The sequence below is a fragment of the Geotrypetes seraphini genome, chromosome 6 (genome assembly GCF_902459505.1).
Source record: "Geotrypetes seraphini chromosome 6, aGeoSer1.1, whole genome shotgun sequence".
NCBI classification, from domain to species: Eukaryota; Metazoa; Chordata; class Amphibia; order Gymnophiona; family Dermophiidae; genus Geotrypetes; species Geotrypetes seraphini.
In genome coordinates this window covers 197,572,144-197,716,322 of record NC_047089.1, presented here as the reverse complement: position 1 = coordinate 197,716,322, position 144,179 = coordinate 197,572,144, and the positions used below count along the sequence as shown (strand labels likewise).

The 144,179-nt window shown below is 42.6% G+C and overlaps 1 protein-coding gene across 1 annotated transcript; it reads left to right on the top strand.

The window, feature by feature from the left end:
- Nucleotides 1-23,608: 23,608 nt before the first annotated feature.
- SFRP1 (secreted frizzled related protein 1) lies at nt 23,609-130,619 on the top strand. Its single transcript, XM_033948583.1, has 3 exons — nt 23,609-24,500; nt 44,251-44,328; nt 128,989-130,619. Exons 1-3 carry the CDS (start codon nt 23,954-23,956, stop codon nt 129,309-129,311), a joined length of 948 nt encoding a protein of 315 aa, XP_033804474.1. The 5' UTR covers nt 23,609-23,953; the 3' UTR covers nt 129,312-130,619.
- The last annotated feature ends 13,560 nt before the right edge of the window (nt 130,620-144,179 follow it).

The following is a 144,179-nucleotide window of genomic DNA, read 5'->3' as shown; positions in this document are numbered from 1 at the left end:
ATTTCCGATGGTCTTAGGCAGTGTTCTTCAACCACCGGTCCATGGACTGGTGCCGGTCCGCAGGGCCAGCACATCCATCAGGCCCAAGACAGTGTTCTTCAGCCGCCGGTCCACGGTGCGATCAACACGGTGTCTTTGAGCTGGTTCCCTGAGTTGCAACGTCAGAGGGAAGGCTTCCAGATAAGGCACGGAATATGCATGAGAAGCCGCTGCCCACAGCTTTGTACAATGCAGCACTCAGGGAGCCGGCCCGAAGATGCTGCATTGATCGCACAGTGGACCGGCCCAAAGATAACACCGGGGGGGCAGGCCAGAAGGCAAGGCACATGGAGGGAGAGAGACAACAACAGTAGGAGAAATGCTTTTATTTTTTTAATTTAGTGATTGATTTGTCTGTTCAGGAAGAAATGCATTTGTTTCTTTTCCTCTAGGGTTATACTACTTGCAGAGTCTTGCATCTTAGGGTTTGTTTGTAAATATTAGTACTTTTAGTTTTAGGTCCTGCATTTGCATGAGGTTATCTGTTTTCTGGTAGGAATGAATGTTAAAAAGCATACAGTGTCCTTTGTGTATTTTAATTTTATGGTTAACCATTATGTGTTGTTAATACAATTATATTGTGTACTAGCTGATGCCCCGGCGTTGCACGGGTATTTAATTATAGCAATAACACTGTAAATGGATTGAAATAAAGATACTTTATAGTGGTGAATTAAATTATTTTTTTACAGCTTTATAAAAAGTACAATATTCAAATTATAATGTGAAATATTTGACAAAATGAATACAATACAACTAACACAAAACTTGATTATAAACAACATTTTTAGTTTCACCTCCAGGAGCAAGAACATATAAATTCTTGGGTGAACCCACCCTTGAGCAAGCAACATAGAGTTGACCATGGGAAAAACAGGGGATCTTAAATCCACTCCACAGTATGTAATAGTCTGTCCCTGTGATTTGTTGATTGTGATAGAGAATGCAAGTATCACTGGAATTTGCAATCTCTTAAACTGAAAAGGAAGATCTGTTGGAATAAGTGGCATCCAAAAGTTTCAGTATTGATTTAAACAACTCAATATGTGGAAACTCAGGTTGAAAAGAAACTCCATGCAGTTTGTTCCCGGTTCAGAATGGAACCTGTGTTCCTAGTTCAGGATATGTGAGTACTCATGTAATGTAATAACAATATGAACTGGGGTGCATGAAGGAAACAGTTACAAACACAGTTAGAAAATTACAAACTCTATATGTATGGTGTCCGTGGTAGAATAGAAACGATGTCCCTAGTGGTTATAATGTCATAGAAAGTGTTTTATAGTTGGAATTACTGTGAGAATGGCAGCTGTTTACATTTTTTCCATTGACATGAATGGGTGAAATCTGATTTTCTGTTTGTAGCTCCGCCCATGTGTGCAGGTGGGCCGCGAGACCCCCAGAACATATCACCCCAGGTAGTGAGGGATCTGCATACCAAGTTTTGTTCAAATCGGTCAAGCCGGTTTTGAATTACAGTGAGAATGGCAGGTTTTTACATTTTTTCCATTGACATGAATGGGTGAAATAAGATTTTCGGTTTGTAGCTCCGCCCACGTGTGCAGGTGGGGTGCAAGACCCCCAGAACATATCACTCCAGGTAGTGAGGGATCTGCATACCAAGTTACGTTCAAATCGGTCAAGTTGTTTTTGAATTACTGTGAGAATGGCAGCTTGTTACATTTTTTCCATTGACATGAATGGGTGAAATCCGATTTTATGTTTGTAGCTCCGCCCACGTGTGCAGGTGGGCCGCGAGACCCCCAGAACATATCACCCCTGGTAGTGAGGGATCTGCATACCAAGTTTCGTTCAAATCGGTCAAGCCGTTTTTGAATTACTGTGAGAATGGCAGCTTTTTACATTTTTTCCATTGACATGAATGGGTGAAATGTGAATTTCTGTTTATAGCTCCGCCCACGTGTGCAGGTGGGCCGCGAGACCCCCAGAACATATCACCCCAGGTAGTGAGGGATCTGCATACCAAGTTTCGTTCAAATCGGTCAAGCCGTTTTTGAATTACTGTGAGAATGGCAGCTTTTTACATTTTTTCCATTGACATGAATGGGTGAAATGTGAATTTCTGTTTGTAGCTCCGCCCACGTGTGCAGGTGGGCCGCGAGACCCCCAGAACATATCACCCCAGGTAGTGAGGGATCTGCATACCAAGTTTCGTTCAAATCGGTCAAGCCGTTTTTGAATTACTGTGAGAATGGCAGCTTTTTACATTTTTTCCATTGACATGAATGGGTGAAATCTGATTTTCTGTTTGTAGCTCCGCCCATGTGTGCAGGTGGGCCGCGAGACCCCCAGAACATATCATCCCAGGTAGTGAGGGATCAGCATACCAAGTTTCGTTCAAATCGGTCAAGCCGTTTTTGCGTGATCGCGGCACATACACACACACATACATACATACACACATACATACCTCCGATTTTATATATATAGATATATTTTTATTTTTATTTTATTTAATTTAATTCTTATATACCGCTAATAACCGTGAGGTTTCTAAGCGGTTTACAAAAATGATGCATTAAAAAGATACAATAGCTAAAAATAAATAAGATAGACAAATGAATGGAAAAAATGGTGTTACAATTAGTACTATTATAGGGGCGGGGTCTGGGGCGGAGATTGAATGGAGATTGGCACGGCTTAGCCCAGTGTTCTTCAACTGCCAGTCCACGGATTGTTGCTGATCCACAAAATAATTATTTTATTTCTGCGGTCCATAAGTGTCAAGGATAGGGATATGGAAGCATGATGGGAGGGAGGATGGACAACATGGGAGGAAGGATGGACAACACGATGGGGTTCCTTATTTCCAACCACTCTCCCTTTATGTGTGTATCTATGTACATGTTTATAGCTACAAGTGTATTCTTGTTTTATATGTATATTTATGTGTGTGTTTGTATCTATATGTCTGTATATGTATTGTAATGTGTATCTGCTTGTATTTGTGTTTGTATGTATCAGTGTGTTGGGTATTTGTGTGTCTGTGATCGGAGAAGAAAAAAGTGGGGAAGAGCTGTTTGAACAGATCAATTCTCTGTTTTACTGTATTCAAATATCTATACTATACCTCTTGGAACTCTCCTGCCTATAGAAATGGGGACTTTATTTCTCTGAAACCCTCAATTCAGTCTAGCCCATTTTTTAATTCGAATAAGAACATAAGCTGTGCCTCTGCTGGGTCAGACCTGAGGTCCATCATGACCAGCACACGTGGAGGCCCATCAGTAGCCCTCTATCTATACCCTTCTATCCCCTTTTCCTTGGTTTTTTTCCCCGTGCCACATTTGGTCCCATTTCATATTAGAATGGTTTCTACTCTTCCCTCCCTAATGTTCTTTCCATTGATGGTTCTCCTCTGTACTTTAAAGCATTGAATTGTAGTTCTGTTCCTTTTTACCTTGTGTATTGGTAGATCTGTAAGTCTATTTGTCTAAACCACTATTTTAAATTTTAAATGGTATGTCTAACTATATGCTTATATTTTTTATTAAAACTTGAATGTTATTTTGTCCCCAGATAGATGAACATTTCAAGAAAGCTGGAAAGAATAAAAGAGCAAACTTTTTCCAAGGGGCAGTAAGATTCTTCATGTCATTTTCAAATGAAAGCACATTCCTAGTGCACACTTAGGGCTCCTTTTACAAAGGTGCGTTAGGGCCTTCACGCGCGGAATAGCGCGCGCTAAAATGCTGTGCATGCTAGCTGCTACTGCCTCCTCTTGAGCAGGCGGTAGTGTGCGCTAATCCGGTGTGTACGCTAAAAACGCTAGCGCACCTTTGTAAAAGGAGCCCTTAAATTCCTATATTTATAATCCACATTTTACAAATATATGCATGAATAATATGGACTACAGCACTCATTTTTAACAGTCAGTTAAGTCATCACGGTATGTGTAATTTCAAACATTTACCTCCCCCATATTACAAAACTGTAGCGTGGTTTTTAGCGCTGGCCTCGGCGGTACCATCTCTGATGCTCATAGGAATTCTATGAGCGTCAGAGCTGTTACCACTGCAACCGGTCCTAAAAATCGCACTACAGTTTTGTAAAAGGGGGGGGGGGGGGAGTTATTACATACATAAAGGAGTAACAAAAATTGCTGTATACCACTTGGAGATTCTTTTTGACGTGCAACTTATAAATAAAAAAATAAATAAATGCATTGAAACTGTAAACATCTGGTAATGTTGTCACTTGCCAATTTGTCATTTTCTGTTAGCTCAAGGACTTGACCACAAACATCTAGGATGACTGACCAAATTGTATCACAGTTATCAGGTCCATGTGCACACGAGCCTCTTGTGCAACTGAAACCTTCTCACTGTGATGTATTTCATTAAAGCAGGAAATGCCAATTACCTTCTAATTTGTGCCTGAAACTTGAGAGAAGCATAACATGTGGAAGGGAGAAAACACACAAGCATTTGTCCTGTGTCCCTTCCATTACTTTCTGATAGAATGGTGAATTATGTGACTTTTGCATGTGTAATTAGCCCATGAAACAGATGTGTGGGTTTTGTTTACACTCATGTGTCCTTTTCATACACTAATTTATCCTGTATGGTTCCTTTTCACTGCAGAGCAGAAAACTTACTCACTGTATAAAGGGTTTTATTTCCTTTATTCCTGTGTTAGTTATTCCAACCTTTTTAAAGCACATTTGTCATTATTTAGCTATTTAGGTTTTCATTAAAAGAAAACTGAAGACTTTTCTATTTGTTCTATAAGTTTCTTGGACATCTTGATCACAATAGCAGACTGAACTGTTACTTTGGACTTGGAAAAGGTGATATATGAGAATTTTTTGGTGGGTTCAGTTTCTCATAGGCTTGTCATGAAAACACCTACTTTGTGGTAGACTGATATTACACGTTACCATCTTAGGACAGTAGAACACCTTTTTGGTTGGAGAGAGCCACAGAAACCAATCCATGACCCTGGCCCCCAAGCTATTTACAGATGCTGTTTGAATAAAATACTGGTGGGGGTATGGTTTTAATGGCTCACCCTATTTTGCTGCCTATGCAACTTTTTCTTTGAGACCTGACAGCTTTTCTCTGCTCCTCTGGGCTTCCATTTCCATGGGAGCCTGCCCCACCTAGGGCTATGTCACCATGAGGCTTCCTTCTTAATCACTCTATTTTCTTTCCTACCTTTCTTTCCTCTTCTCTTTTCTCAACCCAGTCTTTGAAGCACACTTCAGCCACTAGCGGTCACATTTTCATATCCATATTGCATAAGTGCCTTTGTGTACCAGAAACCCTCTTGCTAAAGTGTGGCAGTCTGGTTTTCAGATTAGTCACAACTGCATAAAATAAACATTTGCCTACATTGGGTTTCCCGTTTAGAAAAATCTCTTGGACATATTGATTGTGGCTATCCTGAAGACTACACTATTCATGTTGCCAGGAGTTAGTTGGGACCCATTCACCCATCATAGTTCATGGTCTACGCCTCCCCTACAGCCTGAACTCCAACAGTCCAAATAGAAAACAACCCAAATGGAGAACAGGTCAAGCCTAATTAAAGGAAAAAAATCCCTAAAGTGATAAGAGTTAGAATACTGGGAGCTAGTCCACAAGTATTACACAATTGACCATAATATTTTTAAGTGAATGTGTACCCTCAGTGTGTTAATGAAAGCTATGAGAGCAACAGGCCAAAATCCTTGCTCAAAGGCTTATGCGTTAAGAGAACCTCCCAAGGCATTATTGCAGACCTTGGTTATATGTATCCTACAACACAAAGAAAAACATGCAACTCCACGTGTAAAAATGTAAGCCAAAAAGGAGTGGAGAAGGGACACAGTCAACCAATTTCAGGGACAATCAAACTATTGAAACTATATAAATAATTAATGCATATATAACATCTACATAAAATAATGCAAGCATAACAAAAGAGTCTTTCAATCTATATATATAAAATCGGAGGTATGTATGTGTGTATGTATGTGTGTGTGTATGTGCCGCGATCACGCAAAAACGGCTTGCCCGATTTGAACGAAACTTGGTATGCAGATCCCTCACTACCTGGGGTGATATGTTCTGGGGGTCTCGCGGCCCACCTGCACACGTGGGCGGAGCTACAAACAGAAAATCAGATTTCACCCATTCATGTCAATGGAAAAAAATGTAAAAAGCTGCCAACGCAAAAACGGCTTGCCCGATTTGAACGAAACTTGGTATACAGATCCCTCACTACCTGGGGTGATATGTTCTGGGGGTCTCGCGGCCCACCTGCACATGTGGGCGGAGCTACAAACAGAAAATCAGATTTCACCCATTCATGTCAATGGAAAAAATGTAAAAAGCTGCCAACGCAAAAACGGCTTGCCCGATTTGAACGAAACTTGGTATGCAGATCCCTCACTACCTAGGGTGATATGTTCTGGGGGTCTCGCGGCCCACCTGCACACGTGGGCAGAGCTACAAACAGAAAATCAGATTTCACCCATTCATGTCAATGGAAAAAATGTAAAAAGCTGCCAACGCAAAAACGGCTTGCCCGATTTGAACGAAACTTGGTATGCAGATCCCTCACTACCTGGGGTGATATGTTCTGGGGGTCTCGTGGCCCACCTGCACACATGGGCGGAGATACAAACAGAAATTCAGATTTCACCCATTCATGTCAATGGAAAAAATGTAAAAAGCTGCCAAAGCAAAAACGGCTTGCCCGATTTAAACAAAACTTTCAACACATCTTCCTTTTCAGTTTAAGAGATTGCAAATTCCAGTGAGACTTGCATTCTCTATCACAATCAACAAATCACAGGGACAGACTATTACATACTGTGGAGTGGATTTAAGATCCCCCTGTTTTTCCCACGGACAACTCTATGTTGCTTGCTCAAGGGTGGGTTCACCCAAGAATTTATATTTTCTTGCTCCTGGAGGTGAAACTAAAAATGTTGTTTATAATCAAGTTTTGTGTTAGTTGTATTGTATTCATTTTGTCAAATATTTCAAATTATAATTTGAATATTTTACTTTTTATAAAGCTGTAAAAAAATAATTTCATTCACCACTATAAAGTATCTTTGTTTGAATCCATTTACAGTGTTATTGCTATAATTAAATACCCGTGCAACGCCGGGGCATCAGCTAGTCCTTTATAAACCCAGAGTTGTCCCTTGAAGGCAAGGTTATACTTACCAGACAGAAACTGATCTATTCTGGACATGTGATAAGGGCGAAATCACTAGAAAAGGAGGTGTGACTCGAAATGATCAGTGGTAAAAGGAAGCAGGGGAGACTAAAGGCCCGTTGGCTAGATACCATCAAGAATGACACGAGAACGAACATCAAGGAATTGAAAGAAGCCGTGGAAAACAGGGAAGCATGGCGAGGACTGGTCTACAGAGTATCCAAGGGTCGACCACGACTGAATGGATAGTAACGGTAGTAACATGTGATAAGTGTCAGCCTGTTATAATGCAGAAAATCACATTCAAATCAGTACTTTGCATTTAGCACAGATGAACTTACTGCCTCCTACTCAAACAGCATTTAGCACATCTGCACCAACTATGAACAAATTTACCAGATGATAAAGAATTTTTTTGAGCATGGGACTCCTCGGGGAACACACCTGACAGTTAATTTATACATCTAATATGCAGTAAGTGGAGGAGTAGCCTAATGGTTACAGCTGCTGCCTCAGTACCTTGAGGTTGTGGGATCAATCCCAGTGTTGCTTCTTGTAACCCTGGGCAAGTCACTTAACCCTCCATTGCCCCAGGTACCATGGCTAGATTGTAGCCCTCTGGGACATATAAAAAGTACCTAATTTCATTATGAACAGCTCAGATGACTGTGCCGATGGGTGATATATAAAATATGAAAATAAACTTGGTAAGTGCAAAACTTTACTAAACTATAAAAGGGCTCCTATATCTCACATACCAGTTGTGTGTATTTGTACATATACAGTATGGGGCTCATAATCGAAAGAGAAAAACGTCCAAAAAGCCTAAGTCAGCACTTGGACGATCATAAATTAAAGACGTCCAAGTGCCGATAATCAAACCGGGTTTTGGACGTATTTCTAAACAACCTAGGCCTTCATAGTGCCGCTGAATAGCTAAACGGGGTGTTTCAGGAGGAGTGTCGAGGGCGGAATTTGGGCAGGACGTGGGTAGGCTTAGACTTAGTCGTACAGCATGTATAACCGAAAGTTTTACAACAGAGCCTAGACAGAACTTGGACGTTGTGACTTAGACTATTTAAAACATGGTCTAAGTCACAAAAACCCACCTAAAGTCACCAGTTAAGCACTACAAACACATAATACAGACCCCCACACACTACCCCAATGATCACCGACACCCCCCCAACCCCATAAAAATCATAATCACACCTTTAAAATTCAGCCTCCAGACCATCATCACCTGGCAGCCTGGCATAGGAAAGCCTAGTCGTCCGGCACAGAGGCAGCTTAAGCCCCTGTAATCACTGCATTGATATTGAAATATGTGCACTCCCCTAAACACCCCCAAAACCCTTTTCTACTGGCATATAAGTGGCTCCTGCAGCCATAAGGGCTATTAGGGTGGTAGATAAGTGGGTCTAGGGGATTCTGGAAGTGGTTTGGGGGGCTCACCATGACCTATAAGGGAGCTGTAGTGAGGAGAAGACATGGCACCCTTTTTGTGAAGTTCACAGCAGTGCCCTGTAAGGTACCCCACTATTTAGGTGCCATGTCTGGGTTTTCAGTCCATCACTTTGCAGACCCCTCCCACGTCCAACAGGGTTTGTTCTAGGCGTTTTTGACTTGGACGAAAAGTTGGATGAAAATGTGGTATAAAGATAGACGATTTAGCGGCTTGGACGATCAAATCTACAGGACGTATAGTTAGACGATTTTTGAAATGAAAAAAAATTTGGATGTATTTTTTGAAAATGTGTCCTAGGCTGTTTTTTACTTTGGACGACTTGCGGCTTAGACGAAAACAGACTTAGACGTTCCTTTCGATTATGCCCTTCCACATGTATACATGGATGTGCACACACAATAAAGTTACATTAAAGTTGCCAACTGGATCCACATTTACCTGTCAAGGTTGAAACAGTTAGGTTTATGTAGTCTTGCTGTTCTTAGGGAATGCAACAAGTCCCTGCACAGGACTACATCAACCCTGTCAGGTGATTCTGAATTCAGTTTGGAACCCTAAGTTACAAAGACAGAAATAATGCAAGAGATAGGCATTGCAAGAGGGGGTATTATACCATAGCATCAGGATGTTATTAAACAGAGCTGGACTTCAGCAGCACGTGCCAGTGGGGTCTAAGGTTCCCCCCTCTTCCAAACTAAGCTAAACTGCTCCCTATAACACTTGCTACTTTTAAGAACATAAGAAGTTGCCTTCACTGAGGCCTAATTGCCTGAACAGTGCCCCTGTCTGCATCTTTGTTTTCATCAAAGCTGGTGTTAATTTTTGCTGACTTCTCCAAAAGTATAAATTCTGCTTTTGAAAGAAAAGATATGGCCCAGCGCCAGCTTTACAGCCCAAGAGGAAGGCAGTTCTAGTGGGCCAAGAAAACAAGTCTACAGAGCCCAACCCACTTATTTTTCGCATTTGTAAGTTGGACTAAAAATGGTTTAAAGAAGAAAGATTGTAAAATGGTCATAGCGGAAATGAAGCCCATAGTAATAAATACAGCAAAGAAAATGTAATAAAAGAAATGGTCAACTTGGCAAAATATTTGAAGCAAAATTATATTGTAGGACTGCTGGGTCTAACGAAGGTCTAGATTTTTTTAAATGGGAAAACCACAAACAAATGGATTTTATGTCACTACGAGATGTTGTACAGAGAACATATTGCACTATTAAAATGCAACTAAATAAAACAAATGTTGCTGTACCTCTTTTTAGGTAAGTCTGTGAGTTTCTGGCTTTCATTTTCTGAGCACGGAATGTCCTCATGAACTCTGATATCAGAAATATATGTTATTTGATTTAGATAATTGAGCTAGCAGTCCAAATTAAATGCTATTTTAATTATTTTTTGTGGCAGATTAGCTTTATTTTTCTGAACACTATTATTTACATGGAACTGTCTGAGTGGCCCGAGCCTCCTAATTCAAGGGACTGGTTGGTCTGTTGGGCTCCTGTATTTACTTATTTTGCTGCGGTGGAGCAAGATGGTGGATTCCTAGTGTTGAACTCTGTGATGCTGATACTTTGAGGTTTTTCCATGGTAATTATGGGCAAAAGAAAGGGCAGAGTACATTTGGATATGGGCACTGCTTCTGCATCACCTTGAAGTGGCCCAATTGATACCATTGTGATGCATGGATTTAATCCATGTGTTGCTCTAGATGGCCAGTAGCATTGGGAATTTCAAAGATTGAAGGAGGTCCGGTATCTCCTTAGGCTGTTGAAACCACTTTCACCTCCAAAGAAAGGAGACAAATGCCCGACGTTGTGAATGAAAGACAAGTTTACTCTGAAAAGCGGACTGGTGATGTGGCTCAGTGATGCTGTGGTCCTACTGGTGGAAGTTCTAGGGGCTGAAGGAGTTGCAGTAGCTGTGGGCACTGTTTTGACATCATCTCATGTTGCTGGCTTTGTATTTGGGCCTGTTCCTCCTAAACTTCCTGTTTCCTTTACAACTGAGTCAGCGTTTCAGTTAAAAAGATCAGAAGTATTAATATCGAAGTTGGTTTGCTTGGCAATAGGCAGTTTGGGTAAAGTTATTTCTTGCCAATTTAAGATTCTTAAGGCACAAACCAGATTTATCGACTGTTGTGGCTTTTCGGGCAGAATAAATAAGCTAGCGCGCTTCAAGACTGGCAACTGTGAGCATAAAAAATGGAAAAAACTAGACCAATTAGAAATTACTTTGATGAAAGCTAATCTTGGGATTCACAGAAAAATGGAAACAGTGGAAAATATAACTAGAAGCATAAATCTTTGATTTATTAACTCTCCGAGAGTGACTCATATTCCCCCTAAAGCGATGGTGAACAAAATACAGGACAGAAAATTGAAAATTGCCTCAGATTCTTTGCCACTTGTGATTTGGGTCTATTACGTTCCCAGTAATAAGAGCGAACCTTAGAGCAGGGAAATGGCTATTTACCCTGATTTTATTTGATAGTTTAGATGTATTGGGTCATTCTGCATTACTGATAGTGGATAATTCTTTTGTTACCATGATAATTACATTTGTCCAAGGGCTCATTGTACGAAGGTGCGCTAGCGGTTTTATCGCACGCACCGGATTAGCGCGCGCTATAGCGTGCGCTAGCTGAAAATCTACCACCTGCTCAAATGCAGGCAGTAGCGGCTAGCGCACATGGCAATTTAGCATGCGCTATTCCGCGCGTTAAGGCCCTAACGCACCTTTGTAAAAGGAGCCCCAAGTGTCTGATCATGATTTTGTTTTGAAATTGCACTTTAAACGTAGGCATTTTCTATTTTGTAATAACAAATTGATGGGTTTTCCTGATGTAGTCAAGAAAGGAAGCAGTTCCTTATTAATGGTTAGAGTTCAACAAATTTCTCTTGTGAAATATATAAATATGAAACAAGTTTAGTTTAGTTTTTTTCAGTCCATCACAATTGCCTATTTCTTACTGATAAATGCCCAGTTTTTTCTTTGGGAGACCTAGGACTCCTTTTACTAAGCTGCGATAGTGGTTTTAGTGCACGCTGAATTGCCATGTGTGCTAGACCTTAACGCCAGCATTGAGCTGGCGGTAGTTCTAGCCGCATAGCGTGGGTTTAGCGCGTGCTAAAATCCTGCGTGCGCTAAAACGCTATCGCAGCTTAGTAAAAGGAGCCCCTAGTTAGCATCAAAAATCCAGTATCTTAATAGTCTTCTGCACTAGGCACATTCATTTTTTTCTTAGTTCCCCCCCCCTTTAATGAAGCTGTGTTAGGGGTTTTTATTGCAGGCCATGACGATAAAACGCTCTCATAAGAATTCTATGAGTGTTGAAGCTTTTACCGGCACAGCCAACAATAAAAACCACTAACATGACTTCATAAAAAGGAGGGGGGGGGGGGTATTTTCTTTAGTATTTGCTCCTTTTTTATTTCCCTGCCCCTGTTTTGTTTTGGTTATGAGAAATGACTCAATGAAAACGTAAAATGAGAAATAAAAATGTACAATTTCCAAGTCTCCGAAAGAAAAGAATATAGACTACACACGAGTAAGCAAGATAAACAGAAACCTAGATTTCTTTACTGGCACAGAATAACTCTAGTGGGCTGATGCTCAAAACCAAACGCAGGTGCCAGAAAATACTGCGGGAATAGCACAAAAAAATACTTCCCAATTCTCAAAACTAAGAGGATGCAAATATGATGCTGTTAGCATTAAGCATTGTGGAAGTTAAGGGGGAGGACTGTGCCTGACACATGCTGGCATACCAGGAAACAAAACAATGGCACCATTCTTTTACGCCTTAAAATATAAGGTTTAAATTTTTTTGTTCACTTGAAAGGCTTATATTTAGGGGCTCCTTTTACTAAACAGCAGTAGAGGTTTCTACCTCAGGCTGACAAGGTAGGAATGCTCCGATACTCATGGGAATTCTGCCGTATAGTAAAACCAAGTGTAAGTGCCTAAAACCAGTGCCAATGTGTGTCTCTCACTGCCAGCACCTAGGGACTTGCTTAGGCTTCCTTCTGCTTCCAAATAAAATAAAACCTGGCAGATTGAAAGAAACAATTGTGGGGAATCCTCTCTTTGAATAGCCTAATGCCTGCTCTGAGCTGGCATTATTTTTTCAGTGGTAAGGTGGCCTTATTTTGTACACTATTCTCTAAGCAGTGGCGTAGGAAGGGGTGGGTGAGGGGGCGATCCACTCCGGGCCCCATGTTAGTGGGAGCGCCAGCACCCCTCCTCTCCGCCTCTTCCCATTCCTCTCCTCCATGCATCAACCCCCTTCACTTCCCCCACACCTCGAGTTGAAGTTGTTTGCGGCAGAACTCCATCGGCTCTCCCGCTGATGTCACTTCTGGGTGCCGTGCATAGGAAATGCTGCCAGAGGGAGAACCAACAGGGTCACGAAGAGCACGTTGACCGCCATGAGCAAAAACTTCAACTAGAGGTATGGGGAAGGAAAGGGGGGGGGGGCACATACGACAGGCGGGATTGAGGATGGAGTGAGGGGGCAGAGATGAGGGTAGGGAGGGGTGCTACCGCCACAGGCGCCTCTCACCCTCACTACTCCACTGTCTCTAAGCATTAGGACATGATCTCATTTGGCTACATTTGCATGCTATTTGTGCTAATCTGTGGCGCATATGTTGTCTTCCAAGCTAGAACCCTCTGAGCATTCTGTGCTCACTAATGCAGGCACTAGTCTGCCACTGAGGGCCAGATTCTGCAAACTGCTCCACCATTGGTGGCCGCCAACAAACATGACACCAATCGCATGTCAATCACATGATGGCACTATTTGCAGAATCGTTACTTGTGTGAGAAGTAGGTGCCAGAAATATAGGCCAGGGTTTTCAAGGCCTATATTTCTGGCACCTACCTTTTATGTGAATTGCATCTACAGAGGCACCTACCGGCATTTCCAGGGTAGGTAGCAGCCAGGGCCATCTGGAGTGGAGGGTGGGGGTGGAAAGGATGAAGGAAATTGCTCTGGACCCTCTGCTTTGGGGTAGGGACACAGGCTACTGTAGACAGCAGGCCCCTGTCTTTCATTACTGTCTGCCAATACTTCAATTTTAGGGAAGGGAGCTTCCTCTGACTGATTTAGGCCACACCCTACAACTCCTCCTAGAGTTAGCCTTGACAATATCAACTGTATCTTGGCAGTGGCATAAGCCTAAGTCCTTCACTGAATAGACAAGGGATGGTTCTTGAATAGCAACATTTGCAACAATATCCATGCTAGTTACACATCTATAGCAACAAAACAGACATACCAAGCAGAAACTGCTTTATAATTGGAAGGGCCGTACAAACTAATCTCTGGTCCTCCTCCCACACTCTCTAGTTTCTAAGGCCATATTGGGCAAAATATTGGTTGGTCCATGGACCTTGTGGCATACTTTATTCCACTGGCTAGGACACAAAAGAACTTGTTGAATGTCTAACAAATTTTTAAAGGCAGAAGTTAAGCATTTATGCAGAGTTAAAGATTGGCTCTCATTGCAGATATCCAAAACAATGGGTGAATTCAGGATAAGTGACCTTGCAGCTCACTTCCAATGTCTAAACTTTACTACACAAATATTTCAGATGCCTTAATCATTTAGGCATTCAAAACCAATGCTGATATGGTGTTTGATTAATTATAATGACTGAAACAAGCCCTTTTATTGTGTACCCAGCCACACATAAAACCTGGATTTCAGAGCAAAACTGCTGATTTCTGAAAGCTGACAACCCACTGACCCCCAATTAGCCATATTGGCAGCCAGCAAAAAAAAGAAAACAACTGAATGCTACCTTTAGCTATCCCCTGGTATCAGAAAGAAACAATTAAGTTCCATGATGTTGACAGAACACAGGATTGAATTGCCCTATTTCTTTTGCTTTCATAATCTCTTCTGTTGTGTTCCATCCAGGTGGAAACAGGAAGTTGCATTGGAAGAGGCTGGAAGTGGCAGAGGGAAAGTTCTGGGGCCAACTACAGGCAGTATATCAGAATCACTGTCATGCCAGAGATCCATGTAAATAAAAATACATTTGAACTCTGGTGAGAAGTCGTTCTGACCAGCGTTCCATACCGTCGATAAGAACAGTATGGTGAAGAGAAAGGGAAAGCCGTGTTTGTTCCCGGCTGACCCGGTGCCCTCCCCGGTATTACTACAATGAACGCTGGAAAGTTTTCTCTTACCAGCACATGTTGAGGAAAATATTTGGGGTGAGGGTGGGCAGCAGACAGGGGATTTCACCCTCAGTGCCATGGAAGCTTCACTAAGCTCCGAGGACCGTGAGACGCCACTCCAACCCGGAAGTGAAGCAGTGAATCTGATGGGAAGTCCCGAGGATACCAGCTTGGTTGCAAACAGTAGCTTCGAAGCCGGGCCTTTGTTTCCTGCTTTACCACAAGAGGTGGAACAACCAGCCGGGGGGAATCTATGCAGGGGCTACAGGAGGACTGTTAGAGGAGGTGTTCTCGAGCCCGAAACCTGTGGCAACCGACACTAAAGAAGCTGGATTGAAGAGCTCCACCAGGTTGAAGAAAAAACCAGAGAGAATAACACTAGAGGAGGTTTGAGAAGCTGTTACTGTACTAGAGGAAATATTGACTGAGCGTTTAGATAAAGTATTCCAACTTCCAGAGGTGGTTCAGTCTCATATTAAACAAATAGGGGACTTTACAACAAAGGTGGGCTCCCAAGTAAAAGAATTTGAAAAAACTATAGAAGGGGTTAAAACAGTTCAAACAACTGGGGTTAAAGACAATTTGAACATTCACCAGAGAATGGAAAGACTGGAAAATTATGAAAGGTGATTGAATTTAAGATTTTTGAATTTTCCTCAATCTACTTCAACCAATTGAGATGTTAAAAAATTTTTTGAGAGTCTTACAAATTCCTGCTGAATCTATGCCCCCGATAACAAAAGCTTATTATATTTCTATGGGTAGACCACTGTAAAAAACAATCTCAGATCAGAACCAGGAGACCAGTCTTGATGTTACGGGTCATAGAAACATAGAAATAGACGGCAGATAAGGGCCATGGCCCATCCAGTCTGCCCACCCCAATAACCCTCCCCTACCTATCTGACATGTCTATCCCATTTGGCCTTAAAATAAGGCACGCTGCTGGCCTCAATGACCTAAAGTGGAATACTATTCCAGCAATCAACCACCCTTTCAGTGAAAAAGAATTTCCTGGTGTCACCGTGCAGTTTCCTGCCCCTGATTTTCCACGGATGCCCCCTTGTTGCCATGGGAACCTTGAAAAAGAAGATATCCTCTTCCACCTCGATGCGGCCCGTGAGATACTTGAACGTCTTGATCATGTCTCCCCTCTCTCTGCGTTCCTCGAGTGAGTATAGCTGCAACTTCTCCAGCCGCTTCTCGTATGGGAGATCCTTGAGTCCCGAGACCATCCAGATGGCCATTCTCTTGACCGAATCTAGTCTCAGCACATCCTTACTGTAATGCGGCCTCCAGAATTGCACACAGTACTCAAGATGTGGTCTCAACATGGATCTATACATTGGCATAATGACTTCAGGTTTACGGCTGACGAAACCCCTGCGTATGCAACCTATGATCTGCCTTGCTTTGTAGGAAGCTTGCTCCACTTGATTGGCAGTCTTCATGTCCTCACTGACGATCACCCCCCAAGTCTCGTTCTGCTACAGTTCTTGCTAGGATTTTGCCATTAAGGGTGTAAGTCTTGCATGGATTTTGGCTGCCCAGGTGCATGACTTTGCATTTTTTGGCACTGAAGCTGAGTTGCCAGGATCTAGACCAGCGCTCCAGTAGAAGTAGGTTGTGCATCATGTTGTCGGGCATCGAATTTTCGTCTGTTGTGCTTTTGCCTACAACATTGCTTAATTTGGCATCATCGGTGAATAATGTTATTTTACCTCGGAGCCCTTCTGCCAAGTCTCTTATATAGATGTTGAACAGGATCGGGCCCAAGACGGGTGTCTTGGAGAACTCAGAAACAGTTTTGAACAAAGCTACCCTTATTGCTACGTTTGCTTTAGAATATGATAGGAACTGGATACTCCGAATGTATTTCAGATTTAAAGATGTCAAACAGAGGAGAAAGGCCTTTTTGGCCCTTAAACCTCTGGTATTGAATCTCAAAGGGACTTTTTTCTTGCAGTTTCCATGCAAATGCATTGGCAAAGTAGATGAGAAATCATTTGCATTCTTTGACCCTGAGCATTAAAAAAATTTTTTGGAATCAAGAAAACCTCTGGTACCAGTGGCAAACTCTACTCCCTCTAATGTGAATCAGGTAGAAATTGATGAAGTTTAACATGTAATTCTGCTGCTTATAAATTTCCTTTGATGTTTTATTTTTGATCCCTTTTGGTTTCAATCTCTTGCCTCAGGTAGTACATTCAACAGACTTTATAATTTCCGAGGCTGAGAAGCTATTTTTTTTTTTTTTTTGCCCCACTCATTGCAAGAAAGCATCACATTGCTGAGGCTTGGAGGCAATTGTTTTTTTTTTTTTTCCTTTTCCCTCATAATAAAACATTGTATTGGTGGACCTGGGGTTTGTACTGGCTCCAGCCTGGGATCCATGGAACTACAGGGCAGGTGCTCTGACTGCTGAGCCATGACAGGGGTCTGTGTAGAGATAGTACATTCAACAGACTTTATCATTTCCGAGGCTCAGAGGTGATTGTTTTTTTTTTTCCTTTCCCTCATAATAAAACATTGCATAGGTGGACCTGGGTTTTGAACCAGTTCCAACCTGGGACCCTGGGGACTATAAGGGAGGCACTCTGACTGCTGAGCCATGACAGGGTCGAGGTAGAAGTAGTACATTCAACAGACTTTATCATTTGCCGAGGCTCGGAGGTGATTGTTTTTTGTTTTGTTTTTTTATTTTCCCTCATAATAAAACATTACATTGGTAGACCTAGGGTTTGAACTGGCTCAAGCCTAGGACCCTCAGGACAATAGGGTGGGCACTCTGACTGCTGAGCCACAACAGGGGACCCTGTACAGGTAGTACATTCAACAGACTTTATCTTTTCCGAGGCTTGGAGGCGATTGTTTTTTTTTTCTTTCTCTCTTAATAAAACATTGCATTGGAGAAAGAAAGAAAGAATGGGGGCAGGGTGAAACAAAAAAAAAGAAAGAAAAAAATGGGGCATGGAGAGAGAGAAAGACAGACATAGAGAAAGAAAAGGGGCATGGAGAGAGAAAGAAAGAAGGGGGCAGGGTGAAACAAAGAAATGGGGTATGGAGAGAGAGAGAAAGATAGACATATAGAAAGAAAGGAGGCATGGAGAGAGAAAGAAAGAAGGGGACGGGGTGAAAGAAAGAAAGAAAGAAAGAAAAGGTGTACAGAGAGAGAGAGAAAGACAGACATAGAGAAAGAAAGGGGCATGGAGAGAGAAAGAAAGAAGGAGGCAGGGTGAAACAAAGAAAGAAATGGGGCACGGAGAAAGAGAAAGACAGACATACAAAAAGAAAGGAGGCATGGAGAGAGAAAGAAAGAAGGGGGCAGGGTGAAAGATAAGAAAAGTAGGGGGAGGGAATGAGGTCTGGAGGAGAGGAAGCAAACAGGAGGCTGAAAGAAGGGAAGAAATATTGGATGCACAGTCAGAAGAATAAAGTGCAACCAGAGACTGATGAAATTACCAAACAAAGGTAGGAAAAATGATTTTATTTTCAATTTAGTGATCAAAATTTGTCCGTTTTGAGAATTTATATATGCTGTCTATATTTTGCACTATGGCCCCCTTTTACTAAACCACAATAGCGGTTTTTAACGCAGGGAGCCTATGAGCGTCGAGAGCAGTGTGGGGCATTCAGCGCAGCTCCCTGCGCTAAAAACCACTATCGCGGTTTACTAAAAAGGGAGGGGATATATTTGTCTATTTTTGTATAGTTGTTACTGAGGTGACATTGCATAAAGTCATCTGCCTTGACCTCTTTGAAAACCCACAGAATATAAATGATAATTAACATTTTCTCTGCGTACAGTGTGCTTTGTATTTTTAAAATTTTATTGTTGGTAGATCATTTTGACTTGGCCACAAAGGTAAGGGGGAGGGAGGGAGGGGAGCTCCTGAAAGACATCTAGTAATCCTTGCAGGCTTGACTGTGCAGGGAATTATTTTTGTAAAATCATGTTTTGTTATGTGACTGGCATTATTTAGACTTTAATTTCTATGAATGAATAGAATGAAAATGATATAAAATTACTTGCTTGTTTTTATGTGCGTGCGTTGAAGGAAAGTGGAGAGAGAGTGGGCTGAGGACGCTGAAGGGAAATGGGGAAGAGAGAGTGGGGAGAAGACGCTGATTTATAAATTGACAATTGTACAGAATATTGTTTCTTTTTATACTTTAATATAATAAGTTCAATATAAAACAATTCAAGGCTTGTGTGGATGGAATCAGGTGGTTTGTGGGGATGAGGGCCGAGCTTATGGGGATTAGTCCAATAAAATGGTATTTTCTTTTTTCTCATTATTTGTTTTATTTTTATTTGTTAATTTGTAAAGTGGTGATTGTTATGTATCAGTTTTTTCAAATTCACATCTACTGTCTTTATATTTTGCACAGTATTAGAGGACATATGTTACTGTTTTTGTGGTGCTGTGGTGTCGAATTGTATGCAGAGTCTGGTTTCTTGGCGGTTCAGTTTAACTTTTGTCTACATATTTCTATTTTTAGTTTGTGAGTTTTCCATATTGGGCGAAGGTGTATCTCTGTTCTGTGTGTATGAAAAGAACATAGTTTTCAGTTGGCATTGACTACAGGATCAATTGACTGTGCGGGATCTGGCTTGTTTAGTTTTACAATGTATGTGTTGGTGTTCTAGTGCTCACTGCAGTGTTTAAGATGCTGCCTTATCCTAGGTACACTCTTGTTGTATGATATGTGGATTGTTACTAAAAATCATATTTTCATATAGATGGGGGGGGGTGTCAAAAAATGATGGGCCCTAGGTGTCACATATGCTAGGTTCGCCACTGCTTGTGATGTCCTTTCAATCATTGGGTTTCTGCCAGCTACTTGTGAGCTGTCAGGGACATTATCGGTAACATGATTGGGGCCTCAATGGCCCATTAGCAGCTTGCCCTTCACTTTTGTCCCTTCACCACCTACACAGGCTCCTTAAAAAGGGCAAGCAGCTGCCGCAGAAAGCTCACTATCTCCTGCAGGGTCTGCATGGTTTCCCTCCTCCCCTCCTGCAGTTCACTCCGCATGTTCCCCACTATATTTAGGAGCTCACCATATGCCTCAGGGGGGAAGGAACTATTGGGGCCTCTTGCTGCACATCAGGGCGTTAGGGCTGGGCAGCTGCCTCCATGGCCACATCCTCATCCCCTTCAATTGGGGGCATGTCCGAATAAAGATCAGGGACTTCCCATGATCCCTTCTCCACCATCACATGCTCGTCGCCGAAGTCCACCGCCACTGCCACCTTTGCCGCCTCCTCCACTTCTGTCACCTCCGCCACATCAGCTGGCAGACTTTCCTCAGATGCTGACTCCACTACCACCTCGTATGGAGCCTCTGCCACTGCCTCCTCTGCTGCCTCCTGGCCCAGCTCTTCAGCAGCATGCTGCGCGTGGCCTGTGTGCAGTAAGAATATGAAGTTAGGATGACCACATTGTGCATTGGTTGCATACTAGTATCAAACAATACACAATAAAAAAACAACCCCCCCACCCAACCCATTGAGACCAAAAAAGTGGGGGAAGGGACACTGGTCAGACCACTGTGTAAACAAATACGTAAAAGAATTTCAGTGAACATTTGCACATATACATCTAAACAAAAGGTGGCAGGCATATGCACGTGACAGGCATGTGCACATTTTCACTGAAGTTCTTTTACGTATTTGTTCACACAGTGGTCTGACCAGTGTTCCTTGGGGGGGGGGGGGGTGTCTCAATGGGTTGCATAAGAACATAAGAATTGCCGCTGCTTGGTCAGACCAGTGGTCCATTGTGCCCAGCAATCCACTCACGCAGCAGCCCCCAGGTCAAAGAACAGTGCTCTAAATGAGTCCAGCCTCACCTGCGTATGTTCCAGTTTAGCAGGAATTTGTCCAACTTTGTCTTGAATCCCAGCTGGCAAGGAGTAGCACATTCACCTTTGAGAGGTGGCAGCAACGACATGATATAGGATAGAACCTTTGACAGGTGCAGCTATGAACCACGGATTATGGTTTGAATCTGATAGTCACATACAGGTTTCTGGGTTTCTGGTATGTCTTACAAGGCAGCTGCCCAACCTATGCAATTGGCTGTGGTGTGTGTGTTTGGGGGGGGGATGGGGGGTGGAGGGTTGAAGAGGTATGAGGGCCAGGGACATGCATATTCCAATTCCTACTTTTCCTTTATATCTGTGATATATATATTTATTTAACACACAATAGCCAAGAGGCTCCTTGCAAGAAGGGGGGGGGGGGGGAGGGAATAGGTGACAGGTTTTGAGCCTAGGGAACACTGGCTACCTGTGTGGCCTTACATAGTGATGGGTACTGGGTGAGCCTCACCTATGCAGGATGTCACGGATTCTTGACCAGTCCCTCATGGTGACGCTACGGAGTGGTCTTTGGCCATTGTGCCCAAACACCCTAGCCTCATATCGGAAACAGAGCTCCACTACGGACTCTGTCTCCCCTAGGGAGTAATTTGGCTCCCTTCTTTCCACCATCACAGCCACTCACTTATACAGGCTCTCACACACACACTCTCTCACAGACTCACTCTGGTGGTCACACACTCTTCCTATCACACCCTTCCTCACTGCACAATCTTTCACTCTCACAATCACTTACACTGTCTCTCCTGTCTGTCACCCTTATAGTCTCTCTCACTTTCTCTCACACTGCCACTCACAGAATCACTCTCCAATCACTCAATTCGATAAGAATATCAACTGTTTTTACACCTAAGCAGCAATAGGACCAGCCGCCACTACCGGGTACCCTTTGCCACGATCCAGCCAGACATATAAGATCTTCCCCCAGCATTCCATTGGATAGATCAATCTACCTGCTTTTAAATATCAGCAGCAGTGGGAGAACAACTGCTTTTACACCTAAGCAGCATTGGGTCCAACTCCTCTCTTCTACCTTCCAAAGTATTTAGATCAATGCTGTCTTGTTAAAATGTTTATTTTATTTTTATTTTTCTTCTAACTCTACTTTTCACTTCTCTATTACCCTCCAGGTACTTTAGTTAGATTGTGAGCCTTCGGGACAGTAAGGGAATTTTTCAAGTACCTTTCTTATTTCTAATCTTAATGTATATTTTCTGTAAACCGCTTAGAACCTAACGGATGTAGCGGTATATAAGAAATAAATTACATTACATTACATTACTTTCTCTCACACTGCCACTCACAGAATCACTCTCCAATCACTCAATCCCACTCAGAAATCGATTTAACTAAAGCTCTCTACCAACTAATTCCTACAACCCTCCTAACTCCTCACACGATGACTACTACCCCACAAGGGTCGCACTTCCATGTGCAGGCTTATATATGGGCATGAAGGACGTTGTTGAGGACCGTGTGACATCAGTAGGGCTTGTGCCAGGACAACTAATGGCTAACCAACCATATACGACTAGCGGGTCGTATAAGCGCTGATGGGAAAAATACTTTGGACGTTCTGCGAGGACGGACCTAAAGTTAGTCGCCTTTGTATACCGTTTGTAGACATTTCTATGTAGGACGTCTTGTGTCCATATAATCGAATGATTTAGATATAATTCAATTATCGTTATGTTATGCAGGATGTCTTGTGCTGACGGCGTACATATGTTTTATATGACCAATTGATTTTGCCCCTTTAAGTGTATAGCCCTTAATGGAGACTGCCCCAACTTTGTTGGCTGGGCTGAGAACTTTTCAGCAGCCTCTCATAGTGCACCTAAATGTATCTCAGCTTGAAAAACGTATGAGCTAAACCCAAATGAATTTACAAGTGGCAGCATGACGCCTTCAGGGATTTGTAGAGGACCAGCATACTAGTGCCTCAATTTGCATGTGTTCCTAGAGTGAGAACAGCTAAGAAATAGGATTTTTTTTAATGTAAATGCTAGTAACTCTTCACAACAAGAACAGAGAATAATGATTTTCTTTGTTTTAATTTGCCAAATAAATGGTCTTAAATGTTTTTTCCGAGCATTGCTGCCTAAATGCCGTGTTTGACGCATGGAGTAAGTTGAGGGTTCTCTATCTTATTGCTATGCTTTCACAAGCTGCACAACAATTTATAAACCTTTTAAAAGGCTGTACCTGCCAGCTAGATGTTTAGGAGAATGGGCTGTCTACCAAGTTGGACCGGACAAATTCAGTTTCTAGCAGGAGACTCTGAGCCTATCCTGGAGACAGACTTTCATCTGCTATGAAATCTGTAGTCCTGCTGCTGACATTGAACATTAGGTACCAGAATATTGAAGAACTCCCCCCTCCCCCCCGCAAATAAAGGCAGACAGGAATAACCCCCCCCCCTCCTTATCAGAATCTGCTCAAGATCTTCCTCCAAAGACTGTGCCATTGGTCAGCTCTGTTTAAAAGAACCCAGCATTTTCAAAGCAGAACAAAATTAACATTAAATCACCAAATGCAAAGAGCCAGCAAGTTAGTCTCAACATAGAATGACTTTTGGTTAAATCACTGAGAACCAATAGTATGTTCTGGTGGTTTTTTTTTTTTTTTTTTAGAAATATCTTTTTTGCAGCTACCCATCCAGTTACTTTGCTGCTACACTTACTTTGAAAGGGGAGGTGGGATTGACCTGTACTGAGCTGCAGCAGTGGGAGCCCACATCAAGGAAACAATTGGCTAATCAAGTCTGTGACTGGTAATTGTAACCGAGAGCGGGCGTGAGGCAGCTCCTCGCTGATTGGTCCGCAGGCTCTTCCTTAGCTTTGGGTTGCTGGAATGAACTGCAGTCCAGGCATTTTAAAACCATGCTGCCCTCTGCCTAGGTACAGCCCAAGTATCACCGAAGCCTGCTCCTCGGCAGAGAAACGATCATTGGGAACGAGACGTTTACTTGGGTAAATGAAAAAGATGTGCACGTATATTTAATTCTACTTGACTGCAGACTTAAGAAAAGGGGGGGGGTAAGGGGAATTTGGAACGGGAGCTGGGGGGACAAAAGGACTTTTGTTTTTGGTGCCTTCTGAGTCTTGGGAAGCTTGCAGAACTTGATCACAAGAAAGGAGGTTTCCTGGAATTTGGATTTCGTGTTCTTTAACAGAAAGTGGGGAGGGGGGGCAGCCAGGATGGAACGAGAGCAAAGTTGGGCAGGGCACAGCTGGATTGTCTTGGTTCTTCTCATTGCCGGGACGCTGGGACTCTTGGCTCATGCCAAGGCGAGCGAATATGACTATGTGAGTTTTCAATCTGACATCAGCTCTTATCAAAGCGGGAGATTTTACACCAAGCCAGCTCAGTGTGTGGACATCCCGGTGGACTTGCGGCTCTGCCACAATGTTGGCTATGAGAAGATGGTTCTGCCCAACTTGCTGGACCATGAGACCATGGCCGAGGTGAAGCAGCAGGCAAGCAGCTGGGTACCTTTGTTGAACAAGAACTGCCATGCAGGCACACAGGTTTTCCTCTGCTCCCTCTTTGCACCTGTGTGCCTGGACCGGGCCATCTACCCCTGCCGCTGGTTCTGCGAGGCAGTGCGGGACGCCTGCGAGCCTGTCATGCAGTTCTTTGGCTTCCACTGGCCCGAAATGCTGAAGTGCGACCAGTTCCCTCAGGAGGATGATGTATGTATAGCCATGAGCGCTCCAAATGCCACGGAAACATCTAGAACTCAAGGTAAGGTTCTGCCAAACCTGGCAACTTCTTGTCCTAATTTCACCTTCTGTTCAGGGTAATAGTCTCCGTGTATAGCCCTTAATGGAGACTGCCCCAACTTTGTTGGTTGGGCTGAGAACTTTTCAGCAGCCTCTCATAGTGCACATAAATGTATCTCAGCTTGAACTGCTACTGAAAAACATATGAGCTAAACCCAAATGAATTTACAAGTGGCAGCATGACGCCTTCAGGGATTTGTAGAGGACCAGCATACTAGTGCCCCAATTTGCATGTGTTCCTAGAGTGAGAACAGCTAAGAAATAGGATTTTTAAAAATGTAAATGCTAGTAACTCTTCACAAGAACAAGACCAGAGAATAATGATTTTCTTTGTTTTCATTTGCCAAATAAATGGTCTTAAATGTTTTTCCGAGCATTACTCTGTGGTGTACGTTGCAAGGACTGACCTGGTTTTCTTGGAAAGGGAAAGGGGATGGGGTTTGCTATACCGCCTTTCTGCGGTTACAATCAAAGCCGTTTTAATTTTACATGCAGGTACTTATTTAGTACCTGGAGCACCGCCGGGTTAACTGAGTTTTCCAGAGTCACAATGAACCGCAGTGGAAATTGAACCCGATACCAAGTTCCCTGGATTTGTGTACTATATACACTACATTAAACTATAATGTGTGCCATAGAAAATCTTCCATCATTATCATTGAGGCTTTCAATATTTTTTTCAGCTGCTGGGCCAGCATATTCTTAGGACACCTTGAATTTCCCTCTGTTGATGACAAGAGCCTTCATATTTCCAAATATATTTATACAAATCCCTTTCAGAGAGTCTGTCCCTCAGGATTTTCAGTTTTGGTTTCAGTCTATGGTGAAAAGCTAAATTTTTGTTTTTTTAAAAAAAAAACTAATTTCTGTTTGTTATTAGGTGTATTGTTTTATGTCTTTATATTACATATGTTTTTTGTTTGCAGCCTAGATTGGTCAATATATGAATTTTTAAATAAATACTGCCTTACTTTTCTGGTCCTCTGGGAGCAGACATGAAGCAGTTAACATTTTTATTGCTTCCAAAAGTATAACTGGCATCACTGCTCACAAGTTTCAGACTTGTGCTAATTTAACCCTTTATTGTGTCTGTTAACTTGCTGTTGGTATTTATACTTCTAATTCTCCCTTCCCTCTCCCTTTTTTTTTTTTTTAATACTTCTCCCCTAAACCCTATCCTGTACATATGAACCTGAAGCACAATCGCTGACAAACAGATGCACTGCCCGTCTCAGAAAGTTTGGTTGGGAAAAGTCTGAGGGGAAAATCAAAGTTGGTTAATTTGCTTAACAATAGACTTAGCACTATAGTGAACAATGCACAAATTTTAGATGTTAAGAGCAGCAAAAGAGAAGAGGAAGAGCTGTGAAACTGTCTCTGCTGGTGATCAAAAAGAGTTTGTTGCCTTTTCTTTTCCTCAAATGAAACACTTTTTTCTCTTAAAATCATACTCCCTTCTATAGCGGCTGGTCTTTGTAACAAATGAGCTAGAAGCCAAAATACTGTGGGGCTCATAATCAAAACATAAACACGTCTATAAACCCATCCAGGTCGTCCTAGCGCTGATATAATCAAACTGACTTTCTGCATGAATCCAGGGACATTTTAGGCCTCTGAATGCCGCTGTGCACCCAGAGGTAAAAGGGGCATGTCTGGGGGAGTGGTTAGGGTGGTATTTGGGCAGAATGTGGGCCGACCTAGACTTACCCCCTCTTTTACTAAGGTGCGCTAACCGATTAGCATGCGCTAATCAATTTAGTTCGTGCTAAACGCTAACGCATTCATAGACTAACATGCATATGTTAGCATTTAGCACGTGCTAATTGGTTAGCGCATCTTAGTAAGAGAGGGCCTTAGTCATCCTGCAGGGATAATCGAATGTTTCCTGGACGAAACTTATACGTTGTGAGTTAGATGATGTAAAACTAGGTATAAGTGACAAAAAGGTATCCAAAGTGACCAGATAACCACTGCAGAGACAATGTAAAGACCCCTTTATCTGAATAAAAGCATACATACTTGTCTCCAGAACATTAGCACTGGCTATAGGAAAGCCTAGTAGAGCTGCATATGTGTCTTAAATAGCCTGGGGGTTGGGCTAGTGAACCATACGGCCTCTTTTACAAAGCTGCGCTAGTGGCTGTGCTGCGCTAACGGCCCCGAAGCCCATATAGATTTAAAGGGCTTCGGGGCTGTTGCCGCGCGGCTTTGTAAAAGAGGCCAATAGAGAGGAGGACCCAGGCCTATAAGCCACTCTAACCACTACATTCATGGTGGAAAATGTGAGCCCACCCAAAAAACCAAAACCCTATTGTACTGCTGTATAGGTGTCACCTGCAGCCATAAGGGATATTGGAGTTGTAGACAGGTGGGTATAATGTGATTTGGGGGCTCACCATATCCTATAAGGGAGTTCTGGTGAGATATTTATGTGGCACCCTTTTTGTGAAGTTCACAGTAGTGCCCTGTAAGGTGCCCCACTACTCTGTTGCCATGTCTGGGTGGCCAGTACATTATAATGCTGGCCCCTCCCAAATGGTCTTGTTCTGGGCATTTGGGACTTATACAAATTTTTTGTCAAAAATATGGTATAAAGATAGACATACTGGCAGTCTGGAGAATCAATGGTCTGAACATCCAGACAGACGATTTAAAATATATATATATTCTAGACATATTTTTTGAGAATGGACATTTTACCACTCCAACTTTGGGCTTCTGGCGTCTTCCAAATCGGATTTAGACATTTCTTTTGATTATGCCCCTTCACGGTTCCGCAGGACCACTTATAATAGAATAGCACTGCAATAAAACAAATGTCAAAAATTAATTTAGGACTCACTCAGCCTATTATAACCGGGTGTCTCTTATCAAGGGGACCACAGCAAGGAAAGAAGTGCTCCCCTGGTCAAGACAGGAAAAAGAAAAATGGTTTTGAAGGCCCCTTGCATTACTTTTCCTAGTGGATCAAGAATATACACATATTTTTAAAATTCTTTCCTTTAAACTAGTCACAAAACTGTTGTATTGCTCTACTAAAAAGGTCTCACCTACAATTTATTTATTGACCTTATTTCTACATATTCAAGTAGACTTAACACAACCATGACATGTTTGTAAAACAAATGTTTCTACTTTCTAAAATACTAGTTTGTCCCCTTTCTTCAACAGTTCATCCTTTCCCAGGTCTCCTGGCTATTCTGGCTGGTGTCGGAGTGTCATGAGCTTGGCGCTGGTGCATTTCACTGATTGCTTTGTAAGTAAAGAGAGGCATCAAGTTTAGCACCGATGGCTGGGGTGGGGGAGCAACCAGGGCGTTCAGAGTTACTCATCTTTGATATAAAGCATTTAATAAAATGACAGGAGAGAAAGTTTGGCAGGCACCTTCCTTTCTTGAACAAAGATGCTATGGCACAGGCACCCTCAGGACTTTTCTGGTTCTACTTAAAAAGCAAGCATTTAGACTTTGGAGTTTTTAAAAATTGGGTGCTAAGAAAAAATAACAACATCTCTCTTGCCACGGTTTATTACCCCTACAGGGCACAACCCCCCTTATCATGTAGAAGTTTTGCTATTCCAATTAGCAGAGCTATCTTGCAATAGAAAAAAAAAAATCTACTCTATTTATTAAATTTTCTATACCTTTCTCCAAAGGGAGCTCAGAAGTTTTCATGAATTTATTCAGCTACTCAAGCATTTTCCCTGTCTGTCCCAGTGGGCTTACAATCTATCTAATGCACCTGGGGCAATGCGGGGATTAAGTGACTTGCCCAGGGTCACAAGGAGCAGTGTGGGTTTGAACCCACATCCTCAGGGTGCTGAGGCTATAGCTTTAACCACTGCGCTACACTCTACCCATGCAGTTTATATTCTGGTACTCCCGGTGGGCTTACGATCTGACTAATAATGTACCTGGTGTAATAGAATGTTAAGTGATTCGTCCAGAGTCACAAGGAGCAGCGCTGGGCTTGAACCTGCAACCTCTAGTACTGAAGTAGCTAAAGCATTACTGGTATTAGTTAAGGGTGCACTCTATGTTCTGGTTCCAAGGCACCTATTAAACCAGGCACCTATTAAAGTCCCTCCTCGAGGGCTGCAGTCCAGTCGGGTTTTCAGGATTTCCCCAATGAATATGCATGAGATCTATTTGCATGCACTGCTTTCAATGCATATTCATTGGGGAAATCCTGAAAACCCGACTGGATTGCGGCCCTCGAGGACCGACATTGGACACCCCTGAATTAGATGGAAATAAACTGAGGTGGAAGGCACATAGGCAGAAATGCCACATTGCCCAGGTCCAGGAGGGATACTTTTTGGCCAGTCCTGGCTTTCAACTTACATCCCACAGCAGTGTGGGATTTATAGTCTCTGATTCTACCCATTGAAATCAATGCTTCAGATCCCAAAATGCAATATGATAGGGTTGTCAGAAAGCCAGACTTGGCTTAAAATCGTTCTCTTGGAAATGGGTAACTTGGCAGCATTGCATGAGGCATATAACTATAACATGTTAGGAAAAGCACAAGCCACATTAGCTGCTAAGGGATTTTCCAGTCTGAAAATTTTATCTGTGAAGGGCCAGTCCATGCTTGCAATGAAGGCCTATATTTGGGCTCTAAGCTCTTCCATTTTTATACCTTTTAAAAAATAATATTTCATGACTCAGAACAGTAGTTTTGCAGTGCTGCTCAAACACTGATGTGATTTATTTTAGATGCCACATTACCTAGTTCCAGGCTGGAGCCTTTTCAGCCAGGCCTGGTTTTAAATGTACATTCACAAATCAGTGTGAGATTTGTAGTGCCTGATCCTGTTAATTGAAATCAGTGCTAGAAGTCCAATAATGCACCAGGATAGGGTAGTAAGAAATCCAGGACTGTCCTATAATGTCCATCCTGAAACTGGGTAACTTGGTATCTCTGTTATTTCCATTTTAGACTCTCTGCTTAAAAAAAAAATGTAATGAGACCTTCTTTCGGGGAGAGGGTTTTGACACATTTAGCCATTCCTGGTTTTTTTGAACTTCCATCCGAGTGCATTATGAGATTTGTAGGACAGTAATTTCTCAGGGAAATATCACCTCAAACTACCAAATGCATCATTGTTTGAGAACTATCTCAAAGCATTTATGATGCTACCTTAGGATGTACATAGGCCTCTTAATATCGGCTTCTGTTTTCACTTCCACTAGACTGCTAAGAAAGTCTATACAGTATGTGAGAGAGACATCAGACTAGAATATTCAGCATATATCTGCAGCAATGACATTTTTTTTTAGTGCAGAACATGGCTAAATCCATTGTTTTAAGTCTTCTGTTCTCTAATTCAGTAATTTTCTGATTACATATAAAAGAAATACATCTCAATATTGGCAGGGTAGCAGCATTTTAGAAAGGAACCCAAGAAAAACATCCAAACTGAGACATGTGGTCCAGGAAGCACATTTCAGAAACAGAGATGTGTACAGCTAAGAGTGGTGCAAAATCACCTTGTACACATCTCCATCCCCCGCCCCCCCCCCAAAAAAAAAAGGATGTACAACAGTTAAACAATCAGACAACTATAAATACAAGTCCTTACACATCCATAAGGGCCACTGTAGCCATCATACAAAAAAAATCACAAAAGTGTTAAAAAAAAGCCATTTGGAACTGAAGGCAGCTCCCACAAGTACATGTTGAAGAATAAATTGCATGCACTGTGTAAGCTGTATAGGACTTCCTGCTCCTGAAGAAGATAGGAAACAGAGTTCTGTCGGGCAGTGAATGTTTCCTTTGGACTCAGATAAGTGAAATTTGAACTTGGATTCTTAGGCCCTCTTTTACTAATGTGCTTTCACTAGCACGTGCTAAATGCTAACATGTGCATGTTAATCTATGGATGCGTTAGCGTTTAGCGCGTACTAATTCGATTAACGTGTGCTAATTCGATTAGCGCGCTAATCGGTTAGTGCACCTTAGTAAAAGGGGGGGGGGTTTACTGTTTTGGAAGAAGCTTGTGAGCAATGAAAAGAAAAATTGGAATGAGTATAGAAAAAAAGAAGGGGGAATATGAAAACAAGTGTGTTTATTATTTATTTTTTCACTTTACTTTTTACATTAATTAGCATTATTTTGCACACGGAGGTCTTCCTCTTTCACTTTATTAACACATATTCTGTGGAAATATTTGTGCAATATTTCCCTTCTCTCTAGATCAGGGGTGTCCAATGTCGGTCCTCGAGGGCCGCAATCCAGTCGGGTTTTCAGGATTTCCCCAATGAATATGCATGAGATCTATGTGCATGCACTGCTTTCAATGCATATTCATTGGGGAAATCCTGAAAACCCGACTGGATTGCGGCCCTCGAGGACCGACATTGGACACCCCTGCTCTAGATTTACCCCCTCTTTTACTAAGGTGCGCTAACCGTTAATGCGTCCATAGAATATAATGAACACGTTAGCGTTTAGCGTGCGCTAAATCAGTATGCACGCACTAATAGGTTAGCGTACCTTAGTAAAAGAGGAGGGTGGTGAGTGTTTGAGCTTACTGGCTTTTTCACTTTTCTTTCCACATGCATTATATATTTTTTTACCAAATATTTTGTGGTATTCTGTGAATTTGGGTTTGGTATATTTAGGGCAGGGGTGTCCAACCTTTTGGCTTCCCTGGGCCGCATTGACCGAAATAAATGGTTCTGGGGCCGCACAAAAATGCAAACGCTGCAGCAAGACAGATGGGGGAGCCGGCAAGACGGTAAACACCCAGGGGCAGCAGAGGAAAGCACTGCATCGCCCTCAACTGGGGCTGCACAAAATACTTCACGGGGCCGCATGCGGCCCTCGGGCCACAGGTTGGACACCCCTAAGAACATAAGAAGTTGCCTCCACTGGGTCAGACCAGAGGTCCATCGCGCCCAGCGGTCCGCTCCCGCGGCGGCCCATCAGGTCTATGACCTGTGAAGTGGTTCCTGACCATTTCTATAACCTACCTCTACTTCTATCTGTACCCCTCAATCCCCTTCTCCTTTAGGAACCTATCTAAACCTTCCTTGAATTCCTGTAATGTGCTCTGGCCTATCACAACCTCCGGAAGTGCGTTCCATGTGTCAACCACCCTCTGGGTAAAAAAGAACTTCCTAGCATGTGTTCTAAACCTGTCCCCTCTCAGTTTCTCCGAGTGACCCCCTTGTACTTGTGGTTCCCCACAGTCTGAAGAATCTGTTCCTGTCTACCTTCTCTATGCCCCTCAGGATTTTGAAGGTTTCTATCATGTCTCCTCTAAGTCTCCGCTTTTCTAGGGAGAACAGCCCCAGCATTTTCAACCTGTTAGCGTATGAGAAGTTTTCTATACCTTTTATCAGATTAGTCGCTCTTCTCTGGACCCCCTCAAGTACTGCTATGTCCTTCTTGAGGTACGGCGACCAGTACTGGACACAGTACTCCAGATTTGGACGCACCATTGCACGATACAGCGGCATGATGACTTCCTTCGTCCTGGTTGTGATACCCTTTTTAATGATACCCAGCATTCTGTTTGCTTTCTTTGAGGCTGTTGCACACTGTGCTGATGCTTTCAGTGTTGTGTCCACCATCACCCCCAGGTCCTTTTCAAGGTTGCTCACCCCTAGCAATGATCCCCCCATTTTGTAGCTAAACATCGGGTTCTTTTTCCCTACATGCATAACCTTGCATTTAGGGTTTTGTTTTTGACCAGAGATGCCTAATGACATCCACCACTATATGGCTTCTGGAATATCAGCATGAGCTGCATGAAGCCATGATGTTCAGGTTCCACACCCCCTATATTTAGTTTTATTTATTAGGATTTATTTACCACTTTTAGAGGAGTGAGATTTTTTTTTTCAGTGAGGAGCGGGACCTCCTAATGATTCTGGGCATCCTGCACTGCTGGAACCTTTTTTCAGCATGAACAGAGGCTCCCTTCTCATGCAGGCATCAGTTAGGTGTGAAGGCAAATCAGGAAGAAACTACCAAGGCATAATGACTTCTCTATCTCCATTTGGCTTGCACTTACAGGAGTCACTAAGCACATGAATGGCACCTGGGACCCTTATAATGTAAATTTCCCATAGTCCTTGTTCATATCATTACAGTGCAAAGACACAATGGCACGGATTCTCTGTTTAAATGACGTTTTTAACTGAGTTTCAAGGCACCTAATGGCTCCTAAAAATTTGGCACTGGAATCGCACCTCCGTAGGTGCTTTAAGCTGCCTAACACTGTGGGCGTGGCTAACACCAGAAGTGGTGTTAGCTAGCCTAAAGCACCTACAGATTCACATCAAAGGTAGGCACTGGAAATGTGGGCCTGGAAAACCCTGGTCTACATGTCCAATGCCTACTTTTGCCAGAGGCGCGGCTCTATACCTGGTGCCATTGCGTGGATTGACACCCAAGATCGGCGGCTGCTGACAAAGGCACCGGCTACAGAATCCAGGCCAATATACCATGCAACCCTACTAGGATAAAACACTGCATCAGAGGAATATATAGGAATTTGTATATCAAAATACATGTGGGACCCAGGTTTTCATATTGCCAGAGAGAACAAGAAGAGGAAGAAGAGAAGGAGGAGGCAGTGGGAAGACTGAAGGGCAGAATATGAAAGAGGACGATACACCTCAGGCACTAGGACCTAGCTCAGAAAGTGTCACCTATGGACCCCCCAGCTCTTGAGCCCATCCAAAGACAAGCATGTTGTGGTAGAGGCTTATTTCCCTCCCTATGCTTATTATGATGCAGCGGTGAACTATGATAGCGTTTTAGGAGGCATTATTTGCTGGAGGCACATGAGAGATTGATGGAACAAAACTGCTTTTTGACGGAGCAGCACAAATGGAAGCTATGTTTTCTGCAGGAACAGTGAACCAAGGACACAATATTAAAAATGCCCTGCACAGCATTTATTATTTAATTTTCTATACCATTCTCCCAGGAGAGTTCAAAACGGTTTACATAAATTTATTCAGGTACTCAAGCATTTTTCCCTGTCTGTCCTGGTGGGATCACTATCTATCTAATGTACCTGGAGCAATGGGTGGGGTGGGGGTGGGGGTGGGGATTAGGTGACTTGCTCAGGATCACAAGGAGCAGCAGGGGTTTAAACCCACAATCCCAGGGTGCTGAGGCTGTAGCTTTAACCACTGTGCCAGGTATTGTCAGGACCACATCATAAGAAGCAGGTCCCGACAGTTTCTGTCTCACAATAACTGACGTCTGATATCAGCATGCTATCGACTAGAAATGCCACTACATTCACCATCAGCACCCCCAATATGGTGGGTTCACCAAGCAAGAGGCAGTGTCCATCAGGTCTGGCTCATAGCTTTTCCAGGACATCCTAAGTGGAACTTACATGCCGGGACTTAAACCAAAGTAAAACAGGTCTAAGTGTCCCAAAAGGTGACCAAACTGACAAGAAAACCACTGGAGGGTTTAAGGCATGACCCCCCTTACTCCTCCAGTAGTCACAACCTCCTCCCACCATCCAATTAGGATATCCTCCGACATCTCCCACATCCCCCATCTCCCTACATCCCCTGACATCTCTCCACATCCACCCAACATTTCCCTACATCATCCAACATCTCCCCACATCAACTGACATCTCCCCACATCCCCCAACAACCCCCGTATCTTCTCAATTATGTGCCAATCAGGGCATTAGACCCCTCCCACTGCATCCCAAGATGCAATGGGAGGGGGAAGGCCTGTCATCTAAGCACGTGGCCCTATAGGCAGAAGGGAGTGGGCTTTCCTCCTGTTGATTTGTCATCCGAAAGTACAGGGGTTGTCAGGGGTTATGAAGAGATGTCAGGGGATGGGGGAGATGTCAGGGGGAAGGGTGTAGGGGATCGGTGGGTGTGAGGGAGGGAGAGACAAATTTTTTTTCTCCCTGCTGATTCAACTGATCCTGACAGGGAAATCCACCATCATCTGTGTCAGCAGGATTGCACCGAAACCAGCTGAGCTGATGGGTATTTTCCTGTCACGATCAGACAAGGTAGTTTGGTTTATGCATTTTTCATGTGGCCATTTTTATTTTTGAAAATGACCAAAAAAAATAGACATACTAAGGACTAAAACATCTACATAGGTTATTTTCAAAAATAAAAGAAAGGCATCTGGCTGTTTTGAAAATGGACATTTTCTCTACTGGATTTCTGAATGTTTTTTTCAAAATGTCCAAATTAGACTTAGCTGTCCTATCGAAAATGCCCTTCCACGTCTATTGCAAACAATGGTTGCAGTTCCTAGGGAATGGCCATTCATTTTCTGTTCATTTTTTTAAGCCCTTAAATACACAGATGTGATCAAAAGTTTGCATTAACAAGGAATGTAATTTTAATAAGAGATGCTTGAAAGGGATGGACAGTGCCAAGAGATTTACAGTAAAATTGGCTGAGTCACTGTGTGCCTTTACTTTTAACAGAACACAGCACGTGTTTACAATTACAAGCAAATAGGGCCATTACATGATTGTGTGCTTGGTTTATTAAACAAAGTGATAATTTGAAAATAATTTGTGCTTCTTCCTTTTCAAAAGTAAAACCATGAAATACAAGATTTTGGAGAATAGTTTAGGTGCTTCTGTATGGCTTTAGCATTTGTACGCGTGTCTAAACTTCTACTTACTGCTGGAGGGGAAATGGATTTCAAAGTTCAAGCTGTGTTGTCTCAGATTTCATTCATCACTTAACAGCATATTACCTAATTATTTTACTTTAGAGAAAGCCAAAGATGAACTGAACAGTTGGTTTTTTTTTACTATGTGATTAGTTTTCTACCATACATTCATGGATGCATTTCTACCATACATTAGATGCATTTTGAAAGTCAGCCACTAAAGATGATCTAATCTAATCTAATCTAAATCTTGGGTTTATATACCGCATCATCTCCGCAGATGGAGCTCGACACGGTTTACATGGTTAGGGAAGGAACGGAACTCCAGTGGAATTATATAAGTATGAGAGAAGAGAGGTTGGTGTGAGAGTGCCAGGAGCGGGACGGGGTTACGTTCTGGAGAAGAGCCAGGTCTTCAGATGCTTACGGAATGGTAGAAGGGGGCTCAAATTGCGGAGAGGGGAAGGGAGACTGTTCCAGAGCTGAGTGATTCTGAAAGGGAGGGAAGAGCCAAGTTTACCAACAAGGGAGATGCCTTTTAAGGAGGGGTAGGATAGTTTTAATTTTTGAGTGGATCTAGTGGAGGTTGGATTTGAGGAATTCCAGGATAGAGGGATAAAAGGAGGAAGGATACCGTGGAGGATCTTGAAGGTTAGGCAGGCACATTTAAAGTAGACCCTGGAAATAACGGTCAACACGAATCCTAAATTTTCAGTTCACCACTGACTTCAACACACAAACCCCCTAACACCTCCCTGTATCTGGACCAGCTAACACAGTGACCATCTTTAGCTAGACAGCAGGGGTAGGGAACTCCGGTCCTCAAGAGCCGTATTCCAGTCGGGTTTTCAGGATTTCCCCAATGAATATGCATTGAAAGCAGTGCATGCAAATAGATCTCATGCATATTCATTGGGGAAATCCTGAAAACCCGACTGGAATACAGCTCTCGAGGACCGGAGTTCCCTACCCCTGAGCTAGAGCTTTGGATAGTGGCTTTCTTAGCTATTCATCTGTGACCCTAAACTTGTTGAGGAAAGCAAAGGTTGAGACGTTCTACTAGGATCCATAACCCATACTCACCAAAGGAACAGGATGCAAAGTAAGAGGAATCAAATTAGGCTGCTTGTCATGAATTGCTACAGGGCCCTTTAGACAAATACATGTGGGTCAATTCTATAAACTGATACTTCATTTTAAATGTCATAAAGGGGCGTGCTTTGTACCAATTCTATAACAGCTCAAAGGCACCCCTAAATTGTTATAGTATATTAGCGCAATGCCACTTTTGTATGCCAAAAATTTAGGTGTGCTATTTTAAGATTATTGTAATAATATTTATCCTACCCCTCTCCCAGGGCTTGCTTTAAGTTTATGTCAGGGTATGGATACCTCTACTTGTTATAGAATTTTTTCGAGTTAGACACCTAACTTTCAATTAAGTTCAATTAAAGCTGATTGTGAGGTGTTGAGTGCCAATATAGGCACCAATTAAGCCTATTGCTCAATTAAATTAAGGGCTGAAATTGGCGCTAACTTTAGGTGGACTTTATAGAATCAGGGCCTAAGTGCCAAAACATGTTGGGTATATGGACCGTTATGAGGGGTGTTCAATAATTTATCTATCTCAGTAGGAAAGAAAAGTTTTCAAAAATTTTTGTTTTATTTTTTAATATAGTTCCCTGATAGCTCCATCCACTTCATCCACTTTTCCTGCAATGACTTTACACCTTTGAAAATAATTCTTCTGTTTGACCTTCAAACCAGGACATCACAGCTTCCTTGATGTCTTCATCACTTGAAAACCACTGTCCATGGAGAGATTTCTTCAAAACTCAGAACAGGAAATAATCTGAGGGGACCAGGTCAGGACTGTAGGGTGGATGGTTCAGTTGCTGAAACCCACATTCTCAGATGGTTGCCTGTGATTGTTGTGATGGGTGTACTTACACATTGTCATGAAGAAGCAGCACATCTACTGTGAGTTCTCCTCGTCTTTTCTCCTTGATTGAGTCCCACAAAGCGATCATTGTGTTGGCATAACTCTCCACGGTTATGGTTGTCTTGCATGGCATGAACTTCAGAAGTAAAAGTCCTTCATCATCCCAGAAGACAGTTGCCATGATTTTGCCTGCATATTTTTCTGTCTTGAACTTTTGTGGGGTGGGGGATGACTTGTGCTTCCACTTCATTGACTCCATTTTGGATTCAGGATCTTTGTGATAGACCCAGGTTTCATCTCCAATCACCAATCGATGACAAAAATTCACTTGTTCTTCACGTAGCATCTCCAAGTTCTCCTGACAGCACTGGAGCTTTCTGGCCTTCTGACATAGTGTCAGCATTCTTGGAAACCATCGTGCAGTAACCTTGGGCATGCCTAACTTTTCATGAATTGTTTTCCAAACTGTACCTGCTGAGATGCTCATTTTTTCAGCTATTCGGGAAACCTGAATTTGTCTGTCTAACAAAATTAAATCTGACTTTCTTACACATTTCTGTAGAAGTTGCTTCCACGGGCTGTCCAATGTGAGGGACACCTTCAATGGACTCTCTACCCCACTTAAATTGCTTGCTCCAAAATTTTACTGCAATCACACATTTATGGATCTCCTTTGGCTTTTTCCCTTCTTTTGTGAGAAATTTTATCACTGAACAGTGCTCCAAATCTAGCAATTTCTTGCTTGATTTGCCTGAAGACTCTCCTAACAGCTAGCCAGCTAAACTGCACAACGTAGGCATCTAATAGCTAACCGTGAATTTTCAACAAATATAGGCCCCCTTTTATCAAGCTGTGTTAGGGTTTTTTATCGAGGGTCGCTGTGGTAAAAGCTCCGATGCTCATAGGAATACTACGAGCATTGGAGCTTTTACCGTAGTGGTCTGCGATATTATATCGTGAACAGAACTGAAGTGTGTGAATTTTCTAGAATTTGGAATAAATGCAGGGCTGGCCTTAGCTCTTGAAGGGGCCTGTGCAGACCAGCTTGGTAGGCACCTCTCTTCGCCTGCATGATTCAGCATCTCCCCTTCTCTCTCAAATCCATATCTGCTTTACACTGTTTCTCTGCCTGTGATCTGCTTTGGAGCCTTCCTTTTCATCTGCTTTATCCCTGGGAAAACTGGAAGTTGTATCAGAAGGAGCAGAACAGGTCATAGAGAAGGCTCTGGAGCAAACTGCAGGCAGAGAGATCAATTTTAAGGTAGATGGGGATCGAGAAAGGGGGGAGATGCTGAACTGAGCGGGTAGGGTTCAAGCACACAGAGAGAGATATCTCTGAACTGAGGAGAATTGCAACAACAGCTAAGAAATCCAGGGAGAAAGAAATGCCTCCCACCCACCATAAAGCCCATGGTGGCCTCTAGATGCACAGAGCCCTATGCAGCCTCCCCTGTCGCTCATTTAAGGACAGCCCTGAATGAACATAAGTATTATTATGTACTATTTAGTTACTACATAGTAAGATGGATCTAGATTTTAAGGCTGTAAGAAAATGACTTTGTGGAAGGAAGCTGAAGGCCATCTTAATGTCTGATATCTGGTCCTGTAGGTTTTGGTCCAAAGTAACTCTGCATGAATTAAGGAAGAGTTTAGTGATATCCCTGACCTACTTTGCAGAGTTTATTTCTGGCCCTTCTTCAGCATGTGGGTAGATTGGAACTCATTCCATGAATGCCAAGTTCCATTTTTTTCATTTTCTAAAAACATTTTCTCAAATGGTAACATTTCTCTCTGTTAATGACTTGCTGCTCTATCTAACAGTATTTGTGTGGTCTCTTTGAAAGAACTGCTGTGTTTGGGATTTTCTTAGAGTTTCCTAGCAGTCTTAGAGGCCAAGGTAAAATATTATGAGCTGGCTGGATACAGTAAGCTTGACCCTCAATTATTCTGTATTCCATTTTCTCATTTTGAGCTGTAGACATAACAATTTTGCACTTTAATTAAATAAAATCAAAGGCAGTTTAAAATTCAAGGTTTTTTTACCTGGCACATTCAACAAATTTGTCATAATATAACTATATTTAACATTCTTGGATTTATTTTATTGCCAACTTGCATTTTAGGTTACAATAACATTTTTTTTAAAATGTAAGCATGGCTTTGTTAGTATAGAGTCAAGGACCATTGGTCATATCTATCATATACTTTATGTTTGTCTGTGTGTTAATAATTAACAGCCCCTTTTATCAAGCTGCGCAAGAGGATTTTAGCAGGGGCTGTTGAGATAAGTGTTCTGATGCTCACAGAATTCCTACGAGCGTCGGAATATTTACCTCGCCAGCCCGTGCTAAAAACCTCTAGCGCAGCTTGATAAAAATGGGGGGGGGGGGGGGGGGTGGTGGTAAGATATTTATTAGGATGAGATTTGATGGGCGGTAGAGACTACTGAAATAGATCCATCGCTAATTGATTAACATATCCAAAAGAAGTCTTAATAGATATTTGCATAAAACAACCCCGGGGGTTTGCCAGGTACTTGTGACTTGGATTGGCCTCTGTGAAGACGGGATACTGGGATAGATGGAGGATTGGTCCAGTAAGGCTATTCTTATATCAGTTATCTCTGAAATCCACACCTGTTGTGAAGTCTTGATGGCTGAACTGGGACACTCCCGCATCACAGTAAGCATAATCTTGGCAGTAAGGAAGTAATATTGCAATTTGGCCCCTCAAATGAGGTGTCACAATGGAGTGCATTGAGTGCCAATTCTAGAATGGTACTTAAACATGCCTAAGATGTTATAGAAGACCATATAACCCACTTTGTTGTGTGAGAAGCTAGGTGCTATCACTTAAGCCAGGCCAATGGGTGGTGTAAGTGGGCACTCCTAAGTGTGCCATGCAATGCCCACAACTGATAGTATTTTATATGTTATGTGCATTGCTTGGTACCATGCACATGTGTATGCCCCCTTGCAGTTATGTGCCACAGCACTTAGGCACGACTTTATAGAGTTATGCATAGTGCATTGTGGTGTGTATCTACCAGTTAGGGTGGCACTGACACATGCAAGGGAAAGGGACTTATATGCTGCCTTTTAGTAGTTATACAACAACACCCAAAGCAGTTTACATAGAGGTACTTCAAGCATATTCCCTATCTGTGCTGATAGACTCATAAGCTATCTAATGTACCTGGAGTAGTGGAGGATTAAGTGACTTGCCCAGGGTCACAAGGAGCAGTGCAGGGTTTGAACCCACAACCTCAGGGTGCTGAGGCTGTAGCACTAACCACTGCGCCACACTGTCCTCCTGCATGTGCCATTGATAGACTTGCCTTCTAAATGGCTGAGTGAAAATATAGAAGACCATTGTTTTAAAAGGAAACAGCTGGTAGTACATAGCGTTGAAAGTGGTGTAGTAAGGGGGGGGGTATGGACTGCCCCGGGCACCGAGTCGGTGGGGGCGCTGGCACCTCTCCCCACGCCATGCTTGCTCCATCCCTACCCACCCCGTACCTCTGTATTATCTTTTCTAGCATGATGAACTTCTGCCTGTTGCTTGTGCTAGCCTGGTTCCCCTCTGAATCACTTCCAGGTCACAGGAAGTGATGTCAGAGGGAAATCCAGTGCTGGCATGAGGAGCATGCTATAGAAGCCACTCGTGCTGGCAAAGATTTAGAGGTACGGGGAGAATGCAAGTATGGAATAGGGGTGGTATAAAGGAGCGGAGGGGGGTGCAGAAGGAGTAGGGGTACAGAGAAGAGGGTGCAGAGGCGCAGGGGGGTGCCACCATCCCGGGGGCCTTCTACCCTTACTACGCCACTGAATGTGACTCAGTATATTTGCATTAGTTTGCAAGTTTTTTTTTTCAGATCTTTGCCAGGGTTTCTTGTTGGCAGAGACTCTGGTTAATTTCCTCTGTCCACTGTGTACTTTGTGACCTTAAGCAGGTCACTGACCCTTCTAGATTTTTTGTGAAACTAGATCCATTATTTCTTATAGTGCCGTAAATGTGCAAAGTACTATAGCAGATATTATTGTTACTTGAGAGAGATCAGGTGGTACAAGGCAGATTAATTCCATTGTTACTAGGAGGTGCTAAAAAGTTCTCAGCCCAACCAACCAACTTCCTAAGGTCTGAGCGTTATTTTGCCACTGTAGCTGAAAAGAGTGTTATCTTATTTCGTTACATGCCAATTTGCAGAAACAAAATTCTGTGTTCTGACATTGTTTCAGATCATTGATTGAACCATATCCACGTCATTCTCTTCTTGGCTGGGCTGAGAACTTTTCTGCACCCCCTTCGTATAATGTGCCAACCAAAGCTGTACCTCTGGCTGTGTACTAAGCAAAGAAGGGGTATAAAAATGTGTTAAAATAAGTGTAAAGAAATTGGAAACTCGTATCATGCATAGCAAAATATTTGTGAACAAATGGACATGACAAACTTCGTTTTTATGGACAGTATATATAGTGTGCATTTAAAACACTCTACTAACCAATTTATAGAGAAATTGAAGTCAATGCAACTTAATATGCACTCATTTTGATTTTTGAGGTTTGTATCAAAACCCCCACAAACTTATTAACTTTAGATTAATATATCAGGTATAAACGGCATTCCTTTTTCAGAGTATACCCACTTCCTATCCATAACACATCATGACAGGTGGTCTCAGAAAAACCAAAGTGAGGCCATTTGATGTCTGCTCTGTTTATTTTTTAGCTCTTATGACAACTGTAAACAATTGAAAGGGAAGACAAGGGGAGGGGAGTTAAAAAATAAACGAAAAATGTCAGTCTTATCCCCCTTTCCCCCAAAAAGACAACAGTAGGGAGAAAAAAGAAAAGAGACCTAGGAATAAGATCTTAGATGGCAACCATAGATGTGATGAAACATGCAATCATGCTGGAAGAATGTAGTTAGTAGCCTGGCTTTAGCAGGGGTATTGATTTTTCTTGTTCATTCTATGTAGTTTGTTCCAGAAGTGGATTGCCTCTTTTCCCTGTTTTGATGTTAAATCTTAAACAGTTCCCTGGAAATGGTTGGGGGGCAAGTGGTGCAGTGTTCATTATTTTGAGCCAATCAGGGCATTAGGCCCCTCCTACTGTATCCCAAGATGCATTGGGAGGGGGAAGTCCTATCATTCTGAGCACATGGCCCTATAGGCAGGAGGAAATGGGCTTCCCTCCTGCCGATTTTTCGGCCGAAGGTATGGGGGTGTTGGGGGATGTTGGGGATCTAGGAATGTGGGGGGACGTGGGGGGGATATGTTGAGGGTTCTTGGGATGTCAGGGGGATGTTGGGGGTTCCAGACATGGGGCAATGTTGGGTGGGGGATATCGGAGGGTTTGGCCATGTTGGGGAGATATCTGGGGGATGTCAGGGGGAGGAGTGTAGGGGATCAGTGGTTGTGAGGGCAGGAGGGGGAGATAAATTTTTTTTTCTCCCTGCCGATTCGCAGGTGAATCCAACATCATCAAGCTGGCAGGACTGCACCAAAACCGGCTCAGCTGATGGGGATTCCCCTGCTGCGATCAGACAAGGTAGTTGGGTACGTCTTCTGTGGTTTTCATGTGAACATTTTTATTTTTAAAAAATGGCCAAAAAGATAGACATACTAAGGACCAAAATGTCTACACAGGTCATTTTCAAAAATAAAAGATAGACGTCTGGCTGTTTTGAAAATAGGCATTTCTCTACTGGATTTCTGGACATTTTTTCCAAAATGTCCAAATTAGACTTAGATGTCCTATCAAAAATGCCTCTCTATGTGTCTCAGGAGTGGAGAGTGGGTGTGGGAATGCTAATAAGTATAGGATTAACTCATGAATCCTTACCGTTTACAAAATAGGCAGTGGCAAGGACCCATGTGTCATTAAGGAGGGAATTCATCAAGGATTACTAACTGATTAGCATTTACTAAACTAAGATGCCCATTATATTCTTAGCTGTTAGCATGTGCTAATCATTAGCATGTGCTAAATCAGTTAGTGCCCTTAATGAATTCTTCCCTAAATTGGAAAATAGAAAATCAACTATTTTCCAGCCACAAAAAAGTGGCCATAGTGCATGGAAAAGATCCTCAAAAGGGTGTATTAAGACCACTTTTTGCCATAGCTTAGTAAAAGGACTCCAACATTTTGGGCCTGTTTTACAAAGCCGCGCTAGTGGCTGCTGCGCGGTAATAGCCCCGAAGCCCATAGATATTTAAAGGGCTTCGGGGCTGTTGCCATGCGGCAGCCCCTAGCGCGACTTTGTAAAACAGGTCCTTTGTGGGGGGTTTTCTGCTCATTTTTTTTTTTTTTGCCACTAATGTGATTACTATTAATAATAACATATAAATCATATATTATCATTCATAAATCTTATAAAATTACTTAATTTTAATTCACCTCAAAAAATATTTGTATATGCTCAGAAAACAACTCTGTGCCCCAATCAGTTTTATCAATTGTAAGGCACCCTTGTTTCTATCATCATACACTGAGCTGCAAATTCCAATACACTTTAAAGTTCTTTATTCCCTGCCCCCTTTTACAAAACCGCGCAAGAAGCTTTTAGCACCTGCCGGTGCGCTGAATGCTCTGCGCTTCTCTGACGCTTATAAGAACTATATGACTGTCAGAGCAGCGCAGAGTGTTCAGCGTGCCGGATGGCGCTAAAAACCTCTTGGGCGGTTTTGTAAATGGGGGGAGGGAGGGGGTATATTTGAAAGATGTACTTATCTAAGGTTGTTGATAGCACACACTCTTCAACGGTTTTAAACCCCCCCCACAAAAAAACTACAATTTATGCAGCAAATTCCAAACTCCAGTGAGATAGCAAAGGTGCTCCTAAAATCAGTTCTCAGTTACCCTTGGGAGTGCATTAGTACATTAATCCCCTCGAAGAAGCCATCTTGAAGGAGAAACATGGATCCTTTCTGAGGTTTATGGATTTTAGGAGCATCTTTGCCATCTTGCTGGGGGAAAATATATTTTGAGTAATGAGATCAACTTCTCATTAGTTTAGGTGAAACGTCTCTTTTAATCCAAATAAACATATCCTTTCCCAATTGAGAAACAAACTACAAATCCTTTATTTGCACTTTTTTCATATTTAAATCTGATTCATCTTTCCCTTCTTACCAGGAACAGCTGTGTGCCCCCCATGTGACAATGAGATGAACTCCGATTTAATCATCGAGCACCTTTGCGCCAGTGAATTTGGTAAGGAAACATTCTGGCTTTTTGAGTAGCAGTTGCATGGTCTGCAACAAAAATATGGCTTCCATAATCTGGACTCTGAAGACTACAACACCTTTAATGGTAACAATAATATTGCGATAGTCGTAGTAGCAGTGGCTTGGTAAGGGAGGTACGAGGGGTGCGGTCCACCCCGGGCGTGGTCTTCCTTGGGGTGCTGGCACCGTTCCTTCTCTCTGCCCCCCTTCCCACTCCTCCCCCTGCTGCACTCTCGCACCGAAGCCCCTTCCCCGTACCTTTTTTAACTTTGGCGTGAGAAGCGACGAATGTGTTGCCTGCGTCGGCTTCAGCGCTTTCTCCAACATCACTTCTGGCAGTTTGGGATTTGTACTGTACAATTTATCTAGGCACAGGCATTTGCTGGAGTAAATGATTGTGCCTTAAATTAAGGTTTTGTTTTGTTTTTTTGCCACTTGAACTAGTATTTATAAAGAAAAGTGAGCACCTATTTTTCTTTATAAACTAGCCCCCTCTTTTACAAAGGGGTGCTATGTTTTATAGCATGCGCTAAATGCTAACGCGTGCATATTATCCTATGGATACGTTGGCGTTTAGTGCGCGCTAATCATGCGCTAAAACGCTTAGCACACCTTTGTAAAAGAGGGCCTAGGTTTAAAATGGACACCTTAAACAGCATGTTCATTAGGTGTCTTTCTTGGTGCCTGTAAGGCTTCTAAAGCTCATGTTCTACAATTACTCTTCTGATTCTCATTTTGACTAAATGAAAGTTTTGGGGGTTTAGTAAGTAATTTGTGCACATGTCAATAAGCATATATTCTTAAGAGAAGTGGCAGTGTAAACCTCATTACAGCCTTGGATGTAATAAATATTTTCAGTATATTTCAGTATAATTTTTTTTCTCATATATCAATTCCCTGAAATGCTACACAGACAAATTCTGCAAACACTCTTGCCCAATTACAGCTGGTTTTCATTTTACCTTTTTTTTTTTTTTTTTAGAAAGTTGGAAAACAAAGTTAAATCATACAATAAAATGTAGCCTGGAAACTAGAACTGGGGTCAGACTGCAAGCTATCCCTCTAACACAGTGTCTTGCAAACTTTTTGAAGCCGTGGGCACACTAAACTCAGGGCCACGACTGGAGGGTGCGGACGTTGACGCGATGACGTTGTGTGCATGTGTGTCACAGTCATATATTATTGCCACTATTGTTCAACAATACAATTGGTTCTCACCATAGCTCTAATTGCTTAATTCAACTCTGGAATCTTGAAGTCTGTTCATAAACTTCTTTTTCTAAATATGTATGAATATACAGACTTGTTGAACCAAATTTTTGTCTGGACCTTCGGAGTAGACCGGATACTAAAAACTTCCAGCTATTATTATCTCCATCGGTCCAATTTTGATGTATTTTTTCCTGTTATTTATTTTCTTCAATCTTATAATTTGATTATAACTTATACTTTAACAAGAAGAGAGCCACTTAGCTTATCGTGGATTATCACTCAATTTTCCTTCACCTCTCCCGACATGCATGTTTCAAGAGAAACCTTTCTTCATGGTCGAGGGAAAACTAAAAAATATAAAAAAAATTTCAGTGTTATCAATTTCTTCAGCCTGTTTTATCATTAAACTTTATGGAACTACTATTGTTGCCTCTATTATATTTTCCTGTAAATTTCTACACACGCATATCAGAAGATAGCCTTGAATATCAGAAGTGATTTCATTCACCAGGAGCCATTTCTGGATAATTAAATCACTTTGAATACTGACCTCATAGGGGTCAGTTTTCATAACCACTTCTGCAGTTGGCAGTGGTGCCACCTACAAAGTAGCTTGTACCTCTAAATCCTGAAGCTTTAAACAGATATATTGCTGTACAGAGAAAATTTATCCCTATAAAGTAAGGAGGTCCTAGGACTGTTTCCAGGGGCAGGGCCTGACTATTTTTATGCTATTTTATATTAATCAGCTTTTCTATTCCTCCTTTACCTATTCATTACAAGAGTTTGTGCCAGTTACCCAGGAAGTTACAATGGACAGATTAACAAGGATATTCAATAGGGTTGCTCGAATAGGTAGATCAGTGTATATTAATACAGTTAGATCATAGTTTCAAATACATAGTTTTAAGAAGAAATTGGTCATTGTTGGATCTTCATTTTGTCCCAGTATAACAACAGTATTCAGATGCTATAGGGAATGTACCTGTGTTGCTCAGCTGAATGAACAGCAAAGGTCTCTTTAAAAAGCTCCATTCAGATGTGTAAATATTTTACCCATACATCTTTATGCAAATTTACCTTAGATTAAAATGGGCTTCTCATAGTCTTACTCCCCCGATGGAAAAGATCCAACTGAAATGAAAATCATTTCAGTTGGATCTTTTCCATTGGGGGAGTAAGACTGGGAAACCTGGTTTTGGTGTTCTCCCCTGAGATTGCAATGTAATTTGATAAGGCACGGTTGAAAACTGAGATGGACAGGGGAGCCTCGGTTTGTCGCAGCTTTACAGCAAAACACAGTTCTGTGTCGGGCTGGACTTATGTATGTAAACTGAATCTGTTATGAATTGTCAAGTAGATGAACAGATGTTCCTATGAGCGTTGAAGTTCTTACCACAGCGACCAGCGCTAAAAACGCTAGTATGACTTTGTAAAGAAGGACCTTTGTTTCCAGATCTCCTGTCCATTTACCATTTCTTCTCTCCCCTCCTGTCTTTACTTTTCCCCCTATATCAGTCTCTAATACTAATCTCTTTCAGTTTTTTTGTCATTTATTTTTCTGCTTCTCTATCCAACTTTCATGGCTTCCTACTATTCAGTTATCAATTCTAATTTTTTTTTTTTTTACTGCATCTATGTATTGTTTTTCAACTCTTATCCCAGTCCCTCCATTATCTCCTTCCCAAGCTTCCTACTTCCTAAATTTTTACTAATTCCCGTTCTCTCTTCCATCCCCATCTACCATCTTTCTTCTCCAATGTCCAATATCTGCTGTTTCTCTAGTCACCCCATGTTCAATATCTCAGTTCTCTAGGCTGCCCCCTCCATTTCCAGCATCTCAACTCTGTCTCCCTAGGGGTGAGAGGTACAGGTGTACAGATAAACACATGACCCTACATGGCAAAGATAAGGGGTGTAGAACTCCTGACAGAAACAAGTCATGCTTAGCTTTCCCAAGCCTAAGGTTACCATATTTGTGAAGACAAAAAAACAGAGGACATATGACCTCACCCACACTCTACTCACAGCCCTACCAATTCTCCACCCACAGCCCCACCCACACTCCACCCATTTTCTTGGTCCCCATCCCATCCTCTGTACCCTTCCTCCAACCCTCCTTCCCCATGGGTGCTTTTCTTTCTCTTCTTCCAACCTTCCTCTCCTATGGGTGTTTCTTTCTTTCTGTTTTACTCTTTCTAACCCCCACCCCCATGGTGCCCCTCCCTCCTGCCAACTTCCTCTCCTGTTATTTCTGTCTCTCTTCTCCCATCCAGCACTACCCTACTCCATGTTCTTTTCTCCAGCACTCTCTCCTTTCCATAATGCAGCCCTCCTTCCCTCCATGCTGTTTCTCCACCCCTCCCTTCATGCTATTTCTCCAGCCTTCTTCCATGCTGTTTCTCCAGCCTCCCTCCCTCCCTTCTTTCATGCTGTTTCTCCAGCCTCATCATGCTGTTTCCCCAAACCCCTCCCCTCTCTCCTCCAACACTGCTTGTCTTGCTTGTCACAATCTCTCTTGCTCCAGTCCTGACTCTCCCACCTACTTCCTCCCTGAGCCTGGCTGCTATAATTTAATCTTTGGGCAGCCGGCAGCAGTAATGAGGTGAGCCTGCAGCTGCCGACCTACCCCAGAAGCCACCTATCTGCAACGACTTCCTGTTCCTAGATAGACAGGACCTGCAGAGAGGCGGCTTCCGGGCCAGGCCGGCAGCAGCAGGCTTACATTGTTGCAGCTGCTGACTGCCCGAAGATTAAATTACAGCAGCCAGGCCCACAGAGGAGGTAGCTGGGGGAGTCAGGAGAGCCGGCTAAACCTGGATAAATGCCCCCATTTTTAAAAAGCTGTCCAGACATTCAGACAGTCCTTTAAAAAGATGACATGTCTGGGTTTTCGCGGATGTCTGGTAACCCTAACCAAACCTGTTACATGAGGCATCTATGTTCCAAGGTCATTCAGAGGCAGATCTAATTTACCAATCAAAAAAAACTGCATAACTGCTGTATACAAGGCAGCCGTGAGTATAAAGCAAAGACTGGATTAGAGAAGCCAGATGCAATCTTACTTTTTATTGGAAAACATAAACATGCACCAAGCAGCTCATGCTTTCTCCTGGAGTAACCTTGTCATAATTGCTTCTTGTTGTACCGAATACTGCATTCAGCACCTCACAAAATGCACCATTAATAATAGCTTTATTTATATCCCGTCATACCTTTCAATTCAAGACTTAACCTAGCTGAATGCAGCTAAGTTACTTCATGAGTATGAAGTAGGAGGAAACAGACAGGTGTGTAACGTAGTTATATACAAAGGAGCATTAGACATCATTTATAATAAATATACAGTTGTTGAGAATGTTTTTATTTTATTTTGAAGGGTGTTGTTCTGTAGAACTTAGCAATGTCATATATTAAATATTAATATAAAAGAAGTCTGGATGGATAAAATAACCACTTCACACCAAAACATCCAGATAATAGCTCACCATGTAATGAACCCAGAACAGATAAGTTAACAAAACTGCACTCAAAAAATGCAGAAAAGACCTCAGTGTCTTAAGGGGAGCCAGAAACACTAAGCCCCCGTATAGACAAGTTTGTCTCAAGGAGACACATCCTCGGTCAGAAAAACTCCATAAATATCCTATCTCTTAATAGAAAACCAAAAACTTATTTGTTTGGCGTCCAGTCTACCGTGGTCAAAAGTAAAGAAAAGCAGAGTTGTTTAGGCTTGGAATGTGTGCATCAATTTCACGGTCAGTAATCCCCACCGCTATTCCCAATTCGCTCCTCATAGCGATTTCCAACAGGGCCCCTGTTTCACCTAGCTTCATCAGGGAAATTGCTATAAAGAGAAAAATAATCAGAACACAAAACTACCAAAAAGAACAAAAAAAGACCCTAAGCACTAACAGCGTTAATTCTCCCTCTTGTCTATAGGGGGCTTAGTGTTTCTGGCTCCCTTTAAGACACTGAGGTCTTTTCTCCATTTTTAGAGTGCAGTTTTGTTAATTTATCTGCTTTGCGTCCATTGCTTGGTAAGCTATTATCTAGATGTTTTGGTGTGAAGTGAATATATTAAATATTCCCATATACAAAAGCAAGAAAGTCATTCTTCTATTTTTCTTTGTCTTCTCCCCCCTCCTACTACAAGCAGTGTACCGCTTGTGCCTTTAGTAGCCTTGCATGAGAAAACATGTGAAAAGCATTTGCAAGCCCAATGAATATATTTTCTGAACTTTATTAGGTTTATATGCATGTTTAATGTAGCCTGTTTCCCATTATTTCTCCCACTATATAATGACTGGAGATTGCAGAAAGCTGTGTTTGACAAGACACACTAAGAAGTCATTTTAAAAGTGTCTACACATCAAATAGCATCATTTACATGTGCAGAATGAGTACATGTACAAAAGCATTGCAATACAGTGATGGATCAAAAGTCCATCAAGCTCAGTAACCTGTTTCCAACAGTGAGTGGCCAGTCCATGTCGCAAGTACCTGACAGGATTTCTGAAGAGTAAAACAGAGTTTATATTGCTTATCTCAGGAATAAGCAGTGGATTTTTCCAAGCCTATCTTAATAATGGCTTATAGAGTTTTCTTTTAGGACCGTGTCCAAACCCTTTTAAACCCTGCTATGCTAACAACTTTTACCAAACTTTCTGGCAATGAATTCCAGAGCTTAAATATGCATTGAGTAAAGAAATATTTTCTGCCATTTGTTATAAATGTACTACTCAGTCACTTTATTGTCTATACCCCCCAAATCCTTATACTTTTGGAAAGTGTAAACAAGCTATTCATGTCTATCCATTCCACTCCACTTAGTATTTTATAGACCTTTATTGTATTTCCCCTCAGCCTTCTTATCGCCAAGCTGAAGAGGCCCGGCCTCTTTGTCTTTCCTCATAGAGAAATCCACCATTTACACAGGTAGGTGCCTGGGATGCAGAAAATCAAAGATGACGATGTGTCATAGGTATGGTTTAGGTGGGCAAACATTACATGCATTTCCAATTTTATAGTGGTCTGAAGTGAGTGCAACTGTTATATAAGGGGTTGTTATTACCAGGGATTAAACAAGAGAGATTGAGAGGGTAATATTTTATTCTCAATTTCGTTTGACGTATATTTTTATTTCGGAATGTTTTAGTACTAATTTTGTATAGTGCTCAGATATCTCAGTGATGGGCAGTATATCAAATGCCAAAAAGCTAAAATCTAAAATCATGGTTTTTATTTTTGTTATGTGAGAGGAAAAATAACAACTTTAGTGACTTCATTAGGGGTGCGTATACATAGAGGCTGCTTAGTGATGGTGTACTGGGATTTTTTTTTCTGTATTTAATTTTACAAAATTGGTGATGCCACTGTATGTGCTACCAAACACACATGAATTTGCCAGCAATGTTATATGCATTTCATATAAAGCTCTTCATTTGTCAGAATCTTTTGCAAAATACAGCGGTACCTTGGTTTGCGAGCATAATTCATTCCAGAAGCATGCTTGTAATCCAAAGTGCTCGTATATCAAAGCAAAATTCCCCATAGGCCATAATGGCCACTTGGATGATTCGTTCCACTGACTTAATAGGTACATCTCTCTGACCCAACCCCCGACCCAACCCAACCCAAATCCCTTCTTCTGTCTTCTCCCACTGCTGTCCTCTATATTGACACCCCACCACAGGACCGGCTTTGCTGCTCCCCTGAGGCCACCGGCGCTGCTCTCTCCCTTCATGATCGAGATTGCCTCCTCCCCTCCACTGACTGGCCCTGTTCTTACCTGTGCGCCGGTGCTGAAAGTGCCTGCCGCTGGTTCTTTCTCCTGGGCTGCTGCGGGGCTTTGAGCATCTGTGCATTCTCAAGGCCTTCTGGCTCTTACCCTCTCTGAGATTCTCCCTACTTATATGGAGTTTGTAGATGTCTTCTGCCAAATATAAGCAAAGCACCAGTCCCTCAGTCTTGGACATTTTTTGTTTCAGATGATGGCATGACATCCAGGCAGCAATGTTAGCCAAACAGGCACAGACTTTTTCTTGGACTTTAGGTGAAATTTTGGGTGTAGAGAGGTAGATCTGGGAGTCATCAGCATATAGGTGATACTGGAAGCCATGGGAGGAGATCATGGCATCGAGGGAAGAGGTGTAGAGAGAGAAGAGAAGAGGTCCTAAGACAGAACCCTGGGGTACGCCAACCGCTAGCGGGGTAGTAGAAGAAACCTCACCAACACATAGACTAAAGGTGCAATGGGAAAGGTAGGAGGCAAACCAGGAGAGAACAGATTTGCAGAATAGAAGCGAGGACAGCTGTGATTAACAGTATCAAAAGCAGCTGACTGGCCAAGAAGGATGAGGATCGAGTAAAGGACCTTAGATCTGGCCATGGACAAGTCACTGCAGACTTTGGTGAGGGCTGTCTCTGTGGAGGGTTGGGGGTGAAAGCCAGATTATAGAGGATCAAGAATCTGTCGAGTTGAAAGGAAGTCCAGGCAGTGACGGAGAACAGCATGCTTGATTAGCTAGCATAGAAATGGAAGAAAGGAGACAGGGCGATAGTTGGACGGGCAGGTGGGTACAGCAATAAACTCCTATCTTCTCAGGTGCAATTCAACAAAATCGGCACCTAACATTAGAGTAGGTGTATTTAGGAGTGGAGCGTGGCTTAGGCGCTGCTAGGATTTAGGCGCCTATAATGTAGGCCTTTAAAAAAAAAAATTAAATCATCTTTATTCAGTTTCAAACCAACAGTGATGAAGCAAAAACAATGGTCAATCACAGGCCAAAAGTTTCAAAAACAAGACCAAAAATGTACAATTATACAGTAACCAGTCACTGAACCAAATGTATCCCTTTTCCCTTGATCCCTATCACCCCCCATTCCCGTCACCCTCCCCTCTCCCTACCAGAATTGCCAGTTGTGTAAAAACTATACCAGGTGGTAGACTCTAAAGAAAATGAAAATAAAGATCAAGTATTTAATAAACGACTGCGAGCCACCAGCATAAGCACTGTCCAAAAAGGTTCCCATATGGTGGCAAATCGCTGTTATAATGTAGGCCTTTAAAATCCTGGCCTACATTACAGGTACCTAAGTTTTAAGTTAGGCACCGCTAAGTGCAATTCTGTAATTGGTGCCTAAGATTGACTGATGTGTGATAGGCGCCATATTTATAGGCACCTACCTTTTTAAGTGTCAATTACAGAATCTGGCCCTTGTGTTTCAAATTCATATGGTTGCTTTTCAATATTATATATTTTTTTTACAAGCAGTGAAAAATTAATTAATTAGTGCCAGATTGATTTAATTACTGAGACTACCTATCCAAGGGAGAAAAGGTTTGTTTCTGCCTATGGAAAAATGTGTGAGGCTTGCTAAGGAATAATGAGAGTACTTTCTATTTGTCCCCCACACCACCATCACCCAAAGTATTTGCTTGTAAAATGTCTAGGTATGTAAAGAACTATAGAATGTTATTAGAGAAATAATAATCTAATTGGCATTTAAAAATGCATAATTTATACACTGTATGCCGTTACAGTATCTCAAAATGTAATTGAGAAAAACTGCAACAGCATGCACTGGCTGAATGGGAAAGATTCATGCAATAAGTAATTCCTAAACTCACATGCAAACCGTTCTGAGCTCTCCTGGGAGAACGGTATAGAAAATTGAATAAATAAAAAATAAAAAAAATATTTAAGGGAGAATTCATCAAGCGGCTTTATGGCTTTAATGTACCTTAATGCCTATTAAATGAATTAGCATGCGCTGAATGCTAAAAGCTTATAGATATAGAAAGCATTAAGGCCATAAAGCTGTTTGATGAATTCCCCCCTTAGCTACATAAAAAGCCAGTGAGTAATTTAGTAGAAAAGCTAGGTCTGATTCCTGGGGTCTTTTCGTTTCTGGATGGGTTAGGACTGAGGACTGTGAAGGTGGTAGTCTCAGCCCCAGAGGGAAAAGTCATAGGTGCTGTGCAATGGTGACACCTAATGGCCGGTTTAGAGTTCATTGCTGCGGGGTTCCAGAAGACAGTCTGGTTCATGGCTCCCAGCTGAAGTCTTTTGCTGCAATGACTTACCTAAAGTAAGGTGGGTGGGAAAAAGGAGGAAACAATCTCTGGATAATTGTACATGAAGGCTCAAGGCAGCAGATCACAGCTAGTAATTCTAAGGATCGAGGTAAAATTTTTATCTGCACAGGACCCAGTTTATTTTAACACTGGGCCTGATATTCAGTGCTATTTAGATGGCCATCTCAATAGCACATATCTGGCTATATGCTGATATTCAGCCCGCTATCTCATACTGAATATCCCGATCTCCAGATTGGCCGGTGACCGGCTATGTCACGTGACATAGCTGGTCACTGCCAATATTCAGTGGCTTTCTGGCTAAGTCTGCTAAGTTCAGTATCTTGCCACCTAAAAAGGTGGTATATCGTTGGCCATTGAGACTTAGCCAGTTGGCCACTGAATATTGGCATGCTGGATATGTCCCAGCCGGCCAAAAAATATACTGGAAACTCAATGCTGGTGGCTGGATACCATTTTGCTCACCACGGGAGATCACTGGAAATCTCCTGTGGTATGAATACCAGCCGGCCTGTGTCTAGTTATACCTTTTGGTTGGTTTTGTGTTTTGTGGTTTTTGTGTTTTTTTGTGGGGAGGTGGTGGTGATGGTTAAGAGAAAGTAAAGGCATTCCTGTCAGCTACTATCCCACTTCTGTTAATATCCAACTCTGTGTTAATTTTTATTGCAAGGTATGCTGGAAATTGTGATCTTACATCTAGAGCTAAAACACAAGTGCCTTCCAGCATGTGCCCTCTTTGTCCCCTTTTTTGTCTAGCATCTGCCCTTATCTGCTCCCTCTCTCTCCCTACTTCCATCTCTTCTTCTCTGCCCATTTCCATCCACCTGCCCTTCTTTCTCTCCCCTTTTCTCTCCGGCATCTACTCCTCTCTCTCACTCCCTTTTTCATCCATCTTCCCCCCTCTCTCTTCCCCATCCACTTGATGTTTTCCCTTTTTCTGCTCCCTTCTATCCAGTTTCTGGAAAGATATTGCTGGTCTCCTCCTCTTCTGGATTTTTGGGGATGCCAAGCCACCCATGATTCCCCCCATGCTAATGCCTAGGCTCATACCCAGTGAAACAGTTCTAACCACAGCTTTATTTAAGAACATAAGAACATAAGAACATAAGCAGTGCTTCTGCTGGGTCAGACCAGAGGTCCATCGTGCCCAGCAGTCCGCTCACGCGGTGGCCTATCAGGTCCAGGACCTGTATAGTAATCCTCTATCTATACCCTATACCCTTCTCTCCCCTTTTCCTTCAGGAAATCATTCAATCCCTTCTTGAACCCCAATACAGTACTCTGTCCTATCACACCCTCTGGAAGCGCATTCCAGGTGTCCACCACCCTTTGGGTGAAGAAGAACCTCCTAGCATTGGTTCTGAATCTGTCCCCTCTTAATTTTTCCGAATGCCCTCTTGTTCTTGTTGTTTTTGAAAGTTTGAAGAATCTGTCCCTCTCCACTTTCTCTATGCCCTTCATGATCTTGTATGTCTCTATCATGTCTCCTCTAAGTCTTCGCTTTTCCAGGGAAAAGAGCCCCAGTTTCTCTAATCTTTCAGCATATGAAAGGTTTTCCATACCTTTTATCAATCGCTTTGCTCTTTTCTGAACCCTCTCGAGTTACGCCATATCCTTCTTAAGGTACTGCGACCAATATTGGACGCAGTACTCTAGATGCGGGCGCACCATCGCCCGAAACAACGGCAGGATAACCTCTTTCGTTCTGGCTGTAATACCTTTCTTGATAATACTTAGCATTCTATTCGCCTTCTTTGAGGCCACTGCGCACTGTGCCGACGGCTTCATTGTCTTATCCACTATTACCCCTAAGTCCTTTTCTAGGGTACTTTCACCCATTACCAGCCTTCCCATCGTATAGCTGTACTTCGGGTTTCTGTTTCCTACATGCAAGACTTTACATTTCTCTACATTAAACTTCATCTGCCATCTCGTCGTACACTCTTCTAGGTTGTTCAGGTCCCTTTGTAAGTCTTCACAGTCCTTTTTTGTCCCAACTCCACTAAATAGTTTGGTGTATCTGCGAATTTTATTACTTCGCACTTCGTCCCTGTTTGTAGATCATTTATAAATACATTGAACAGCAGCGGTCCGAGTACCGACCCCTGCGGAACACCACTCGTGACCCTCCTCCAGTCATTGACTGCCTGCTCCTGGACATTAGCTGTCCATTCCTTCCTGCTCTCCTTCCTTCTATAAAGAATATTCATAAGATAGGCATGGATCCCAGGCTTTCAGAGTGCCACCCTATCCTGACCCTGACTGGCTTAGCCTGTTTCTGGATTGGAGGACAGGCTGTGTGCACTCTAACTCCCAGGATTCTTGGGCACTCTGATCTCGCCCAGGCTCAAGCTATCTGCTTCCTGAGGTTGCACAGCTGCCACTCCTTCCCCTCCCCCCAAGGATCACAGCAACCCTTTTCCCGTCTGTCTGCTGCATGGGATTCCTAGCAGTTGCTGCTTTATCAGGTAAGAGGGTTTATTTTCTTTTTCTGTTGTCTGTTCCAAGGTCCTCCTTTTATTTCTTCCCCTACTCACTACATGCCATCTGAACCTATTAAGCATTACAACCTCCCTTCTCTTCTGAAGTGGTCTAGGTTTCTTCTCTGACTTTGTAGTTCCAAACCTGTCTTCTGGCTCCCCTGGGGATAATCCTGTAGTGAGAATGTGACAAGGACTCAAGGATGTGGTCTTATCTACCACCCTGCAGGCATAATGGCTATTGTGGTATACAGTTGGGTACAATAGTTTTTGGTAGGTTTTGGAGGCCTCCCATACACTATAAGGGAGTGACAGTGAGATGTGTACCTGGGATCTTTTATGTGAAGTCCACTGCAGTGGCTTCTGGGATGTCCTTTTGCTCTATTCGAATGTCTGTGTGTCCAGTCTACTAAAAATGTTGCCCCCCCTCCCACCCCCCCATACGTTCTAATGGTTTGTTTATGTGCATTTTTCCTTTGATGTTTTTTTTTTTTTTTAATAGTCTTAAAAGATAGACACAAAACATCTAACAAATGGCCATTTTCAAAACAACATGTTGGACGTTTTTCTGGATGGAAAATGACTGTTTTCTCCACAGGATTTTTGGACATTTTTCCCCAAACATCCAGGTGCCATATTGAAAATGCCCCTCAATATCATGTTATTCCTATATCTAGGATTCAATTTGCCGTCTCCAAGTATATCTCATCAATTCTATTTATTTATTTAATTTTCTATACCATTCTCCCAGGGGAGTTCAGAACTGTTTACATGAATTTATTCAGGTACTCAAGCATTTTTTCCCTGTGTGTCTTGGCAGGCTCACAATCTATCTAATGTACCTAGGGCAATTTATGTTTATATTTGACTGTTTCCTGACTGTTGTCCTTTTAATAACTTTATGTCAAGATGTATCTGCTATACACTGCCTTAGACAAAATCTCTTCATAAAGGTGATTAATAAATCCCAATAAATAAAGAAAATGTGTTATCTTTCCTAATTTCAGCTACCACTGTCAATGTCCTATCCAAGCCCACTTTATTCCTCTCTATCACACATGGAATTTCTATTCATAATGTTTCCACATTGCATTTTGTTTCCTGCAGTACTTTTTAACCTGTTTGATGCTAGGCAATCTGTAACATATAGCATCGCCCCTCCACCAATTTGATCCACTCTATCATTTTGATATAATTTGTACTCTGGTATCATGGTGTTCTGTTGGTTGTTCCCCCATCTCTAGGACTTTGAGAAGCCTTTTATGTCTAACTTTTCATTTTCTGCCATACACTAACTTTTTCATCATAATATTTAGACTTCTGGCGTGCACATACAGACAATTTAAAGTGTTTTTTTCCCCTTTGTGTTTACAGTCTTTGTAGCAGTGGAAGGGGTACTTTTGGAATCATTTATCTCTGTCTATTCTTCATTTAACTATTCCTGGGATTTTTCAGTTTGTATCATCATCTGTCTGTAGCAGAGGTTCTCAGTTCAGTCCTTGAGACATTTGGAGGGGCATTTTCAATAGGACATCTAAGTGTGAAGTTGGACGTTTTGGACATGACATCCAAAAACGCAGTAGAAAAAATGTCCATTTTCAAAGCTACCAGACGTCTATCTTTTCCAAAATTAAAAACATCCACATGAAAAATGCACAAAAGCAATTTTGTAGATGTACCCAACTACCTTGTCTGATTACGGCAGGGGAATCCCCATCAGCTGGGCCAGTTTTGGGGATTCCTGCTGGTTCAGCTGATGGGGATTCCCCCTGCCAGGATTAGCTGAAGCCATACACCCTCCCTCCAACATCCCCCACATCTCCCAACATTCCTGCCCCCCCCCACATTTCCGGATACTCCCAAAACCAGGCAACACCCCCCACATCACCCGACACCACCCAACATGAGGCAACACCCCACACACACACATCACCTGATACCCCCGACATTAAGAAACACCCCCCACATCATTCAATACCACCCGACATGAGGCAACACTTCCCCCCATATCACCCAACCCTCCCATACCTTCCAATACAAAATCGGTTGGAGGGAAGCCCACTCCCCTCCTTCCTATAGGGCCGCATGCTGAGAATGATGGGTCTTTCCCCTCCCAATGCATCTTGGGTTGCAGTGGGAGGGGCCTAAGACCCTAACTGGCTCAAAATCACCATTTTTTGGATTGGGTTGAGAACCCTGCTCTGTAGGGACATTCTAAGTTCTGCATTTTGCCAGTGTCTCTGGAACATTTCTTACTCTGAATCATGTACACCTGAGTGACTGTTGAATATCCTCCAAGTTCTGGTTTAAAAGTTGTTCAATTTCCCTTTTAAAAGTTAGCTAGCAGCCTTGTCCCACTCTGGACAGACTAAAGAGCAACAAATCACCGGGTCTGGATGGCATCCACCCAAGCGTACTCAAAGAGCTAAGGAACGAAATAGCGGAACCACTTCGCCAAATATGCAACCTATCCTTAAAACCTGGGGAGATCCTGGAGGACTGAAAAATAGCAAATGTCATGCCCATCTTTAAGAAGGGTCCAAGGGGTGACCCGGGAAACTATAGGCCGGTGAGCTTGACCTCGGTTCTGGGAAAGATAATGGAAGCATGGTCAAGGACAGAATATGTGACCATATAGAAAACAATGGACTGCTGAAGGCGAGCGGCTTCTGCAAGGGAAGGTTGTGCCTCACAAACTTACTGTGCTTCTTTGAGGGGATAAACAGCCAGATAGATAAAGGGGAATCCATAGACATCATTTACCTTGACTTCCAAAAAGCCTTCGACAAGGTACCACATGAACGGCTGCTTAAGAAGCTGTGGAACCATGGGGTGCAAGGGGATGTCCACCGATGGGTCAAAAACTGGCTGGCAGGCAGGAAACAGAGGGTTGGAGTAAAGGGCCATTACTCAGACTGGCTATGGGTCACAAGCGGAGTTCTGCAGGGGTCGGTGCTGGGACCGCTCCTGTTCAATATATTTATTAACAACCTGGAGGCGCGAACTAAATGTGAGGTTATCAAATTCGCGGATGACACCAAACTCTGCAGCAGGGTTAAAACCGCGGAAGACTGCGAAGACCTGCAAAAGGACCTAAAAGGACCTGATTGGCAAAAAAGTGGCAAATGAGCTTTAACATAGAGAAATGCAAGGTCATGCATGTAGGGAAAAAAAACCCGATGTTCAACTACAAAATGGGGGGATCACTGCTAGGGATAAGTAACCTTGAAAGAGACCTGGGGGTGATGGTAGACACAACATTGAAGGCGTCGGCACAGTGCGCGACGGCCTCAAGGAAAGCAAACAAAATGTTGGGTATCATTAAGAAGGGTATCACGGCCAGGACGAAGGAAGTCATCATGCCACTGTATTGTGCAATGGTGCGCCCACATCTGGAGTACTGTGTCCAGTACTGGTCGCCGTACCTCAAGAAGGACATGGTAGTACTTGAGGGAGTCCAGAGAAGAGCGGCTAAACTGATAAAGGGTATGGAAAACTTCTCATATGCCGACAGGTTGAAAAAGCTGGGGCTATTCTCCCTGGAAAAGCGGAGACTTAGGGGAGACATGATAAAAACCTTCAAAATCCTGAGGGACATAGAAAAGGTAGACAGGGACAGATTCTTCACACTGTGGGGAACTACAAGTACAAGGGGGCACTCGGAGAAATTAAAAGGGGGCAGGTTTAGAACAAACACTAGGAAGTTCTTTTATACCCAGAGGGTGGTGGACACATGGAATGCACTTCCGGAGGCGGTGATAGGCCAAAGCACGTTACAAGGCTTCAAAGAAGGTTTGGATAAGTTCCTAGAGGATAAGGGAATTGAGGGGTACAGATAGGAGTAGAGGTAGGTTATAGGAATAGTCAGGGACCACTGCACAGGTGATAGGCCTGATGGGCCGCCGCGGGAACGGACCGCTGGGCGGGATGGACCTCTGGTCTGACCCTGCAGATGCAACTTCATATGTTCTTATGGTTAAGGTAGTTAAATTGAGAGAACCACTATTCTATAAGGTAGCACCTGTGACATAGGCCTGGATTTTTTAAACAATGATTTCCTCTCACAGTAAACTTGACCTAAATCCTGGTTATTATGAGTATGTGTGGAGAACAATTTTAAAAGCTGTCTCTGTGTATAAAATAGCACTTTGGGGTCCTTTTATGAAGGTGCAGTAAATAATGCGTACTTCGGTTAAAATCCACTATGCGCTCAGGCGACCTGTGGTAGTTTTGGCATCTGCATATACTTCCCACATGTGTTTTGGAGTAGAGGATGACTCGGGGGGAAAAAATTGTCCCCGTCCCCATGAGCTCAGCCTTGTCCCTGCCCCATCCCCACCATCTTAGTCCCCATCCCTGCCCCAACCCCGCAAGCTCAGTCCCCGTACCTTCCCCGTCCCCACCAGATTGGTCCCTGTTCCCACCCCATCCCTGCAAACCATCTAATCCCATCTGCACAAGCCTCGAATAGTTTTATACTGAACTTATTTTACTAAAGTATAAAAAGAAACAATATTCTGTAAAACTGGCATTTTATAAATACCATACCATACCATATCAACTCTTGTATCCCACAAATGTCAGCTAGGAATCATTGCAGCTTACACAATATTTGAATTGCTACAGAGACATAGATATTACAATGAAATTGCATGGAACATATCATGCAGGGGATTGCATGGGAAAGGGGTCAATGCATTGAGGAAAAAAGGTGAGTTTTCAGTACTTTCACAAATAATACAGAGCAAGGATCAACAAAACCCCTGTCTCCCCTCACAAATATCCCCTCCACTATCGAGAAAACTGAAGTCAAATTACTACAGAATGTTTTTTAGAAAAATCAAGCTAACAGTATACTTCAGTCAAACATGGCAGGAATAGTGTTAGGGGAGTACAATTAGGGCAACTACCCCCTTTGTCAGAGAGAACCCTAAGCCAGCTGGAAGCTAAAGAAGCTGCCAGCCAGCCTCATCAATTTTCCAAACCCCTGACACTCCTGACACCTCCCTGACACTCTCGACACACACCCGGCACTCCCTAACACTCCTCAACATCTATCTGACATTCACCCACACTCTCCGATACTCCCCAACATCCCCTGACACTCCCTCATACCACAACACCCCCCTGACACCTCCTGAACCCCGATGTACCATTAGAAGAAGGCTGGAAAGAGGGACACCCACTCCCCTCCTGCCGCCAGGCCTGCCTCTTCCAAAATGGTGGGACTTCCTCTTCCCAGTTCATTCTGGGATGCACCAGGGAGGGGGCCTAAGGCCCCATAGGATAGGCATTAGGTATCTGGGCCAACCAGAGTCTTAGGCCTCGTTCCTATTGCATTCTGGGATGCAGTAGGAGTGACCTAAGACTCTGATTTGCCAGATACCTAAGGTCCCTTCCATGGGAGGAGCCTTTGGCATCTAGGCTATTCAGAGCCTTAGGCCCCTCCCCGGTGCATCTCAGAATGCACCAGAAAGGAGAAAACCCATTATTTTGGAAGAGGCAGGCCCCTTGCCGGCCATCTCCTAAAGGTATGGGGGGGGGGGGTTCGGGAGGTGTTAGGGGGATGTTGGAGTGTGAGGGGGTGTTGGGAGTGTTGGGGTGTGTTGGGGAATGTCGGATGAGTGTTGGGGAGTGTCGGGGGTTTGGGGGATTGACAGGGCCAGTGTAGGAGGCTGAGGGCATATCTCTTGCTGAGGACAGTGTTGGGCAGTTCGGGGTGGTGGCGGGAGGGAGTTAGTATCTCTCCTGCTGCGGACAATGTCGTGGGGTTCGGGGGGGGGGCGGTGGAAAAGAGTGGCTCCTGCTGACCGACTTGTTAGGGGGGGAGTGTCGGTTCCCTGCCATGGCCACTCAGCTGATCGTGGCAGGGAGATTTATTCAAGTTTCAAGTTTCAAGTTTATTTACATTTGATGGATCGCCTATTACAATATCTAAGCGATGTACATATTAAAAACCAACAGATTTTGGTAATACATTTAATATTGTTGGACAAGACATTAGACAAAGGGATTGGACATACATGAGTAAGTGGGTAAGAGGGGAAAAGTTACAATTGTAATATTTAGTGAAATTACATAAAATGGAAAATACATTAGGTAAGAATGGGATAGAAATATAAAAGGTTTTTGTTGATTTTTATGAAAATACTGGAAATTAGAATATATTTGTTATAAATCAAATGCATCTTGAAATAAATATGTTTTTAAAATTTTTTTAAAAGTAGTGATATCTTTTTCAAGTTTAATAAAATTTGGGAGGGCATTCCACAAGGAAGGTGCTACAACTGAAAACATATCATTTCGTCTTGTGCCGATAACCCTCAAAGACGGGATTGAAAGTAGATTCATTGAAGACGATCGTAGGGAACGAGAAGAACTGTGAGGGATAATCATTTTTGATATGAATAGAGGCTCATTAAAGATTAATGTTTTACAAACCAAAAATATTACTTTAAAAGTGATTCGATGGGAGATAGGGAGCCAGTGTGATTTAATAAAAAGAGGGGTTACATGATCATATTTTTTTGCTTTATGAATTAGTTTGATTGCGGTATTTTGGATTATTTGGAGCCGTCTCTTTTCTTTTTGGGTTATATTGATCAAAAGGGAGTTACAATAATCTAGTTTTGAGATAATCAATGAGTGTACTAGTATATTGATTGATTTAGAATCTAGAAAGGAGGAAATAGATCGAAGAAGCCGCAATCTATAGAAGCAAGATTTAACTATTTCACTTATATGACTGTGAAATGAAAGATATGTATCGATTAATATTCCTAGAATTTTCAATTGAGATACTGATTCAAGTGGAATATTATCTATTATGAATGGTATTTTTTGAATTATGTCTCCTTTCCAAGTAAAAAGCATTGTTTTTGTTTTTTGAGTATTTAGAGCCAGTTTATTATTATTTAACCAATTTTTTATTAGTTCAAGTTTGTCGTTGATAATTTTTATTTCATCTGAATTTTCCGGATTAAGAGGGTGGATTAGTTGGATGTCATCGGCATAAGAGAAGGCTGTGAAGCCCAATGACTGAGAAATAGTAATGAGAGGGGATAAGAAAATGTTAAATAATAAGGGAGATAGAATTGAGCCTTGTGGTACTCCATATGAGGAATTAAAATCAGCTGAATAAACATCATTAAATTTGACCCTAGAAGTACGGCCAGAAAGATAAGATGTTAACCAGTCAAGAACTTGGCCGTCTACGCCTAAAGATTGTAGTCGATCAAGTAGGAGTTGGTGATCGATTGTGTCGAATGCCGCCGATAGATCTAAAGAAAAGAGGGCTACAGATTTGTGATGATCAAGGAAATAGTGTATATTCGTAATGAGGCCGATCATGGAATGTTCAGTGCTATAATGCTTGCGAAAACCAGTTTGGTTAGGGTGTAATGCATTGGAGGATTCAATAAATTCTGAGAGTTGTTTGCCGCCATCAGCTTAGCAGCTGCATCTATTTGAAATGTAGGCCAGCATTTTGTTGGCCAACATTTCAGGTGCCTATCGTGGCCCTAGGGAGACGCCTAAGGCACTTCTTGGCAAAACCACGCCCATGCCCAGCCTTGGGCAAGCTTAAGCATCCCTAGGCGTCTTCCTGCATGCGTGACAGGTGCCTACAGGATTGACAGGGCCAGTGGTAGGAGGCTGAGAGCATATCTCTTGCTGAGAACAGTGTTGGGCAATTCAATCAAGGGTGAAACAGAAACCCAAAAGTTCCAAAAAGGGAAAGGAGACCAGTAAAGAGCAACAGGTGAAGGAGCCCAGTCAAACCCTGTGATTTGGAGCCCATTGAAAGGTGGAATGGGGTATATGCCATGGTGTGTTTCAGCCAGAAAAGGGGATTGAGCTCCAGAAGGACTACCTGGAAGAGGTCCAAAGCCCACCTCCAGATCTAGCTGCTGAGCTAAAACAAGCTAAACACCTAATTAAAGACCTGTTAGAAGACCAGCTATTTGCTGTTGAATATGTAGCCAAATTAAGGGAGGAAAAGAAAATCCTTCAGAGGCAACTGATGGAAGTCCTGTTGTCTAGGCAAATACTTAAGAGGCTCAAGAAGCCCTCAAAGCTGTTCAGACTCAGCTGATTGAGATGCATCTAAGCATAAAATAGTGAAGAAACTGAATAAGGAAATCGGTAACCTCAGAGCAAGGAATGAGATATTGTTCCACAAGTTAAAGAAACAAGTATACCTTGTAACAGTGCAGAGAGATGACTATCAGGCCAAAGTGGAGCAGTTGCAGCAGGCGTTGGCAGTGACAATGCCAGGCTGGCAGTATGCCAGACTGTTGGAGCAGCTAAAAGAAGCAGTACAGAACTGAGGCAACAAAAGCCCAAGCAAGGGGTCTGGAAGAACTGAATGGCAGTTCTAAAGAAAGTTACAAGAGATGTACCTCCGGGAGGAGGAGGGAGCAAAAATGGCTGGGAGAATCTGGAAGAGTGCACTCAGCTAAGAAAAGAGAATGATGTCTATTCCCAGAAGTTAGAGGGGACCCAGGCTCAGCTTGCTACCGAGACTGCCATAGGGCAGGAGTGCCAGAAGCAAGTAGAAAAATTAGATGCAGAGCTGCAAGCTGTCCAGGAGCAGTTAAGAAAGAGACAAGCCCATCAAATGGAAGAAGAATCAGCTCAAGGTCCAGGGAAGTGGCTTCCAGATGCCCTTAAGGGGCCAAAAAAGACTACCTGGGAAGAGAGTACCCAGGGTAACTCTGAAGAGAGGGGCCCAACAATCTCTACAGAATTCTGGAAGGAGTTAAGACAGGCATGCATAACTGGCAATGGGGTAAGGGTAAAGAATACCACAGTGGAGTTCTCCAGAGGTGGCTATCCACTGGAGTTTACAGTCCAATTCTACCCTATACTTAGGAGCCCAAATGCTAGTAAAATAACTGCAGATGGGAAGGAGTCTCCATCTGTAGGACCTGACAAAACTCCCTGGATGGAGGGTAATGAAGTCCCCCCCCCCCAAAAAAAAAGGATGAATACCTTGGAAGAAACTGGAGTGAATCCTAGGAGGGGACTGGAACCCAAATCTGAAGAAAGAATAATACATGCTACACCCGCTTTGAGGAAAGCGAAACCTGTGAATTCTAAGGAAAAGAGCCAAGAGAAGGCTAAAACTAAATTAGGAAAGGACTCTCTAATTTGGTTATAGGAGGTACACATAGTCCTAAACCAAAACCCAAATCTACAGATACAAGCGGTAAAGTGGCCAAAGGTCAAGTACAGCAGAAGCTGAAGGAGGCGTTGACCCAAGACTTTACAGTGGGAGAGGGAACCCAGAAAGTGCTGACCAGTAGCCCGATGACTATTCTGGACTACAGGAAAAAGAAGAGATGGGTGCAACAGGAACTACAATGGTACAGGCAGGGATACATGGAGATCAGACATCCGAGTCTGCAACAAAGACAGTGGAGAGCCCGGGAAGGCCTGCTGACTAAGGAAGCAATTTCCAGGAACAACATGGACGATCCAGAGTCCAAAATGCAAGGCCATTGGTGTGATGGGGCACAATGGCTGCAGTGCTTACTTTGCCCCACTCACATAAGAATGTGTTTGGAATGGAGAGTGAAAGTTGGTATGTGTGTGATGAGAGTCCAGGGATAGTCTTGGAGATTCCCTAGGTGTGTGGAAACACTGGGTGCCCATAGAGTGAATACCCCTCAGCCTTTTCAGGAGAATCCCCAAGTAGAAGCAGGCACTCATTAGGTTTGAGTTAAGGGGGAGGATATGTAAAAGAGTCAGGGATTCTCCCTCAGTAATGATGTCATTATATCACTGGGCAGCAGAGGGCGTTGGTCCAATGGTGCAGAAACTACAGCTCCCAGCTCAACAGTCTTGCTGAGTCACAGGGATGGTTCTCAGGCAGAGAGGAGAATATATACCTGAACCTAGTATCAGTTCAGGGAGGTCCCTGAATGTGAGAGAAAAGAACTCCTGATTTTTCCCTAGACATCAGCTGAGGGCAGTGCTGTGGGAAAAGGACTGATGCCTGCACTGCTAGGCTGAGGTAAGCCAAGCTAACTTTCTGTAAAGTGTGGGAGGCAAACTAAAAAGAATAACAAGTGTTTGGTTCATATAAGACTGTGTTGTGTTCAAACCTCTCTCCTCCAGCACATATGTTTTCTTATCACAGTCAGTTGCCACGTTTCTGTACATATAGGACTAGATTCTCTAAATGCACCTAAAAATCAGCATAGAAAAAAAAAAAAAATAGTGCTTAGCACCATAATAAAAATGGTTTATAAAACAGTGCTTATGCCAGAACCCGTGACTAACTTTAGGTGCGAACATTTACACCATATGAAATGTGTTGTAAATCCTGATGCCTAAATTAGGCGCAGGAATACCCCTTATCTGCCTATGACTCTCCCATGTCCACACCCCCCCTTTATAGAGCCAAATGTAAAATTCACACACGGACCCTGTGCCTAAATATACATGTGTCAGTTTCAATTAATTCCGATTGTTAGGTACCATCAACCTGTGTTCGAGTCCAAGCGACTTGAACATCAAGTTTTTGTGGCAGAATACAGAAGTAGATTGCCAGGCCTTTCATCTGCGCAATATATTTGATGTTGTTGCATCAAATACGATCCTCCAGCTCTAGCACTGCCCATTTGCTGCCGCCCAGTACTATGTGAATTATTATCCAATTAAATTGCACATGCAAATTGGGCATGCACCCAAACTTGCACATGCAACTCATAGCAACATATATAGAATTTGGGGAACAGTGACTAATAGAAAATTTCAGAAAAACATTAGTATATTGTACCACAAGGCGGTATACCTACCTTTTAATCATATATGAGTGAATTAGGCCAATAAGAGTATTTCCTTAAAAATAAAATGGTAAGCAGTGAATTGGGGGCTTGGATGGCTTCCTAGAAACCCTAAGCCTGTTGACATTTTCTGACTCCAATTTGAGTTAATATGATCCGACAAGAAAAGAGAAGATTAAGCCTATGTCTTCATGAGAAACCGCAGAAGAATTTGTTCTACCAATCTGCAATATTCCAATTTCTGTCTTTGCTATTTCCTTATCCTTAGAAAATCATACATTTGACGTTGTCCACCACGACATTCTAATTTTCCAACTCTCCGAGATAGGCATTAGCTCCATAGTTCTTGATTGGTTCTCCAAATTCTTGCGCTCCCGCTCTTACATGGTTAACATGAGCGGCACCTCATCCTCCCCCTGGACCCCGACTTGTGGTGTCCCACAAGGCTCACCCCTCTCCCCAATCCTCTTTAACATTTACATGTCCTCCCTGAAACTACTCCAACTATCCCCCCTTGAAACTCTTTACACTTACGCTGATGACATCCTCGTCTTCCTTGAGACCGACTCGAACCTCACTAACCTCTCCACGAACATATCCTCATGCATAAAGAACCTCCAATCCTGGGCATTCACAATGCATATGAAACTAAACGAGTCCAAAACAAAACTCCTTTGGCTCGGCCCAAAATTAGACCATCTACCTTCCTCCATCCAATTGTCCTCCGGCCCCCCATTACAGCTTGAGTTCTCAAGCAAAGTTCTGGGTGTCACCTTAGACTCTTCTCTATCCTTCAACGAACATCTCCAATCCCTGGTGAAGAAATGCTTCTTCAGCCTTCACATGCTAAGTTTCACCAAAAACACTTCGCAGTCCTAGTACAATCCATCATCCTCTCCAGATTGGATTATTGCAATTCTATCTACCTCAGCCTAACCAAGAAAAGCCTCCACAGACTTCAGCGGATTCAGAACGCCGCAGCTAAGCTTGTTTTCGTGAAAAGCAAATTTGATCACGTCTCACCACTCCTGTCTAAGCTCCATTGGCTCCCAGTAATCCCCAGGATCCACTTCAAATGTGCGTGTCTGGCCTACAAGATCCTACATGGCATCCTTCCTGCCGTTATCCCTCTATCCTGGAACTCCCCAACCCCTACTTCCTCCAGATCCTCCCAAATTTTTAAACTATCCTTCCCTTCCATAAAAGGTATTTCCCATGCAGGCAAACTTGGGTCATCCCTCCCCTTTATAATCACTGAGATCTGGAATAACCTCACCTCCCCACTCCGAACCTCAAGCTCCCTCCAACTCTTCCGCAAACACCTAAAAACCTGGCTATTCTCAAAACTGTAACACTTCCCCACTCTTAGGCCTCTCACCTTCCCCCTTTACACCTAACTCTTTAATCTCTCCACTGTAGTTCCTCTCTCATCCTTCTTCCTGTAAACCGTGCCGAGCTCCGCATTCGTGGAGATGGTGCGGTATATAAACCCAAGGTTTAGTTTAGTTTAGTTTAGTTTAAAAGCAAAACAGCTAAAAACTGAAGAATGCATTAGCAATGACAAAGGCCCAGGAGTTTCAGGGTAGGGCAAGACAGTTGCAGAAAATGAATTCAAATGCTAATCTCCGAGGAATGCACACTGCTTTATTAGCCTTCCAGGAAACCCATGTCAAAAAGGTGTAAATGTTGAGTCTCAGCTGAAAAAATGTAAAGAGAAATCAAATCCTCACTTTTTTTCAAGGTTTCAGAAATCTGTTCACCAGATATTCTTTGGTTTGGGCTCCAGCACATAATTTGATCTAAGTACTTTAAAAGGCAATAAAAGAAGCAGAGAAAAGTACATCCGGGACGACAGTCCCACACAAACCTTAACAATGACAAGAAAATACTCACTGCAGTAAAACATAAGGAGAGGGGGCTAAAAATGTTTATGAATTCATAAATTCTAATGTCAGATTTTGCAGGTAAAGTTCAAAGAGAGGGTAATGGATAACAAGACATGGTCGTCATGTTTCTTATTACAATTGTCCTGAAAACTCTAGAAAATGAGAGTTGGAATTCACAGGGAAAGTCATTTAAATGTCAGAAAAAAGTAAATGTACCAATACAAGGGTTCAAGAAATATAAGATATCATACAAAAATGCGACATCAAAAGCACACAGACCATAGCAGTATTTTAAACTTGCCTCTGCAATTGTCTGACATAGTGTGGTGTAGTTAGGGCTACCATATTTGTGAAGCGTCTTTCAGCATTGCCTCCCTCTTTAAACCCATCTACCCTCCTTTCAGCATTGCTCCCTCTGTGTCCTTATCTGCCCCCATTTCAGCATTTCCCCTCTGTATCTCTATCCTTCCTGCTTGCCCTTTCTATTCTCTATGTCACTGTTTGTCTCCATTTTCAGCGTATCCCCTCTTCTTTTGTTTCTGCACGCTGTAGCCAGCATCTTTACACCCTCCCTCCAGTCCGGCCCAGCCCGGTATGACATCTTTCCTTTCATTTTCCTCCCTCTCCCCCCTCTCTCTTTCTCCCCCCTCACCCATGAGTCCTGCATCTGACCATCTCCTTTCCACCAGCATCTGCACCCCTTCCCTGCGACCCTCTTCAGTGACTCGGCAGGACAGACTGCCAACGTTGGGGCCTTCCTTCTGCGAGTCCCGCCTATGCAGAAACAGGAAGTTGAAACAAAGTAGGTAGGACTCGCAGAGGGAAAGCCTCAATGTCACGGAGAAGGGGCCACGGAGAAGGGGCTGTGGGTGCAGATTGAAGGGAGAGGGCCAGAAGGGAAGATTGCCAGCACAATGCTGATCCCAGCCGGGATGATTTCATTTTTTAGGCTGCGCTGCCACCCCTCAAAATGGCAAAAAACGGACTAAAGAGACAAATTCAGAAAGCTGCCCGGACGCCTGACAAAGCCCTCTAAAAGAGGGCATGTCCGGGGAAACCCAGACATCTGTTAATCCTAGGTATAGTGGTTAGAGCAACAGCCTCAGCACTCTAAAGTTGTGGGTTCAAACCCTGTGCTGCTCCCTGTGACCCTGGGCAAGTCACTTATTGATCCTCCACCACCCAGGTAGAGTAGATAGATTGTGAGCCCACCAGGACAGATAGGGTAAATGCTTTAGGTACCAGTATGTAAACTACTTTGGAGTGTGGTTGTTAAATTACAAAAAGGCGGTAATAAGTCCCAATCCCTTTCAAATATTCAGAACTATTTTGTATGCAATATTTGCAAACCATTCCCTCAAAAACAGTCAAACTTTACAAATGAACTAGTTTGGTTATTAAAATGGTAGCCACGTCCTTAGCATTGATCACTACTTTTGAGGAATGCATTCTTTCCCAAAAACTAGATTGTAGGAGCCATTATGTACACTTGAATAAGTTGAATAAAGAGTAATGCAAATCTACTGGAAGAAAACATTCTTGAATTCAAAAAGAACTGCATTGCCTTATTTTCTCATTTCCTATTTTCTCTCTTTCAACAATGAGACCATATCTGGACCGTTGAATCCATGTGAAAAAGAGAAGTTATACACTAGAACAAATTGCCTAATAAGGTAGTAGGATCTCTCTCAGATGTTTTCAAGAGCAGACATATTTTTTATGTTTACCAAGGGGCCCTTTTACTTAGGGTTGCCAGATTTTGTCCTCAAAAAAAGAGGACGTGTGGCCCTGCCTCATTCTGCCCCTGGCCCCGCCCCATGCAGGTAAATCCGCACATCTAGAAACCCTGCTTATACTAAGCTGTGGTAGCACTAACGTGCTTACTTGCTTCTTTAAATGGCCTACCACAGGGCGCGCTCAAGCATCCTCAGTAAGTTTTGCATGTGTGCATGCTACCCATGCGTTAAAATATAAAATGTATTTATTAGCACTGGGGGCGTGTTTGGAAGTAGAGACTGGGCGCAACTAGAGTAATTGGGTAGGGTGTGGGCATTGCCACATGCTCAGTGGCGTACCAAGGGGGGGCGGGGGGCGGTCCGCCCCGGCTGCCAAGCCCTGAGGGGGTGCTCCCGGTCCGATCCATTTCCCCCCCCCCCCTCTGCACCGGATGTCGCGTCTGGAAACAGCCTGCAGCAAGATCGCGATGCCAGAGATCTTTGCCTGCTTCGGCTGTTTCCTCCGCCACGGTCCTGCCCCCTCCTCTGACGTCAGAGGAGGGGCGGGACCGCGGCGGAGGAAACAGCCGAAGCAAGCAAAGATCGCTGGCATTGCGCGATCTTGTTGCAGGCTGTTTCCCCAGGGCAGTAGCGTACCAAGGGGGGGGCGGGGGGAGTGCCGCCTTAGGGGGTGTGCACAGCTGGCCCGGCCCCTATCGCGCTCCTACCCTCCCGGCGAAAGCAGCATCGGAGCCATTACCGAAAAAGGTAATGGCGCCAGGCCTTGGAGCACCGAGGCAGACCGCTTCTCCCCCCTCCCAGCCGAAACCCCGCTGACCATCCTATCTCTCCCCCCCAAGTGAACCTTTCCGACTCTCCCAGTGAAAGCAGCAAACCTCCCTCCAGTAGCGTCGGCTTTATCCTCCCTCTGCCGCATCACTGATGACGTCATCAGTGACGCGGCAGAGGGAGGAGAAAGCCGCGAAGGAGGTTTGCTGCTCTCGCTGGGAAGGTCGGAAAGGTTCACTGGGGGGAGATAAGAGGGTCAGCGGGGGTTCGGCTGAGAGGGGGGAGAAGCGGACTGCCTCGGTGCTCCATTACCTTCTTCGGGCAGCAGCAGCGTTTACAATTCGCTGCTGTTGCCGGCTTCAGGCCTTGTTCTCTGCCGGGTCCTGCCTACTTCCTGTTTTCATGAAGACAGGACCCGACAGAGAGGAAGGCCTGAAGCGGGCAACAACAGTGAATTGTGAATGCTGCTGCTGCCCGATGAAGTTCAGGACATAGGGGAAGGAGCAGGGAGAAATCGGCTGCTGGCTTGGGGGTGAGGGTAGGGAAAGAATCGTGGAAGTGGAGAAATTGGCACGATGGCTTTGTGCGGGCTAGGGGGAGAGAGAAAGAAAGGAAAAAATAAAGAGGGGGGGGCCAGGGGGAGAGAGAAAGAAAGGCAGAAATAAAGAGGGGTCAGGGGGAGATAGAAAGAAAGGCAGAAAGAAAGAGGGGGACCAAGGGGAGAGAAAGAAAGGCAGAAATAAAGAGGGCGTCAAGGGGGAGAGAAAGAAAGGCAGAAAGAAAGAGGAGGGCCAGGGGGAGAGAGAAAGAAAGGCAGAAAGAAAGAGGGGGACCAAGGGGAGAGAAAGAAAGGCAGAAATAAAGAGGGGGTCAAGGGGGAGAGAAAGAAAGGCAGAAAGAAAGAGGAGGGCCAGGGGGAGAGAGAAATAAAGAGGGAGGCCAGGGGAAGAGAGAAAGAAAGGCAGAAATAAAGAGGGGGGCCAGGGGGAGAGAGAAAGAAAGGCAGAAATAAAGAGGGGAGCCAGGGGGAGAGAGAAAGAAAGGGGGGGGGGCAGGAGAAGAAAGAAGAAGGACCAGAAGAAGGACCAGAGACTCATGAAATCACCAGACAAAAAAGTAGGAAAAATGATTTTATTTTCAACTTAGTGATCAAAATGTGTCCGTTTTGAAAATTTATATCTGCTGTCTATATTTTGCACTATGGCCCCCTTTTACTAAACCGCAATAGCGTTTTTTAGCGCAGGGAGCCTATGAGCGTCGAGAGCAGCGTGGGGCATTCAGCGCAGCTCCCTATGCTAAAAACTGCTATCGCAGTTTAGTAAAAAGGGAGGGGGAATATTTGTCTATTTTTGTATAGTTGTTACTGAGGTGACGTTGCATAAAGTTATCTGCCTTGACCTCTTTGAAAACCCGCAGAATATAAATGATAATTAACATTTTCTTTGCGTACAGCATGCTTTGTGTTTTTAAAATTTTATTGATGGTAGATCATTTTGACTTGGCCACAAAGGTAAGGGGGAGGGAGGGAGGGGAGCTGCTGAAAGACATCTAGTAATCCTTGCAGGCTTGACTGTGCAGGGAATTATTTTTGTAAAATCATGTTTTGTTATGTGACTGGCATTATCTAGACTTTAATTTCTATGAATGAATAGAATGAAAATGATATAAAATTACTTGCTTGTTTTTATGTGCGTGCGCTGAAGGAAAGTGGAGAGAGAGTGGGCTGAGGATGCTGAAGGGAAATGGGGTAGAGAATGGGGAGAAGATGCTGATTTATAAATTGACAATTGTACAGAATATTGTTTCTTTTTATACTTTAATATAAACAATTCAAGGCTTGTGTGGATGGAATCAGGTGGTTTGCGGGGATGGGGACCGAGCTTAAGGGGATTAGTCCAATAAAATGGTATTTTTTTATTTCTCATTATTTGTTTTATTTTTATTTGTTAATTTGTAAAGTGGTGATTGTTATGTATCAATTTTTTCAAATTTACATCTACTGTCTTTATATTTTGCACTGTATTAGAGGACATGTATTACTGTTTTTTTGTGGTGTTGCATTGTATCCAGGGTCTGGTTTCTTGGCGGATCAGTTTAACTTTTGTCTACATATTTCTATTTTTAGTTTGTGATTATTCCATTTTGGGCGAGGGTGTATCTCTGTTCTGTGTGTATGAAAAGAACACAGTTTTCAGTTGGCATTGACTACAGGATCAATTGACTGTGCGGGATCTGGCTTGTTTAGTTTTACAATGTATGTTGGTGTTCTAGTGCTCACTGCAGTGTTTAAGATGCAGCCTTTTCCTAGGTACACTCTTGTGGTGCGATATGTAGATTGTTACAAAAAATCATATTTTTCATATAGATGGGGGGGGGGTCAAAAAATGATGGGCCCCGGGTGCCACATACCCTAGGTACGCCACTGCACATGCTAACTGATTTTTTTTAGGATTACTCTGTGAACCCTTATCTCCTACAAAAATAGATTTTGGTAATTGCTCACACACTAATGACCACGTACTAATGGGAAAATTAGAGTGTATACAAGAATAGAGAGTAAACCATTCAATTAAACTTGTGTTGAAAGTTATAACAGATATAAAGGACATCGTTCACCACAGACATTAGTTGACTATTTTCAGGTTCTTGCTGGGGTAGTGTATTTCATCATTGGTCCTAAAAAATATATGTGTTTTTGCCGGTTTTTAATTTTTTATTGTCACTTAGGGCTCCTTTTATCAAGGTACACTACGGGGGTTAGCGCGTCGGACATTTCATCACGCGCTAACCCCCGTGGCAAGCCAAAAACCTAATGCCTCGTCAATGGAGGCATTAGCGACTAGCGCGGCAGGCGGGTGAATGTGCGGTATTTCGTGCGTTAACCGCCTACCACACCTTGATAAAAGGAGCACTTAATGTTTTCTACTGTGTGTGCCAAAAACAGAGAAGCAAAAGAATAAAAGGAGCACTTAAAAAATGGCAAAAGCACAGAGATATTTTTTTAGGACCAATGATGAAATACACTACCCCAGCAAGGACCTGAAAACAGTCAACTAATGTCCATGTGTATGAGGTCCTTTATATCTGTTATAACTTTCAACATATGTTGGAGTGAATAGTTTACTCTCTATTCTTGTACATTTTGATTACATTTGAATGAACACTTGTTCTCTTTTTTTTTTTTTTTTAAAAAATTAGCTTGTGGCCATTATTGTAGAAATGTCAAAACTGGTCATTTACTGGCAGCAATAAAAGTGGCCTTAGAGGGTGGGAAAGACCCGCAAAGGGGCTAGCAGAGGCCACCTTTGAGCATTGCTTAGTAAAACGACCCCCAAATATTTTTTCTTTATTTTTTTTCTCTTGAGGAACCTTAGGGATTGTTTTCTATTAAGTTAGCGTTGTTGGTTCGTGGACAGAAAACCTATGTAGATCAGTTCTGTATTCACTGAAGCAAGACACAGTACATAGATGCAACTTTTTTCTTGGAACCAAGTTGGCAACAAACGGTGGCAATTGTTCTTGAATATCTGTGACATACCACTGTCCAGAGATATCTGAATGCTGGAATGTTTTCTGAGGAAATGTATTTGTGTGCAAGTGGAGGAATATTTGTTTGCTGACTGATCTGTGATATTAACCACAAGATTTGCAGCTCATGTCCTGGGTTGTTGAACAATGCAAGGTGCATGGCCAAACCAGAAGTATTTGAAACCTCAAAAATGTTGGTGGAGGAGTTCATGAAACTAATTTGCCCACGCTATAAATTAATAATTGCCAAACTCGTGGTTGAGATAATTTTCTTCATGCTGCAGCCATAGTAATTCTCTTCCTGCCATGTAGATATAGGAAGTTATTTATAATCATAGAGTATCGCTGTTTCTGTGGACATAAAATACTGTAGTCTTTTTTTTCTCATGTAACTATTATTAGCAAATTGCCTTGGCATGCTATGCCTATTCTTTAGGGACTGCAGTCCATACTTTTCTCTGCCAGCAGTTGTAGCTTTCTCTTCTCTGTAGTGAACTAAGGGCTGCTTTTACTAAGGTGCGCTAGGATTTTTAGCGTGCGCTGATTAGCATGTGCAAACCCCACGCTAAATGGAAAATACTAACGCAAGCTCTGTGGAGGCATTAGTGTCTAGCGCGCAAGGCATTGTAGCACGCGCTAAGCACACGCTAATACCGCTAGCACACCTTAGTAAAAGGAGCCCTAAGATTTCTCGTCTTTAACAGATTCCTTGAAAATGAGGTTGCTTTACCAAAATGCACTTATGTATTGCCCTATTTTATTTTTTTATTTTTTTAAACTCAAATTTTAGCATTGTAAACCGGATATCAAATTGTAAATAAACTTGGAAACATGGATATGACTATCTGATGCTGGGCTTTTACAAAGCTGCGGTAGAGATTTCTACCGTGGGCCAGTGAGAACGCTCCGATGCTCATAGAATTCTAATGAGCGTTGGAGCATTTACCTCGTTGTCCTGCTGTAGAAACCTGTACCACAGCTTTGTAAAAATAGCCCTGAATTAGGTAGGTGGTAACCAAAATTTCTTTGCTATCTAAAATTCATTGAATGATTTTTTTTGGGGAAAACCAGTTAGATAGCTTCTAATTCCAAGGGGATGGACGTGCCCATATTGTTTCATTTTTAGCATTTTCAGCTCTGTTAATTTATTCCTTTATGTGAAAGAGTCATGGTCCAACTCCCAATTCCCATGACTTTAGCAAAAATAGCATTGGAGCTAAGAGATTCCCTTCCAATTTTCCCTTCCTGCCTTTACAAACAGTTTCCTTTAGAACAGACAGGGAACTAAGATTCAATACTGGAAGTCAGAAAATTGTGTAAAATACGTATAAGTGAGATTGACCTCAATTAAGTAACCGTCCTCAGTGAGTGATCAACAAGATTTTGGTCCGCTCAGAGATATGAAACTCCAAGAGAGAACCGGTTGAAATAATTTTGTACACTCTACAAAGATATGACCATACCACCACGGAGATAAGTTAAACTTTTCACACCAATTGAGAATTTTTGTTCGAGTCTCCTGAAGCAGATTCCAAAACGGGGCCACGTTGGGACCCCTCAAAGTGTTCAAAGATAAGTGAAGTTTTTTCATACAATTGGTGATATCTCTGTATGGAAACCAACATAAATTATTACAAAGAAAAGAAAAAGAACAAGTCCAATTAAGAAGAAAACTTTAATCATATATATTGTCTCAGAGAGTGATCTAACATTTAGAAGTTCACAATGACTGGACGGTAAACCCATTTTGGGAGTAAGGGTTCCCCTTCCCTCTCGGAGTTTCATATCTCTGAGCGGACCAAAATCTTGTTGATCACTCACTGTGGGCGGTTACTTAATTGAGGTCAGTCTCACTTTTACGTACAGTTTGTCAGGGCTTTTACCCCAGCCCTCCCTCTTATTCGTTCAGTCTGTATTTCAGAGTATGCCTATAACTATCCCTCCAGCCTGATCCCTCATTCTGACCAGTCCTTCCAAATCCTTTACCTGCTTCTGGCTCAGCAGTAGTAGAGGTCTGACAGCAAAGCAAATGCTATGCGATCTACCCTGGCTATTTATAATATACAAATTAGACAAAATTCATCACCGTTCCCGTCCCCGCGGATAACCGCGGGAAATAATCCCATGTCATTTTCTAGTGTCTATTTCAACCTCAGTCCTTCTACACCAGTATTCTTCAAAGCAAAGCTTGCGGGTCAGTGGTTGTGCCCAATTATATTCTGATTCTTCCCTCTCTCCTTAAAGATGGTTTCCCGCGGTTATCCGCGGTGACGGGAACGGTGATGAATTTTGTCACCGTGTCATTCTCTAATACAAATCTGCGTTAGGCTTTTTCTATCGCTGGCCATGGCTGTATTAGCTCTGACGCTCATAGGAATTCTATCAGCATTGCTTTATCTGCTGTGGCCAGCGGTAAAAAAGCCTAACGTGGCTTCATATAAGGGAGGATAGTTGGTGGATGAAGAACTCCCAAAGAACTGTATGTGGTGAGGCATAGGAGAATGACATACGCTGACCAGGAGAGAGATATCAGTGTTATCTTACTAATAATTTTAAGTTAACAAAGCAGTGTGATGAAGGTGTAGCTAGGGCCAGAGAGGTGCTAGGCTGCAAAGAGGTTATCGAAATTATTTTTAATAGATTACTAAATCATTCAAAATACATCTATTCATTTAATTTTTAATTTGAAGACGACAGACCATGTTTCACCGTATTACTGAAAACTTAATTGGCTTCCATTTGAAGGAAGAGTGATATTCAAATTTGGATGTATCTGTTATAAGGTAAAACATGGTCTGGCGCTAGATTACCTTGTTGACCATTTCATGTTTGTATACTCTAGACCAGTGGTTCCCAACCCTGTCCTGGAGGAACACCAGGCCAATTGGGTTTTCAGGCTAGCCCTAATGAATATGCATGAAGCAAATTTGCATGCCTATCACTTCCATCATATGCAAATCTCTCTCATGCATATTCATTAGGGCTAGCCTGAAAACCCGATTGGCCTGGTGTTCCTCCAGGACAGGGTTGGGAATCACTGCTCTAGACCAGGGGTGGGCAACTCCGGTCCTTGAGGGCCGGAATCCAGTCGGGTTTTCAGGATTTCCTCAATGCATATGTATTGAAAGCAATGCGTGCAAATAGATCTCAAGCATATGCATTGGGGAAATCCTGAAAACCCGACTGGATTCCAGCCCTCGAGGACCGGAGTTGCCCACCCCTGGTCTAGACACTTACTACAAAATTTTACTTTGTTTTCTTTTCCATCTGTAGAATATTGTTCACATAAAATATATTTTCATAGATTATTGTCTTTTTAGGCTGTGTCATGGGATAAGGAATTTACTCCTCCCCCTTTTTTTTTTATTTTTACAAAACCACAATAGCAGTTTTTAGCACAGGCCAGCACGCTGAATGCTCTGTGCTGCTCCCAACACTCATAGAGTTCTTATGAGCTTTGGGATCAAAGCATTCAGTGTGCCAGTCTGAACTAAAAACCACTATCACATTTTTATATAAAGGAGGGGGGGTAGTATTTTGATAATCAACTCTATTTCATACCAGCATTTTAGGAGATTGCTTAAGACTTTTCGGTTCAAAAATTTTTTGTTGGTTTAAGTTTGTATATCACTATAGGGGTGTTTTACTAATGCGTTCTAGCCAATTTAGCGCGCACTAAATGCTAACCCATCCATAGAATATAATGGGCTCGTTAGCATTTAGTGTGTGCTAATATTTAGCGTGCGCTAAATGCTAACGCGTCCACAGGATATAATGGTCTCGTTAGCATTTAGTGTGTGCTAATATTTAGCGCGCGCTAAATGCTAACGCGTTCATAGAATATAATGGGCGTGTTATCATTTAGCATGCGCTAATGTTTAGTGCACACTAAATCGGCTAGCACACCTTAGTGAAAGACCCTACAAGTTTGTACAGTTTCTTTTTTATTGTTAACCACATTGAACTGCAAGGTTTAGTGGTATATAAATAGACTTTTATGTTATGTTATAATTGGCAGAAAAAAAGATAATGCCTTTGTGCAAGTCATTAATGAGACCTCACTCAGAATATTGTTAAGGTATCAATATGGGCTATAGTTATTTTATTTTTATTTTATTGTTAACCTCACTAATGGAGGAGATGGCCTTGCTTAAACATCCTAGCTGGGGGAGAGAAGATATGATACAGTCATTTAAATACTTGAAATATATTCGCCATGCATTTTTTTTCCAGTGGATATAAAGTGAGCTGTATAACTAGGGGTAAGAAATTCCAAAGGACATACTTGGAAACAAAATTGAGAAATATTTTTCTCATGGAACATAGTAGATGACGGCAGATAAAGACCCGTATGGTCCATCCAGTCTGCTCAACCTGATTCAATTTACAATTTTTAAATTGTTTTTCTTCTTAGCTATTTCTGGGCAAGAATTCAAATAGTGGATGTCTGGAATGCCCTCCTGGAGGAGGCCATGAAGACAAAAAATGGAATCAGAATTCAAATGTGTGCTAACTGATTAGCGCTTTCATGCCCACTGTCCAACCCCTAACACTCCCTGTCCAGGAAAACTAAAAATATTGTTTGTGCCCAGTATACATGCACAAATTGCCCATTTTACCATGGGAAGTCAGCACACGTACCATGATAAGCCCTATTAACATGCAGTAAGCACACGCAAGCGCTTACTGCAGTTTTATAAAAGAACCCCTTGGTTTCCTAATAAAAGCACAATCCTAATTGCTAGGACTATCATCATAGTTGTTGCTCTAGTCTAGGGGTGTCCAACCTTTTGACTTCTCTGGGCCACATTGGACAAAATTTTTTTTTTTTCTGGGGCTGCACAAATACTAACACTAGCTGATGAGCAAAAAAAAAAAGTTGAGCAGGTCCCAAATTTGCAATCACTAATATAGATGTATGTATCTAATAATAAACCTTCATTAAAAGGGACACTGTGGAGAGGAACCCAAAAAAGCAGTAATACTTACCCTGACTGAGTGATCCTCCAGGTGCACCGCTGACAATGGGAGCAGCTACAGGCTTCCGCATCCCCACTCTGATGATTCTCACATTCACTTCTATTACAGCTACGGTGAGCCTCTTCAGAGGTGAGCCTCATCATAGCGAGGATGCTGAATCAGCTGTCAGCGGTGCACGTGGAAGATTGTTCAGTCAGGGTAAATATTACTGTTTTTTTGGGCCTCTCATTTTGAGCTTAGGCTCCCTAAAAATGAACATCTCCCCTGCTGTAGCTAGTAGGGATCCCCAAGCCTCACCAACTGACGGCCACCTCCTCCCCCTCTAACTTCCCAAGCTCTGCAGCTGGCAGCAATATTGCAGAGCTGCTGCCTTCCCTCCTCCCTTCCCCCCCTTAGCTTTCATTAATGCATGAAAGCAGTGGCAGCTTGAGGATATTGCCATTGGCTGCAAAGCTTGAGATTTTGGGTTGCCAGACTGGAGGAAGATGTCTTCAGTTGGCAGGGCTTGGGAATCCCCACTAGCTTAAGTATTTATAAATTGCACTCAGGTTAGACAAACTGCGGCTATACTCGCTTGAGGAGCGCAGAGAGAGGGGGGACATGATCGAGACGTTCAAATATCTCACGGGCCGCATCGTAGCGGAAGAAGATATCTTCTTTTTCAAGGGACCCACGGCAACAAGAGGGCATCCGTGGAAAATCAGAGGCGGGAAACTACGAGGTGACACCAGGAAATTCTTTTTCACTGAAAGGGTGGTTGATCGCTGGAATAGTCTTCCACTGCAGGTGATTGAGGCCAGCAGCGTGCCTGATTTTAAGGCCAAATGGGATCGACACGTGGGCTCTATTCACTAGGCAAAGGTAGGGGAGGGTCATTAGGGTGGGCAGACTAGATGGGCCGTGGCCCTTATCTGCCGTCTATTTCTATGTTTCTATGTTTCATCCACTAATTTTGGGCTCCAATCCCTCCCTTCCATCATCTTGTTCCCAGTTTCTCTTTCTGCTTTTTGTCTATCTTTAACTAATTCTCTTTCCAGTGTCTGCTGTCCATTTTTTTTCTCCTCTTCTCTCTTGTTCCATTTCCTCCTTATGCCTGTCTCAAACGTATTGATTTTTCCCTTTCAGCTTTCTTAACTTTTTCTTTTTTACCTCTATCCACTCAAATCTTGCCTTCTTTCTCACTCTTCTTCTTTTTAAATGTTCAGCTACCTCTCAATTCTCCATCTTCTCTTAGTCCCTAGCTCTCCCATTTCCCATTTCACTCCTTTCCCAGCCTCCTATTTCCTTCTATCAACTCCTCATTACCAAATTTCTATCACTGTACTCACTGCTCTCTCACTCAACTTGTCATCTCCCTTTTGACCTCATCCACATGGCTCACCACATTCAGAATCCCCCTCCCTCTCTCCACTGGTCAGGCTATAACTCCCTGCCCCTTTCTTTCCATCCCCTACCTAGCATCTTCTTATCCCAGCTCTCTTCCCTCCTGCCCTCCCATGGGTCCATCTCTCCTCCTCTATCCCCATGGTCGAACATTTTGCTCCCTCTCTTTTCTGTTTTGCTTCTTCCCTCCCCCCTTCATGCTGAACAATTAAATGGAGGGAAAAAAAGAGAGATACTGCATCTCTCTGCCTTCCATCCATAGACCTAACATTTCTCCCTCCCTCCCTTCCATCCCCAGATCCAACTTCTCTCCTTTTCTCTTCCCAACTGTCCCCCATCCCATATCGCCCCCCTGCCTGCCTGCCTCCCTTCTCCAGGTTAATCATTTCTCCATTTCTCTTCCCAACAGTTCTCCCCTCAAGTATCTCTTTCCTTCTTCCTCCATACCACCCCAGGTCCAACTATCTCCCTTCAGACCATTACCCACCATCTCTCTCTCTCTCTCTCTCTCTCTCTGTCCTCTGTTTCTGGCCCCATAAGTTCTTCCCCCCAAGCCCAATCTGGCACTTCTTTTAATATCCTCCCCCTCTGTACTTAAAAAAAAAAGTCCAGGAGGCTTCTTCAGCCCAGCATGTTCTACCCCCTTCTCTCCGCACCCATGCATCTCTACTTTACTCCTCTTCCACCACCATGTCCAATAATGCTCTCTCTTTCCCTCCCTCTTCTCTCTGCTCAACAGTTCTCCTCTTTCTTCATCTCCCCATGTGCACCATCTCTTTCCCTCTCTCAGACACCCAATTCTCCCTTTTCTATTCTCACCCTCACCTCAGCATCTTTTTCCCTCACTCCCTTAATCCCTATGGCCCAAGCTCCCCTCCCTCCTTCCCTTCATTCTGTGTCCTAAGTTCATGCCCCTTCCTCTTTCCTTCCTCATTTGTCCTAAGTTTGTGCTCCTCCCTTTCAAGTCCTAACACGCCCTTCTCCCTCCCTATCTTCTGTGCCTCCCTCCGATGTTTACCTTCAGGCTGGCTCCATCCTCACTGCTACAGTCATTTTCTGCTCAAAGCTGCTGGCAGCGGCTCCTAAGCACCTCCAGCAGCTGATCTGGATACCTTCTCTCTGACGTCGCAACATCACAGGGAACACTTCTGGGTCAGCCGCGGGAGGCACATAGGAGCCGCTGCCCGTGGCTTTGAACAGAAAAATACTGCAGCAAGATGGAGGAGGGAGCCGGCCAGAAAGTATACACCTGGGGGCGGCAGAGGATAACGTCGCATCACCCTCGAGTGGGGCCGCACGAAACGCCGCATCGCCCTCGACGGGGCCGCACAAAATACCTGGTGGGGCTACATGCGGCCCGGGGGCCGCGGGTTGGACACTCCTACTCTAGCCAAAGCTGAATTAGAATGTTATTATCCCTTCCTATCATTTAAAAGTGCTCTATTGAGACCAAAGATGAACAGTATGGCACAGAGTTCACACTTGCTGTTATTAAAGTAAGGGTCTATTTACTACAGGGCAGTAAGTTTTTCTTTTCTTTTTTTACTGCAAATGTTAAGGAGCATTAAGTACAAATACCATGCAGTAAATTCAGGGAGATGTTCCTAACAGTACCCCTGCAATAAATGCACAAGGCAGCTACTTGCCATATGAACCTTATTCCGTGCCTCAACACAAAGACACAGCCATGGTAGAGGTTTCTACTGTAGCCCAGGGTGCTAAATGACATTGCTCTGATGCTCATAGATTTCATATCAGTGTCAGAGCAGCATCAGAGTGTTTAGCGCCCTGGAGTTTGGTAGAAACCTCTACCGCAGCTTAGTAAAAGGGAGGGGGGAGGGAGGTAACTAGGTAAGTTTTATAAAGTCTAAATGAGGTCTCACCAGAGTCTTATACAGGGACATCAATAGATCCTTTTTCCTACTGGCCATTCCTCTCCCTATGCACCCAAACATCCTTCTATCATTTGCCGTCACCTTTTCAGCCTGTTTGGCCATCTTAAGATCATCACATACAATCACACCCAAGTCCTGCTCCTCTTTCATGCACAAAAGTTCTTCACCCCTTAAACTGTACTATGTTTTCAGATTTTTGCAGCCAAAATGCATGACCTTGCATTTCTTAGCATTAAATCTTATCTGCCAAATTTCAAACCAGTCTTCAAGCTTCACTAGGAGGTCCTCATGTCCTTTATCCACACCATCAGGGGTGTCTACTCTATTGAGGATTTTATCATCCGCAAAGAGGCAAATCTTACTAGTCAGCCCTTTAGCAATATCACTTGCAAAAATGTTACAAAGAATAGGCCCAAGAACCAAACCTTGAGGCATACCATTGGTAAAATCCCTTTCCTCGGCCTGATCTCCATTGACCACTATCCTCTTTTGCCTTCCACTCAACCAGTTCCTGACCTAGTCTGTCACTTTAGGGCCCATTCCAAGGACATTCAGTTCATTTATTAGACGCCTGTGTGGAACATCATCAAAGTCTTTGCTAAAACCTAAATATATTATCTAGTGTACTCCTTCTATCCAATTCTCTGGTCACCCAGTCAAAGAAATTGATCAGATTTGTCTGACAAGACCTGCCTCTAGTGAATCCATGTTGCCTCAGGTCCTGTAATCCACTGGATTACAGAAACTTTACTATTCACGGTTTTAAAAACATTTCTATTAATTGACTTACCACAGAAGTCAGACTTACAGGCCTGTAATTTCCTACTTCTTCCTTACTTCCACTTTTGTGGAGAGGGACTACATCTGTTCTTTTCCAGTCCTCCAGTACTACTTTCAACTCTAGAGAAGCATTGAAAAGATCAGCCAGTAGAACCACCAGAACTTCCCTAAGTTCCTTCAGGACCCTTGGATGTATACCATTCAGCCTCATCGCTTTGCCCACTTTTAGTTTAACTAATTCCTTCCGAACTTAGTCAGGGTTTACCACATCTCCAGCCCTATTTGCTTTTGTCTTCTGTGGTTCCGTTCCTGGCACTGCAGCTGTGAACATAGAACAGAAATATTTGTTAAGCAATTCAGCCTTATCTTTATTAGCTTCTACATATTCCTCCCTTCACCTTTGAGTCTTACAGTTACCACTATATTTCATCAGTTCCACTGGAATATAGTCTAGTCAACCAGCCCTGTTATCTTTCAGTGCTTTTACTGCCATATCATCGACTTCTTCCTAATTTCTTCTTGCTATTGTCTTAATTCACTGTTAACAGGGAATGCAAAAAACAAACAAACAAAAAATGTTTCTGCTAGGTTTGGTTGATTCCGCATTTTCTTGAGATCCTCTACCCAGAGTACATCCTGTTCTTGGGTTAGCTAAATCTTTCCCTTTTAATCTTTGTTTGGAATGTTGGCATTATTTCCTACTCCTATCAATTCTCTAACAATTTGAAACAGTGTCTTTGTAGCTAGCATTTTGGTTAACTGCTTCTTGTGTCTTCTTTTTTTTCTCATGCCATTCTTTCTTGTCAGTGTGGCAATTCTTCTTAACTTAATGATGGTATTTAATTCCAGCTGTATCCTGTCCTTGTGGTGTTCTTTTTTGTTCCATTTGATTTTTGGCATTCTTCCTCTCATCTATCAGCATCTTGTATCCAATGCTCCCTTTATATCCCCCCCTTCTGTGCCCAGTTGTCTCCTCTGCAATTTCTTTCATTGTCTGCTTAGATAAGTTCTTCAGTATCAGTTGTCTTCTGCCAAGATCAGCTTAAGTCTGAACTGTTTGATAGAGGCATGGTCCTCCAATTTTTCCACTGTATATAAACGTGAGCTCTTCCTTTTTTCTTCTTTATGTGGAGCCCCTTTGAATGTTATTACATCTTGGAGTACCAAATTCCACTTCTTATTCACACAGATATAATTGATTTTGTTGCTGATGACCATCATATCTTCTTTGGATGTTTTTATGGGTAAATTAAGTATTACCAATGCACAGATTGTTTGTACTGCAGAATAAATGTAACTATTCTCCATTGCCATTCATTTGTTATGCTATTCCATGTGTCCAATAACATTTTCCAGACTCTGTCTGTTGTCAATTAGCATATTCCTATTGCCAGTAAGTAGAATGACATCATAGTTAGGAATTTCATTTATGGTGTCTTGCAGTTGATCATAGAGTCCTTTTCTGCTTCATCTATATCTTTGACAGGGGGTATATACTTAGATAATGGTTGCTATAGCATTTCTTGATTGAAACCATGCCGTGATGATTCTTTCATTCACTGGTTTTCATCCATTCAGCACTCTAGTTGTTTCCTTGTTGAGCACCATGCCAACACCATAAATGTGTTGGTGTTTATGTCTAGCGTACATGATGATTTTCTCCTTGCTGTATACTCTTCCATTTCTTGTCTGTCTCATTTTACTTATTCCTAAAATGTCTAGCTTGTAGTTGTCAAACTCTCTGACATCCTAGTACAGTTTGTACATTCCAAATTCTAATATTCATATTAGTTTTGACACTCAGAATCAAGCTTGTTATAAGGGACAGAACTTCCTTTCAGCCTTCATTCAGCACCATCACTCCAAGAAGGTGAGGTGACATTCTTGAACCAATTATGGATTGCATTTGCTGTTTAGGTGACAGGAGTAATCCTCTTGTAGTTAGTTTCTCATGATTTAAATAAAGGGTTACTTGTTTCACATTTTCCATTGTCTGTTTTGGGAGGGAAAAGCATGATACAAAATTACTGTGAGCTTTAAGATTAGAACTGTTGCTGATGTGTCTGGTACTTATAAACAGGCTCACCTATTTATAGTTTTCCAGGTCATCCCTGGAGCGCTTTACAAAAATTGCCAGTAGAGTTTGTTAGTCATCCTGCAGGTCTCAGATACCGTAAACAATTTTAATGATAGGTTACAGATAGCTAATATTAGGTTTGCAATTTCATTTTTTATTTCTTTCAGAACTCTGGTATACCATCTGGTCCAGGAACTTGTCAGTACACCATATTGCATTCTCACTGTCCTTCTAGAAAAATCTTTTATTTACCCCAGAACAATGAGATGGAAGAAAAATATATGTAGAATTGTTTTTCTCCAGTCATGGTACAAGGGCTAGTCGTGTCACTGGGGCTTGCACACATCTGAGAAGCTGAAAGCTATGCTGTCGGTAATTTCACTAACTAACAAACGAAACGGATCATTTCTCAAGTTATCCAACCTACAAAAATTATCAATCAAGAAAGAAAGGGGTGTAAAGAATAATTTATACAAAATCTAGTTTGAAAAAATTTTTATTCGTAATATCTAACTTCTTTTTTTTAAAAAGATTCAATTATTACTAATAACCCAAATTTTATCTTGTGAAAAAGCTTTTTTTGAGCACACACTTACCCCAATGTGTGAATAATTTAAGAGGCTGAAGTATCATAAAGGATGCATTATTCTCAGTAAAGAGACCTCATGATGTTATTTCAAGTCTTCATCCTGAATGGATGTGATATAATCATTTACTTCAAGCCTCCTTCCTACCTCAAAAATTTTTATTAAATTAATTAATTTAATTAGAAAACTATCAACTAACTGACTAAGAGTGCAAACCTATCTTTTATTTAATTCATCAGCAATTGTAAATTGTTAGTGTAATTTAATGTCTTAACTTAAAATAACTTTATTTGACTTATCAATATTAAAGTTAATTTAATATCTAAAATTAAAATTAATTTATCCAATTCATCAAAAATATTTTGCTTTATGTTAAAGAAGAACAGCAACACTTATCTTAATGGCTTCCCAGCCAGAGCCAACGTTGGTGAGTTGTGAACTACCCGACACTCAAACTGTTTTAGAGCGTTTCAGCCATTAACTAGCCTTCATCGGGGACAATTTTGTTGTTGTGAGGTTGAGAAATTGAATAGTGGCACAGCAACAATATTGTCCTCCGATGAAAGCTAGATAAAGTTAGTTAGTTAGTTAGTTTTTACCTCTGTGTTCATTCCTCATTGTTGGTCTAATACCAAAAGGAAAAATATTAAATTATTCAGGAAGGGAGAAACTAGTGAAGATAAAGAAATATGTCTGGTCTCTGCATTGTCCCTCATAGCTCTCCTCAAGTGTTCAGTTGTTGATGAGTCAGGCTAGCCTTGGAATTCTGTACCAGTTTCCCAGGAAATTTTTCATTGTTTCATTGTGTAGTATAGTTCAACCTTTTGCCTATAACTTTAAGAAACTAACCCCCTCTTCTACGAAACCGCGCTAGTGTTTTTTTAGCGTAGAGAGCCGCACTGAATGGCCCACGCTGCTTCCGACGCTCATTGAGTTCCTATGAGCGTTGGGAGCAGTGGGGGCCATTCAGCGCAGCTCTCTGTGCTAAAAACCACTAGTGCGGTTTCGCAGAAGAGGGGGTAAATAATTATGAAGCATTAATGTGTATTTTATATTTTATAAATTTCACATGAATTATACTCCAATCTGTTATAACGAGCAAACCAATTAAGGAAGTATTAGCTGTGGCTAAGTTCTTCATAAGTCGTTTTTTAAAATTTGTTTTTAGAAATTGAAGAATAGTATGAAAAGAACTATTTGTCAGTTTATCTGGAAAGGAAATTAATGCTTTAGGTATTTGCTCTTAAAATTGTTCAGGATGAACACTGTGGTGGCTTGCAAATATCACTTCAAAATCAGGCACAGTTTAAAATAAAATGTAGCCCCTGAACACTGCTCTTGAATGAAGCTTCAGTACTGAGGTGTAGAATAAAGCTTAGGCTGTTCTACTATCATTATTTTTGGGGCTGTTTAACTGTGGGCTGGGAAACATTGGCAGGGTCATCATTGTAGGTAGTTCAGAAACAAGGTAATATTCATTACAGAAAATAAATACTTAGCTTCAAATGATGTTCATATTCGCAAAATATTAGAAGCAAGTAGGTCAAAGAACTATTAATAGTTTCTGAAAAATATATCATATCAGATATAAATATATAACATAGGACAAAATTCTATAAATGCAATTGAAAAATCATCTCAGAAAAAAATGAGCATGTGCTATTCTGAGTTGGGCGCTTTTTATAGTGCCTGGTGGGTACTTACATGCCTAAAATTTAGGTACAAAATATACACCAAGTGAAATAATGTAAATCTCCAAGCCTAAATTAGGCGCGGATTGGGCGCAAATTCTTGGAATGTCTTTGATCTGCCCATGCCCCTCTCATGGCTGTGCTTCTTTTTCGGATGCATACACTAGAATTTGTGCACACATCTTTGCAAAAAATGCATAGCAAGATGCATACATAAATTTGCATTGTTGCCAATTAGCACCCAGTTATTGACATTAATTGTCTCGTTATTCAATTAAATTGCACATGGAAATTGGATGCGCGTGTCCAAATTTCCATGCACAATTATGAGCGCTGTGCTATGTATAAAGTATATACTTCTCCCTCTGTATTCACGGTGGATGCAGGCGGAACATAGCCACAAATATGGAAAACCCGCGAATAACGGTTTCGCTTATTTGTGATTTATCAGATGCTGACTCCGCCCCCCCAAAATTGTCATGACTAAAGTTCCTTTTCTTTTATGGTACCGATAAAAAAGTTTAGCGCTTACCAACATTCACTCTGAAAATCGCTGCTTCAATGCTTTCTCCCACAAAATTGCTGCTTAAAATCTTTCACCCTCAAAATCGCTGCTTCCCAGCAACTCCAACACAGGCAGACACCCAGGTCAGTCACTATGGATAGCGGGTGTAAGCGGTGGGGCCCTGCCATCCCCTCCCCCCTGGCTTCCTGATCATCTGACATCATTTCAGACTTGGGATTAGGGGGGTAGTTATGTTTTTTGCTGCACTAACAAACCTTGACTTTACACTTCCCAGACCTGTAAGTGATTTGGAGTGATAAGAGGAAAACACACTTTTCTTGTCTTCTCATGCAGCCGCCAAACTGTGGAAAGAGCGCTTTGGCATGCACCACTATACTACACAGGGGGGGTGGTCAGGAGAGAGCGAGCTAGAAACTTAGTGAGATCCGTTCTCTCCAGCTTTCAGCTTTCACTACCTTTAGGTTCGGGAATTTGTTGTCTTTGTTTATATTTTCTTTTTTTTTCTGTTGTTTGGTTTAATGGGGTACATAAATTTTTGATGTAAACTCTTGCTCCCCCTCCCACCACCACAAATAGTAATAATAGTGGTTTCTTTCAAAAAACCACGAATAACAATTGAAAAGTTATTCGGGTTTCAATAGTAAAAAAAATGGCGTTTACACAAAAACCGTGAATAACTTTTTATATAAAAAGTTATTCACGGTTTTTCCATATTCACGGCTATGTTCCACCTACATCCACCGTGAATACAGAGGGAGAAGTGTACCATATTTTTCGCTCCATAACACGCACCTGACCATAAGACGCACCCTAGATTTAAAGGAGGAAAACAAGAAAAAAAATCATTCTGAACCAAATTGTGTAATAATATATATCAGGTCATTGCCAGGCTCTGTACCCTGTCCCCCCTCCCTGCCAGGCTCTGCACCCTGTCCCCCCCTTCCCTAGCAGGCTCTGCATCCAGCCCCCTTCCTTCTTTGTCCTGCAGGGCTATGAACCCAGCCCCCTTCCCTGCCAGGCCCTGCACCCAGTTCCTCGCCTTCTCTGTACCCTGTCTCCCCTCTGGAGGTCTAGTGGTAGGCTGCGACAGGCTCATTTAAAAATCTCCAATCCGGAAGTAAAACTCAGCAAAGTCCTAGAAGTGCCCACCTAAGTGAAAACCACCTCAGAACTCTAAAAAAAAAAAGGTAAAAGGGCTGAAAATATGGTCAGGGAACACAATGGATACCCTTGAGCTGCTATTGTAGGCCATACTTACACCAAACATGGGAGATCATCCAAGAAACCATAGTGCTCTTGGTCAACACCTGTCTGCGCTGGGTTCAGGAAGAGGCTTGAGTTCCATCCAATCTGTCAATTCTCTGGGTTGTGCTGGGCCAGCGTCATGTTGGGCCAGGGATCGGCTAGCTCTGCGAGTGGCATGCTGTGGTGGCGGCGGCACATTGCTTCTTCCCGGCACTAAGCTCCTCGCAGCAGCCCTTCTCGGCAGCAGAGGCTCCGACTCGGGCAGCCCTTCTTCCCAGCGCTGAGCTCCTCGCAGCAGCCCTTCTCGGTGGCAGAGGCTCTGAATTGGGCTACCCCTCCCCTTGCTCATTCCCTGTAGGTACCTCACAGCCTGACCTGCTCGTCGTGCAGCGCTAGCCGTAACTGACTGGTGCCACCAACTGAACACTTCCCCCAGCCAGAGCGCACGTGGACTGACATGGCAGCTCGAGCTGCGGTCTCACTGTTATCCTTGGCCCACGAGGGAGGCCAGCATGCTGCTACTGCATGCATGCCCCACCAAAAACATCAGTAGACTCTCTCCATACAATTTGGAAGGTATGGGGGGGGGGAAAAGGTTACATTCGCTCCATAAGACGCACCCTTATTTCCACCCACTTTTTTTTTTTTGGGGGGGAGCGGAAAATACGGTATATAAATAGGTTTGATAGATATATACAGTAGACTCTCAGTTATCCAGCACCCATGGGGATTGGTGGATGCTGGATAACTGTTTTCCAGTTAATTGAGAGTATGTTAGAAACTATGTCTAACACAGATTTCAATTTCTCACCACCCTCCCACCCTGAAGCACCAGCGTGACAGCAGTCCTGAACCACAAAGCCCCCCTCCTTCCCTCCCTCAAGCCCCAAAGCAACAGGCGGCGGTCCTGAGATGCAAACTCCCTCACTCTCTTTTTTACCTGAAGTGGCAGCCAGTCAGCAGGAAGCAGTGCTCAAAACAAGATGCTCGAGGCCTGCCCCAACAGGACTTTTCCCTCTCATGCACCAGAAATGATGTGTCAGAGGAAAGGCCCTGCCAGTGTTGGCCGCGAGCATCCTGTTTTGAGCACTGCCTCCTGCTGACTGGCTGCCACTTCAGGTAAGGAAGGGAGGGAGGATGAGCAAGGGCATTCTCAGCTCAGGACTGCCACCTGGTTCTGTTGCTTTGTGGCTTGAGGGAGGGAGGGGGGCTTTGCAGCTCAGGATTGCTGCTGTACTGGTGCTTTGGGGTGGGAAGGAGGTGGGTTCGCGTCTCAATTGGTTCAGGGCTTGGGTGCTTGAGGGAGGGGGGATTTGCAGCTCAGGACTGCTGCTCACTGTGCTTCGGGTCGGGAGGGAGGTGGGGGTTCAAGTCTTAGGACTGCGGCTGCTTCTAGTGCTTCAGGGTTTGAGAGAGGGAGGGAGGTTTGCTGCTGCTGGTGATTTGAGGGACTTTTTCCCGGCAATTTTTTTGCTAGTTGGGTGAGAGTGCCGGTTAACTGAGATTCTACTGTATATCTCTCATTTTTGAAATGCACGGAGCAGTGTTTTCCTCTAAGCTGCGTGTGTGTACGCACATCATGGTGTTACTAAACACACATAATTTGTTTTGCAGTGCACAGATCAGGCCAGACACATTACACTGTTACTCCAGCCAGGATCATGCAAAACATTAAAATCTTCTGGATCATATAGGAAGCACAACTTTGGCTCACTGCAAGGGTAATTACACAAAGGAGGCCATTTGCATCGTGCCAATGCTGCAGCTAGGCCCAGTGCAGGGAGGTCCTAAAAGCAATTCATTGTAGACCTCTACATCCTCTTGGGAGCACTTGCTCAGCCTATCTTTAATGGCACATACTTTGCATGTGGATGGAGTCTGGTTGGAGCATGGACAGGGCATATGGATGGATGGACAGAAAGGCAGAAAGACTGTCAGACCCTCTCTAGACCTATGCATAGAGATGGCCAGAGATGAACAGGCAAGAAAGACAGTGAAGGCCTTAGGTGTTTGTTGATAAAAAAAAAATCAAAACATTTGTAAATACATCCAAAATATCAAAAAAATGCTTATCAATGTATGAATTGAAATTAAAAAATATAAAAAACAAAATAATAAAAACATATATCTTTTTTAAAGAAATCTATAAACATGTAATAAAATCACATACTAAGATGTAATGAGTTTCTATGTGGCTTATGTATTTTATTTATATAGAAATTATTTCAATTAAATAAACAAGCATACCTGAATGATATTTTTGTGAAAGAAATTGAAAGGTGTCAACTGAATATTGCCTGCAAAAAAGTATATCTTGAGAATGTAGCATCTCCTGCTCTTCGCAGAGATGAACAGGGCCCCCTACCTAGTAGGTTTCATATCTGAAGGATCTATTTAAGGAAGTTTTGGTATGTTTAATTTTTTAAACAGTTCAGCAGATACAGGTCCATGGAACACAGGAATTCATATGAGAATGCTCTCAAAAATTTTTTTACCGTCTTTGACAACTGAGAGTTATAAGATCTATCTTGTCACAATCCAGTTTTTAAGGACTTTGTCAATTGATATTACTTCTATATTTGGATTACTGCAGTATCTGAAACGGTTCTTACTAGATTACATTTGTTTCAAAATACAGCTCCTAGACTAATCTTTTCAGTTAGAAAATTTGAAAGGGCTTCACCTCTTTTGCGCAAATTGCACTGGCTTCCGATTAGATACAGGATTAAATTTAAGGTATCATGTCTAGCACAAAAGGCTTTATATGGTAATGCTCCAAAACAATTAATATCTCAATTACGTATTCCAGCTAATTTTATTATTACATGGAGTAACTGTAGCTTTAAACTTCAGTTGCCAACTGTTTTTATATTAATTAGGAAGAGTCAACTGGTACAAACGTTTTCTTATCAGGCAGTTCAGACACGGAACAGCCTTCCTTTAGAAATAAGAAGCCTGAAATTGTATATTAATTATCATAAAGTTTTAAAGACCTACTTATAAGGGTCAAAAAGGTGCCCAAACTGACCAGATGACCACTGGAGAGATTAAAGTGAGACCCCTTTACTCCCCCAGTAGTCACCGACCCTGCACCTACACCCAAAGGTGTGAACCCTCCCCCAGTGCATTCCAGCCTGTTTTACAGCTTCAGATGGTCACACAGGCAGAGTAGAGCAGAGGGGCATTATAGGCCTGCAGTGAATGTCACATTTAAAAGTCCCAGGTACACATCACTATAACCTGCTTATATTGTACAGTGAGCCCTCCAAAACCCACCCAAAACCTACTGTACCAACATAAAGATGATACCTGTAGGAGTAAGGGCTATTGTGGTGTACAAGTGTGTGTAGTAAGTTTTGGATGGATTTTGGAGGGCTCAGTATAAGCAGGTTATAGTGAGATGTTCCTGGGACTTTTAAATGCGACAGTCACTGCAGTACCCCCTAGAGTGCCCCTCTGCTCTGCTCAGATGTTTGTGTGGCCAGTTTGCTTAGCATGCTGGCTGCTTGGACGTCCCAATGGCTTGCTTTTGTGCGTTTTTCATTTGGGCATCTTTGTATTCGAAAATGGCCGAAAAAGATAGACGTACTAAGGGCCAAACGTCTAGATAGATAGTTTTCAAAAAAAGAAGATAGACAACATGCTGTTTTGAAATGGACATTTTCTCTACTGGATTTCTGGATGTCTTTCCCAAAACATCCAAACTTAGACATTCTATCAAAAACGTCTCTCCACCCCTTTAAGTCAGGCTGTTGGATAATCTAACTGATTAATTTTAGGATTGCTAGTTATATGGCCCAGCTTAATCAGATAACTTTAAATGAAAATTGATGATGTTCAGAGCTTTTCAGTTTATGTTGTAACTGTATCCTCAGCATACCTCCTTTCCACAAAGACTTAGGGGGTCTTTTACTAAGGCATGCTAGCCAATTTAGCGCACGCTAAATGCTAGCACACCCATTATATTTTATGGATACGTTAGTGTTTAATGCACGCTAAATCGGCTACTGTGCCTTACTAAAAGACCCCATTAACTAGGTAAGTTTTATATACTCTATAGGAAGCAGGGAAGAATTTTCAAATGGAAAGATTCATCCAGGTAATGAACAAAATGTTTGTATATTGACTCATGAAATATAAGAACATAAGAATTGCCGCTGCTGGGTCAGACCAATGGTCCATCCTGTCCAGCAGTCCTCTCACGCGGCGGCCCTTGGTCAATGTCCAGCGCCCTAACTGAGACTAGCCCTACCTGCATACGTTCTGGTTCAGCAGGAACTTATTTAACTTAGTCTTGAATCCCTGGAGGGTGTTTTCCCCTACGACAGACTCCGGAAGAGCGTTCCAGTTTTCTACTACTCTCTGAGTGAAGAAGAATTTCCTTACATTCGTAAGGAATCTATCCCCTTTCAATTTTAGAGAGTGCCCTCTCGTTCTCCCTACCTTGAAGAGGGTGAACAGTCTGTCTTTCTCTACTAAGTCTATTCCCTTCAGTATTTTGAATGTTTCGATCATGTCCCCTCACAGTCTCTTTTCAAGGGAGAAGAGGCCCAGTTTCTCTAATCTCTTGCTGTATGGCAACTCCTCCAGCCCCTTAACCATTTTAGTCGTCCTTCTCTGGACCCTTTCGAGTAGTACCGTACCGTTACTACAGCTTTCTAATATTTATTCACGGAGTTTTTTCACAAAGGATATGTTTTTTATGACAGTATATTACTTGTCATAATAGTTTCTTGGATGTTTCCTTGAAACACTGAGGTCTTTTTCTCCGTGTCAATCACTTGCCTTTCTATTTTTTTGCCTTCCGCCATTAGCAGTTCTATTCTGAATATTTGTTTTGGTGTAATGTTTCAAGTGAGCAATGCTCGCATATTCTTGTGAAAGAACATGATTTAAACACAATGGGAATGAGCTTTTATATCAACTGGTCCATTTTTTTGTGTTCTTAAGAACTTATCCTTAAAGCAGTGGTCTATATTCATTATATTTATTGATGCAATCAACTGAAATATAATCTTGCTCTCTTGCTCGCTCTCACGCTCTCTCTATATATACACAATGTATAGTCTCAATTATCCAGCGTAAATGGGACTGACAGATTGTTGGATAACTGAGAAGTCTGATCATCTGAGATTCTACATACTGCGCTGCACTGCATCCTTCTCCCTCCCCCTGCTGCACTCGGCTCATCTGTCTCTCCCTTCCCTCAAACAGCAGCAGCCTTCCCAATCCTAGAACCCCTCCAAGTGCTGTCCACACTGTCCTACCTTTCTAATTTTGTAATCCTGCCATCAAATATTGCAAAAGATAGGGTCAGCATTTGTAGGTGATCAGTAAGTATGTCTATTGTATTACCCAGGGCAGCTATCACTGCTACAGTGAGCTTCTGTAATAATTTTTCACTTACTATTGCCAGGTTTTCAGGCTGAAGCTTTTATGTCAGTGTTTCTAACAAAGGATAATATATTAAAATTGTTTCTTGGTATATACTTCTGTCACCATTGAGGTATTGTTGACCATCATTTTCATCATTGTACCCATCAGAAATTGTGACCTCCTGAAGCAGGCATTTCTGTCAAAACATAGATTTTATGTAAGGTCCCTTGGTAGACATTGCTATTGGGTCTTTGATTTTATTAGTAGTTGTTTTAAGTATGTGTCATTAATTAAAGGATTTGGCATTGCTACCTCTAGGGCCTCATTTTATTGTGGAAAGCTTTGGGTCCATTCTGAAGAACTTCCATGTTCACTTACTATCAGGTCATGGTCTGCTTGCTTCACCATGTTGGGAACAGGTTGTGAAATAGGCATCAAGTTCTTGTTGTCTTTCTTTGCTGATTTTGCTTAAAAAATTGTCTATGCACTCCACTGCTCATATAAACTATGTTGTACCCCCCCATTATTTTCTGATGGGTTGATGAACAAGGGATGACTCAGGAGCTCAGGAAAAATGTTGTCTTCTGTCTCAAAGTATCATGTGACCTCCAAGATAGTCTACAATATTTTTTATTATAGTGGATGATTATACCACATGTAGTTTGCACGTGGAGGGGCATAATTTTAAAAAATGTCTAAGTCCCCTTTTGTAGGCCAAAACACTTTTGAGGCCCTAAACGCTGAAAGTAGAAGCAGGGAAAATGTCCATTCTCAAAAAAAAGTCCAAAATGAATTTTTTTATAGAATGACCTGCCTCTACGTTCAGCTGTTTAAACACCCAGACCACCACTACGTCTAAACTTCCAACACATAATCAACCAAGAAAAGTCTAAGTCCCAAACGCCCAAACAAGAGCTTTTAGGCGAAGGAGGGGCCAGTCCTCACCTAAAAGCTGAATTCTGTAACCGGTGTCTGTCAAAAACAACAACGGTTACAGAATACACTCTCTCCCCAGCAATGATCGTGGCAGGAGAGATGGCTCATCTCCTTTGCCGCGATGGTGATCCCGCCCCCCCTGAATCGCGGCACTTCAGGGTGAGGATCACAGCAGGAGAGATGAGGCATCTCCCCTGCCACGATCCTCCTCCTGAAGTGCCATGGTTTGGGGGGGTGGGGGATTGCCATTGCTTCAGGAGAGATGCCCAATCTCTCCTGCCATGATCCCCCCACTGAACCGATATGGGAAGGAGGGAGCGCAACCCATCCTGCCCCGATGAACCCCTACCCCCGATGCGAACCAGGCAGGAGGGAGCCCAACCCCTCTTGCCCCGACGAACCTCCCAACCCCCCGATGAGAACCAGGCAAGAGGGAACCCAACCACTCCTGCCCTGGTGACCACTAGCCCCCACCCTCACTAAGATATGGGCAGGAGGGATCCCAGGCCCTCCTGTCCATGATGCACCCCACTCATGACCATCCCCCTGAACCCGCGATGGGCTCCCCAAACTCCTCCCAACTGCTGACCCCGTGACACCCACCCCCATCCTGATACCCCCTTACCTAAAATAAGTTGGACAGATGGATGGGTCCCAAGCCCGTCCGCCCGGCAAGCCCGCCATCTGGATGGCAGGCCTGCCAGGCAGATGGGCTTGGGATCCATCTGCCCATCCAACTTATTTTAGGTAAGGGGTGGTGTTGCGGGGTCGGCGGTGGGTGTCGCAGGGTCGGTGGTTGGGGGGCTTGGGGAACAGTCGGGTGGGTACGTCATGGGCAGGAAGGCCTGGGATCCCTCCTGCCTATATTTTAGTGGGGGTGGGGAGTAGGGGGTCGCAGGGGCAGGAGGGGTTGCGCTTCCTCCTGCCCGGATTGGTTGAGGAGGTTGGGGGGTTTATCAGGGCAGGAGGGGTTGGGCTCCCTCCTGCCCGGTTCGCATCAGGGGGGTTCATTGGGGCATGAGGGATTGGACTCCCTCCTGCCCGGATCGGTTAATTGGGGGGTGGGGATCGCGGCAGGAGAGATTGGCTATCTCTCCTGCCGTGATAGCGATCCAAAGTGCTGTGAACCGTGGCACTTTGGGGTGAGAATCGCGGCAAGTGAGATGCCTCATCTTTCCTGCCGCGATCCTCACCCCGAAATGCCGAGATTGGTGGGGGATCATTATCACGGAGGATAATTTGAGGGGATTGTTATCGCGGCAGGGGAGATGAGGCATCTCTCCTGTCGCGATCGTTGCTGTGAGGGGTGATTAGGTTTCTGGGGCTGCTGAGCTGATCGCGGCAGCTGCGATCAGCTCAACGGTGCCTTTTTTGGCACTTATACTTGTTTTGACTTGGTCTAAGTCAAAACGTATGTGTGCCAACTAGGCAACCTGTTTAAACTTTTGGTTATACCTGTTATACGACTACATCTAGGTCGGCCCACCTCCTGCCCACCTCCTACCCTTTCCCCTCCTCTAAAAATGCCTCTTTTCGCTCTATGCATTTAGAGGCAGGGGAAAGGCCTGAGCTGGTTTTAGATATGTCTAAAATCAGCTTTGATTAACGGTACTTGGACGATCTGGCTTTTTGATCATCCAAGTACCAATTTAGGCCACTTTTTAGATGTTTTTTTGTTTTGATTATGAGCCCCATAGTCTACTGCCTGGCAGCCTTGAGTTGACCTGCCCTTACTATCAGAAGCTAAGAAGGGTTGGGTCTGGCTGGGAATACTAGGTGATGTAGGCTGAGGGGCCCTATGCTGAGCAGCAGCAACATAGTAGAGCTGCACAGGATAAGGCAATGGCGAATTACTTCTGTACTCTGCTGTGAAACATCACAGTGTAGATTCCTCACTGTGCGTGTTGCCATGAGTCGGTGGCCAACTTGGTGGCATGATCCCTCCAATCTGTGCATAAACTCAATTTCTCCTGTATTCTAGAATAGCCTCTATGTCAATTATAAAATACAGTGGACTCTCAGTTAACTAGCACCCATGGGGATTGGTAGATGCTAGATAAATGTAATTTCTGGTTGCTTGAAAGTTACTGTTAGATATAGGCCTTTTCGTCCTCCCTTCCCAACCTCCTTTCTGGTCTGGGTCACTTTCTGAGCCTTTTGCAACAAAGTCCTGTGTAGGTGGCTCCATCTCTAATGGGAACTTACAAGTAGCTGCTGGGATTCTTTATTCTTGTGGATTTTCAAAGGATTTTTCTAGTCTTCTGCTTTTAACACTTTTCTCCTTGGAAGGACATGATAGTAGTAACAGTAAATGACGGCAGATAAAGACCTGAGTGATCCATCCAGTCTACCCATTAGTTGTACCCATTAAAAATACATGATTAAATTAACTTGTCTCTTCTTTGATATTTCTGGGTCATAGACTGTAAAGTCCACTTGGTATTGTCCTAGGTTCCAAATGCTGAAGTGGCCGTCCAAGCTCACTCCAGCCTATCCAACCATCCTGTTTGCAGGTTTTCTACATCCTCATGTTCCAAGTTAGTGGAGTTTCCATTGATGCCCTCCGCAGCCCAATCCTACACCAAATCATCACATATAGGACACAGACCGTGCAAGTCTGTCCAGTACCGGCCCTAGCTCTTTAATTTACATTCTTCGTTTTCTGATTTGAGATCCTCTATGTTTATCCCATGCTTTTTTTAATTTCATCACTGTTTTCCTCTCCACCACTTCCCTCGGGAGGGCATTACAGGCATCTACCACCCTCTCTGTGAAAAATAATTTCCTAACATTGCTCCTGGCTAAATAGAAGTACAGAGTGGTCTGACCAGGGAACAGCTTTAGTCTTTCTAATATTAATTAATGAGTGATTCCATCGCATGTCAACAAATAAGATGCCAAGGGTCCTTCCTTTTTTGCGCATTGGATTATTAATTATTTGTGTCCAGCCTAGAGAACATAAGAACATAAGAACTGCCATCTCCGGATCAGACCCATGGTCCATCGAGTCCGGCGATCCGCACACGCGGAGGCCCAGTCAGGTATACTCCTGATGTAGTTTTAGTCACCCATATCCCTCTATGCCTCTCGTAAGGAGATGTGCATCTAATTTGCCTTTGAATCCTAGCACAGTGGATTCCTTAATAACCTCCTTTGGGAGAGCATTCCAGGCGTCTACCACTCGCTGTGTAAAGCAGAACTTCCTGGCATTTGTCCTGGACTTGTCCCCCCTTAGCTTCAAACCATGTCCTCTTGTCCGTGTTGCGTTGGACAATGTAAATAATTTATTTTCCTGCTCTATTTTATCGATGCCTTTCAGCATTTTGAACGTCTCGATCATGTCCCCTCGCAGCCTCCTCTTCTCAAGGGAGAACAGTCCCAGTTTCTTGAGTCGTTCCTCATATTCCAAGCTCTCCATACCTCTTATTAGCTTCGTTGCTCGTCTCTGCACCCTCTCCAGCAGTTTTATATCCTTCTTTAGGTTGGGAGACCAATGTTGGACACAGTATTCCAAGTGTGGTCTGACCATTGCTCTATAAGCGGCATTATGACTTTCTCCGATCTACTCGTGATTCCTTTTTTTTATCATGCCTAACATTCTGTTTGCTTTCTTTGCCGCTGCCGCGCATTGTGCCGACGGCTTCAGGGTCCTATCTATCAGTACACCCAGGTCCTTTTCTTGTTCGCTCTTACCCAGAGTTGCGCCTGACATTCTATACTCGTGTTCCTTATTCTTACTACCTAAATGCATTACTTTGCATTTCTCCACGTTGAACTTCATCTGCCATTGCTCTGCCCATTTCTCTAACTGATACAAGTCGCTCTGGAGTTCCTCGCTATCCTCCTGCGATCTGATTGCCCGGCATAGCTTTGTGTCGTCTGCAAACTTAATGATCTCACTGGATACTCCTTCTTCCAGGTCATTGATGTAAATATTAAATAGGATCGGCCCAAGAACCGAGCCCTGGGGCACACCACTAGTCACTTTCTCCCAGTCTGAGAACTTCCCATTTATGCCCACTCTCTGCTTTCTGTTTTCCAGCCATTTGCCTATCCACCTGTGTATATTTCCCTCTATTCCATGGCTTTGTAGTTTCCTGAGAAGTCTTTCATGTGGAACTTTGTCGAACGCCTTCTGGAAGTCCAAATATATTATGTCCACCGGCATTCCACTATCAATTTGCTTGTTCACGGTCTCAAAAAATTGAAGTAAATTCGTTAAACATGATTTCCCTTTCCTGAACCCATGTTGACTGGGTTTCATCAAGTCGTGTGTATCTAGGTGCCGGACTATGCTATCCTTGATCAGTGCTTCAACCATCTTTCCAGGGACAGACGTAAGGCTCACAGGTCTGTAGTTGCCCGGTTCCCCTCTCGATCCTTTTTTGAAAATTGGCGTGACGTTCGCTATCTTCCAGTCTTCTGGTATCTGTCCAGTTCTGATTGTCAGATTGGCAAGTTTTTGCAATAGCTCTCCGATTTCAACCTTCAGTTCCTTTAAAACTCTCGGGTGAATTCCATCCGGTCCGGTATATTGTTTTAAGAAATCCGAGATATAGGAATTCTCAGTTGCCCTATCAACATGTACAGTAAAGTCACCTAAGAAAGATTAGGTTCTTACTTTAATAATCTGCTTTCTTGAAGATGTGTCTAATGGTCCTGAATGCTAGGGTTCTGCATCCGAAACCGCAAGCCACCTGCAGAATGCTGCCAATCATCCCCTGAACTCCGCCTTCCTCTCAGGGAGCCACTCCCACCACCACCGTGTGTACAAAAGCAATCAAGTAGCATTGTGTTGGCAGACAAAACCAGAAGGAGAAAAACAGGGAAAAATCTACAACACTACAGTTCAATAGATGTACAATTCAGTTCATTAGATGGTTCTGCAATTCCTTAAGGAAGCAGAATCCTAGGGTGTCTACACTTACAAAATAAATATATTTGAAGCCTGACAGCAGGGTACTCATATCAAGTATTTAAGGTTCATAATGGATTTTGTTTTCAGCATGATTGAACACATGAATTTGTGTTTTTGTTTAAATTAAACAAATGCATCTAGTGAACATTCAGTGTGAATATCTTGAAAACCAGATCTGTCCCATGGACCTTCAGGACCACAGTTGAATGACTGCAAATAATGATTTCATGATATGCCTTGAAATGGCCTCAAATCAACTCATCCAGCCAAGACCAACAGTGCACAAGATTCCTTAGAATGCAATCCACAGAAAATAGATTTTGTTACAGCTAGTGTGGTCTGGAGGCAGGACAACTCCTGGAATTTGATTTTGAATCATATTGTACTGCCAGTTTTCCATGCAATCTTGGGGGAAACTCCTTTACCTCCCTTTACTTTCATTTACAGTTTTAAAAATTGTGTTATAAAATAATGCTTTCTGTTTATAAAATGGGGCTTGTGCAAACTACCAGATATTTTGACAAAAAAATTAAAACTAATTCCTCATTTGTCTGCCATTGGGGTGCCCGATCTTGCTGTCTATGCACAGCCCTCAGGCCATCTATATTACCCTTGTATCCAGAGGAAAATAAGAGTAAGAGGAAATCCAGTGTGTTTACTATAAAATTTATTTAATCCAATTTCTATTATTTTCTTTAAAAAAAAATAAAAATCTTTATTTATTTTCAAACTAAAAACAGTGCATACAAGAATTCATACAAGTTATTTGAAAATACAGCACTTACATCCATCAATAAAATACACGAGAATCATTTTCACCCCATCCCCCCCCTAATTTCAATGTAAGCAAGTAAATCATACAATAGTACCTTCAGATCATTACTAAACCAGATCCTGTATACTATCCCTCTCCCACCCACCTCCCTTTCCTGGATGTGTTAATTATAACCAGAAGTAAAGAAATGAGCTATTCAATTAGAATCAATAAAATTGGTCAATGGACCCCACATCAGATTAAACCACTTATTATTACCCCTTTGTTCAGAAAACATTTTCTTGTATCTATAACACAAGCACACTGAATTCCACCAAAAAAGTGAAATTTAATCGGTCCAAATTCTTCCAATTTTTCGTAATCATTTGGATGGCTACCCCAGTCATTATGTCCAATAACCTGTTTTTATGTTTGTCTACTGTAGATGTGGGAGTTAACAACGTCCCACATAGTACCGCTACATATGATAGCGGAACCGTAGTCTCCAGAATCAGAGTAATATGTCCCCATATAGATCTCCAAAACCTGAGTATCAAAGGACAATAGAACAACAGATTTCAAGATGACAGTGCCAACATCTATTAGATTTTGAACTAAGAACATAAGAAGTTGTCTCTGCTGGGTCAGACCAGGGGTCCATCGCGCCCAGCAGTCCGCTCCCGCTTTGTCTAAAACCCTTTAATACCCATTTTTCTTCTATCTATATCCTTTCATGGTCATATCTCTACCTCTATCTATATCCCTCAATCCCTGTATCCTTCAGGAAACGAACAGGGGTCCAAAAACTTCTATGTAACAAAAAACAAACAAACCAGGTTTGTCTCATAGATGCTGACGCTGTACATCTCATCCTCCAAACCAAATCCGTGTCCATTGAGTAGCAGAAATCTGCTGCTTAATCTCAATGCTCCAAATATCTCTCAAACTTGTTTTTGGTTTCTTATTGATATATAGTTTCTATGATTTTCAATGGGAAAAATTGCCTTGAAACTCGAACATTTTAGAACTCGAATGGGAACTCTGGAACGGATTAAGTTCAGTTTCCGAAGTACCGCTGTATAGCTTTATATAGTATTCTGACTTTGGCTTGTTTATTTATTTGGCTTTATATCCCATCCTCCCCAGAGAGCTCAGAATGGGTTATAATTTAAGGTTCACAGTGTTACAAATTACATAGGGTTATAATTAACACTTATAGAGTTACAATAACACTACAAAGGGTTACCGTTCAGTAGTACGTGGCGTCATGACATAATAATAATAATAACTTTATTCTTTTATATCACCATTACCAACAGTTCTAGGCAGTTTACATAAAAAGTCCTGAACATTCAGTGAAAAGTACAACTATATACAGATTACATAATTACTTCCTCAAGAGGGAGTTTACATTAAGATAGTTTAAAAAACTATCGTTTAAAAAAACACAGCTGTAAAAAAATTCATACTACTGTATTAGGACCTTCTGATATAGATAATAAATTTATCAAACAGATTAGTCTTACTAATTCCTAATACAGAATTCTATAATGAAAATACGTAATTAAAATTTAAGACCTTCAGGTTTGAGTAATAAATGTAGCAAAAAGATTAGTCTTCACTAATTTCCAAAAGTGTTGGTCTTTGTAGAAGCAAAAATTAAACTTATTGGTTGTTTTTTTTTATTGTTCATCGCCTTGAAACTTTCAGCCTCTTTTACAAAGCCGTGCTAGCGGATGCGCTGCGCTAACGGCCCTGAAGCCCATAGAGATTTAAAGGGCTTTGGGTCTGTTTCCGTGCGGCTTTGTAAAAGAGGTCGTTTGTCTAGGCAATTCATCAAATCTTTAATAAAGCTTGGAAACTTGGAACAATAGGATAAGGCTTGGTGGATTCATTCACCTAACCAAGTTTGCAATTTGTTTGCTTGAAATGCAAGCATCCTGTCCAGGAACGTCTTATAGTGGCAAGATTATATTTTAGGATAGGAAAAAAGATGGAAGTTATGGGTATCCCTTGTAGGCCTGCACAACTTGAAATGAGAGGAAAGGTAAATGGGAGACAGTCCAAATATCAGTTTGAAGCATATGCAAGCAAATTTAAATAAAACCCTTGCTTCAATGGGTAACCAGCGTAATTGGCGGTAATATGAGCTGACATGGTCCTGCTTTTCAAACCGAATATTCATCTGACAGCTGTATTTTGGATTACTGTCAACATTGTAATTAGGGTGACATTGTTTGTCTTGAATGCACATTCTGTGAGTTTTATCTTTTTTCCAATATTTGGTAGAATTCACTTTCTATTTAGCCTTTTTCTTAAAGATTGATATTAAATATGAAGTCCAGCCTTCACAAGGATTTAACAAGGTTCAGCTATCACACTGGTACTCATCCTGGAATAGATTCTATATTGATGACTAGGAAAGGTGGCAGGCATATAAGTGGCCCCAGGGGTTGCCTACATGGCCTACATGGAGAACCAGGTTACATGGGAATACGGAATCTCTGATATGGTAGCACTCAGGGACTTTGTGTGTTTTTACACATTTTAGTGGTTTGTTCTCAATAAAAGACTTAGATACAATCATTGGATGCAACATCTCCAGTGCCTCTTTGTTGTCCTCTTCATAGTGGTTCGAGGCTTTGTTTCTTCTTTTTTTTTGTTTTCTAACACTCTGGGATATGAAATCTATATTTATCTATATTCCCCAAATAGATCTAAATCCAAAGTCCTTTGGGCAAATAGAATACCTAACCAGCAATAAACCAGGCTATGTATTAGAAAGATAGAATATTTATTTCTATGGCACATGGCTAATTATAATGATCAGATAGTACAGTTTGGATGTGAGACTTCTACTACATCAAGCGCTGCAAGATGTAAGAGACAGTCCCTGCTCAACAGAGCTTACAATCTAATCAAACACACAAACAGGACAATTGAGATAGAGAAGAACATATACATATGTACAATGTAGATAAACTTTGACCTAATAAAGGCTCACAAATTAGAAACAGAAATATGCACAAAACATCTGAAAATGGAAACCTTGAGAAATCACACTAAGATAAGATAAGCTAGGATGCATAGGAAATACGATAACCCACTATTGAATTACTTGGGAAGTAAACACATGTTTCCCTATAGGCTATACTGTATAAACTTGCCTCCTGACCTATCTCCAGAATACAAGAGAGCTAATACAACTTTTGTAGTGCAGAAAAAATGTTTTGGCACTTCAGTGCAGAGAGGGTTCTTTGGCAGCTGGAGCTCTGAAGTGATGCACGACACCTGGATAGTAGTAGAGACGTTTTTTGGGCAGCACCAGTAGTAGTACTGTACAGGACAGTGGAACAGTTATAGCCTGGGTCTGGCTATTCTCTTCAGACCCCTGTCACATACCCAAAGGGTTGCAGCTCAGGCATATCATAGCCAACAGAAGCCAGTAGTTTGGCCCTTCAGTGAAAACAGTAGCCAGGAACCTCTGAGTCTTCCAAGGATGCATCTTTATACCCTCTGGACCCAAGGGCTCATCTTAGAAGATTATGTTCTCCACGCCTCCTATTCCAGCTTCATGACCTGAACGTCTCCAGAAACATCCCTTTAGTGTCACCTCAGGGGGAATTCCGGGATCCTTGGCTACTTGCTGGTAGCCCCTAAATTGTCCAGGCACCACATTGTCTAAAATGGGCACCTTGCCCTTGATAAAGGCTCTGGGCAGAAACATGTTATGTGATAATAGATCCAAGTTGCATCAGTTCAGTGAGTCACAGATAAGGCTTCTAAGGAGCAGAAGTAGGCCAAAGGTCCTCCCTGCTTCAGACACTATCCCTTTATATAGATTTTACACAGAGCTGAATACATTTCTCCTGTTGAATTCAGGAGTAGTGTTTGAAGCAGGGAGGACTTTTGGCCTACTTCTGCTCCTTAGAAGCCTTATCTGTGACTCACTGAATTGATGCAACTTGGACAACCAAAAGGAGTAAAAACAGACAAATGACTTTCCAAAGAAAAAAATGCCAGAAGTAGACCAAAGTTAATTATTTATTCAAAAGCCCCATAAAATAAAAGACTCAACATGGGACTATGTTTCAGCATTAACTGCCTGCCTCAGGAATTGTAATGTCTTACAAATCTCTCCGTAATGTGCTACTGACCCTCTGAGCACAATAGGGATCAATTGATACCGTCACAGCACTGTGTTGTGCCAACTTGTATTGGATAATAGAACAACTTTGGTGGAAAAAACAATGTCCTACATCATTGATCTAAACAAAGATGTCTGTGGACAGATCCTGTTCTAAAATACATGAAAAATGGATGTCTTCAGTAGCGTAGCGAAGGTGAGCAGCGCTTGGGACAGTGGCACCCCTTCCCTCTTCCCTTTTCCCCCTGTCACGCGTGTGTGCCCTTTCCCATACCTTTTTAACTTCAGTGTGAGCAACCACCAACTTACTACCCATGTCAGCTTCAGCACACTCTCTGACATCACTTCCTAGGTTTGGGTCCTGGAAGTGACATCAGAGAGCGCGCCGAAGCCGACGTGGGCAAGTTGGTGGCTGCTCGTACCAAAGTTAAAAAATATGGGGGAAGGAAAGGGGTGCATGTGGCAGTGAGGAGTGGGAAGGGGGAAGAGAGGAGGAGGGAGTGCTGGCACCTCAAGCAAGATGGCACCTGGGGCAGACCGCCCCCCCTCACTCCCCCTTACTATGCCACTGGATGTCTGTATCTGATGCATAGACTTGGGCGTTCATGTTCTGAATAGGATATCCTTTCTAAATTTCCACTCCATATCCAGGCAAATTTTCATCTAAACTGTAGGGCTCTGAACATTAAGGGGCAGATTCTATAAACAGGCATCCTGATTGTAGGCAGTGGTAGGTGTTCTGCTGCTATCTAGCAGCCAATCAGGACACACATTAAAACAAAAAAAAAACCCGAGGCAGGTTGCCTACACTGTAGGCATTTGTCATGGATGAGGGAGATGCGTCGAGACACTTAAACTTGCCCAAAGCTGGGCATGGGCTCATCCAGAAATGGCCTTGGGTGGGCTTAAGCAGCCCTAGGCGTCTTCCTGAAATGTTGGCCAGCAAATAGATGTGGCTGCTGAGCTCATTGTGTCAAGGGAATCCCCTGCCATGATCAGCTGAGTGGCTGCAGGGAATCCTCTGTAAAGTTGGCTGGCAGGAGGGATGGCCACGCCCTCCTGCCAAAACCCCCCTGGAACTTCCCAAAACCCTGAACCTCCTGAAGTACCCCAGCAGCAAGGATGCCCCTTCTCTCTTGCCCCTGAATCCCTCCCGAAGAGCCGGGCAGGAGGGATGGCCATTCCCTCGACCCCTCTCGGAGAGCCAGGCAGAAGGAATGCCCACTCCCTCCAGCTCCCAAATCCCTGGAACTTTTCAACCCCCACCAACCAGTGACACCACCTCCATACCTCCCCACACCTGTAGACCCCTCCAAGCAACCCTAACCTCTCCCCCCATAACCCCGTACCTTTCCAGATTAAAGTCCGGTAGGAGGGATGCTTACTTCAAAATGGTGGGCCTTCCTTTTTCCGGTGCATTCTAGGATGCACTGGGGAGGGGCCTAAGGCCTTGATTTGCTCAGATGCATAGGTAACTGGCCAATTGGAGTATTAGGTCACTCCCCCTGCATCTCAGGATGCATTGGGAACGAGGTCTAAGTCTCTGATTGGCCCAGGGATGGGCCTTAGGCATCTGAGTCAATAAAGGCCTTAGGCCCCTCCCCAGTGCATCCCAGAATGCACCAGGAAGGGGAAAGCCCACCATTTTGGAGTGGCGGGCCTGTCGACCAGAGGTTGTAAGCATCCCTTTGGCTGGCCTTTCTTCTAGAAATGTATATGGAGTGGGGGGAGGGGCAGGGGACTTAAGGGTGCTGGGGGGAGTCTACTGGTTTGGGGGAGGGCTGTGGAAAGTCTACAGGTGTATGGGAGGGGGTCTGGAAGGAGGTATCACTGGTTATTGTGCAGGGTTGGGAAGTTCTGGGGGTTCAGGAGCAGGAGGGAGTGGGTATCCCTCCTGCCTGGCTCTTTGGGAGGAGTTTGGGGGTTCAGGGGCAGGAGGGAGTCGGCATCCCTTCTGCCAAGATACTTTGGGGGGCTCAGGGTTTTTGGGAAGTTCCTGGAGGGGGGGTTCCAGCAAGAGGAAGTGGGCATCCCTTCTGCCAGCCGACTTCATGGTGGAGGGTTCTGCCATAGTTGCTCAGCTGATGTGGCAGGGGGGATTCCCTTGCCTTGATCAGCAGATGGCAAGGAACATCTCAGGCACATTTTCTAACCGGCATCTGTGACATGAGCACCGGTTAGGGGATCGGGGCAGTTAGGTGTCTGTCCATTAGGACAGATGTGATTGTATATAGGATACCAGTCTATGATTCTCAGCTTCTTCTTAGGTGGCTGCTGAGACCGGCGTCCTATACAGAATTTCCCCCTTAGTATCCTAAGTAAAGTGCTAAATATATTATGAAAATTCAGCTTTAAAGTCGAGGGATACAGAGTTAGTAAGCTTGGTGACCTCAGTTCAGATGATGGACCAGCCTGGTTGTCAGTTCCTTGATCTTTGTGTGGATGTTGATATGATACCGGCTAAGGGGTCTGCAGCCAGAAAATGTTAATTTCATGTTGTTTCCTGTGTTGTTCTAATTTTTTCAGGTATTTTTTTATTATGGCATCATAGGAACAATCTATATCTGAAACACCACCCCACTGAATTTGTCATGAATGATAGTGCTGAGTTCACCAATCAGAATGAAAGAAAAAGCCTCCGGTTCTAGGTGACCTACCACCAACCCTATCATTGGCATAAAAAACTTTCATTCAAATGGCTAACATCAAAGCTACATGTTAAAAAAACTTTCAAAGCTAGTGCAAAATTTGTAAAGCAAGTGCAAAAATTTGCTACAACACTTCCCACAGCTCAAGTGTGATCTGTACTTCAATTAACTACTGGTTTTTCTGAAGTCTATATTTTAAGTAAGTCAACGTAACGTTTCACAGTACTTCCACTGCTTCTTCAGGACTGAATAGACTTCCAATTTTATCACACCGCTTGTGATGTGGCCTCTCAATCTAGATTGATATATATAGATTGATATAGATCGATATCCTATATAATAATACCCTTAGCGCGCATGCACACTTCAGTTTTCGTGGCTCTGTGCATCTGTAGCTCCATGGCTGGCAGAGAAGTTGTAAAGCATGTGGCGCATGCGCGTTCGGTGCGTGCACACGTTCGGCATGTGTGCCATGATGATTTGCTTCTAGTTGCGGTTTAACCTAATCCAGCAGCGGTTACTGTGTGCCAGTTGCCCTTCCAAACACAACGCGTGATTAAAAAAAAAAGGTAGGATGGGGCACGATAATTGACAGGGAGAGAGATTGAAAGAAAAAAAAAAACAAAAAACAGACGGGACATTGACAGACTGACACACTGAAAGATAGGTAGATGGGAGTGAAAGACACACACAGGACAGGGGGCCAGGAAGAGAGATTGAAAGAAAGAAAAAAAAAAAAACAGCGGATAAGGAGAGAGAGACACACACAGAAAAAAAGACAGACAGACATACAGCTGCCAAGGAGAGAGACAGCAAAAAAAGAAAGACAGAGAGCGGACAAGGAGAGAGAGAGACAGAAAGAAAGAAAGACAGGCAGACAGAAAGCGGCCAAGGAGAGAGAAAGAAAGAAAGAAAGACAGACACACATATCTATTCTAGCACCCTAATGTTAAGGGCTTAAAGACTAGTATAGTATATTCCCCCATTCCTCATTTTTTGAACTATATCATAAGAACAATGCCATTAATAGTGTTGGTGTACTATGGGTAAAGTACATACAGACTTCGAAAATAGATCATGCACTCTTTTGAAAGGGTGTGCTCTATTGTTTTTGTGTTTTCTGCTTGTTTTCATTAGACAACATCATGAAATGATATAAGAAATGTTAACATTTCTCATATACAGTAATTTCAAATGAATTTATATCGCTGATGAGCATTATAAGACGTGGTATTTGTGTTGAATAAAATTATTGGGCATGGTTAGAAAACTGGTCTTTTGAAAATCATAGCTTTTCTACTTTGGGGGCTTTTGTGCTATTACAGTGAAATGGAAGAAAGTGTGAAGTGATTTTGGTAAAAATCTTACCCCTTAATCATAATGAGAAATTGATTTTCTTTTTTTTGTGGTACATCTGTCTATAGTTTTTGCTTTTTTCCTTTGATATACATAGCTGCCACATAAGTATGTTTCCTTATGGAAAACTGAAAAAAAATGGAAGTCTTCAAAAAATCTGGCAGAGCAGAAATAACAGCAAATGAAGAGAACATGAGGAAGAAATCGTGGGTTTCCAAAACCCACTGATCTTTCAGTTTTAATTAAGAAAAAGCAGTAAGTCTTTCCCTAGAAATCCATTCATAGGCCAGCATACAATAACTTTCATTCTTCTCCACATTAATCATTGGGATATATTGCAAAGTAACTTGCCCTATGCCAGAAAAATCCATTTTATAGAAAAGGAATTGGAGATATAATGAGATATCAGTGACACAATGGACCATAAATCATGTCCCTACTGTGTACTCATTATCCTTCGATTTCAAAATTTATAAAGACAGGTCATAGGTGTTGCTGTACTGTAACATATTTATCTAAATAAACTGCCTTTTATCAGTTCTTTTGGAAAAAGACATAACTTTCTCTCCTGCACAGACTGAAATAGTATATGGCTCCTGGGTGATTGCAAGAATTCCACATGATTCCAGAGAGATTTATAAAAGTCTAGAAACGTTTGTGTTATGGAGGCTACATTTTCCAGAGCTCAGTAAAGATAATCCATGTCAAACTGTATTCAAGGGTTTTCCTTATGATTTTAATTTTCAAAAGCTGTTTGCCCCGGTAAATAATGATATATCAAAGTGGAAGGCCTGTCTGAAAAATGCCCCAGCAATTCAGCTATAACTACCCGTCCCTCTTACCCAGAGATGTAAATGAGATGAAATTAAGAATGTCGACTATGCATGCTAGGATCGGAGAATCAATGATATCTGTGGCTGGCGTAGAACTATGGAATTCCTTGTTTGGTATCCTGCGGTTTTGTATAGGGAGGATGAATTTTAAGAAAATGCTGAAAACTCAATTATTTGCCAACGCCTTCTTATGCTAAGGTACATTTTAGTTGATAATTCCTTTTAGAATTTTTCTGACATCGATGTATGATTTAAAGCTTGTACTTCTGAATTGATTAAATTTGTGCTCTATCCCTATTATAACAGGGACGATTAATGATGTTGTTTAGACATGTCTATGTTATATGTGATAATCGGAGGGAAACAAGATTTTATGTATGTGATATGGAAACAGCATAGTTGTATGCGGTATATACATTTTTTAATACATAAATAAATATATTATTTGTTGACTTATCCCCTTCCTTTACTAACGCATAGTGCGGGTTTTCTATGAGCGTCGGAGCAGTTACCGTAGATATAATTCAACATAAAACTTACAATTTTGTTAACAGCAAAACAGTAGTAAAAAGACCAAAAGTTAAAAGGGGATAGATTCCGTACAAACGTAAGGAAGCTCTTCTTCACCCAGAGAGTGGTAGAAAATTGGAACGCTCTTCCGGAGTCTGTCATAGGGGAAAACACCCTCCAGGGATTCAAGACAAAGTTGGACAAGTTCCTGCTAAACTGGAATGTACGCAGATGAGTCTGGACTCATTTAGAGCACTGGTCTTTGACATGGGGACCGCTGCGTGAGTGGACCACTGGGCACGATGGACCACTGGTCTGACCCAGCAGCGGCAATTCTTATGTTCTTATGAACATAAATACAATGAATGAGGTAGAGTTAAATTCAATAGTAATTTGAAACTTAATAATAGGACTACCATGAAACAGTTTCATAAATAAAAGGGTCCTTTTACTAAGGCGCACTAGTGCGTTTTAGCACGCGCTAAATGCTGACGCGTGCTAACGTGTCCATTATATCCTATGGATGCATTTCCACGTGTTAGCATTTAGCGCACACTAAGACGCACTAATGCGCCTTAGTAAAAGGACCCCATACTTATTAACAGCACTGAAATTCAAATAAGAGAGCTATAAAACATAGTAAAATGTAGACATAATACTTATGAAGCATCTAATAAGCACAAATCAGAGCATTCAAATAACATACAGTAGATATGATGCTGATGCTGATGCTTTTCTGTAATACACCTTATCTTATAGCCGAGGGGTCAAATGCAGATATTAGACAGGATGGGGACAGGATGGGTGGTAGAAAGTGCTTTGGAATAAATAGATGGAAGGCTAAACTCAAGGCAAGTTGTTTATACGGGTGATAAGGTATAAAGAAAGCTTAGGACAAGCTCATGAGATCTCTTAGGGAGAGGAAGAGATAATGGATGCTGCGGATGGGCAAACTGGATGGGCCATTTGGCCTTTATCTGCCATCATGTTTCTACGATTTAGAGCTCCTTTTACTAAACCGCAGAAGAGCTTCTTACTGTAGGCCAGTGAGATAAATGCTCCAATGCTCATTCAGTTCCTAAGAGCGTCAGAGCTTTTACCTTGCCGGTCGTGGTAAGAAGCTCTTCCACGGTTCAGTAAAACCCAGCATTAGTATGTGTGGCAAGCTAGTCCTGGTACAGAATGAGTGTATAGTCAATCACCCTAGACAGGGATCACTACAAAAAGAAAACAAAACCAAGATAAGTGCTTTAATATTTTCATTGATTGAATGTGGGACTGAATAATTGTACTCAGAAAATGAACCTATGAGGAATTGTGGGAAAGGCACAAGATGACCACAATTTTGTTATCATATATCTGATAGCCCTGCGTAAATTATAAAGTGAAGGTTTCTATTACTGTAGTCTTTATAAAATAGGCACCTCTTTTGACTTCTCACATGAGCACCATGTTATCAAATTAGGCTGCAAAAGCTGAGGTTCAGTGAAACAAAAAAACAAGGAAATATTCAGCATGGCTTGCAATTTTCTCTCCTTGTAAATGATGCCAACAGACGTGTGCAGACTTACCCCCTTTTGCGGTAGCGGCTGCCCTGTGGCAAATGCTCCAACACTCATTACCGCAACAGTAGCCACTACTGATGTCACCACACCATGGTTTTTTGCTTTTTTATAGCTATTTCTCTTAGTTAACATTTAATTATCTTTTACAGAGTTTCTTGTGAGATTTTTTTGAGAGTGGAGGGAAAATGAAGAGGACCAGATGGAAAACTTGGACAGTCTCTTGTACAAGTTCAACACTCTCCAAGCTCTACAAACAGCATCCTGAAGTTAGGTGGCGGTAGGTGTCCTACTGCCATCTAACGAACCAATCGGGATGCACATTTTTTTTTAATGCAGGCAACATTCTTAGGCGCCTGTCTCTTGCCTACGGAGGCACATAGGGTTGCCTACAGATACTTAAGGCTGGTGTGGGTGTGGTTTACGTTGTAAGTAACTTTAAACATAGAAACATGATGGCAGATAAAGGCCAAATGGCCCATCCAGTCTGCCCATTTGCAGTAACCATTATTTCTTCCTCTATCTAAGTGATCCCACATGCCTATCCCATGTTTTCTTGAATTCAGACATACCCCCTGTTTTACTAAGGTACGCTAAGCATTTTAGCGCGCATAAAATCTGTGCACGCGCTAACCGCTAACGCATTCATAGAAAGCATAGCACACTTAGTAAAAGAAGCCCATAGTCTCTGTCTCCACCACCTCTTCCAGGAGACTGTTCCACACATCTACCACCCTTTCTGTAAAAAAGTATTTCCTTAGATTACTCCTGAGCCTATCACCTCTTAACCTCACCCTGTGCCCTCTTATTCCAGAGCTTCCTTTCAAATGAAAGAGACTAGACTCATGACCATTTACATCACATAGGTATTTAAACATCTATATCATATCTCCCCCTCTCCCGCCTTTTCTCTAAAATATACAGATTGAGATCTTTAAGTATGTCCCCATACGCCTTATGACGAAGACCATGCACCATTTTAGTAGCCTTCCTCTGAACCGACTCCATCCTTTTTATATCTTTTATAAGATGCAAACTCCAGAATTGTACACAATATTCTAAATGAGGTCTCACCAGAGTCTTATACAGGGGCATCAATACCTCCTTTTTCCTACTGGCCATATCTCTCCCTATGCACCCTAGCATCATTTTGCCACCTTTTAAACAAGTTTGGCCACTTTAAGATCATCACATACAATCACACCCAAGTCCCGCTCTTCTGTTATGCACATAAGTTCTTCACTCCCTAAACTGTACCGTTACCTCTGGTTTATGTTTCCCAAATGCATGACCTTGCATTTCTTAACATTAAATTTTAGCTGCCATAGACATCCCTATTCGCCTCCGAAGGCGCGAGACTGGTGCCTTTAATGTAGGCCTTTTAAATGCTAGCCTATATTTAAGGTGCCAATGTTAAAAAAAAAAAGACACAATTCTGGATGTGACGCTTGAATCGGGCCCTTATTGAATATAGTTAGTAGAATTTGTCTTACCCTTTTTTAAACTGACAAGACCACAGTCATCTTCTTTAACAATCCTGAAGTGTTTTCTGGCAGTTATCCTTGTTTTGAATGATTTATTAAAGGAGAGTGGTTTGGCTAGAAAAATAAGAAATTTGTTCTTTCCCACACTCCCTTTTGCTGATCATACAGTACTTGATCACAGGCCAGTATGTATATAGAAAGCTGAATCAGATCAAATGTTTTTCCTTGCTTATTTTTACTTCAGGGGGCATGCGGTCTTCTTTGAAAGAGATTTGTAAACCAATCTGAGGGACCTGCATAAAATTCACTATTTTTTTGTTAGATTTGTTTTTGAACTATTTTTTCACAAAGAAACATGTGGACAAATCTGCTACAATTTCCTGCAAAGTTTTCACCTTTTTTTTCCCAAAGGAAGGTGTGCATTGTGAGAGCACTTTCTCGATTTTAGTAGCAGTAGGTGTTATTAAGTCCACTGACATATCTTGTGTTTGAAATTATATAAAAAATGAACTTGCAAATCAAGGGTTTTGATTGGTCTTTTAGTCAGAGCTTTGGTTGCATCATACAAACCAACTGAGCACTTTTCTAGTTAACCTTATGTTATTTGCCTTAAGGCTAACAAATGACAAACAAAGAAACATAAAAAGTGACAGCAGATAAAGTCCATGGGGCTCATAATCGAAAGAGAAAAAAGTCCAAAAACTGGCCTGTCGGCACTTGGACAATCATAAATGAAAGACGTCCAAGTACTGATAATCGAAACGGGTTTTGGACGTGTTTACAAAAACCTAGGCCTTCATAGTGTCATTGAATGACCATAGCTAAACGAGGCATGTCAGGAGGAGTGTCGAGGGCGGGATTTGGGCGGGACATGGGAAAGCTTAGACTTAATCGTACTGCATGTATAACTGAAAGTTATACAGCACATGATCGACAGAACTTGGATGTTGTGACTTAGACCATTTAAAACATGGTCTAAGTCACAAAAACCCACCTAAAGTCACCAGATAAGCTCTGCAAACATATAATACAGACCCCCACACACTACCCCAGTGATCACCGACCACCCCAACCCCATAAAAATTGTAATCACACCGTAAAAATTCAGCCTCCAGACCATCATCACCTGGCAGCCTGGCATAGGAAAGCCTAGTTGTCCTGCACAGAGGTGTCTTAAGCCATCTTGGGGATGGGTTAGGGACCCATAGAGAGAAGGCCCCATGCCCATAAGCCCCTGTAATCTCTGCATTGATACTGAAATATGTGCACTCCTCTATACACCCCCAAAACCCTTTTGTACTGGCATATAAGTGGCTCCTGCAGCCATAAGGGATATTAGGGTGGTAGATAAGTGGGTCTAGGGGATTCTGGAGGTGGTTTGCGGGGCTCACCGTGACCTATATGGGAGCTGTAGTGAGATGAAGACATGGCACTCTTTTTGTGAAGTTCACAGCAGTGCCCTGTAAGGTACCCCACTATTTAGGTACCATGTCTGGGTGTTGTGAACCGCTTTGAACCTTTTCTAGTATAGCGGTATACAAAAATAAATTATTATTATTATTATTACCACTTTGCAGACCCCTCCCATGTCCAACAGGGCTTGTTCTAGGCGTTTTTGACTTGGGCGAAAAGTTGGACGAAAATGTGGTATAAAGATGGATGACTTAGCGACTTGGACGATTATATCGGCAGGATGTATACTTAGACGATTTTCGAAAGGGGAAAAAATTTAGTATTTTTCGACAATGTGTCCTAAGCTGATTTTTTTACTTTGGATGACTTGCGACTTGGACGAAAATGGACTTAGACGTTCCTTTCGATTATGCCCCTCCGTATGACTAGGGTTACCAGATGTCTAGGAAAACCCGAACATGTCCACTTTTTAGAGGACTGTCTGGGTGCTCGGACACACTTTCCAAAACCTGGTAGTTTGTGCGGGTTTTGGAAAGCCCCCAACCACCTGGCCACATCTGGAGGGCTTCAGCATGTGTGGATGATATCACATGCATCCGTGCATGCTCAGAGGCCTTCTAGACATGACCCAGAGGTCTGAAAAGAAAGATGAGGCTTTGAGGGGTGGGGGGAAGGAGGTGGAATAGGGATGGGCTGGGGCAGAACAAGGCAGGGCTGTGGCGGAACAGGGCGAGGCAATGCATCTGAGTTTCTCCGTGGAAAAATCTGGTAACCCTACAAATGACCTATCCAGTCTGCCCATCCATATTATCTACTAATCTCTACTCTCCCTTCTTCTCCATTAGCGATCCTCTCTGTTTGTCCCATGTTTTTATAAAATTCAGATACAGTCTTAACATCCACTACCTTCAACCAGGAGGCCTTTTCACACATCTACTACCCCTTCTGTGATTCTATCTGCATTGGCCTCTCAGAGACAGATACATGGGGTGTTTCAGCTCTCTTCACTAAAGATAAGTACAAAACAATTAGTGCTTTGAGGTCTTTCTGGCTGAGGCTGTACAACGTTAACAAACACTGTAATACTCCACACTCTTTTTTTGTAGCTGTGAGGCCTTTCAATAATTACCCTTCTCTTTTTAGGAAGAAAAGAGTTTTCTGTGTACAAGGGTAAACATATTCCTTTCTGAGATAAACATGTATCAACAGTGATTTGTGTTTTGTGTTTTTTTAAACGCTTTCACCGTACTAACATATCTTCACTCTAAGTCAATATACATTTTAATTCAATTCTCTATTCCTTTATGCAAATCTTCATACTCTCTTAAACCAAAGACCTCAGAAACACCACTCCACCGCCCAATATGTGATTTTTCTTAGCGGAGAGATTTAAGTGTTAAATCCTCATAGGTCTAGGTTGTTAAATTTATCTTGCTTCTTTATCATTTCTCCAAATCTGAATTTAAATCATAAATAGTTTTTAAATGAACTTTTACTTATCTCAATAGTTGTTAGGATCTTTTAATACTTATTAACAGTTTGAGTGACAGGACCCTGTTAATAAATAATAAAAGATCCTAACAACTATTGAGATAAGTAAAAGATCATTTAAAACCTAAGGCCTAAGGCCCTGATTGGTTCAGACACCTAAGGCCCCTCCCTCTCAGGCCTTTGGCACCTCCCTCTGTATCCAGGATACTGAGGGAGGAGCCTAAAGCCCTGATTAGTCAAGCCAATTGATGAAGCCAATCAGGGCCTTAGACTCCTTCCTCTGTATCCTATTTACAGAGGGAGGTGCCTAAGGTCTGATTGACTCAGATGTCTAAGGCTCCTCCCTTTGGCAGTTACTGACAGGTCTAGAAGACCAGTCAGTTTTTCCAATCGCTAAACCCCCTTTTTTTGGAATAGCCAAGCGATATTAGTGCATCAATCACTTTGCTACTTTGCATGGGGTTTTAGCTAATTTGCATGGCTAGATTGGAAAATGGTCAATTGAGGGGAAAATCATGCGGTGGACCTTTTTATGCATCGGATTGCTAAAATGATTGTCGCTAAAGCTATGAAATCAGGTTTAGCGATGATCACTGACTGTAATGCATCTAGCCTTTATATGGGTCCCAGCTGACTATTGACTGGGACTCACATAAGGGTTTCTATTAAGTCTGGAGCTCCCTTTTCTGAGTCCTCTCCCACCTCTGGACAGTCTCCCTTCCAATCTCCCCCTTTCAAAGATCTCCAGTTACTCCTGCCTGATGCGGCAGCCAGCCATGGCCTCTAGCAGCATCCCCAGATTTCTTTCAAGTGCTGCTAGGCTGCTGCTAAAGGTTGTGGCAGCCACTTTGAATAGGTTGCAAAGTTGGGCAACAGCAAGTTTAGCAGGGTTTAAAAAAGGTTTGGATAAATTCCTAAAAGTAAAGTCCATAGGCCAATATTGAGATGGCTTGGGGAAATCCACTGCTTATTCCTAGGATAAGCAGCATAAAATTTGTTTTACTGCTTGGAATCTAGCTAAATACTTGGGACCTGTGTTGGCCACTGTTGGAAACAGGATACTGGGCTTGATGGACTTTTGGTCTGTCCTTGTGTGGCAATTCTTATGTTCTTAAGTGGCGTTGCTCCTGCCTGTTTGTCCTGCTATCACCAGGGACCATCTAGTTAGGCCTGGGGGATGCTATGGAGATAGGGGGTGAGGGGGCTTGGACCTACATTTAATCTTTCTTGGGGAGGTAGGAGGGGAGATTAAAAGGGGGAGAACTGTTCCAGGATATGGGAGGGCAGATTGGAAAGGGGGGGGGGGAGGTACACTGTTCTAAGGAGTGAGAGGGGAGATCAGATGGGGTGGGAGTAGCCATAACTGTTCTGCTGCTACCCAGATGTTAACCATGCACTGGCCAATATTCAGACAGCTGGTTACCTCAGCAGCTACAGTTAGGATGTTTTTTACTATTCTGACCTTAGCGGCTTCCTTAACAGGTTAGTGATCTGAAGAAGGCTGCTAATTGGTTAAATCCTGGCTCCTCCCAGATTCCACCCAAGATCCATGCATAGACTGCCCCGGCACTAACCAGACAGTGCAGGGGCAGTCTGTGATGATATTCAGTTGCACTGTCCAGTTATGTGACACTGAATATCAGTGAACAGCCTCACAAAAGTGATTTAAACAGCCAGAAGTCTCTTCTGGCCATTTAAAAATCTCTTTGAATATCAACCAAAAAGTCTCTTCACTCTCTCTAAGATCCACTCCACTCAAACTCTTCCCAACAAAGATAAACAGTACACAATACCTCCTCTAGCAATCCAACTCCTGAGAGGGGCTCCTCCTCCCTGTCCCCACAGCTGAAGAATCACTGCAGGTAGCAGGGTAGGTAAAACCACAATCTTTCATACACACTGAACACGATCTCAAAGGTCAAGGGAAGGTTCACACAAGACACATTCAACTTGGTCCAAGTGCTGAGCCCTATATACACACTGGTTTAAGAACATAAGAATAGCCTTACTGGGTCCATCAAGCCCATTAGCCCATTCTCATGGTGGCCAATCAAGGTCCCAAGTACCTGGCCAAAACCTAAGTAACAACATTCCATGCTACCAATCCAGGACAAGCAGTGACTTCCCCCATGTCTTTCTAAGTAACAGACTATGGATTTTTCCACCAGGAAATTGTCCAAACCTTTCTTAAAACCAGCTATGCTATCCGCTCTTACCACAACCTCTGGCAATACGTTCCAGAGCTTAATTATTCTCTGAGTGAAAAAATATTTCCCCCTATTGGTTTTAAAAGTATTTCCATGTAACTTCATCGAGTGTCCCCATGTCTTTGTAATTTTTGATGGAATGAAAAATCGATCCACTTGTACTCTTTCTACTCCACTCAGAATTTTGTAGACTTCAATCATATCTCCCCTCAGCCATCTCTTTTCCAAGCTGAAGAGCCTTAACCTTTTTAGTCATTCCTCATACGAGAGGAGTTCCATATTAAATAAAAAAAATCCTCTACCTCTCTCTTTCAGGGTCTCTCACTTATGTAAGGACAGTTAGAATCATTTTAGTCATCTCAGAAGGGGGATACTATAGTATACACCTCCTCTCTAATCTGATTTGGTATGGCCCCAAGTACAGGAGCATACTAGGCTAATGAGAATCCTGAATACTAATGCTGTTCTTGTGCTTTTCTTTACCATAATGTCTGTTCTTCATATATCAAGCTTTTTTTTGTGTTGGTATCAAGATTGTCCCAGACAATCACCACTTCTTCATGCGCTACATTTGGAGGCTAATTCAATGATATTGCTCTGTTTCCTTATACAAGTGTAATGCAATAACAAAGAAAGGAGGATGGAACTGTACACATCAATCATAGATTAAATATATTTTAATTATAACATGCAATGAGCAGTCAATATTACATTAAATAGTATATGTTAAAATATTTCCAAAGCTCGATCAGGCTCGACATGGTCCGTGTTTCAGCTTGAAAGCCTGCTTCAGGGGTACATCTGTAATCAAGTGAATGTGGTTATGAGATATTAAAAGAAACAGAAAGTTAATTGTAGAAGTCATGACCACCATTCACTAGTCTAGTCTTCAAAGCAATTTTGGAACTCTTTTTCTGGATTGCCCATCAGAGCTGTTTTTGTATTACCCTTGATGTACCTAAATGTCATCCTTTCAATATTTCCTTTATCTTTGGGTAAAGAAAAAAAGTCATTAGGGGCCAGATCAGGTGAGTAGGGAGGGGGTTCCAATACAGTTATTTGTTTTCTGGCTAAAACCTCCCTCACAGACAGTGCCATGTGAACTGGTGTAGTGTCGTGATGCAAGAGCCATGAGTTCGTGAAAAGTTCAGGTTGTTTTTGTCTTTTTCATGCAGCCTTTTCAGCATATCCAAATAATAAACTTGGTTATCTGTTTGTGCAGTTGGTAGAAATTCATAATGAACAATCCCTCTAATATCAAAAAGGTTAGCAACATCATTTTGACTCTTGATTTGGACTGGAATGCTTTCAACATAAGAACATAAGAATAGTCTTACTGGGTCAGATCAATGGTCCATCAAGTCCAGTAGCCTATTTTCACGGCGGACAATTGTCCTGTGGTTGTGGGTTCATCTTTAACTTATACAACACACAATCGACCACAGATCTCTTTACAATTTCATTTTCAAGAGTCTTTTTAACCACCCAGATGCTTTAGTATAGTATGTTGCTTACGTTATTCAGGTATTGATGTTTTTCATAAGTAGGTTTATCAGGTTTCAGGTTTATTTAAACATTTGATATACCGCCTTATCAAAATTCAAAGCAGTTTTACATAATATGAGAACAAAGAATAAAAAGGACAAGTTAAAAACAAATTACAATTAATATTACAAACAATCAAAACAATTACAAACAATTACAAAACAATCAAAACAAACATTAACATACCGATACAAGATGGAAAAGGGCAGAAATACATTTTAAATAAAGACAAAGAGAGGGAGAAGGATCAAAACAAAAGGGAGGGGAACGAAAAAATAAATAGTCAGGTACTTGTATATATAATTCTTCTATATGAGGGCAAATTAAAAATTATAGGTAATTGTTAAATTACAAGATAACTGGAACAGAGCTAGCAAAATGCAACATATGTACTTTTACATTGCCTGTTGGATAGTTCGTCCATGCACACAGTGCAGTGCTCAGCCTTTAGTCATGTGGCAGCCATGAGGTCATGCTCCATTGCAAGATTTCATCATTGAAGAACAGCAAACAATAGCACACTTTCTTTGGGCAAAGTGAATGAAACTGGTGGAAATTTACTGTCGGATATTGACTCAGTATGGACATAGCACCATGAATCAATGAAAGAGTTATGAGTGAATAAAAAGGTTTAGAGTGAGAACAGGTAACTGATGAAGTAGTTCTGGTCACCCATCAACATCGTACATACAAGAGCATGTTGACAAGGCAGATGCCTTGATTAGAAAAGGTCGATGGATAATGGTGTCTCAATTGACTGCAAATTTGGATATCAGCTATGGATCTTCATTTGCCATACTGCATGACTTGGGATACAGGAAAGTCTGCACATGATGGGTTCACAAACAACTTACTGATCTGCACAAGCAACAGCATGTGGAGGTTGCGACCCAGTCCTTGAGACAGTATGAAGAAGAGCTGAATATTTTGGAGAGACTTGTCACCAGCGAAAGGACATGGGCGCATTACTGCAACCTGGAGAGCAAAAGACAAAGCATGATGAAGTAAAGGAAGTGGTGCTCATCTGGTTTTGGGAGCAGCTGAAAAACGTCTTCTCTGCAGGTTTGCAGAAGCTAGTTGAACAATTCCACAAATGCGTCATCTTGCATGGGTACTATGTGGAAAAGTGATATGTTCAATTTGCTCACATTTACTTCTACTTTATTAGTTTGAAGTGGAATATGTGTATAGATATTGATAGTGGATATTGTTTTGACCCCATTCAGAATTTATGCTAATGGAGAAAATTTATGTTGCTGTTAATAGGGTAATCACATGTGATTACCCTATTAACAGCAACATAAATTTTCTCCATTAGCAGCAACAAGAGACATCAGAGGAGAGCTGAGTCCAGCGTGAGCAGCAAGAAGGAGATGCTGCTCACTACTGGTGAAATTTTTTGAAAGTATGCTGGGATGGGTGCGGGAGCAGTTGGGGAGAGGGCTGGAAAGGAGTGATTGGTGCTCGAGCGACTGTAAACAGCAGATAAATGAAACCGTGGATACAGGAACCCCCTGTATGTTAATAGCAAATCTAACTGTTAAATTATAACAAGCAGAGATGAAAATCTAAATTAACCTAACAAAATAGGACAAGCAAATTAGGAGTACAAGAGTCATGAACAGTAATTGTATCCTTGGTTCCTGGTGAAGCCACAAGAGAAATAAAAAAGGTAAGAATGAAAGAAAGAACCAAGGGTGGGGGAGAGAATAAATTATTTCTTGTTAGGGGAATATTTATTTTCAACAAAGCAGAAAAGTGAATTGATGTTGACACGATATAAGTATGAAAGGGAGAATTCTTGGAACACTATCCTGACCGACCCAGGGCTTCCACTGAAGAGCCAAGATATAAGTAGAACATGGAGTACTTTTGTGGTTTTGCAGCTCTGGAATTTTTCATCTCAATAGCTGGATGCTGTCCCTTTTCACGCCCATGAGTCATTTTTTCATACTTCATTCAAGAAAGGTAAGTAAATCCAAACCACTGAAAATATTTCATATAACAGATTTATACCACTTCTATTTGATCTTCCCAGTGAGAGCTCTTTCTCTTAAGGCATGATGACAAATACATTTGGTTTTCTCTGACAGTTAGATTCTTGCTTTCTGGACCCTAAGATGTCCACTGTTGTTACTTTCACTTAAAAACAGGGAACATAAAAATGCCATAAAGGTACATAGTTCCTTTTAAAATGGTCCAAATAACTATTTATAAGAGCTTTAAATCACCGTTCTAACATATCTTCACTCTAAGTCAATATACATTTTAATTCAATTCTCTATTCCTTTATGCAAATCTTCATACTCTCTTAAACCAAAGACCTCAGAAACACCACTCCACCGCCCAATATGTGATTTTTCTTAGCGGAGAGATTTAAGTGTTAAATCCTCATAGGTCTAGGTTGTTAAATTTATCTTGCTTCTTTTTCATTTCCCAAAATCTGAATTTAAATCATAAATAGTTTTTAAATGAACTTTTACTTATCTCAATAGTTGTTAGGATCTTTTAATATTGGACCCTGTTAACAAATATTAAAAGATCCTAACAACTATTGAGATAAGTAAAAGTTCATTTAAAAACTATTTAAAATTATTTAAAAACTATCTATGATTTATATTCAGATTTTGGGAAATGATAAAGAAACAAGAGAAATTTAACAACCTAGACCTATGAGGATTACACACTTAAATCTCTCCGCTAAGAAAAATCACATATTGGGTGGTGGTATGGTGTTTCTGAGTTCTTTGCTTTAGAAGAGTATGAAGATTTGCATAAAGGAAGAGAGAATTGATTTAAAATGTATAAGGGTACGTAGGGCATTTCAAATAACTGAGAAAGCCAGACAGGGAACAGAGACCCACTTGGGAGAAGAAGTAAGGTTGCCAGATTTTACATTCATAAAATCCAAACCCCTAGACCCGCCCCAAGGCCCACCCATCCTTGCCCTGTTACACCCCAGTCCTGCCTCTAATCACGCCCTAGCCCCACCCCCCCTGCTTGCTCTGGTGAGCAGGAAGGCATCCGCGCATGCGCAGATGCAATGCAATGAAATCACGTGCATGCATGCGTGACATCAATGCACGGCATCTGCGCATGTGCAGATGCCCTCTTGCCCGACACAATTTCAGGGGAAGCTTTTCAAAACCTAGATAAAGTGCTGAGTTTTGAAAAGCTCTCCGGACATCTGGTAACCCTAAGAAGAAGAGTTTTTCTTTGGCTCTGTTACCATATACAGTACTCCCCCAAAATTCACAGGTGTTACATTCACAGAGTGACCATGAATATTGAAAAACTGCAAATATCGGAAGAGTACTCCTCCTCCTCTCTTGCTTCATCCTCAATTAAAAAAAAAAAAGTTGCCTTCTACCTCCAGTCTCAAGCGCCTCATCATATCACAGTTTGGTCTTGAGCATGGTGCTGAGTGCTGACCCTCCACCCGCGACCAGCCCCAGCAAAGGTGCTCTGGTTGCCTTAGTCGGCGGCATTTTCTGGAGATTGGTGGTGGTGATTTTTCTGCTCAACGTGTTGTGAGAAGAAGCACAGGAGGCGCACGGCCAGGGAAGACTGCAGGTTGGGGAAGGGAAGGCTGGCTGAGCATAGAGAGCTTTTCCATTGGGCAGTCATTCGTGGTATTTTCTGACCGGAAGAGACGGTCAGAAAATACCACGAATGACTGAGTCTGCAAATCACAAACTGCAAATTTGCGGAGGTATACTGTATACTCAAATATGTTGATTTGAGTATATGGCAAGGCACCCTTTTTCCCCTAAAAAAGGAGGAAAAAAGTTTGATTTGAATATAAAACCTGGGGGGGGGAGTTAATATTCATGTGCCCTGCCAGGATCTGCACTCAACCCCCCTCACTCCCTGCCTGACTCTGCACCCAGCCCCCTCCCTCCATGCCCTGCCAGGCTCTCCACGCTGCCCCCTCCCTCCTTGGCTCTGTTCCCCCCTCCCTGCCCTGCCAGGCTCTCCACCCTGTCACCCCTCCTTCCCTGTCAGGCTCTGTACCCTGTCCTACCTCCCTGCCCTGTACCCTGTCCCCCCTCTTTCCCAATGTCCTGCAAGCTTCCACCAAAACTGTCATATGACCTATTGGTCCATTGTTAAACCTGGACAGGAGGAATTCCTCCTGTCTCCTGTCCCAGCTGATTCTAACGTTTTTTTACCGCCTCCCGCGCCCCCCCTCCCCCCGCTCAATACCTTTTTCGGCTTTTTGAATCCCTGGTGGTCCAGCAGTGTATTGGGCAGGAGTGAGCTTTCCATGCTCCTACCCCGTGCTGAGCCCCTCCCTCCCTGAATAGCTGCTTGAGTTCTTATGGCACAGCGGTGTACTGGGCAGGAGCAAGCTTTTTGCACTCCTGCACAGCCCAGAGCCACTCCAAAAATGTCTGTTGCCAGTTCTCGCAGGACTCACAAGAACTGGCAGCAGCCTATCAGGGCCGGACAGGAGCGCATACAGCTCGCTCCTGCCTGGGTCATTGTTGGGCAGTGAGTGTACTTTAGTAAAAGACTTTCTTAAATCTCATGCTTTAAATACTTGACATAGGGTAAGGAACCAAAATGTCTGCTGTAATTTATCAAAATTATGAAAAAAATATGTTTGTTCTGTCAGCTATTACTGTTTGTTTTGACACTAAGAGAAAATGAGAAAACTGTTGAATTGGTAAAAGACATCTTGTTTACACTGGCAATTTAGGGACTCTTTTACTAAAGTATGTTAAGCACTTAGGGCCAGATTCAGTAAATAGTTCCAAGAAGTAGCCGCCAAGAGAAATCAGCACTCAGTACTATTCCAACTGAAACTTGGTGTAAATCCTGGCATGCAACTTACTATAGCAACAATTTATTATATCTATAGCACTACCAGGCGCATACAGCACTGTACATTGTACCTCCAAGAGACAGTCCCTGCTCAGAAGAGCTTACAATCTAATTATGACAGACACACAGAGGGGGCTAAAAGGTGGTAGGGGACTATTAAGGGAATGACAGACAGATATGTTGGTTGGGTCAGTGTTTACACGCAGCTACAAATCAGTGGGATTTTAGTCTGGCTTTGAATGCTGCCAGAGATTGAGCCTGATGCAATGAGCCAGTCAGATTGTTCCAAGCATGCGGTGCAGCAAGGTAGAAGGGACAGAGATGGGAGATGACAGTAGAGGCGAAGGGTACAGAGAGGAGGAACTTATCTGACGAGCGGAGTTCCTGGAGGGGAATATATGGAATAACAAGAGAAGGGAGATACTGAGGAGCTGCACTGTTAGATGTACTGTTGAAGAATTCCTGGAATTTACATGTGTGACAGGTGTGACAGGTGTCACAGATGATGTGAAAACTGAGTTGTTGGATTAAATACTAGGCTTTGTGAATGAATCAAATCTAAGTGAATATATATTAATAATATAATGGACTGTTGGTTCAACATTGCTTGTCCCCTTAGCCAGCATCTCTGTCACCCATGTGCCCCCTCCCCCAGCCAACACCTGTCTAACCCCTGTCCCCCCAGCCAACCTTTCTCTCACCCCTGTCCCCTCCCCAGTCAGCAACTTTCAGTCTGTCCCCATTGTCCCCCTTCCAACATTTTATTTTGTCAATGCCAATGCCAGTTAATTGCAACCTGCTGCTGGCTCTGCAGGCTTCTCTTTACCATGCGGTCCCACCGAAGAAAGAGGAAGTGACATCATTGAGGGCGGGATCACGGTAGAGGGAAGCCTGTACGGCCCACACAGGCTGCCCAAAGATGTTTCCAGCAGTGATTCGGGCCACAGTAAGGGAGTGCTGGAATGGACCATAAAATCTGCTCAGACCAGAGGTAATTACGGTATGCAGTAGCACAGAATTCTGTCAGAAGTATTACTATGTTACTGTGTTACAGTTGTAAAATATGGTTTCTCTAAGAAGTAAGCTCTTATAAAATTATAAAGGGAACTGCATGTGCACTCCAAAAAAAGAGAATTGTCCAGAGTCATGGCATTGAAATATTTTAACATTCAACAGATTTTCAACTTATGTTTTCCATGTAAATGAAATTCTTCTGCTTGATTCTAATACAGCAATGTCAAGTTTTGATCCAAGCCATGATTAAATGAGAAGAGGCAAAGAAAGGACAAAATTTTCCACAAAAGAAATGTCTGATGTCTTGTCCTTTTCTATCGACTCATACACCAACATTTTAATTCTGTTACTCTATGCCACACTGCTCATTACTAAGCTTTCTCCAGTGCTACATGGCTATTTAAAACCATTATGTGGTAATGAGATCTTAGAGAGGGTGCGTGATGATTTATACTTATTTTTGGGTCTGCTTGCTGAGGAAAAAAAAAACACTTTTATTTATTTAGTCGTTTATTTAGCCCAGGGGTCCCCAAAGTCCCTCCTTGAGGGCCGAATCCAGTCGGGTTTTCAGGATTTCCCCAATGAATATACATGAGATCTATGTGCATGCACTGCTTTCAATGCAAATTCATTGGGGAAATCCTGAAAACCCGACTGGATTCGGCCCTCAAGGAGGGACTTTGGGGACCCCTGATTTAACCCGTCCTCCCAAAAGGATCCCAGGGTTACAAGAGTACATTCATAGTATGGGTAGGACAAACTTTAGTGAGAAATACAGATTTTACAGCATTTACAGTATAGACCAGGAGTGTCAAAGTCCCTATATCTTTTAGGTGAAAAGTGGGAACTCGTTCTTACTTTACAAACATAGAAAGGCAAGAACCACTTTGGGGAAGATGACTTGATTTAAACAATCTTGACACTTGGATTTACTAAAAGTTCTATTGATTAAGGGCCTGATTCTATATATGTCACCTAAAAAATCGGCACTGACTAATGTGAAACTAAGCATGATTCTGTAAAAGTTATGTACACTGCATAAAATCGCAGCTAGCGTTGCTAGGCGTTCCAATATTTTGGCACAACACATTTATTGCAGAGCCTTTTTGTCCTAAATGCTTGTGCCTAATTTGTGCGCACAACGGCAACTAAGTCAAACATATACACCTAACTTGAAAACATGCCCATGATTTCCCCCAACCATGCCCACTTTTAACTACGCACTTTGGACAAGATGCATAATTTTATAGAATCGTACTTTACAATGTGTCTCACAAACTTTCTCACACTGCGGCACATTAAACTCAGTGCCGTGGCTGGAGGGCATCTGGAAATGCACGGAAATGCACATGCGTGATATCATCATGTCGATATCTGCACATGCCCAGAGCCTACTATTACTATGCCAGTGTGAGGAGCTTGATAAAAGGGACCCCTAATGATTTTGCTGTCTTTTTAGTACACACTATTTTTTGTGTTTCTATGACAATAAAACTATTTCATATCCACTATGGATCCAGTAGCGTAGTAAGGGGTAAGGGGTGGGGGCGGTCTGCCCTGGGCGCCATCTTCCTAAGTATGTAGTACCCCTTCTCCTCTCCGCCCTATCCTGCTCCTCTCCGTGCCATGTGCCCCTTGCCTTCCCCTGTACCTTTTTTAATTCCCTGGCATGAGGTTGCTGCCCACGTCAGAATCGGCACTCTCTCCGACATCACTTCCAGGACCCACATCGAGGAAGTGACGTAAAAGGGCAAGCTGACACCGATGTGGGCATGCTACTCATGCCGGAGAAGTTAAAAAGGAAAGGGAAAGGGAAGGGGGACATGTGCAGCAGAGGGGGAAGGGAAGAGGGCAGGGGAGGCGACACTGCCGTCCTAGGTACCGCTCTCCGTTACTATACCACTGTATGTATCACATGCAGATGCTTGCTTCTGATTGTTTTTTTTCTTCTCTCTTTTAGCTCTTAAGTTGAAAATAAAAGAAGTGAAAAAGGAAAACGGTGATAAGAAGATTGTGCCTAAAAAAAAGAAACTTTTGAAAGGAGGAGCAATGAAGAAAAAAGAACTCAAGAAGTTGGTATTATACTTGAAGAATGGGGCAGACTGTCCCTGCCATCAGCTGGACAACCTCAATAATAACTTTCTCATTATGGGGCGTAAGGTGAAGGCTCAGTACTTGCTCACAGCAATTCACAAGTGGGATAAGAAGAGTAGAGAGTTCAAGAAGTTCATGAAGAAAATGAAGAGTTACGAATGTCCCACATTTCAGTCAGTCTTCAAATAAGGACCTTTCTACTCCAGTCATCCACCCATTTAAAGAACTTGCACAACTCCAAAACTTTCCCCTTGCCCTTATCTCAATGCTTTTTTTTTTTAGTCACAGATAATACATTTGAAACCTGTTCTGGTCCATGTGCATTTTGAATTTAGACCTGCCTGTCTTTTGCAGGCATCTTAAACAACCCCATCTAGTGGTTTCCTCTAACTCATGTAGTGACATTTGCTTTTTTTTTTTTAAGAGTTACTGGTGCAAACAACATTTTCTGACTTGCAGAATCTTAAGCAGCCTTCTTCATGTTATCTTATGCAAATATCTTCATACAAGGGCAACATCTTATCCAAGAAAATCAAAAGCTCAAATTTGATGCCTTTATTGGAATGAACTAGAGTCAAATTGATGGAAATAATCAAACCAAAATAGCATATTATATGTCCCAGCTATCTATATGTATAAGCAAATACTAAATGTTTATGCTTCATGGTCTGACTTATCTGATGATCTTTTCAGAACCCAATGCCAAATGATTTGAAGTGTTCTGAAGATTGGCTAGAGAACCACTAGCTTGAAAATGTCCTTTTACATTGTATTAGTAGTATGGCTTTTTCTTAACCTTGCTCTTAAAGATGTTGCTTTCCTGTCCCCTTGAACATCTTATTAGTAGAGCTATGGCCAAGATACGGTTGTTGCTGGAGAAGCTTTTTAATAGTACCCTCCCCCATCAAGCAGAAGCTATGTATCTTCTGACGTTATTAACCTTTAAAAAAATATCTTGCGTAGATGCAGCTTTCTTAAATATCAGGGGGTCAATTCTACAACTTGGCACCAAAACATAAGTGCCATAATAGGGTAAGTTTAAAGCCAATGCCATAACAGCACTTAGGCACAGGAGTGATGGCGGGTGTCCTCTCTGGAGCTGTGGCAACCGACTCTTACCTTGGTCTCACGCCCTCAAAGGCACACAGTGCTCTGTGGATGCAAGGCATTCCTAGGGAGCTGCCTGTTCTTTCCAATGGGAAATTGGAGCCTGCCACCTGAAGCATAGTTTGTGCTCATTGACTGACCTGAAGGAATGATGCAAGGTTTATCCTCAAGCACCATTTTATTTGCCATAGCTTTTTTTGAGTTTGCCTGTTCTCACGAGCTACATCATAGGTATATAGCATTACCCAAAGGCTAGACAGTTATAAAAAATTATCATTTTCTACCCTATCTCCATAAAATATAATGATTTCACTACTTATCAGTACATTAAAGATTCTCCATTATTTCCTTAATCAAGTTCTATATGAAATAAACTTTCTTCTTCTAGGACCACGATCTGTTCATCTCCTACTATGCTCTAATTGTGATGAAAAGGAACAGGAATTTCACTGTTCTGCTTTGCAGTAAGACTTTGAGGTTTTCCCAACAGCTAGAAATGTAGCAAATTGTCAAAAAATGTAGTCTTTGAGATGTTAGGACCTAAGAGGACAATGGGTCGTAGCCAGAACCTAATTTTGGGTAGGCCTGAGCCCAAAGTAGTTGGGTATGAAAACCCCACCTCCTGCCTGGCATCTTTGCCTTCCTTTCCCTGGTGATTGGAGGTCTCTTAAATGTACACCCCAATCCCCCAGTATCTTTTAAATCCTTCTATTCTTTGCTATTCACACCTGCTGCTCGTGTTGGCCCCAAGTCCTCTCTGATGCAACTTCCTGGTCCTACTAACAAAAGGTTGCATCACAGGGAACGTTTGGGGCTGGCAGTATGTATAAGTACCTGCTTGCTTCTGGCAAAGAAAAGCATTTAAAAGGTAACAGGGGCTGGAGGTGTGCAGTTAAGAGACCTCCCCCAATTGCTGGGGGAGAGAAAGGAGAAATGCCAGGAGTATGTGGATGGTGGAGCTTGGGGATCCCCATCAGCCATATCACTGCTGAGTGGGCCTGAAATCAAAGTGGGTGGGTCTTGGCCCACCCTTGGCTAAGCCACTGCAATATTCAGGTTTGGTCAGATAACTTTTGGAGTTACCCGACCAAATATTTTCTATGTGCTTCTTCCTCTGTTCCCTCCCACTGCTCAGATCTATTTTGGCTAGTGCACTCATTTCCCAGATAACATTTATCCTGGTATGTAAAGGCAGTGCTTGGGACAAGGTCTTATTTTAGCTAGGCAATGCTGATATTTAATGTGGGCTGGTTAAATTCACCCAGATATGTCAGACCTCACAGATAGTTAGCCTAAAGTTATCTGGATAACCTTATGTGCATAACCTTAGCTGGTTATATTCAGTGGTCAAATTTCTTTGGTGTGGTCTGGATATCATTCAGACAATGTCCCGCTGAACACTGACATCTTCATATTTTTTCAGCGCAACATTTGTAGTGTCATCATGAAGACAGTTCCTTTTCCCAGTCAGTAAAGTAGATATTAGTCTAGGATCCATAACGAACAACCACAATTAATTGAAATATCTACTTTGGTTTTGATGGTTTGTAGAAAAGGCTTGTGTTGGGTTGGCTAGTTGTAGAAAAGGAAGACAAAGCACAAAACAGAACAAAAACTCTATCCCCCTCTTTTACAAAACTGCAATAGCAGTTTCTGGCACTCACGCTGAATGGCCCTCGCTGCTCCCGATGCATGTATATCCACCTTTTATTGTAGAAGAGGAAGGCCATGATTTTTTTAAAAGACTATGGAGGAAATTCTAGAAAATTGACAGGTGTATATGTACAGGGATTAGGTGCCATAAGCACCTAACTGCAAAGAGGGTTTACATATGGGTGAAGCAGGGTTAGACCAACAACAAAAGTGAGGTAATAGCAATATCACATTTATCAATAAAACTTTAAGGGCTCTAGGGCTAGGGCCTTAATGCGCGGAATAGCGCACGCTAAATTGCTGCACACGCTAGCCGCTACCGCCTTCTTTGGAGCAGGTGGTAGATTTCCGGCTAGCGCGCGTTAATCCGGTGCGTGCGTTAAAACTGGCTTCAAACATCTATTTAAAGGAGGAAAAAAGACCTCAGACTCCCTTCAAACTCTTTCAAAATTGGCAATATATCTTTAATCATCAGTCTTACAACAAAAAAACCCCCCACCTTTTAACAATAATCGTCATAAATATGGTATAACATTAACCCCCTCTTTTACACAGGTGCGCTATTTTTTTTAGCACACGCTAAACACTAACGCGTGCATGTTATCTTATGGACGCATTAGCGGTTAGCACACACGCTAAAATGCTTAGCGCACCTTTGTAAAAGAGGGCCTTAATGTTCGAAAACAGCTTGACTTATCTCAGGACCTTTTGAGATAAGTCAAGTTGTTTTCAAACATTTACACACCCCTCCTTTTACAAAACCTAGTGTGTTTTTTAGCACCGGCCGAGGCAGTAACAGCTCCGATGCTCATAGAATTGCTATGAGCGTTGGACCTGTTATTGTTACGGGCGGTGCTAAAAAATTGCCCTACGGTTTTGTAAAAGGGGGGGTTAATATTATTTCAATTCCTTGTGATAGTTTTCTCAAACTCTGCAGCATTCACAACAACACTTCCTCAAAATAATGCTGAATTTTCTATAAAATATTTATTTCATATATAAATATTAACTTATAAATAAAACATTTTCGGGGGGGCGCTAGTGAGCGCGTTTCATGGCGGTCGTGTAGCGACGCAGCTCCCGCGGAATCGCTGAAAAAAATCGACCCCCTCTGCTGTAAACGCGGACTACAATAAATAAAAACTGTGCGGGCAGAAACACAAACAAGCATGACTTCCACTAAATCGGGTAAGAGAAGAAACACCGACCCGGTTTCACCGCAGAAGGCGTCCACATCCAAGCCCGACGAGGCCTCATCCCAGACCATCCTCGAAGAACTGCGAGCCATGCGGGCGGAAGTAAAAGCGGACAATGAGGAAATCAAAGAAGAAATCGCCGCTTTTAAAAGAGATCTGGAGGCACTAAAAATAAAAACACAGGCAACAGATAACAGGATGACTGTTGCTGAAAACAATATTAAAGATCTACTTCGTCAATCAAAACGCATAGCGCAATTAGAATTGCAGCTGGAAGATTTCAGTAATCGCTCGAGGAGGAACAACTTCAGAATCCTTGGGATCCCAGAATCTCGTGAAGGGCGTAACATGCCAGAATTCCTCCTTGCCACGCTACCTAAAATACTTGATCTGAACTTTGATTTACCACTCGAAATTGATAGAGCGCACAGAGTTCCATCCAATGCGCTGCCCAATCAATCCGGGCAATACCCGCGGCCTACTGTAGTGCGTCTCCTAAGATATCCTCAAGTAATGGCGATTATGCAACAAGCACGTGCTAAAGCGCCAGTCAAATTCGAGGGCAGCACCCTCCTATTTGTACCAGATCTGGGGAAACAAACAGCTAAACTCAGAAAACAACTACTGGAATATCGTCCCAAATTAAAGCAACTGGGAGCACGCTTTGGCATGATGTATCCGGCCCGCCTACGGGTAACGTATAATAACAACACAAAAGATTTTACCAATCCAATTGAACTGGCTGAATATCTTGAAACTCTAAGTCCGAGTACAATTGATTGTACCTGAATGATTATGCCTGCTTTTATGCATGATTCTATACTTGAATAGTACCTGTTTTACCCCTGGGTACACTACTGTGTTTCATATTGTTCTCTATGTTTAAATCAATGGTTCTAATTCTGCCTGACACCTGCAGAGGTTTATATTGAATGTTTTTACATGGTTCTGCTGGATGGCAATGCTATAGGTTGCCATTAGCCTCACTGACCCGAGGTTACTGTTTTTCTCCACAAGGTTACATAGCTTATTTTCTTTTTAGTTTCTCTCTCCTGATGACTGCTTGGCTTTCTCCTTCCCTATTTTTAGGTTGTGAAATATTACTGGACGCTGCTATATATACTTGTGATATTCCTATGCATATTATACTTTTTACTGTACAATGCCCTTTACTTGTGCCACTTTGAATGTTAAAGGTCTGAATAATCCTATCAAATCTAAAAAAATTATAAATTATATATCCTCCCTATCTGCTGATGTAATATTTCTCCAAGAAACTCACTTAGATGCCACTTCTTCTGCTAAACTGACCCTCTCAGGTGCGTACCCCCCTATATTCTCCCCGGCTATAGACAAAAAGAATGGGGTACTTACATTCGTTAAAAACCTCACTTATATAAAAGTTCTATCACAGACCACTGACAATCAAGGCAGATGGGTATCCACAAAATTAAATATAAATAACCAAGAATACTTTTTCTTAAATATCTATGGCCCAAACACAGATGATAGCTCCTTCTTCGCCTCAATAGCAGAACTACTTAATAGTTACCAAACTATTCCCTATATTATAGGCGGTGACTTTAATATGATTGTTGACCCCACCAAAGATAGAAAATCCATATATAAACATAAACAATCAAAATCGTGGCTACTTCTGCAGGATATATTGGCACAATTCCATTTAACTGACCCATGGCGCTTAACACATATGGAGGACAGAGACTACACATTCTTCTCTGCTCCCCATTCCTCTTACTCGAGGATTGACTATTTTCTAATACCCCCATCTGTAGTCAAATCCATTCTGCACACTGACATTAAATCGATTTGTGTATCAGACCATGCTGCTGTCATTCTTACTTTAGACAATGTACTTCCCCCATCCCCACACAGAGCTTGGAGATTGAATACTTCTCTGCTACAAGATAAGAATTTCTGTGAGAATATTTCAACCGCAATTCAAGACTATTTTTCACTGAACTCATCCCAAGACTGTAATTGGATTTCCATTTGGGATGCTTTCAAAGCATATATTAGAGGAGTTATAATCTCATACACTGCTTACTTGAATAAGAAATCCAAACAAGAAATTGTTAAGTATGAATCTGAATTGAAAAGTCTAGAAACACTTCATCAAACTAATCCTAGTGATATACACACTTTAAAAAAATTACAACATACTAAATTTCAATATAATACATGTCTTAGCAAAATAGCAGCATCACAAGTTTTTATGAGCACAGCCAAATATTATTCGGATGGAAATAAATGTGGCCAATTACTTGCTTCTTACCTGAAAGGAAAGCGCAATAAGACTAACATCCCTGCTATATCCACTAATGATGACTCTCTAGTCACTGATTCTACTGAAATTCTTACACACTTTCATGAATATTACTCAGTTTTATATACATCTGAACTCCAACAAGAATGCACTTCTATCCCTTTTCTTAAAGATCTTGAGCACAATACACTGTCCGCATCAGACAATATAGGTTTAGAATCTGATATTACTATTGAAGAAATTAGTGAGGCACTAAACCACATGTCTGCTAAAAAAGCACCTGGCCCCGATGGACTACCATCTGAATTTTTTCAGGTATTTAAAAAGTGGCTTTCTCCGTACTTATTGGAATTCTTCCAATATTTACTTACCTCTAGAGATATAAGAGGATCTTTCACAGAAGCGACAACTATAGTACTCCCCAAACCAAATAAAGACCCTCTTAAAGTACACAATTACAGGCCGCTATCTTTAATAAATTCGGATGCCAAGATATACGCCAAAATATTGGCTAACAGATTACAAAATGTCTTACCCAATTTAATAAATTCTGATCAAACTGGATTTATGACTAATAGATTTTCCAGTGACAATACAAGAACTTTTACTCATGTGATATCCCTTGCTAATTCTCTAGAGTACCCCTTAGTTGCTGTAGGTCTGGATGCAGAAAAAGCATTTGACCGTGTTGAATGGTCATATCTTTTTCAGGTTATGTTATGGTTTGGCATGTCACCTAAATTTATTGATATGGTAAAGATATTGTATACAGCACCAACTAATAGGATATATGCTAATCAATATTTCTCTTCACCCTTCAAACCTAGCAGGGGAACAAGACAAGGTTGTCCGTTATCCCCACTGCTCTTTAACATAGCCCTAGAACCTCTATTGATTGCAATCCTCACCTCACATACATGGCTTCACCTATGGAGGAGTTAACATCAAGCTTTCAGCATATGCGGACGACATCCTACTATACATCACACCAGAGTCTATCTCTCCTCTGCTTCAAGTGCTGTCTTCTTACTCCACTCACTCAGGATACAAGCTAAATTTATCCAAATCGGAAGTACTACCATTGAACTGCCCTGAGGTAGGCCGCTCTATTACTGACCTTGGATTACTTTGGGCGCCTAACAAATTGAAATACCTTGGACTATATTTCACGTGTGATTTAGAAACAACATTAGACCTTAATGCTACTCATCTTCTTGACTCAGTCCGTCTCCTAACCTCTAAATGGTCACCGCTCAACATGTCGTGGTGGGGTAGATTGGACACAATTAAAATGATGATTTCTCCTGTTATAAATTACACCTTAAGTATGATGCCTGTTCTGATGAAAACGGCTTTCTATCAAAAGATTGACAAAATTCTTACAGCTTTCCTATGGAATAATAAACCACCGCGAATAAGTCTAAACAAACTTAGGAACGCTAAGGAGGAAGGAGGAGTCAACTTTCCCAATTTCAAAAACTATCATCTTGCCTTCTTACTTCGGCAAGGCTCCCGTTGGATTTGCACTAATTCTGATACTCTTGAACCCCTTTGGCTGCAACTGGAACTATCAATAGCAAATACCGTAGCTTTGGAAGACTTGCCTTTTCTTGGTCACGTTAATCTTTTGTCAACTCATCCCATCATTGCTTCCACATGTACTGCTCTTCGACATATAGATGGTATGCTGACTCCGAGATGGCACGAAACCACACACCTTCCACTATGGAGTAATCAAAAAGTTTGTATTCAAAATGCCCCGATCCATAATCCATTGTGGAAAACCAAAGGAATAACTCGACTGGGTCATCTTTATTCAAATTCACAATGGATACCATTCCAACAAATTGCTGACTCACATCAGATCCCGACATCGCATTTCTTTAAATGGATACAATTGAAGTCGGTAGTTAAAGCACACTTCAAACAACAACCAATAATTGAACAGGCTCCTCAACTCCTAATCCTATGTGATCTACTTTCCCATAACAGGCATGAATCCTCACAATGGTACAAAATCATGAGGAAGCATGATACTTTTTCTCTCACTACACTCTATTCCTTATGGAGTAGAGACACAGGTCTGGAACTGGAAATACCTGAATGGAATATGGTTTGGAAAACATCTCACTCTGCACTAGCTTCCTCAGCAATATCTCAATCTCTTTTCTTCCTTCTTCACAAAGCATTTTGGACCCCAATAAAACTGGCCAAGATTGCACACCAGACGGACTCGATGAATGGCAAATGCTGGTCCTGTCATGCCTCTCCTGGGACTCTGGAACATATGATCTTTCGGTGCACCATTATTCAACATTTTTGGTCTCAAATTTGGCTAACTATCAGTGCTATACTACACATATCGGAGCCTATTACATTGGCTATCGTTATGTATGGCCCTTATGGACTTAAGACTCCTTTAATTGAACCCCAAGCCAAATTACTAAAAGCTCTACTAGCTATTACCATCAAACAAATTCTGGCTAATTGGAAAAATTCGCCAGCACTATCATACTCGGCGTGGTGGAATCAGATATGCCTTACTGCTAAATTTGAACTGGCTGCTGCTGAACGCAGAGGATCACTGTATAAAACTCAAAATACATGGCAACCACTACTGGACTATTGTTCTGATTGACGTGATGATGCTCCATATAGGATATATATCCTTTGTCTCAAATCTATGTTTTCTTACCAAGCAGTCATTCTTTCTCTCTTTCTTCTCTTTCTCTTTTCTCTCTCTTTACTATTGATTTAGTATTTGTGTTATTTTCCTTTCATATTACTCCTCTCAGTTGTAATGCAATGTCTGAACTCAGAATTTATATATTCAATAGCTCATGTCTAGATGCATTACCTTATGTAAGCCTGATCTTATTGTTACTATTTTGATTGTCATTTATTGATATATAATAAAAATTATTTGAACTTTATAAATAAAACATTTTCAAAACCTTGTGTATTACATGATGTGTTTTTTTGTACAATGTGCTCAATACTCCTCCACCCAGGTCATAAGCTAAATGCAAGGACCACGAATTGAACTGAAGGGAACCATCATCGCATACTTGTGTTACCTTCCCACCTCAATGGCAGTTCTGAGCTACTGTTTAAAGTGACTGATCTTTCTAATGTGGATGCATAAACAGAACTCAAGAAGTTTGATTACTTATCGAGAACACACTTCTCCGGCAGTAAGGTATGCAGTCCAAGTCAGGTCCTACCCTGTACAATTGTTTCCCCAAAAGTGCAGAATAATGCTTTAAAAATCCAAGTTTTGTGCCTACTATGATCTTAATCCAAGTCCGTTAATATTATGCCATATTTATGACAATTATTAAAAGGAGTTTTTTTTCTACGACTAATGATAAAAGATATATTGCCAATTTTGAAAGAGTTTGAAGAGAGTCCGAGGTCTTTTTTCCTCCTTTAAATAGATGTTAGAAGCCAGTATATACCGTATTTTCTCACATATAACGCGTGCGTTATACGTGGTTTTTACGTACCGTGCATATCCTTGCACGTTATATGCGTGAGCGCGTTGTACAAATTTTTTTTTACATAGTTCCCCCCCGACATCCGATTCACACCCCCCCCCCCGCAGGACCACTCGCACGCCGCACCCCCACCCCGAAGGACCGCTCGCACGCACTCCCACCCGCAGCCGCACCCCCACCCTGAAGGACCGCTCGCACCCCCACAGCCTCCCGACCCCCCCATCATGTAGAAGCTCCTACCGGTGTCCTGCTGCTTCCTCTTGGCGGCCCCGACACCCAACACGATCGGGGCAAGAGGGAGCTCAAGCCGTCTTGCCCCCCTGACTCCCCGACACGATCGGGGCAAAAGGGAGCCCAAGCCCTCTTGCCCCGCCGACTCCCCAACTCCCCGACAATATCGGGCCAGGAGGGAGCCCAAGTCCTCCTGGCCCTTGCGACCCCCCCCTAGTTGTTCGGGCCAGGAGGGAGCCCAAACTCTCCTGGCCACGGCGACCCCCTACCCACACCCCGCACTACATTACGGGCAGGAGGGATCCCAGGCTCTCCTGCCCTCGACGCAAACCCCCCTCCCCCCAACGACCGCCCACCCAAGAACCTCCGACCGCCCCCCCAGCCGACCCACGACCCCCCTGGCCGACCCCCACGACACCCCCACCCCCCTTCCCCGTACCTTTGTGTAGTTGGCCGGACAGACGGGAGTCAAACTCGCCTGTCCGGCAGGCAGCCAATGACGGAATGAGGCCGGATTGGCCCATCTGTCCCAAAGCTCCGCCTACTGGTGGGGCCTAAGGCGCCTGGGCCAATGAGAATAGGCCCGGGAGACTTAGGTCCCACCTGGGGGCGGGGCCTGAGGCACATGGGCCCAACCCGACCATGTGCCCAAGGCCCCGCCCCCAGGAGGGACCTAAGGCTCCCGGGCATATTCTGATTGGTCCAGGCACCTTAAGCCCCACCAGTAGGCGGAGCTTTGGGACAGATGAGCCAATCCGGCCTCATTCCGTCGTTGGCTGCCTGCCGGACAGGCGGGTTTGGCTCCCGTCTGACCGGCCAACTACAAAAAGGTACGGGGAAGGGGAGTGGGGGTGTCGTGGGGGTCGGCCAGGGGGGTCGCGGGTCGGCTGGGGGGGCAGTCGGAGGTTCTTGGGGGGGCGGTCGTTGGGGGGAGGGGGGTTTGCATCGAGGGCAGGAGGGCCTGGGATCCCTCCTGCCCGTAATGTAGTGCGGGGTGGGGGTAGGGGGTCGCCGTGGCCAGGAGGGTTTGGGCTCCCTCCTGGCCCGATATTGTCGTGGAGTTGGGGAGTCGGTGGGGCAAGAGGGCTTGGGCTCCCTTTTGCCCCGATCGTGTCGGGGAGTCGGGGGGGCAAGAGGGCTTGAGCTCCTTCTTGCCCCGATCGTGTCGGGGGTGCCGCAGTTGGCTGGGGCAAGAGGGCTTGAGCTCCCTCTTGCCCCGATCGTGTCGGGGGTGCCGTGGTTGGCTGGGGCAAGAGGGCTTGAGCTCCCTCTTTCCCCGATTGTGTCGGGGAGTCGGGACCGCCAAGAGGAAGCAGCAGGACATCGGTAGGAGCTTCTACATGATGGGGGGGGGGTCGGGAAGCTGTGGGGGTGCGAGCGGTCCTTCAGGGTGGGGGTGCGGGTGCGGTTGGGAGTGCGTGCGAGCGGTCCCTTGGGGTGGGGGTGCAGGTGCGTGCAAGCGGTCCTTCGGGGTGGGGATGTGAGCGGTACTGCGGGGGGGGGAGTGAATCGGACGTGGGGGTGGCATCAGGCTTTCAGGGTGGGGACAGGACTTCAAGGGGGAGAGGAGAGTCGGGGCGGGCGAAAGGAGAGTCGGGGCGGCCAGAGGAGAGTGGGGCGGGCGAAAGGAGAGTCGGGCAGCATGCGCGGTATACGGGTGTGCGCGGTATATAAAAATTTCTGTACATAAATTTGTGTTTGTCGCGTGCTATACCCGTGTGCGCGTTTTACACGGGGTGCGCGTTATCTACGTGAAAATACGGTAATATGAGTTTTATTGATAACTTTGATATTGCTATTACTTCACTTTTGCTGTTGGTTTTCTCACTGAATTTTGTGGGAGGCTTTTTCATCATCTTTTCTTTTTGAAGCAAGATTAGGCCATGTTTGCCTAACTACATGTGCCTCTTGTGCACCCAGGCATGTCAATTTACGTCTTCCATTAACATGGCATAAAAGGGTATGCTTATACATTGTTACACCAGTGTTGACCTTATGCTAGTATTCCATAACGGAATCATGGTGCCAAGAACCATTATAGAATCAGGACACAACTTTGGGGTGCCTAGAGCGAGGTGCTGATTTATAGAATTGTCCTTTATAATAGCGCTCACAGATACATAAGTGCTCATTTAAAAATGAGCTTCTATATTTCAGTTTCATATAGAACACACTGTTTTAATCTGATTTTGAATGGTAGCATTTGTCCTTTGTTTCTAAAACCAATTTTAGGACACTTGGCATTTTGACCACAGCTATTTCCATTCCCCATTAATAGCCAAAGTCAATCACTTTTCATTTCTGCTTCACCTCACAATCTTAGCTAGTAATACTTCTTATGTGTGACTCTGCTTCATTTTAAAGCGTATAGAACTTTTTTTTCCAAGGAAAAGCAAAATTAACGGAAGAGAGTTTATCTTTAATTCAGATGCTTTTTCAATGATTATGTTGCACTTGTGGGTTTGTTTGTTTTTACATACTACTCATTTTTTGCAAAATGATTGTTTTGCCAAAAATAAAAAAAAAGAATTCTATTAGGTGAAACGTTGAATTGTATTTTAAAACTAGAAATCAGTTTCCCTTGACATATCACTTCATTAGAGAAATATGATGAGAGAAGAGGGCCATCAATAATTTAAAAAGTCTAGTTATAATAAATGTTTTAGTGCAACTGAGAATAATCTTAGGGCTCCTTTTACTAAGCTACGATAGCGGTTTAAGCATGCGCTTAGCGTGCGCTGAATTGCCACGCGCGCTAGACCCTAACGCCAGCATTGTGGGGATGAAGATGCACGACAAAGGAGCTCCTTTGTGTGAACTGAGTAAGGATAGAGTAAGAACTCTGTTGAGACTTGCATCGAGTATGATACGAGTTGACAGTCTGTGTAAAATTAAGTTGGGTTCTGATATTTATGTGTCTGATTGCTGATGTTTGTTTTAGGTATGTAGGGTAATTATTACTCAGTGAATGTGATTCTGATGATTTATGCACAGGGTTGATAAGGAGGACTTCCACTTCCTTATGTATAGGAGGAAAGATGCATCTATATTAATTTTTGTCCCCATAATGACTAAGGATCAGGTTTGTAAAAGTAGCAACAATTAATTATTGATATTGATAGTGAACAATGGTCAGTCTCTTTTTATAGGCAAAAATACAAAAAAAAATTGTGAGGTGGTCTTTGTTATAGGCCACTGATTATATTGCTTTGAGATTATTGTCAATTTTTCTGAGATATCTGTTGCAACTAGACCTATCACTTATATAACAGTTCTTTCTTAACATATTTTTTTGTTTTCAGTTGGGTTGATATTGTTTGAATGAGTTTTTGGTTCCCTCTACTTTAGGTCTTGTTTAGGTACTTTTTATTGTAGAAATAGAAAATGAAATATTTTTCTTTTTAAGTTAGTTGAAATTATTTTTTTCTATTTGTTGTAGGCCTGGACTTCCACTAGGCCATGTAGGCACTTGTCTAAGGGGACTGGGCTGAAGAAGTGGGGTAAACTTTTACCCTCCATTTTTAAAAGCAAAGTGCTGGCAGAATTATAATTATACTGTAAAATACAATTGCTGTTGGACTTCCTCTGTGTTTTTTAAAAAAGAAAATTGCAGAGGTACTAATCATTTTACAGTTGAACCTCGCAATGCACCTTTGCCCAATTTATGTATCATCGGGTTAGGGGTAATGGCGTGTCATCCTTCAAACACTGATCAGGTATGCCACAGAAAATAGTCGCCATAATCTGATGTAAAGTTCTGACCAGCACTCTACTTCAGCACTTTACTTCAAAAAGAGATACCAGCAGTGGAGCTAATTTCTAACCATATGTTAGTTGCACGACTATCTCCATCCTAGATCCTGCATGAATACCAGTGTGGGAATTAAGAGGCAACATGTAGAGTAAGGACGTCTGGGTTCTGTTTGGGAAGTATACAAATTGTATGCAACGTCCCTTCCTCTTCCCACCCTGAGCCGCCTCCTTTTTGCCCTTTTCGTATTCCAGCAAGAATAGGGCTACATTCTATAAATGGTACCTGCACTGTAGGCACTACTTGGCACGGTTGTCAGTCAGCTGCTAGGCTCCACTTATAGAATCTACACCTAGTGGCACTTAGGCATGCTGAGGCATCACTAGGCGTTCTAGAGGTAGGCACTGGTATAATTAGGCCAGGTTTTACTTGGCGTAATTTACCAGCATCTAACTCAGATACCTAAGTCAACCACCCCTATTCTCTGCCCCTTACTTTTCAGGTAGGTGTTATTAGGTGTTTGGTGGGGGGGCTCCATTTAGGCATCACAAGACAGCCTAAGGCAAGGCATCCTAAGAGTTTAGTGCCAAAATTTTAATTGGCTAATTTTTTGTTTTATTGGCTGAAAACTGACATGGTCAATTACCATACCAATTAAAAATAATTGAGCATGGATTCTGAAGATAGACATCGCTGGCGTTCAAGAGGTAGGAGCTGGTATAATTAGGCCAGGTTTTACTTAGCCTAATTTACCGGCGTCTAACTCAGACACCTAAGTCAACCACACTTATTCTCTGCCCCTAACCACACTTACTTTTCAGGTAGGTGTCATTAGGTGTCAGAGGTGCCAACGTTTAGGCATCGCAAGGCATCCTAAGAGTTGACGCCAAAATCTTAATTGGTTATTCTTTTTTCTTTTTTTGATTGGCTGAAAACTGGCATGGTCAATTACCAGACCAATTAAAAAAAAAAAAAATGAGCATGGATTCTGAAGATAGACATTGCTAGGTGTCCTTGATTAAGACACCTAGTGATACCTAATTTAGATGCCCTGTACAGAATCTGACCCTAAGTGCTGTTTTTCTCATTTAAATCAGCAGCAGTACTGCTACATCACAGAACAAGAGCACAGTGGTGAGAATGGAGAAATTTGCTCCCAAGGCTGAGAAGGACTAGTAAGTGAAGAAGGCTTTCAGTACCCAGAAGATTCCAAAACTAGATTGATTTCTAGAAGCTGAAATCATGGATTACCAATACGCTCCCTAAATCCACCTAATACATTTTAATGGATATTTCTTCCAGGAACTTGTCCAAGCCTCTTTTAAACCCAGTATA

Coding starts and splice junctions, on each gene's coding strand:
- SFRP1 (XM_033948583.1), top strand. CDS start 23,954: ATGGAACGAGAGCAAAGTTGGGCAGGGCACAGCTGGATTGTCTTGGTT. Junction 24,501..44,250: donor GGAAACATCTAGAACTCAAG/GTAAGGTTCTGC, acceptor CCTTCTTACCAG/GAACAGCTGTGTGCCCCCCA. Junction 44,329..128,988: donor CCTTTGCGCCAGTGAATTTG/GTAAGGAAACAT, acceptor TCTCTCTTTTAG/CTCTTAAGTTGAAAATAAAA.